General features: G+C 42.5%; 1 protein-coding gene across 3 annotated transcripts; it reads left to right on the forward strand.

Moving 5' to 3' along the window:
- The first annotated feature begins 13028 nt into the window (after positions 1–13028).
- Positions 13029–92498, forward strand: ELOVL5 (ELOVL fatty acid elongase 5). 3 transcript variants are annotated; one of them, XM_012648596.1, is made up of 8 exons: positions 13029–13156; positions 61656–61721; positions 64534–64721; positions 83577–83654; positions 84907–85078; positions 86840–86964; positions 89186–89320; positions 90595–92498. In XM_012648596.1, the coding sequence occupies exons 2-8, from the start codon at positions 61664–61666 to the stop codon at positions 90736–90738; spliced, it is 900 nt and encodes a 299-aa protein (XP_012504050.1). In that variant the 5' UTR covers positions 13029–13156; positions 61656–61663; the 3' UTR covers positions 90739–92498. The 3 variants fall into 3 exon arrangements, with proteins under 3 accessions (XP_012504050.1, XP_012504051.1, XP_012504052.1); XM_012648597.1 differs by lacking the exon at positions 13029–13156 and adding an exon at positions 37727–37749; XM_012648598.1 differs by lacking the exon at positions 13029–13156 and adding an exon at positions 42801–42810.
- The last annotated feature ends 21484 nt before the right edge of the window (positions 92499–113982 follow it).

Here is a 113982-nt window from a genome sequence, read left to right on the forward strand (position 1 = left end):
ACGTGGGACGAGTGGCTTGTGCATGAGCTGTGCAGGTCTAACTGACTGGGTAGAAATGCCTGCGTCTGGCCCCTCACGATCTGTCCCTATTCTGCTTTGCTAAGCCTGTTTCCCTCTACTCCCCAAAATGTGTCCTAGACCAACTGATCCTGAACATTAATTTGACAAATATTTATTGAGCACTGACCATGTGCCAAGGATCGTGCTAAGCACTGAGATATAATAGGAAACAAAACCATGTCTGCATGGGGCCCCAAAGCAGGTGGGGCCAGCAGACATAAATACAGATCACTGCACAAATAAATATATATTGCAAATGGTTATAAGCCTTATGGGGAAAAGGGTGTGATGATAGGACAGGCAGATAAAAAAGAGATCATTGGTAACCACACAAATAACAATATCTTACAAATTTTGACAAGTGTATGGGGGAAAAGGTAAAGGATCTAATGAGAGTTTAATAAGTGGACCTTGTTTAGAAGGGAAGCTGCTCAGGGGAAGCAACTTGAAGCTAAGATGGAAGGACAGATGAGCTGGGGGAAGGAGTACAGAAGTGGGCAGGGTGGTAGAGTGTCCAGGGGACAGCATGTGTAAAAGGCCTGGGGTGAGGAAAACTTACACATCCAAGAAACAAGGAGATGAACAGTATGGCACAAGTGCAGACAGTGGTGCCCTGTGAGGCCAGGCAGGTAAGCAGGACCCAGCTCATGTGGGTCTTTGTACCAGAGGAAGGATTTGGGATTTTGTACCACGTACAATGGGAAAATTAATAAAGGCTGTTTAAGGATATTACATTGGCATTTCTTTTTAAAGGCCACTAGCTGCTTGATGTAGAAAAGCCCTCACTTCTCAACTTGGAGCCTAAAGGGGCTTCCTGTCTTTGCTCTGAATTTTGACCTCGATCAACTGCTCTGTCAAAGCTCCTTGCATCCACCATAATTCTTGCCTTGTACTTTTCTATTGTCATTTTATGTGCTGCCTTCCTTTACTAGCTATTCATAAACTTGACTCACTGACACACCTTACCCCAAATGTAATCTCTTCCAGTGGGCAGAAGAGGTTTCTCATGTATCTTTGTGTGCCCACGGCATGGAGCACGGAGCAGGTTTACTTGGCTAATCTGTTAAACCAGATTGAGTTAAAAGTCTGATCATACTTTACTACTTTCCCCCGAAAAAAGTATTCTGTGACCTAACTCTTTAACCCAACTGCTCTGTAGACTGAAGTCTCTGTACAAGACCTGGGCAGCCCTCCAGCACCTTTGCTGGCATTACTTAACAAAAATGGGTTTTGTTTTGTTTTAGGTCAGGCTAGGGTTACGAAAGGCATCAACTCATATGTGACCTGGCATTTCAGAGCCTCAAAGAACTCTCTAACCTTTCATAATTCTGGCATGAAAACTATGTACTTAAATTTTTCTAAGAAACGCAACCTGTCTCTAAGAGGTGCTTGCACTTGGCTAGAGGCACCGTCCTTAGCCAAGAGCTCCAAAAGCATTAGATTCCTTTTCACCTTCCATTTATTGTGGATTGAAATTTCATGATGTAGGGAGAGAAGTATGGAAAGGGCCCACGCTTTGTCATTTACAAACTGTGGCCTTGGCCAGATAAATCTTTGAGCCTGTTTCAACAGCTAAAACTGGTGATATACCTATTTCCAGACTTGTTAAGAGGATTAAATGAGAAGTGAAACTATCTAGCAATGTAGTTTATCATCAAACTACTTTCTATGCCTTTAAAGGTTTTGGGGGAGGGGGGAGAGAGTGACCTTTGACATCAACAGAAAAACGACTTGGTTTCCTTTTCTTCACTGAGGAATGAGTCTTTATGGAATATACCTTTAAAATATTTTTTTAAAGCCCATTTATGAAATATACCAAGAGAAACATTTTCAATATCACACAATTTATGAGAATACAAAAAGCAAATATAGTTTTAATCACAACCGGTATAGCCTTTTATTGCTTTACTCTCACTCTTGGGCAACCCGGACAAGAATTACCAGCCTACAATTCAGGGCCAATTCACAGATTACAAGAGATGAATGTGAAATACGAGTTATGATTTAAGGCTTCTCTCCAGAGGCCCTTCCCTAGCACCAGATTTAGGCTGCTGAGCTGTCCAAGGGGGACACATTTTCTTGCTGCTTCCTCCCTTCCTCTAGCCGCCCCACGCAGTTCCTCCCAGTCGGACAACCTGGGCTCTGGATCCGAGGGTCGTGGGCCCACCGGGAGTTAAGGCCGCTTTCCATTCTTCCCCCAGGCCTCGGCTACCCTCCCATCCCAGGGTCGCGCGATCCCGGCCGCACAGCTCTCTTCTCCCTCGCTCAGCCCCTCCTCCACCCCACCCCGCGTCTCCCCGCAGGGTCAGCGCGGGGACGCGGTGCGGTCAGTGCCCGGGAATGACCCGGCCCGGGCGCGAGCTCCTCGGGGCGAGGAGGGGGCGAGCGCGCGCCTGGCGAGGCCCCGCCCCATCGCCAGATGCGGCGCCGTTGGTGCGCGGTGATTGGTGGGTGCGGCCGCGGGATGAATGGGGTGACCGCGGCGGGAGAGCGGGGCGGGGCCGCGGAGGGCGCCGGTGGGCGAGAGGGGCGGCGGGGCGCGAGGCACGCGGCGGCACTGCCCTGAGCTGCGGGCGGCTAACGGTCCCCACGCCCCGCGAGTGGAGGAGGGGCCCGGTGGGCGGGCTTCGGTCCCCGGCCTGACGCGGCTGTGCGGTGCGCCCCCACCGCGTTCTCGGGGCCCGGAAGTGATGCTGGTCGCCGAGGGGCTAAGGTCTAGATTGGGCGGGGGTGCGGGGGAGGGCGCGAAGGGAAGCCGCGCCCGCCTCTCGGTCCGGCGACAAAGGGTGTCCCCGCCCCTTGTGGATCCCTCCCGGGAATCGCGAAGTGCAAAGAAGGCCTGGTTCTTTGGAGGAAGAGCTATGACTGGAATTCATGTCTGGACACCCAGCTTCTCTCTGCCCCTACCCCAGTATCCCTTTTTGACTCCGTATTTTAGATCCAGTCGTTCAGCAAGTAGCTATTGCGCACTTACTTTATGCCCGGCACACCCCAGCGAACAACGCAGACTTGTTTCTGCCATCCTGAAGGTTAATAGAGAAGGTAGGGCGTAAAAGTAAGTAAGCAAACAATTACAGATTGTGCTAAGTGCTGTGAACAAAGTAAACTAGCGGCTGAGGAAGAGGAAAGGGAAAGAGGAGAACCGATTTTAGCCAGGGTAATTGGAAAGACCTATCTAAAAACACAACTTCTAAATTGAGACCGGGAGGGAGGTGAGCGGGGTTGAGAAGGTACATACCCTTCGCAAGGGCCCTGGCTTGAGTGTCCGGTCCTCATTCTCTCCAGCATCTGAATTCTCATAGCACTTTCTTTCACTTCTTAATGCATGTCACTTTTTACTACGTATTGTAGTTTTATTCCTGGCACATACTAAAAGAATGGTCAGTAAATAGGTATCTAGCATCCACTGACATCCAGATTCCCTGCTAGGTGCTGAGGATAATTGATAAAAATTGAATAGAGAATTCATAAATGTTTCTTGAAAATTAATTCTCTCCTTTAATGCTTGTCCTATGCACCCACTGTAACACCCTTTATCCCCTACTCCTTGGGAATTTTTCTCGATTATTTAACCACAACACAATTTTCCAGGCTTTTCAGAGTCTGGTTACTCCTTCCTTGGCTGATCCAATAAACTAATTGGGTCTATCCATCAGTGATGAAAGTACAATGCATTATTCTCCCCATATATTTGTGTTTGTTTTTGTTTGTGTTGTGATAGTAAGTTGCAAGGCCTTAATTCAAAATAGTAAATGAGGCCTGGCACAGTGCCTCACGCTTGTAATCCTAGCACTCTGGGAGGCCGAGGCGGGCGAATTGTTTGGGCTCAGGAGTTCAAAACCAGCCTGAGCAAGAGCGAGACCCCATCTCTACTAAAAATAGAAAGAAATTAATGGGACAACTAAAAATATATAGAAAAAATTAGCTGGGCATGGTGGCGCATGTCTGTAATCCCAGGTACTCGGGAGGCTGAGGCAGAAGGATCGCTTAAGCCCAGAAGTTTGAGGTTGCTGTGAGCTAGGCTGACGCCACGGCACTTTAGCCCAGGCAAGAGAGTGAGACTCTGTCTCAAAAAAAAAAAAAAAAAAAAAAAATAGAAAAATTAGCAGGACATGGTGGTAGGTGCCCATCGTCCCAGCTACTCTGGAGGCTGAGGCAGGAGGATCCCTTGAGCCCAGGAGTTGGAGGTTGCAGTGAGCTATGATGATGCCATTGCACTATAGCCAGGGCAACAGAGTGTGCAACAGAGCAGGCAACAGAGCTAGACCCAGCCTCAAAAAAAAGAAGTACTGATGTTATCTATTCTTACATAACAAATTATCCCAAAACTTCCTGGTTTGAAACAACATTTTTTGTCTCAAAGTTTCTACAGATGAGGAACTGGGGCATTGTTTGCTTAGCTGGGTTCTCTGCTTCAGGGTTTCTTACACACTGTAATCAAGATATTGACTGGGCCTGTAGTTATCTCAAGGCTTTACTGGGGAAGGATCCACTTCTGTGTTCACTCATTTGGTCCTTGGCAGGATTTTGTTCCTCATGGGCTGTTAGACTGAAGACCTCAGTTCCTAGCTGCCTAAGGAGGCCAACTGTAGTTCCTTGACGTGTGGACATCGCCAATATAGCACATTGCTTCATCAAAGTACACAAGCCAAGAAGTTATTGAGAGAACACCGATGAGATAGAAGTCATTTTCTTTTCTAACCTAATGTAGGAAGTGAAATTTCATCATTTTTGCTATTTTTTATCTTTTAGGAGCAATTACTAGGTCCAGCCCATGGACATGACTATCAGGTGGCAGAGACCATCCAGAGCCATGTGAGAAGCTGCCTATTACATCATCAAAGCATGATAAACCGATGATATGAGTTTGGGGCTCCAAAATTCTTTCTTGCGTATCCTGAAACAACCTATGTTTTATTTGCTATCTTTTATCATGAGGAAAGTAAATGGTCTTTGGACAGTCTACCCCAATAAATATTTATTGAATGCCTACGATGTACCTAGAGGTACAAAGATAAATGACACATACTCTGCCCTTGACTTGGGGAAGAGAGGTGTAATGAAACAATTACAATATTGATATTATAACTGATAAAATGAAAGCCTGCACAGAGTGCTCTGGTCATGGGGAGAGGAGGAAAGAAACATTTTGTTCTAGGTCACATTCAAGGAAATAAAAGGGAGGAAGTGAAGAGAAATATGAAAAGATTATGTACAGATCAAGACTCAGGGGGCTGGACACAGTGGCTCATGCCTGTATCCTTGGCACTTTGGGAGGCCGAGGTGGGAGGATTGCTCAAGGCCAGGAGTTTGAGACCAGCCTGAGCCCTAGCGAGACTCTACAAAAAATGGAAAAATTAGGCAGGCATGGCAGTGCAGGCCTGTGATCCCAGCTACTGAGGAGGCTGAGGCAGAAAGATCGCTTGAGCCCAGGAGTTTGAGGTTGCTGTGAGCTAGGCTGACGCTACTGCCCTCTAGCCTAGGGAAGAAGCTAGACCCTGTCTCAAAAAAACAAAAAGACTCAGTAGAAGTTAATCTTATACATCAGCAAGATACAAAAGTAATAACATATTGTATTCTATATTTTCTAGACTTTAAACAGTCTAAAATTGTCCCAATTTTTTTTTCAGCATGTTTATGGGGGTACAGATGTTCAGGTTACATATATTGCCCTTGCTCCTCCTCCCCCCCCAATTGTCCCAATTTTATGCTTATAAGGTATCTTGTCTGAAAACCTTAAAGTTTTATAACCTAGTTCATTCTGTTGAAATACATCTGATAGAGGGCAGCATGTCATTTAATCATTTAGATTAGCAGACAATACTGCAGTGCTATTTAAACCCAAAAGGGAATTGACCGAGTGAACCTAACACAAGGAGATATATGAATTTGAAGAACAATGTGCTTCACAATCAAAGGCCAAGCAATAGTTTCCAAAAATAAACTGCAATACAAATTTGTAGAATTTCACTTGAGTCCTAAGATGCCACATTCTTGAAATTATATTACCAGTTGTTTTGTTTTGTTTTTTTAAAGATAGCATCTCACTCTGTTGCCCAGGCTGGAGTGTAATGGCATCACCATAGCTCACTGTAACCTTGAACTCCTGGGCTCAAGAAATCCTCCCACCTCAGTCTCCTAAGTAGCTGGGACTACAGGCATGCACCACCATGCCCAGTCAATTATTTTACTTTTTTGTAGAGATGAGCTCTCACTGTTTCCCAGGCTGGTCTCAAACTTCTGTCCTCAAGAGATTCTCTCACCCTGGCCTCCCAAAGTGCTGGGATTACAGGCATGAGCCACTGTGCCTGGCCACCACTACCAGTTTTTTACATGTAAGAGCATTTCTAATATTGCAGGTGCACAAAGCAAGGCCTTTTATGACACACTGTGCAGATAACTAAAACATCACATGACTTAGAATGACTAAATCACTTATGGCTAACGTTTAGAGAATTTGTTTTATAAATGATAGAATTAGGGCAAAGCATATTCTGTATTGTGTCACCAGCTCCAAAATCTTAAAAGTTCTTTTAGAACATACTAGTTAACTAGAATATTCTCCTTAACAATAAAAACTGTATGGGTACTCTTTGCCAGTAGAGAACAGCTAGTTTTTAGCTAAAAGGTTAATTATCTTCTGCTTTTGTTCACATCCTGGAAATCTTTAGCTCTTTCATATGTTATAGAATGAAATGAATCAATTATGAAATTGATCTTTTCATAACCAGGAAAATAAAAGACACATTGAGAATGTCCTCGTTTAAAATCTTACCTTTAGCATATCTTAGCATTTGAAGAAGTTGAGAACTGAACCTTTAATTCAAATCTTAATTCTGCGCTAACTGGCTTTGCAGCCTTGGGTTTTATGGAACTTAACACTTCTGTGGGTTTTCTTGTCTCATTATAATTGAAAAGAAAAAACATATTGGGAAAGGCCTTTGAAATTTATAAGTAATAAAAAGGGAAAGAATTGGTACTGAGTTTGATTTATCATTGAAATAAATATAACAATTTCTATTTCAAGAGAAAGTGCTTGATAGTCAAGATAACATGCATTTATAGAGATAATAAGATATCTCAAATTCATAGCAATTTAAGGCTTAATGATGTTTTTTCTCATCATAGTTACAGTCTTTTTTTTTTTTTTTTTGAGACAGAGTCTCACTCTGTTGCCCGGGCTAGAGTGAGTGCCGTGGCGTCAGCCTAGCTCACAGCAACCTCACACTCCTGGGCTCAAGCGATCCTCCTGCCTCAGCCTCCCGAGTAGCTGGGACTACAGGCATGCGCCACCACACCCAGCTAATTTTTTCTATATATTTTTAGTTGTCCAGATAATGTCTTTCTATTTTCAGTAGAGACGGGGTCTCGCTCTTGCTCAGCCTGGTCTCGAACTCCTGAGCTCAAATGATCCGCCCGCCTCGGCCTCCCAGAGTGCTAGGATTACAGGCGTGAGCCATCACACCCGGCCAGTTACAGTCTTCTTTATAGCACTTTAAAAATGTTAGATATTCTTTTGGATCATGTTAACTTTTTAGATTTTAAAATTTCAGAAAGGTGAAAGGAGAAATTTATTATTTTTACTGTAATAAGGAACAGTAATATTATACCCATAGATAATACTTTAAAAACCATGATAGTTGGTCTTTCTCTTTGACTTAATTTTTGACCAAATGGTACCGAGTAAAAGCATATCTTTTTGGCCTGCATTTCGGTTTTCCATTCACTCATTTGTTCATTTATCCATTCGATATATATTTATTGAGCTCCTACCAGGTGCCAGGCAGTGTTTTAAGTTCTGGGGATACAGTGGTGAACAGAACATAGTCTGTGCCCTCAACAAGCTTGGGGGCGGGGGCAAGACATAATCAACAAATATTGAAAAGTAAATCTATAGTATGTCAGACAGTGATAAGTGGTAAGGAGAAGCATGAAGCAGAGTAAAAGTGTTTTAGGATGTGGGACGCAGGGAGGGAGGTGTTGCAAATTAAAGAGAGTGATTGAAAAATCCTTGAGAAAATGATAGTCTTGTGTGGCAACAAGAACGAAGCAAGGATGTAAGTCTTAGAAATTTTCTTGGTTAGATTATTCTAGGCATGGTGCAAACAGTAAGTGCAAAGGCCCTGCAGCACTCTAGTGCTTGGTGTGCTGGAGAAATAAAAAGGCCATTGTGAATGGAAGACAGAGTGGCTTTAGAAGGTCAGAGAAATGGCAAAGTGCTAAATCATGAAGGATCTTATATAGGCCATTGTAAAGATTTTGACTTTTACTCTCAATCAGATAAGAAGTTGGTAGATGATGTTCAGCAGACATGTGACATAATGTGGCTTTGGTTTTAAAAGGATCACTCTGGCTGTTGGCTGGGGAATAGATTCTAGGAGGCAAAGGCAGAAACAGAGGTCCAGTTAGGAGGCTATTGCAAAATTCTGGGCAACAGTTGATAGTGACTTAAACCAGGTGGTTGTAGTAGAGGTGGTGAAAAGTGAACAGATTCTGGATATATTTTGAAGGTTAAGCACTAGGATTTTACTGATGCATTGGATGTAGGCAATGAGAAAAGGAAGAGCTAAAGGTAAGGTGTTTTCGCCTGAGTGAGAAACTAGATGAATGGAGTTGTTAGTTACAAATCTGGGGAAGACTGTGGGAGGATCAGGTTTGGGGCAAATCAAGAGTTCATTTTTGGTTATGGTTAGTTTAGGATGCCTTTTAGACATCTCATTTACGAAGACACCTCATTTAGAGAAGTCATTAATAGGCAGTTAAATATGTAAGTCTGGAATTCAGGGGAAAAGTGTGGGTTGGAGAACCACATTTGGGAATCATCAGAGTGAAACCCAAAGGCACTGACGGGGATGATATCACATAGGAAGCAAATGGGGATAGAAAAGACTGAGGACGTAGACCTCTTTCGTTGCCCAGTCACCCCTGGGTAGAGTACTAAAGAGTGTAAAAGGAGGTAGAGAGAAAAAGGCTGGAGAATCCAGAAATAGTATAGATTGTTCATTCATTCCATCAGATATTTATGAGAATCTGCTATTTGCCAGAAATTCTGCTAGCCATTAAGAAAACAACATAGCAGACCAGGCATGGCAGTGCCTTTAAGTAGTTCACATTCATCAAGATGAACACAAAAGGACAGACTATTGAACAGTAATGAAGGGGAGAAGCAACAAAGTAACAATGGAAGTAGACAAGGAATCCAAGGTCTGAGTGAAAAGGAAACTGCCTTTAATCTTTGTCTGCCTCCAACAAAGACAAGCCGGACCATGGGAATTCCGGGCAGCAAGATAACAGAAAACACAAACTGGAATAGAAGAAACAAAGTAAGATTACAGGAGAAAAAAGGAAAAAAAAAAAAAAAAGGTAGGAACCAACAGAGACTGCATAGTGTCATTCTTAGCATAAAATAGCTGATACTTGGCCTATATTTTAGTCAACTTTGAAATGTCAAAGGCAAACATAGGCTTCTTATCATAAAAGGCGGGCTTCATTATGTCATGCAAATACTTCCTAATGAAACAACAGTTTCACTAATTAGAATTGTATTCTAATGAAACTTCCGATTGTATTTTTTAATTCAACTGCAGCTGCTCTAACAATAAAACAAATTGCCCAGGATGTGAAATACTTTCTTTTTCAAAAGTAATACTGAAGCAACCTTCTAATACACTTGGAGGTGCATGGTTGGAGGAGATGTGGCCTCACTGATGAAAACTAAGAGCAAAAGGGAAAATGCTACGAGAACTTAAATAAACCGAGGAGGAAGAGAAGGAAGAAAACAGCTATTTAGTGAAGATAATTCAACAACCACTCCTTGGGGGACTACCACGTGGATGCTGTAAAGAAACAGGTAAGAGTTACAGAGTTTTGTTACCGCACTCTATCTGGTTGACACTGGGTAGGTGGGTTAACAGGGCAGGGATGGATGGCTTCAGCACAGTCTCTAGAACACAATTGACTAGGAATCTGATTCTGATCTAAAACACTTTTCTTGAACTCTGTTATTTGGTGAGCTTGGTGTAGAATCCTAGGTATTCTTTTGATTTATTTGGACAAAATATTCACAGTTAAGTTGGGAGTCATTTCAGTTCTACTATTTTTCTTGGAGCTTTACCCATGAATGCAATGATGCTGAAATATGAAGTAATTCATACCATGGTCATGGTGGTCATTTGAGTTCATGCTCTAGGGTGTAAGATTAGTTGTTGGGGTAGGGCAAAGTTCCTCCCCTCAAATCATATGTATATATGTACTGGGAACTCTGGCTGTCTGTGGCCAATGGAACAATGCGAACAAGACCTTACTAACTTATGTTTGAGAGGAGCTGATAATCACGGGACATGACTATCTGACATGAACTCTGATAGAACTCTGGAGCTGAAAATGGAAGCACCAGGGAGGTGATGGTGATGCTGAGCAGAAATAAAAGTTCACTCATTTACTCATCCAAAACATACTTATTGAGCTCTTCCTATATACCAGGGACTGTACTAAGATCTGTAGAGAAATAATGAGCAAAAATGCAACATGCTTCCCCATCCGATGGAGTTTACAACCTAAAGCAGTGGTCTTTAAAGTGAGGTACATGCACCCTACGGACTGAGCAAGATGACACAGTCAGGAAATAAATACAATCCAGAATGGTAATGCTATAATGGAAACCAAGATACACAGGTCCACTAAGAGGTATGTGAAAAGGCATCCTTTAGGGGGATGGGAAGGAAATATTAAAACTTTGTATTTATTTTTTACTTTTTAAATGTTTTATTTTTATTTATTATGGTTACATAGTAGTTGTATATCTTTATAGGGTACATGTGATGTTTTGATACAGACATACAATGTGAATTAATGAAATCAGGGTAATTGGGGTATCCATCACCTCCAGCATTTAACATTTCTTTGTGTTAGGAACATTCCAATCCCACTTTTAGTTATTTTAAAGTATACCCTAACTTATTGTTGATTAATTTTGTTGTGCTATCAAATACTGTTCATTCTATCTAACTATATTTTTGCACCCATTAACCGTCACCACTTTATTTCCCCCGACCCCCTCCCACCCTTCCCAGCCTCTGGTAATTCTACTGTCATTCTACTCTGTCTCCACGAGATCAATATTTTTAATATTTAGCTCCCACATATGAGTGAACACGCGAGATTTATCTTTTGTGTCTGGCTTATTTCACTTACCATAATGTTCTCCATTTCCATCCATGTTGTTGCAAATGGCAGGATTTCATTCTTTTTAACGGCTGTATAATATTCCATTGTGTATGTGTACCACAATTTCTTTATCCATTCATCTGTTGGTGGACACTTTGGCTATTGTGAACAGTGCTGCAATAAACATAGGAGTGCAGGTATTTTTTTGATATACTGAATTCCAGCCTTTGGATATATACCTAGCAGTAGGATTGCTAGATCATATGGTAGTTCTGTTTTTAGTATTTTGGAGAATCTCCATAGTGGTAACACTTTATATTTATTTTTATCTTAAAAAGAGAAAAATCAGTTAATATTTAACACATAGCTTGAGAGTTATATGTCTGTAATTAAAAATAAATACAGCTATTTTGGTCATATGTACTTAAAACATTTTATTGATAGGGAAGCACAATAAGAACAATTAAAGGTGCTATAAAACTTGAGATTTTTGGAATCTCATGTAAAATCTGAAACTTTTAAAACCGGAAAGACAGAATTTAGACAGAGTGACAGAGAGATGAATCAGCTCTGGCCTTGGGCTACTTGCAGAAGAGTGAAGAATAAAGGAGATACCTTGCCAAAATCAGCTATGCTACCAGCATGTTCTTTTCACATGCTGCTTTAAAGTTCTTAGTAAATCTGCCTATCTTGATTTCCACTGTAGCATTTACCACTCTGCATTGTATTTGTTTCCTGACTGTATCATTTTACAGGCCAAGGGGGTCCTTAAAGTTTTGTTTTTCATTTCCATACCTAACATAGTATCTGGCAAATTGAAGTTACTCAATGTTTGTGGAGTTAAATGGCAATTGACTGTTAACAATCTCAAGTATTTTTGTATGTTAAAATAACCTAACTTGTATAGTTTGTATAAACATCATATTGTAAACATATAAATGAATAAATTTGCCTACATTAAATGATTGACTGTTAGATCAATAGACACGAAGGAGTAGAAATACAGCAAGAGGGGCACAAAACAAGAAAGGCTAAATTTCTGGGGGCTTGAAATGGGGAAGCAGTAGGGTATTAGGCTAATGAAGGCCTTAAGTTATCCAAATATGAATGAAAAACAGCAAGGATCTTCTGTTTGTGCCCTGAGCCCCTTTTGTCTTACGCGATTAAGACACTCCATCATCTTTCCTTTTAAAAGCCTTTAGAATAATTTACAGTGTAGAAACGGAGTTGGTAGTGACCTCTAAAGAAAACTCAAAATCCGTAAGAAAAATACACGGTAAATCCATCGCAAGGAAGTTAAGGTTGTAACAACAGTTTTGAGTGAAATTTTGTGTTTTTGCTTTACGTTATTCAACTGCGGACCTTCGCTCCCGTGGTAGCCTTAAGCATTTAACCCTTTCAGCTAAAACCAAGAACTGGATGGAGAGTGGGCTTCTGCCGCCCAAATGCGGATGCAGAATCCTGCCATGCCTGGCATTAATGGAATCAGAGTTCAGGGCATCAGGAACTTCACGGCCGCTATTGCGCAGGCTCTGCGTTCCACGCAGGCTGATTAGGAAGAAAAGGGATAAAATTGCCCGTAGGCACGTGAACCAGAGGGGACCAACCCGGGTCTCGGCTCTCCCCTGTATCGGTTTCTGGAATTTACAATCACGAAAGTTCTATTGTCCGGCGATTGGCTCCGGGGCCGCATGACATCATAGCGCTTGATTCATCCTTCGGGCCCCGATTGGCTGGCCGCGCCATTGTGACGTCACGGTCAGCCCACGTTCTGATTGTAGATACCCGGCGCCTTCCTCTTCCCATAGCGGCTGTTCCTCGTTACCGCCGCCTCCCTCCTACATCTTCCCCTGGCCTGGCTGGCCACGGGCACTCCTGCCGCTGCCGCCTTGCTGCTCCTCAAAGCTTCTGCCGCCCCTCGGGCCAAGCGGTAAGCCGTCAGCTCCGGGAAACTTGGTCCGGGGCCGCCGCTCGGCCATGACACCCGCACGAGCGCGCCGCCAGGACGCGGGCTGAGAACCGCGGTTAGGTCTCGAAGCGGGCGCGGGGGAATAGCTGCCCGGGGGCCCGCGCTCCGCCCGCCGCTGCCAGCCGGGCCGGCTCTTGGGCGCAGCCCGGCTCCGCGGGCTCGGGGAAAGCCGTGGGGGCGCAAGGAGACTCGCCCCCCGCCGAGCCTGAGGCAGGGCGCCTCGGGAGTTCCCCGTGATGCTGTCGCACCTGTTCGGCGGGTGGAAGCCGCACGCAGCCACTTTTGCGCGCTGACAGGCGCCGCGGGGGCACGACACTGCGCCCAGACGAGAGGCAGCGTGGATGGGTTTGTGCGTTCAGGTCCTTCCGCCCGGTCTGGATGCACTCGCGGGTGGGAGGTTCGGGGTGGGCGCCTTCTGAGAGCGCGCTTTCTTTGGGGGAAACAAAACCTGGGTGAGTTCGGAGAGCTCGTGCGGGGTCGCGGGTTGGGTCGGCACCGGGGACGCTCTGGCCTTTTCTTTTAATCTTCTCCGGGTCTCCTCAACCTTCCGGACCTTCCCTCAGCCCCTCGGAGGGAAGCCCGCTAACCCGGGACTACTTCGGTTTTTACCGAAACCAGATAACTGCAGCCCTCGGTACTCGCAGAGGGTTGAGGCTGGTGGGAAATCGAAAGGGCGGGGACTCGAGGGCGACCGCGGCGGCCTTTTCAGGGAGTCTGGGCGCGGGAGAGGCGGGAGCAGCCGGCGGCTAGGGAGGCGCGCGGTGCGGGAGCGGCCCTGGGTCGGGGCAGCTGTAATGCGTGTTGTGTTGCGAGTTGTGGGGAAAGGTGTCCTTTCACTGTTTCCACGCCGGGAAGACTCTCCTTACCCCCTCGCTCGGGTGGAGGGAGTAGTGCCTAGAGTGGGAGTTGTTTTTGAACTGTCTTGCAGCCGTTCCGTGCTCGCGCACTTGGCGGTTTCCCCTCCTCACGATCAGTTGTGAGTTAAGCTCCTTGATTGCACACTTGGAGAATGCATTTAGCCGAGTTTTGCTAAGTGGGAGGAGATCCGGTTTGGACGATTATTAGCTGGGTTTGGAAAAACGGAGCGGTACTGGCGGGGAATTGTGGGGAGCGGCGAGCAGCCCTTTTTTTTTTTTTTTTTTTTTAATAACGGGATCCGTGGCAGGAAGTGCTTTATAGGGTTGTACGGAAGAGTTGATGTTGCTTATTAGGTTTTGTAACTTTTTCTTTTAACCACTTGGCGGATAACCTGTTGGTCTACACTTGTTTTGCTAGTACGTTTCAGCCCACAGCGTGTGATGTGCAATCTACAGATACAGAGAGGCGGTTTTGCGTGAGGTGCCTGTGGACAAACATTTTAGCTTTCCATCTGCAGCCGGGAACAAGTGGATCGCTTTTCCAGCAGCTCAGATGCTGCCTGAGATTCTCCTGGAAAGCTGTGCACTTGAAAGAAAAATGTTACTCATTTTCCTTTTAGATTCGTATCTCAGATTGTAACTTCTCATTGCCAGGAACTTTTTCTGTACTGTTTCTCTTTTTGCATTTTCTTTTCTCTTCCATTTCTAACTGAAGACAAAAGGGAAAATATTATTGATGGTTACAGAAGGGTAATTTTACAGAATGTAGGCTAGAACTTTGCTCAAAAGTGAAAGTAGAAAGCATACTAAAATTTGATTGTCAGGTTTTTCAGGAAGAGTGTCTCATACTTCAGGCACTGTCCTCACCCTCTTGACTCAATTTCCTTGTGTGTAAATGGAGGTTCCATGTTGCAGAATTATTATAGATTTCAAGAAATGATACAAATAAAAGAGCTCAGCACTGGGTCTGCCAAATGGTGGTTTGATAAATGTTTCCTTCTCATTCCCTGAGATTAACAGAGCTTCTTTTTGGTTAGAGCCCTTAATTTTTCAATGTTTGATATTTGCAAAAATCTTTTTTTCACTACCATCTCTTTTGCTGTTAGTGTAATTTGCTTGTCCTGCTTCTAGAGGTGAGCATCCATCCTTGGGTGTCTTATTTCCAACTTGAAATATGTAAATCAAGGCAAAACTGTTTACCTTCCATAAGGTGACTTTGGTGCCTAAGTAGGTAGTAGAGAATGCGAGCAGGTTTTACCTCTTTCCTGACCACATCCTTCCCCTCCTCTAAAACATTTTGTACATTTTTTTTATTACTCCTCTCTGCCTCCCAACTCTTCTGTTACCATGGGATAATCCTTTCATTAACTACCCATAAATAAGTCTTTCCCTGTATGCATTCTTTTTCAAGTACTATTGATGTGACCATGTACCTATTACTGATTGGTTTCCATATGTAATCCTTTTAACATCCCTGTAAGAAGTTTTATCCCTTCTTCTTTTTTAAAAAATTGAGAACTAAGGCCACTTAATTCTGTCTCCTGCAACATCCCTTCTCCTTTGTCTGAACTGCTAGCATTATTTGTCCAGTGGTCTACGTGCCATTTAAGTAACTGTGTTATTCCGTAATTTAAAAATCTAACCTATGCTTAGGTTCATCTTAAAGCATCCAAGACTAACAACTTGTCCTCTCAAATCTGCCTAAAATCTCTTCCCTTTCTTGTAGCCTGTACTTGATTTGTTCTTTTTATTAATTCATTGATTTGTCAGTTATCGAGTGTGTATTTAATGTACATGGGTGCAGGGGGTTGGATACTAAGACGAATGACACAGTTCCTGATTATGAAGGGGTTTCTGATTTAGTTTGCACTTCAAGCCTTGTACACCCAAACTTAGTCTGCACTTTGGACCAAAAGGGAGTTAAAAGCAGATTTCTGGGGGACTTGTCTACCTATATCTGGGAAGGCTTTATGACAGAACAATCCATGTTAGACACATCATTGCCTAAAAATGTGGTATTGATCAGGATTTTTCGGTGCAAGAACAGATAACCCAACTCAGATAGGCTTACCTATGCACCTGACCTGAAAAGTCCTGAGGGCAGGACTTTTGCACCAATTCTCCGAAGTCCTCTCAGATGTCAGTTATATTCTTAAGCTGATTTTGCAGTATGACTGCCAGCAACTGCCACTGTAGACACAATTGGAGACCTCCCTTCCTACCATCTTCCAAGGCTTTAAGGTGATTGCCTTAGGCCTTGGTTACATGAAGCAAACTGGAACAGTGGAAACATATAACCTGGAGCCCAACCCAGAACCAGGGAAGTGGGGTTAAATGTCACCTCACCTAGTTGGCTGCTACCCCTCTGCTACCCCAGAGGGCCTGCATGAACACAGGAAGTCAGCTGCAGTGTGACTGGATTAAACCAAGTTGAATTGAATCAGTATTTGAATTTTGCCTTACATTTCATAGAGAGTCTTAGTTGACAGGCAGCGATAGGAGGACATGTGTTCTAGGCAAAGAAGGAGTTTGGAGAGTAAACAGGTGTGGAATCATTGGGCAAATAGCAAGTAGCACAGCTGGTGGATGCTGGTAGAAAGGGCAGAAGTGGAAGAAAAGGTTAGAAAGGCAAGTTATTGATATAATAATGCTGACTTTTCTTGAGCTATTATTATGTGTAAGACCTTGCATTAAGGGCTTCACAAGGACTTATCTGTATTATTAATGGGAACTAGAGCATTCCCATTTTTCAGGTGAGGACTTGGAGGCTCAGAGAGGTTTAGACATTTGCCCAAGGTCACAAAGCCTTCCAGCTCAGATCAACTTGACCCTTTAGCCTACTCCCTCCCCTGAGCTGTTTGGTAACAGATTACCATGAAGCTTTTGAACGAGGAGGAGTGCATTATTAGTGCTATGCTCCAGAAATATGAGTCCTGTCAGAGTGTGTAGGATGGATTGGCATGGACAGAGGGTAGGAATGTGGAGAGGGGTTGAGAGGCTGTTACAGGTGGCCAGGGCAGTGAAAAAGCCTAAACCACAGCCTTGAACACAGACTGGAAAGAGCTAATTGTAGGAGACTGTGTCTGGAATAGGACCAGGAGACCAATTGGATTCAAGGGCCACCAAGAGGAAGAGCACTCTAGGATTGAGTGGAGGAAGAAACATGGTATTATAGAAAAAGGAGGAAGCTTTGTGATCAAATGGAATATCCTAACAGCCCAGGTGGATATCCAGACAAGCCATTTCTTCCTCTTGAGTCCAGATTCTTGCTCTTCACAGCCAGCCTCTTCACTTTTGTTGCAGTTCTTCACGTGTTTCTACATTTCATCCATTCTTAGACAATTTTTCACATTTTAGCATTGGGCAGAGTTGCAGCTTATAATTCGTGGTATCTTAAAATCACAGCAGGCACTTCTTTCCACGTTTTAATATTGTAGCAATTGGGATGCTACCTACACCTGTCAATGAATTATTGGTGGGAAAAGGAAAACTCCAGTATTGTTAAAGATCATGCAGACAGTTGCTGGCAGAGCCAGGAGTAAGAAACCAAGACTACTGGGCTTCTTCTACCAGCTGGGTTACTACCTCAGCTTACATAATGGATATTAAAATACACATAGCCTCATGATGCAGGATTATAGGAAAGCACATACATGTTTGTCTCTTTATTAAAACTGAAGTAATTTGAGAAGACTGAAAGGCATGGTTTTTGTAGAGTGCTTGGTTCTTATATAGAACCTGGCTGCTGTGGTTTCTTGTCTTAACTTGCCACCAACCATAAGAAAATCAACTCTGGGCATTGGTCTCTCTTCCTTTAAAATGAAAGAATAAAATTTTTTGTTTTCATTTTTGCCAGTAGCAAAAATGTTTTTGTTTCTGCTTTGTTTCGTTTGGCCAGGCATAGAGAATGAAAGTTGAAATCATTTAGATCTTGGAAAGGTAGATGTCAGGATAGGTGATAGAGATTCCAGCAGCAGAAGCAAACTGCTGCAGGTTTTCTCTTTAAGAGATTAAAACATACCTTCTGGAGATGTTCCGGCCTAGCAAAGTGAGTTGTTCAGGAAACTAACTTGGCCTCATTTTGAGTTTCTGTAATAGGAACCTCTGCTCCCCATCCATACTCACACTTGAGCACAATTTCAACCCATAAATGTTATCATTACCAAACTTCTTGGCTCCCACTGGCATGTTTCCTCCAGGGGAACATTTTTAGTTGACTTGTAGGCATTCACCTTTAGGTACCTGGTTTTAAAATCTTCGCACTTGGAGAGTTTTTAGAAAGACTAAATTCCCACCCTTTCTCCTCCCACTTCCCCCGCCAGTTCTGTGTGAAGTACATTGGTGATGGCATTCAGGCAAGAGTGTGTCTTTGTATTCCTTATATCTTAAGTTAGACTTTTGTTTGATGTCTTCTTACTGGGATTTAGGAAAAAATTTACTTGTTTTAAGATTTTTAGTGCTGATATTGTTATGTTTTCTCTAACTGGGAGAATAACCATTTTCTTGAAATATACCTGTGATTTCTAACTTTAATCCTTATGGTTCATACTCGGTCACCACCCTCCTGCTAGCACATGTAGTTATGGGTTCCGTCTCTATTTTAAAGTTCTACCTTTGCCCCTTTCTTTTCTGCACGTCAACGATTTCATCCTGTCAGAGTTAATCTCTTGAAAGCCCATACTAAACAGACCAAATTAAAACTATGCTGGACAATTGGCCACTCAGGTCTGTATTTTATCTGAGTTTCTGAACCCCAGAGTACTTGTTTCTCTTTGGTCTTGGCACAGGAAATGCTACGACAAAATGATTGTTATGAATTTCTTCTTCCCCAAAGAATAGTTCTCATGGTACCAAATTCAATAATTATTCATTTGCTTTCCTGGGAGTTTGAAAATGTGGTGTATGTCCCCAGGGATAGTGTTCCGGGTACCTCTGCTTCAGTCTTTGGCAGAAGAAGTAAATTACTTCATTATTCACAGAAGTTGTTGATACCTCTGTCAGCTGTGTGTGTTAGTTGATAAGTACCTCTGAACATTTCGGTTTGCTTCTGTCAGAACTTCTGGATATTTATCTGTTAGGCATCTGGGGTACATCTGAAAGAGCATCTACTATGTTTCTTTTAAGTAAGGAAAGCTGTAAGAAGCAGATTAGGTTAGCAGTCTTTTGGGTTAACAGCTATGCACCTGTATGGAGTTCCAACTCTGCCACTTACGGCTGTGTGGGCTTCAGCAGGTAACTTACTCCACCTCTTTGAGACTTCAGGTTCCGAACTTGAAGGTGATAGTACCTGTGCCTACTTTGGAGGGTGTTGGAACCATCAGTATAATACATGGAAGTTAAGTGGGGCACATGATTTTATTAGCATGGTAAAAAGATTTCTTTATTATAGAAGATATTTACTGAAGCATTGTTTATATTAGCAAAAGATTGGAAGAGTTAATGGAGTAAATGTCCTTCGGTAGAATAAATTGTGCTACCTGCTGGGCAGTAGAATACTCTGCAGATTTTAAAAAGAACGAGGCTGTTCTGTGCATTCTGAATATAGTTACTCGGTACCACATACTAGGGTACTTTTCTAAGGTGCTATGCATATATTAATTCATTTTGGCTTTACAAAACCCCACAAAGTAGGCACCCCATTTTTAGAGATGAAGAAACTAAAGTAGAGAAAGGTTAAGTCACTTGTCGCAAGAGCCACAACTGGTAGGTGGCAGAGCCAGGATTCAAACCCAGGCAGACCGGCTGTAAAGTCTGACCTTAACCACCCTGCTGTGTCGTACGGCTGTCAGACCTAAATAGTCATCTTTGCATTTGCAGCTTTAGATACAGAAATGAGAGGAAACATGGTTGAGTTTCTTATTCATCATTATGTTCTGGGAGATTGGCAGCATAATCACCACAGGGCTTCAGTTGATAATAATAAAGGTTCTTTAGAGGGGTGGGAAACCTGCAGCTTTGGGGCCACATGCGGCCTTCTGGATCCTTGAGTGTGGCCTTTTGACTGAGTCCAAATTTTACAGAACAAATCCTTTTAATAAAATGATGTACTGTGCCTAATTGTATGTGCTGTACTTTTATATGACTGGCAATGCAGTAGGTTTGTTTATACCAGCCTCAACACAAACGGGTAATATGCATTGCATTTTGATGTCACTAGGTGATGGAATTTTTTCAGCTCCATTATAATCTTAGGAGAAGACCATCATACATGTGGCCCATCATTGAATGAAAAATCGTTATGCGGTACATGACTGTATTTTGAAAACACCTACTAGGTCATTCTAATACAGGCCCCATTAGGGGGCTCTGTGCTGGGCCATGGTGTTGAGGCTGTAGACAAGTTTCCCACCACCTTCTGTTCTCTTGGGATTCTTAGACCCTTTCAGACTGAGTTTTCTTTGTGGGTGTGGGTCACTAGGTCTGTCATCATTATAGTGACTAGAAGTACCATCGTTCCTAAAATAAGAGAATCACAAAATTCACGGGATGCTTTACCGATTATCATGGAATCTGAACAGGTGATAAAACAACTGTTGGCTTTAGACATACTCTGTAGAAGAGATGAATACATGATTACTAGATTGTGTTTACCTTTTAAAAATGCCACATTGTAGGAGGCTTTTTTTTTCTTTTTTACACATTTTTAACTCTGCCCCTCTCTCTCCTCATTCATCCCCACACCAACAACAGTTTAAAAATGTGGGTGTTAGAATGAGTTAAAAAAAAGAAGTGCATTTTCATGTTAAAGACTTATTTATGTTACATAGTTCTGAATTAAAATCTTTTAAGACCTGGGGGGGGGGGTTGTAATTTCAGCTGAGGGTATAACACTACCTTTGTTGTATATTTTGTACAAATTAGCTTAGAGAACACAAATGATAATTTCCTCACATGATAATTTATTTTGAATATTCAAGTAATCACATCAGTTAAGAGACTGCAGTCAGATAGAAAATATAAGTAGCTGTCCCTGGCAGAAAATACTGCTTAAAAGCTTTTTGAGTATTTGTCTCCCAGCTATTTGCAGCTGGGGAACATCTGTTGGTTTAGATGTTTAGAATATGATTGAAGTAGAGGTTAGCTTCTTCAAGTCCAATCTTTTAAGGGAACTATTGGAGGCATGATACTATCTTGGTATCCATTGTCTGCCTTGGCCATTGATTTGTCTTCTTTGCAAGTGTGCGCTTAATCCAAGAAGGTAGTTGCTCTGTGAAACAGGTGGGAGTTTCTCCAGAGAGCCCCATAGGAACAGTGTCTCAGGACCTCCATATCCCTAGGGGAACGCTATAAATATTGTGGTGGTTTCATTTTCAGAGCAGCTCCTTTTTATTTCCATTACAAGTAGTAGGGTTTGAAATGGGCTCAGTGGCCCCAAAGGAAGATGGCTGTATCTGGTGACAGTGAGGTAGGTGCTTTTCATTGATCCCTGGTACAGAGTTCAGGCCTGAATTTATCATCTTCTTGGGAAATGGGACTGGCATATTTTAAAGGGCCTTCCAAGATTCAAAATTTAGGAAAATAATTGCAAAGTACTGTTGGAATAGCAAATTTCACTGGGTGATAGATGTACTTGCCCATAGATTCAAGTATCCACCCACCCACTGTTTGGTGGTCTGCTGCCTGCCTGATCCACTCCAGCTTTCTGAATTCCAGCGAAACCGTTACATCTGAGAAATATTTAGATATTTATATCAGATAAATAGATATCAGATATTTATTTCTAATCCATCTCTTTGTTCTGAACTTGTGCTGGGTTCACGTGGATGGCCACATACCTCTCCTGTTGGCCAGCGTGGTCAGGAGCACGACCTTCCACCGATTTGCCCAAGCCATCAAGCTGGAAGCAATAGCTGGGTCCTTCCCATTTCCTTCAAGTGTCATGACCAAATGTTGTCCACTTAGGCTCCTCCCTGTTCCTCCCGGCTGCCTCCTGCCTCCATTGCCCCAGCTTTCCTACCTGGACGCCTACAGTTTCTCCCTGGCTCCTTGCTGTCTACCCTGTGTTGGCTCTACTCTGTTGCCAACCTGGCCTTCTCGCATGATCAGTAGGATCATTGTACTCTACCCTAAAGGCCTCATTTACTTCCTCTACAGGGCCACCCTTGATCCAGTGTCATGTCCTACCCCTTGCCTGCCTGGACCCTTCACTTTGAGCACACCAAGACTTCCATTCCCTAAATGCCCCTTGCTTGTTCCCATCTCTCCTCCACACATGCTGAGTTTGGATGGCTTCCTTATCAGTTGCTCCCTACCGAAAAAAGAGAAGAAACCAAACAACAAAACAGCTGAGGCTGTGCGCGGTGGCTCACGCCTGTAATCCTAACACTCTGGGAGGCCGAGGTGGAAGGTGCTCAAGGTCAGGAGTTCAAGACCAGCCTGAGCAAGAGTGAGATCCCGTCTCTACTAAAAATAGAAAGAAATTAGCTGGACAACTAAAAATATATAAAAAAAAATAGCCGGGCATGGTGGCGCATGCCTGTAGTCCCAGCTACTGGGGAGGCTGAGGCAGTAGGATTGCTTGAGCCCAGGAGTTTGAGGTTGCTGTGAGCTAGGCTGACGCCACGGCACTCTAGCCCAGGCAATAAGAGCAAGACTCTGTCTCAAAAAAAAAAAAAAAAAAACAATGGCTGAAAAAGCCCTGTTCTTCATAAGTTGACCCCTCATACCTTACCTTTGATCTTTTTGGCTGATTTATTAGGTTGGTGGAAAAGTAATTGTGGCTTTGGATGGCGAATTTTAAATTATTATAACTAGGCATAGACATATCTTTATTACTCAAAATAGGATCCATTACAGTCAACACATTTTTGCCAATGAGAAATAAGTTTGTTCATGCCTATATCATAAAAATCTGTGTTTCAGGATTCGACGAACTCTTGGAAAGCATTTTCTGCATCCTGCTGGTTGCGGAAGCCTTTTCCCTGCAAAAAGTTGTCAAGATGCTTGAAGAAGTGGTAGTTGGTTGGTAAGAGGTCAAGTGAATGTGGCAGGTGAGGTAAAACTTCGTAGCCCAATTAGTTCAACTTTTGAAGCATTGGTTGTGTGAGGTTCGGTCGGGCTTTGTTGTGGAGAAGAATTGGGCCCTTTCTGTTGACCAATGCCAACTGTAGACATTGCAGTTTTCGGTGCATCTCGTCGATTTGCTGAGCATACTTCTCAGATATAATGGTTTCCCTGGAATTCAGAAAGCTGGAGTGGATCAGGCAGGCAGACCACCAAACAATGACCATGACCGTTTTTTGGTGCAACTTTGGCTTTGGGATGTGCTTTGGAGCTTCTTCTCAGTCCAACCACTGAGCTGGTCATTGGCGATTGTCGTATAAAATCCACTTTTCATCACAATCTGATGGAGAAATGGTTCATTGTTGTTGCATACAATAAGAGAAGATGATACTTCAAAATGACGATTTTTTTGATTTTTAGTCAACTCGTGAGGCACCCACTTATCAAGCTTTTTCACCTTTCAAATTTGCTTCAAATGCCCAGTGACCATAGAATAGTCAACATTGAGTTCTTCTGTAACTTCTTGTGTAGTTGTAAGAGGATCAGCTTCGATGATTGTTCCCAATTGGTCATTGTCAACTTCCGGTGGCTGGCCACTGCACTCAACTTCAACCTCAAGGCTCTTGTCTCCTTTGCAAAACTTCTTGAACCACCACTGCACTGTATGTTCATTAGCAGTTCCTGGGCCAAATGCACTGTTGATGTTGCGAGTTGCTGCTGCTTTATGACTGATTTTGAACTCGAATAAGAAAATCGCTCGAATTTGCTTTTTGTCTAACATCATTTCCATAGTCTAAAATAAATATAAAATAAACAGGAAGTAATAAGTCATTAGCAAAAAAACAAAGCAAGAAATGTGGTTAAAATGATGTATAACGTAACCATATTTATTTAAGAATGTAATACAATATCAAAGGGCAAATTTCCACAATTCTAAAACTGCAGTTACTTTTGCACCAACCTGGTAGATGTTCCAACCCCTTTCTGGCTATATGGCCTTGATTCCTACACCTAACTTTTGTGTGTCTCAGTTTCCTTGTTCCGAAAGTGAGAATGATCAGTGCTTTGCTTTCTTGATTCCTAAAAATTAAATGAGGTAGTACCTGTTTAGTGCTTTGCATAGTGTTGGGTATGTTCATCTCTGTATCAGGACACACATACTGTCTAGCATGTAGTGTAGGTGTCCAGTAGTTATTTGCATGAATGTGTTTCTAAATACTTATGCACTTTTCAAACATAATCAGTTGTGTAATCTTTGTAAGGGCTATGTGAAGCTGAGTATTCCTTGATAGCCTGAGAATACATAATGCTTCACAAATGAGAAGCTTACCTGGGCAGGGGACTCTGGAAGGGTGGTTTCCCTGCTTCTAGGCTGAGGGAGTAAAATAGCAACAGCCCTCAGACCACACAAATTGACAGACATCCCACTTGCTCAGAAGCATAGGTGACACGTGCTGTTACTTTAAGAGGCCTCGCTTACCTGTGTATTACCTTGTAGAGCTTTCAGGTAGAATACATCAGCAGTAGACCAGTCTGGTGGCATTGTACCCAAGGAAAGAATAGTCAGCTCTGGTATATCAGCACCCCGTTATTCCATAATGAAATAATAGTGGAAACTGGCACTCTTTTTAACCTTATTTTGGTTGGCAGCAACATGGAGCCCACATTAAAGTAGACTGTGTAGTTTGGACAGAGCCTGTCTGCTTCAGTAGCCACTTGATCAGTATTTGTTGATTACTCACACCCACTGACTTTTTTGCTTTTCTCTGTGTTACCCTCTGCTAAGGAATGTGGATCCTACAGAGAAACGTGATGGTACATTTACCAGCAAAAAGATTATGATCCAATAGGAAAAGTGAGGTATGTACCTGGAGCAACAGATAATTAATTATTGGTACTGCAGATATGACTGTGTATGTTGCAGTTAGGTTTGGCTACAAGTGATGGGGATGCCAAAAAAATAGTGACTCCCATAATGGAACCCCAAAACAAAGTAGAAGTTTGTATCTCCCATGAAAGGCTGGGGGGGTGGTGGTTCAGGGCTGGTATGACTCTCATTGAAGTTCTTTCTACCTCACTGTACACCAGGCTTGGAGTGTGGCCCCCATTTTCCAGGCAGCAGGATGGAAGGAGAGGCAGAGAAAGTAGAAGTGCAAGTGATGCTGTCTCTTAGGGCAAGTTCCCAGAAACTGTCCCAAGACGATTTTGCTTATGTCTCATTGGCTAGAACATAAACACACAGCCATGCAAAGCTGCAAGAGGCTGGAAAATCTCATCTTGATTCTAGGTGGCCATGTGCAGCTAAAAGTCCTGGTACCGTGTGTACAGTTTGGACACCAGCCACCAGTCTGTACCACAGGTGGTGGACGAGATCAACAGTGCCCACCCATCTGAGACCGAGAGTCTGAGGGAGGATACTGACAAAACGAACAGGTATCAACAGTACAGTGATGAGGCCCATGAGAGGGTGGCGAAGGTGTGCCGTGGGAGCAAACAGGAAGGACACCCAAATCAGACTGGAGGATCAGGAAAGGGTGCCCAGAGACTAAGCAGGAGTCTGTCTGGTAGAAGAAGTAGGCAGAGTATTTGAGCAAAAGGTCCAAGGCAGTGGAGGTAGTAGGTAGTTGGGGAATGGAGGAGCATGTAAGGAATTGAAAGTCAGGAAAGCAAACCAGAGAGGGAAGCAGGGGTCTGATCATGTGGGAGCAGCAGGGGGGAGGAGTTTGGACATTTTCCCAGGAGCCTTAAACTGGTTTCTGTGGGTGAGTAATCTAGAAAGATGGTTTCCAGGGTGAGAAGCAACACAAGATTAGAGGCAGGAAAGATCTGTGGGGAGGGAATACGTTGATTCAATTGAGACATGACGGTGGCCTCAACTAGAGGGTGACTTTGGGGATGGAGGGAAGTGGATACAAATCCTGTAAATCTCATGGAGCTTGAAAGTGTAGAAATAATTTGGTCTGCCTTTCCACTTTACACATAATGAAACCAAGATTGAGAGTTTAAATGGCTTGCCCAGGGTCACACAGCTAGCCGTAGAGCAGCACCAGAAATTGTTTCTCTGTCTATACTTTCCTTTGTGCCACACTTGAATGTGCTAACTTGGGAGAGCCAGGGCATGGTGGGCATTTTGGGGCCATCACCAGGACCTGAAGGGTGGTGGGCCTGGTGTTCAGTGCAGAGGGAGGGGTCTAGCCTGCCTTTGGGGCTGGGTTCTTGGGAAGGGTATGGGGCTAGTAACAGAAATAAGGAATTTGGAAGGAAGAGAAGATTGTAAAGGAGTAATGAATTCAGTTTTTGGTTTGTTGAATTTGAGGTTCAGGTGCATCCTGTGTAGGTGGAGAGAGGTCAGAAGGAAACTGGCCCTTGAGGTTGGGATTGGAGATGCAGGATTAGGTGTCATTGGTCATGATTTTTGTTTACCTTTTAAATTTCACTAGTGAAAGAGACTCAGCAAGCCTTCTGAGTCCAATGTGTCACATACCTTAAAATTAAGAGATTTTTTTCCTAGTGTTTAACCTAAGTTATTTTTGCTGCAATTTGAATTCTTTGTACCATCAAATTTTAATGAATAAAAATACAATAAGTTAATATTAAATAAATAGTAAATTAAAATAAATAGACAATAACAGTTCTGCGACCCTCCCTTGCGTATTTTACCTTGTGCTGCAGGTCTTCTTCCTGGGAGCCTCTCTGGCTCTGGCTGTTCTGTCTGTCACTCAGTCACCCTTGGGCACAGAGGGTGGAGTCCCAAATAAAACTTGATGGCTTGTGCTGGAAAAGGGGAAGTGGATGCTGCTTGCTATAACATGTTCACATCTGTCCTTAAAATGTCAGTTTGCCATCAGACACTTATTTTGGACCTCTTTACATGCTAAAAGTTCTTGGTTTCAGAAATCCATTTTTGTTCTTCAAAACAAAACTTGGTTGCAGTGATTAAAAGTACAGCCTGTTTTCCTAAGAAAGCAACTGTGTAGAACATATTGACATTAGAGATCTGTCTCTGTGGTACCACATTGTCTCTCTACCTGTCTCCATGGTGTTTTATCTCTCCTTGGTCACTGTTCCACCTAATGTCATTTGCACCAATGAATTTGAGTTTACAGGTGAAAAAGATTTTTAAATGAGGACTATACTGAATATAATTAAAAATTTTTAAATCCTGTTAAGATATGGGCTATGACTAATGTAATGATTTCTGTAAACCACACATGCATTTAATTACAATTATCGTTACTTATATTTCATTCTCCAGAAAGGCAAATAAGACTGAAACAAGAGATCCCATTCCTTCTAAGTTGACCGACTAAACTATCCATTCTCCCTTCCCTTTGCCCTTTGATTTGATAAAAGATTTATGTGTGCTAAATTGTGGATTGTCACTTACATTAATCAATATCCCTGTAAGACAAACCCCTGAAAACATCCTGAAAGAACAAACCAAGTGCAACATAAACTGATTGAGACATAATATGGAGAGGGAGGAGAAGGTGTTAGTACTGTTTTTGGGTGCCCATTATTAACATTTCAGCTGTACTATCCATCGTAAACAGTCATGATTTTTTTCCTTTTTCTTCAAATCAAGTTGGTTTCCCCTGATGAGATGGTCCACTTGGCTTTATAGGCATTTCTCTGTTATGTTTTTCAAACTAAGACAGCAAACAAAACATTTCTTAGGGAGAAACTTGGAAATGTCTGCTCTCTGACTGTGACCTAATGATGCATGCTCTGAGCTCTAGTTTAAAAGCACTGAGTTTTTTCATGACACATGAGGATATGGCATGCACCTTTATAGCAGGAAGTGTTGAGCTTCACATGGGATTTGTTCTCTCGTTGACACTGCTCTCTTGCAAAGGAATACTCCTCCAGCCCTGAAAGGCATGCTTGGAGAGGTGGAATGTCACTCTCAAATCTTATTTTGGGGAAGGGAGTGTCATATAATTTTCTCCCTCCCTCCTTTGTTCATTTTTCTCTCCCCTCTCCTCCTTGCTGACTCGTTTTTCTTCCTTCAGCTAGGAGTCTGTTTTAAGAAGTCAGCTGAGGTCCAGCCCCTGATGCAGAGGGCAGATAGTGGCCCAAGCTGCCCCTTAGCTGTAGTTTTGGGGGAGGGTGGCTAAAGTTTTGAAGAACCTCCTACGTGATGCAATTTGAACTGATTAGCAAAATAAGCCAAAGAAACTAGTACCGGATGAAAATTGACTGAGCTGATAGGCAAATGACAAGAATGGTTTTAAGAAAGTGTGTGTTGTGGCAAGTTGAAATCAGGAAAGTGAATTTTTGACTTTGATTCTGAGCTCTTAATCTCTCCCTTCCTCTCATCCTCCCCTCCCTCTTTCCTCCCTTCTCTCCTGCCCCCATCTCTTTCCCACTCCCCTTCCCTTCTCTGTGTGTGTGTGTGTGTCTCTCTCTCTCTCTATGTATAGAAACACTTAGCATTTATGTAGTGGTTGTTAATTGAATACATTCTATTTCAGTACTACCTAATGTAATTTAACCACAGGAAGCTTTCTCTTATTATTTATGATTTAAAATTTTAGTTTTTGCTGAATAAGTTTCTTTGAGGAAAGTCCTCATTTGGAAGGGGAGTAGTTAGTGTCATGCAGTGTCTAAAGAAACTTTCACAGTTTTTATACACACAGTAATGTCAAAATCAGCTCACTCCTATTTGATTGGTCCTGTTGAGTTTCTCTTAATACCATACTGTATACACTTTGATCAGTCAGTAGGGAATTGGTAAAAACTTGTTTCACAGAGTACTTTTAATTACAATGTATTTATTATAAATTTTATTCATTATTATTAGCTCATTTCCAGAATGTTTTAACTAACTTCAAATATTTGAGTATTCAGTTTCTAAATTCTGTGTACTCCAAGTTTAATTTAACTGCTAAAGTCAAATACAGTCATGAGCTGCATAACCGCATTTCGGTCAGTGATGGACTGCACATGCAGTGGTGGTCCCATAAGATTATAATAGAGCCGAAAATTCCTATTGCTTAGTGAAGCTGTAGCCATCTTAATGTCTTAGGTGCATGATTAAGTGCATGCGTGTCTTAAGTGCATGATTCATGTGTTTGTGGTGGTGATGATGTAAACAAACCTCCTGCACTGCCAGTGCAGTTATATGCACACACAGTTGTGTGCAGTATATAATACTTGATAATGATAATAAATGACTGTTACTGGTTTATATATTGACTATCCTTTTTATTGTTTAGAGTATATTCCTACTTAGAAAATAGGAATTGTGAGACAGCCTCAGGCAGGTCCTTCAGGAGATATTCCAGAAGGCATTGTGTTATCTTAAGAACTGACAGCTCCATGCCTTTTATTGCCCCTGAAGATCTTCCAGTGGGACAAGATGTGGAGGTGAAAGACAGTGATATTGATGATCCTGACCCTGTGTAGGCCTAGGTTAATGTGTGTTTCTTTCTTAGTTTTTAACAAAAAAAGTTTAAAAAAAAAATTTAAATAGACAAAAGCTTGTAGAATAAGGATATAAAGAAAGAAAATACTTTTGTACAGTTATACAGTGTGTTTGTGTTTTAAGCTAAGTGTTATTACCAAAGAGCCAAGAGTTAAAACTCTAAAGTCTATAATAGCCGAGTGCAGTGGCACGCACCTGTAGTCCCAGGCAGGAGGATCACTTGAGGCCAGGAGTTGAAGGCTGCAGTGTACTTCGATCACACCTGTGAAAAGCCACTGCTCTTCAGCCTGGGCAACATAGTGAGATTTCATCTCTTAAAAAAAAAAGAAAGGCTGGGCGTGGTGGCTCACGCCTGTAATCCTAGCATTCTGGGAGGCCGAGGTGGGTGGATCGTTTGAGCTCAGGAGTTCGAGACCAGCCTGAGCAAGAGTGAGACCCTGTCTCTACTAAAAATAGAAAGAAATTAGATGGACAACTAAAAAATATATAGAAAAAAAAAATTAGTCGGGCATGGTGGCTGGCGCATGCCTGTAGTCCCAGCTACTCGGGAGGCTGAGGCAGGAGGATCACTTGAGCCCAGGAGTTTGAGGTTGCCGTGAGCTAGGCTGACGCCACGGCACTCTACTCAGGGCAGTAGAGTGAGACTCTTGTCTCAAAAAAAAAAAAAAGAAAGAAAGAAAGTGTATGAAGAAAAAAGTTACAGTAAGCTAAAGTTAATTTATTATGGAAGAAGTGCAAATATCTTTTCGTTATTTAGTGTAGCCTAAGTGTGCAGTGTTTATAAAGTCTACAGTAGTGTACAATAATATCCTAGGTCTTCACATTCACTCACCGCTCACTCACTGTCTCACTCAGAGCAGCTTCCAGTCCTACAAGCTCCATTCCGGATAAGTGCCCTATACAGGTGTACCATTTTTTATCTTTTATACTATATTTAAACTGTACTTTTTCTGTATTTGGGTATGTTTAGATATGCAAATACCATTGTGTTATAGTCGCCTACAGTATTCAATATAGTAACGTGTTGTACAGGTTTGTAGCTTAGGAACAATAAGCTATACCGTATAGCTTGAGTATGTATGCAGTAGGCTATTCCATCTAGTTTTGTGTAAGTATACTCTATGATGTTCACGCAACACTGAAATCACCTAAGGATGCATTTCTCAGAACATATCTGTATAAAGACTAATTCTTTTTGATGTGTGTTTGGGATATTTGCTTTCTCAGTTGAGAACCTCATAAAGGGGAAAAAAATTCTTTTTTTTTTTTTTTTTTGAGACAGAGTCTTGCTCTGTTGCCTGGGCTAGAGTGCCGTGGCGTCACCCTAGCTCACAGCAACCTCAAACTCCTGGGCTCAAGCGATCCTTCTGCCTCAGCCTCCCCAGTAGCTGGGACTACAGGCATGCGCCACCACGCCCCTCTATTTCTTTCTATTTTTTTTTAGTAGAGACAGGGTCTCACTCTTGCTCAGGCTGGTCTCGAACTCCTGACCTTGAGCGATCCACCCGCCTCAGCCTCCCAGAGTGCTAGGATTACAGGCGTGAGCCACTGCACCCGGCCGGGGAAAAAAATTCTTTGTGCAGTTTTTAATACAACTCTCAAACTTTTTGTTTTCAAAAAGTTTTAACTTTTAAAAATTATTGAGACCCTCAAAGAGCTTTTGTTTCTGTGGATTTTATCTATTGGTACTTATCCTACTAGAAATTAATTTTAAATTATTTTAAAATAATTTAAAAATTATTTTTAAATATTAACTTATTACATGATAACATAAATAACCTATTCATGAAAAATACATTTTTTCAAAACAAAAAAGTTTGGTGAAAACAGACATCCCGTGACATTTTTGCCAGTTTCTTAAGCATCTGTCTTAAGACAGCTGCAGCCTTTTAGCTGCTTCTGCCTTTTTGAGATATCACACACTATGCAGTCTCTGGAAAACTTTACAATGGTGACAGAGATGAGAATGCAAAAGTAATCTCTTAGTAGTAATATGAAAATAGTTTTGATTTCAGAGAACCCCTAAAAAGGGCCAAGGGACCCTCAGGGGCGTATGGACTACACTTTGGGAATCCTTGTACTAATAGGTCCTATTGCATTGTATTTTTAAAGAAGGACCACCCTTCTACTTACGTATTAAAACATTTTTTTCTTCTTGTTTCAGCAGTTACTGCCTACTGTTTCCCTGTGTCCTGAGTAAATTTTTTTATTTATGCTACAGGATATGTGTGACACCTTCACATTTGAACTCCAGCAGGAGTTAATCAAATGAACATACCGTAGAATGCCCTACATAGATAGGATAATAGTTAGAAGTAAATCCGTGTTCTCCTCACAACACTAGTTGCTTGGGTTGGTGCTTTATGGCAGAGGTCCCCAACCTTTTTGGCACCAGGGACCAGTTTCATGAAAGACAGTTTTTCCGCAGACCTGGGGTTAGGGGATGGTTTTGGGATGATTCAAGCACATTACGTTTATTGTGCAGTCAGACCCCTCTGCTAATGATAATCTGTATTTGCAGCCACTCCCCAGCCCTAGCGTTACCACCTCAGCTCCATCTCAGATCATCAAGCATTAGATTCTTGTAAGGAGCGTGCAACCTAGATCCCTCACATGTGTACTTTACAGTAGGGCTCTTGCTCCTGTGAGAATCTAATACCGCCGATGATCTGATGGGAGGCGGAGCTTACGTGGTGACGCCAGCCATGAGGAGTGGCTGTAAATACAGACAAAGTTTCCCTTGCTCCCCTGCCACTCACCTCCTGCTGTTCGGCCTGGTTCCTGACAGGCCACGGACTGATACCAGTCTTTGGCCCCTGGGTTGGGGACCACAGTTCTATGGGAAGGCTGTAGTGGTTAGTGGTTAATTTTTCAACTAAAAATCCAGGCTGGGCGGTGGCACACACTTGTAATCCTGGTACCTTGGGGGGCAAAGAGGGAGAATTGCTTGAGGTCAGGAGTTCGAGACCAGCCTGAGCAAGAGCAAGACCCCCGTCTCTACAAAAAAAAGAAAAAGAAAAGAAAAGCTAGCCAGGTGCAGTGGCACATGCGTTTATAGTCCCAGCTATTTGGGAGACTGAGTCAGGAGGATCACTTGAGCCAGGGAGTTTGAGGTTGCAAGTGAGCTATGATGATGCCACTGCTTTCTAGCTGGAGCGACAAAATGAGAGTCTCTCTCCATAAATAAATGAATGAATGAATAAATAAATAAATAAATAAATATCCATATCCATAGCAGGAAGGAGTAAATGCAGAGATTAAGTTTTCAGTGTAGCATTAATAGCTTTCCAGATGTTCATTTTATTTTTTTATCTTTTTGTCTTTGCTATCTACACATCATAATATTTAGGTTTTCAGGTTTGCTGAATTTTGTACTAGTTTTAAAAATAGCTGATTTCTTTTTTGTTCATGCCTGTTTGATACTACGTGACCTTTTTTTTGATGGTTGAGTTTGGACAATGCTTTTGTTTTGATAAAAATTTGCTGTATCATGTCTCACATCTCCATCTTACTTTATACAGCCATTTTACCTTTAATTTCATGTACAAAAAGATGACTCTGACCTTTTTTATGTAATGTAGGATCAGGTAGAGCTCTGCTTTGGGGACTGCAAATAGAGCATTAGCCTCCCCTTGATTTTACTCTAGGGAATGCTTTCAAGAGGTTTATAACCTCAGGTTCTATGGTACCTGAATCAGGTATCAGTACAATTGAGCTACTCTATTTCTAGATACTGAGATTTTTTTTTTTATGGAGTATATTTTGTAGTTTGTTCTGTTTTTTTAAATTGAAGGGGTCAGGGGCTGTGAGGAGTGATTTTCAGTTGCCTTGTTTGTTTTTGGTGAGACAGAGTCTCATTCTGCTGACCTGGGTAGAGTGCAGTGGCGTCATTGTAGCTCATTGCAACCTCCAGCTGCTGGGCTATAAGCAATCCTTCTGCCTCAGCCTCCCTGGTAGCTGGGACTATAGGCACGTGCACCTCAATGCCCGACTGGGGTTTTTTTTTTGTTTTGTTTTGTTTTTTGTCCTCCTTTCTTTTTGGTAGAGACAGGGTTTCACTTTTGACTCCTGAGCTCAAGCAATCCTCCTGCCTCAGCCTCCCAGAGTGCTAGGATTATAGGTGTGAGCCACCACACCAGCAGTCCTACACTGTTAAATATAGTAGTTACTAGCTACATGCAGCTATTGAGTGCTTGAAATATAGCTAATGCAACTGAGGAACTGAACTTTTATTTCATTTTAATTCATTTAAACTGAAACATGCACATGTGGCCCACGTCTATCTTATTGAACAGCGCGATGCTAGGGGTACCTGGCAGTTTCTTTTTAGTGACTCATTCCTGTTTTGTTCCTGACCTCAGAATTCCTTGCAGAATTTGTTCCAGACCTCAGAATTCCATTCATTTTAACAAGAGTATTTTTTGTATTTTATCTGTCAGTTTTAATTAGATGTGTGGTAGCAGGTAGGTTTTTACTATCTGCAAGTCTGCCTTGTTGGAAATGGAACTAGAGGGATATGGAAGGTGAAAAAATGGAGGCTGCTGGTATTGGTTGCTTTTTGTGAGAGCTTGAGATCGTTCTAAATGAGGTTTGAGAGGAAAATAGGATTCTGGGGAGGATACTTAGTTTGGGAACTGATTTGTCAGAAAAAAAGGATTCATTCCGTGGAAGAGGAAAGTGAAGGTAAAAGAGGAAATGGGAGCCCAAAGAGGTGGGAAAAGATCCTGAGCACAAGTAGAGGGATGGAAAGACACTCTATGAATTGGTAGGGAAAAGAGTGAACTTTTAAAGTATTTGAATTTTTTTATTGAAGTGTAATCCACATAATGTAAAATTAACCATTTTAAAGTCTTCAGGCTGGGCTCAGTGGCTCATGCCTGTAACCCCAGCACTTTGGGAGGCTGAGGCAGAAGGATCCCTTGAGCCTAGGATTTGGAGGCTGCAGTGAGCTATGATTGCACCACTACATTCCAGCCTGGGTGACAGAGTGAGACCCTGTCTCTTAAAAAATAATAATAATAAAAATAAATAAAGTGTTCAATTCAGTGGCATTCGGTATATCCACAGTGTTGTGCTACAGTCACCTCTCATTCCAAAATATTTTCATCACCCCCAAAGGAAACCAGTGCCCATTAGCAGTCAGTCTCCTTTCTCCCTTCTCCTGAGCCCCTGGCAACCACTCATCTCCTTTCTGTCTCTGTGGATTTTGCTATTCCAGATATTTCATAAAAATGGAATCATATAATATGTGCTCTCTTGTATCTGGCATCTATCAGCATGTTTTTGAGGTTCATCCACCCTCTTATGTAGCATGTCAAGAACAAAGACTGAAGGAGAAGGAATTTCGAGGAACTGATAGGGACAGCCTGAATCTCAGCACAACCCTCAGTTCAGCCAATTGGATCTACCTAGGATTGAGGCACCGCAGGAGTGGGTGTGGCATCAGCCGTACTGGTGGAATGGCTGACTGGGGGGGTCCAGCCGGAGCTGGGAACCGCCCGCTGAGGAGCCGGATCTGGGAGGGTGAGGCTCAAAGATCTGCGCTGGTGATGATAATCACTGAGATCAGATTGACTGCCAGTGACGGTGTGAGGAGAGGAGGGTGGGTGGGAACTTGCGTTATGAGGGAGAGGAATGTCTTATTTCAAAAGTGGGCACATTTGGGGTCCCAAGTTAGTGCATGTGGAAAAATGAGCTCATCTTTTCTGTTTGTAGATCAGTCACCCATAGCTGTCCTCTGCAGTAAGCAGTGGACAAACCAAGTTTCTAAGGAGGCAAGCGAAGTGTAAAGCTCTGTAATCGGTAACATTGCTCGGCTGGGCAGTGCTCCTGTCGTGAGCACCTCCCACTCAGTTGGAAGCAGGGTGTTGGAAAGCAGACCTTCTTTAAAAAAAAAATTTCTCTCAGCCATGTGAGGAAATCAGCTCTTGGGTGGCTTCTTCCTCTGGTGAAGGCAGTGAAAGCTGAGTCCCCATTCTTGCTGGTGCCTAGGGCAGGGTTCTAGGGCCTAGTCTCTTTCCAGCCTCATGACCCAGCATACCCTGAAGGACTTGGATATTAACCATATGTTAAATAATTTGTATTTGAGGCATGATTAGAATGTACACAGAGGGACCTAACCTGGTCTGGGGCTCTGGGGAGGAATCAGGGAGGATTTCTCTGGAGTACACCATCTTTAAGCACAGGCTTAGAACACAGATAGGAGGGAAGTGGGGCGGGAGGGTAAGGGAGCTTTCCCTGCTATGGGATCTGCCTGAGTGGAGAACATGCTGGAGAAGGTGAGAGGAAGGTGGAAGGGTGGGGTTGGGGGCAGAAGTGGGGCTGGGAAGCAAGTGTGGACCAGGGTGTGAAGGGGTCCCTGAGGGCTTGCAGATAGTATCCAGAGGGCAAGGGGGCGGAAGGCTTCAGGCAGGAGATTGATTTTGGTGGTTTAAAAAGAACACTGGTGCAATGTGGAGATGGGTAGGAGGGGACAAGAGCAGATGCTGAAAGCCAGCTGGGAGGCCACTGGAAGAAAAAATGGGCCTTGATGTGGGACTGTGGTGCAGATGTCAAGAAGTGGGTATTTATAAGGTACCCAAGAGATAGCTCCAACAGGCTCAGAGATCTGAATTGTTCTGATACCCTGCCCTGCCCCTTCTGTTTACTGTTTCCTTTCGTGCCTGCTTATCTCTTCAGGCTGTGCCTTCAGCTTGAAATACCCAATCAACATTCTTCCATCCTGCAAAATACTCAATAACCTGGCCAATGCCGCTTGCATGAAGTCTTCTCTGATGCTCTGCTTAGAATTAATTCTTTTAACAAATATTTATGGAGCGTCCTCATGTTTTAATGTGCTTTAAGTCATCGCTGACTTGGTTTTCTGGTGCACTGGAGGGCGAACACATACATGCCAGTGACTTGCATAGCTTCTCAGTAAGTTGAGGTAGAATTTGAGCCATTTCTCAGGCCCACCCAGTGTTGCAGTTCTTCCCAGAGTATGGCAGCCCACTCCCACCTCCACTCTGTGGGTAGTAGTTCCGTCAGCTACTTACACCTACTGGTCTCTTAAGCCACAGTTGAAGCCCTGCTACTTTGGGAAAGCCTCTCCCAATGTCCTGGCCCTGAATCTCCTCCGTCACCACAGCCCCCACCCTTTTGGCCCTCTTCCTCTTTTACCGCATGCTAATGTCATATTGTTACCCTTCCATGTGGCTCCAGTTGTATTGGACAATTGTAAACTCTTTCAGGGTCACTCCATCCAGAAGAGTGCCTGTAATAGTTGACACACATAAATAGCCACAGATGGTGCATCACCTTCATAATTTCCCATAAATGATAACATAAAATATGGGTACTTTTTTAAAAATGACATTTGGACATAAGTACAATACATTTGGCTTAAGACATGGCAATGGATATCTTAGCTTGGAAGTTGTGTTTTAGATTGAAGAATAACACTCACATGATTCTCCTTTGATGTATTTATCCATAAATTGTTCTGATCTTGGATAGGACGTCTAGATGCAGGTGAATTTGGTCAGTAGTAAATCAAGTATGAAAACATATGGTATTTTGGAGAATAAGCTGTGAACTAACCTACCTGAAAACTTAGCAGTAAGTATAGGATATTCATGTTGGAGAGTAGATCTAGGGTGCAGGGCAAAGTCTGGGAAGACTAGGTGACTTTTAACACAGTGCTTTTCTATCTTGTTTCAGTTTACATGGAACAGGGTAATCAGTGCCCAAAAAAGTCCTTGGCCTCAGGTTAATCTGTACTCCCAGCCATTGAAGAGAGGTGGGGGGCTCATTTATGCAGTATCTCCTCGGGCCTTTTCTAGTGTTTACATACCTCTCTGGAAGTTCTTTCCTATGTCAAACCTCAAACTAATTCTTCTCCTTTTTGACTCGCTTTGGAGATAAAGAAATTCTGAGTGGTTTTTATCTTTTTTTTTTTTTTATAATAGCCCATTTCTCCACTTTCTGTCTCAATATGAGGCTAGGTAGTTATCCGAAACTCATTGCTATAGGCCTGTATTTTTCCCCCCTAAATCTTTTAACTCTATTTAGTTCATGTTTCTTAAATGTGTATTTTAATTACATAAACTTATAATATCCATAGATAGAGATAGATCTATAACTGATTTTCCTAGATGCTGCTTATCCGTATTTTGAAAGGAATATGGGAAAAACTCATTACTCATTTTGGCTCTAGAAACCGACCAGTGCTGAATGCAGTAGACAAATTTCTCATTCCATGTCATGTTATCCTCCAGGACACTCAAACCGTAAGTTTCCGTTTGAGCCTTTACTGAAATCGTGTTATCACTATATTTGCTTTTATGTCATTTCTCAGCAGGCCTGATACCTGAGAATTAATATGAGCTCATTTATTCTGCTCTAGGACAACAAAATCTGTCTGATGATTCATTTGAATAGGGAAGAGAACCTAAATCAAGTGTGTCATATAAGCATTATAATTAGTGTGACCATTGACTCACTGACATTCTATTTTGTACATCATTGTCTTGGTGTTAGGTTGCCTTGGGCACAAGTTGTTTTTCACATAAACTTGAAATTACTGCTTGGGCCCCAGTAGTGTGTTACAGGCGTCTGTAGGTTGCTAGTTCGGTACACTTTCATATTTTCCTAGCAGACAAAGTTAAATTTGATCTCAGCGTGAGTGGCAGTTAGCTCAGGTTGTAGAGCCAGCAGCCAGGGTTTGAATCCTATTTTTCACCAAGTACAGGCCTATGGGCCTGTACACTTCTAGTATGTGAGCCCCCATTTCCTCAGTAAAATGGGAAAAAAATAACTCTTCACGGGCATTTTCAGAAGATTAAATTAAATAGTGCATGTGAAGTGCATGGTTGCATGGTTTGGTGCTTAGTACTAATTAAGTGTTGAGTGTTAGCTGCTATTAAGATTATTATCCTTGGTGTGTTTTCTGTTTTTAAGGATGTTACAGTCCTGATGCAAGGGACTTGATAAAGGAAGAATATTACGGTTTCATAACGAAATCCTCTTAACTCATTAGTGAAGCATTACAGTCTATAATGATGCAAGCTTTGTTTGATGCTGGGACAAATTAGGCCATAGCTAATGATGTTTCATCCTATTAAAACTTGGATAGCTTATCCCAGTGCTTGCCCAACATTTTGCGGGTATAGTTTTCTTTTCAGTGTGACTTAATTCTCAGATAGTGTACCACTTGTTATCATGAGGATTTTATGACCCAGGTAGGAGTTGGTTGATTCTAAATTGAAACTGTTGTCTCCTATGCTGTTTTTTTTTTCTTCTTGGTGTGGTGATTGAGCCAAAAAGTGCAGGCAAGAAGACTCTTTGGCGTTTCTCATTTTTATGTCCTGTGACATGCATATGAAATTTCACTGTGAACAAGTCAAAATATTTTTCTAACTGCTCACTTAGTGCCTCCACAAGGGATTGGAAAAATCAAGCTGTTTTATGCTGTTTTATTGACAGTAATACTAATGATATAAACCAAATTTGGCTGACTCAGCTACTGATTAGCAAAAATGAAAAATGTTTTGTATACAGTTAAAAAACCAACTGAAAGAGTCTTCATACTTCAGGTTCTTAAATACATGAAACATTTGTTTTTTCTAAAATACAGTTTTATGAGAATTGAATTTACTGTTGTTTTAAAGGGCTCCTTTGTGGTTGGGTTTATAGATTCAATTTTTTAAAAAGCAAGAGTCCGTGTCCCTAGACAAAATAGATACTTAGCAAGTGCTTGTACTGTGCTTTTTCAAATCCATGTTTGTTCTGAAGGATCACTATTGTTTATGTGAGGCATAATGCTTCTTAGAGATTTTAAAAATTGGTAATTAGACTTAGCTCCTTAGTTTGAGGGGGAATTTTTGTGGAACGCAGACAATTCCATTTACTATATACTAATAACCTGAAAGAAAGAATAACAAATACCAGCTTATATTCACAGATTAATCCTTTAGAAAGCAAAGGATGCACAGAATTTGCTATTCATTTTTTTACGTTGCAAGTGTTAGCCAGAACATTTTGTATTAGACTAATTGAATTAGTGAGAAAAATATTTTTTTCCTTCACGGAATTGCCAGATTCTGGCCATGGTGCAGTTGTATAGGCTGTTTACATAGACCTTGCAGGTGGGAACATTAATTGGTAAAAATGTTTTGGAAAGGAATTTTGTGGTACCTGTTAAGACTCTTTGACCTAATTGGCCATATTCTTTTGCATGGTGTTGGCTGTCGGCTTGGTGTACTCTCTCTGGTTCTCTGTATGCACACAACAGAACATCTTACTGAGGAAGAATGCAGGGAGCTCTCAGCGGGGATGAGCCTATGCGAAGTTCACCAAGGAATCCAGCTGGTGGAAGAATTCAGTTGGCTATTGCCATTGTAATTGTTCTTTTCCCATTTATCTCATGCATATACACCCTCCAGGCCACCTCACGGCAAGACAGTAATTTAAGTGAATTCAAGAATCCTGTTTTTAAAATGAGTATTTTCAATCAAGTTTTTATAAACTTTGGGGTAACAAGCCAGTTTCTCAGAATTTTATTTCAGGTAATTTGAGGTAGTACTAGAATTTTTTGTTTGTTCATTTTTTAATCCTAAAAATCTTTAATCCAATATAAGTTTGGATGGGGTCTGATAGTCCATGGAAGCCTTTTCTGAAGGGTATTGTGTCGTAATGTAGTGAAAAAGGCACTACAACAAAGGTTAAGAAACATGAGTCCAATTCATCTTCATCTCTGTGTGATGTGGGCAAATCTATAAACTGCTTGGTGGATATTTCCTTATCTGTAAAGTAGGATTAATACCAGATCTCCTTTCTACAGTTGCAAGGATCAAACTAGATAATATGGGCATACTCTGAAAATATAAAGTGTTTACAAAGATTACAAAGGGCTGCGCATGATTAAAATAGAGGGAAGTGGGATTTGCATAATATATTGAAAGAGAAGTTCAAGAGAGGACTCTAGCCCTGAACTAATCTCATTATACTGAACGACAGTACAGTGAACAAAATGAGAGCTCTAGCTGTACCAAATGAACAGGCATGTCTTGGAAAGAAAGGGAAGTTGGATAGAAGAAAGGAATTTGGAACTAATCAAGAAGGAAATCGGGAATATTAATTATATCCTAAACAAGAAATGAGGCCAAAATCCATGCACATTATTAAAAACTGAAGATCCAAAGTAACCCTAGGGAAGAGAGCATTTTAGAGCTGCACTCTCCAGTGTGGTAGCCACTAGCCACATGTTGCTACTGAGCATTTGAAATGTGACTAGAGTGACTGAGATAGTACATTTTTACATTTTCATTTTAATGAAAAACTGATACTCAGTTATTAGAAAACTTAAATGTGTTTAGAACAACTTGGGTATATGAATCTATTTTTTCAACTGCAAATTTTATGATATCTAAATAAAAATCAAGTATTTCCAAGGGAAATTTAGTGCTCAAATGTGTGGACTATAAGTAAAAAAAATACCTACTAGATTTTAAAGACATAGTACAAAAAAATATATTTTTATATTGGTTACATGTTGAAATGGTAATATTTTAGGTACATTGGGTTAAGTAAAATATACTATTGGAATGGAAAAAAATGATTGCTATGGCATTGAAATTTACGATAACAAGTATGTGTTTTTGGGGTTTTTTTGTTTGTTTTTTTAGAGATGTGGTCTCACTCTTGCTCAGGCTGGTCTCGAACTCTAGAGCTCAAGTAATCCTCCCCACCTCAAGCCTCCCAAAGTGCTAGGATTACAGGCATGAGCCACCACGCCTGGCCGCAAGTATGTGGTATTTTAAAGCATAGAAAAAGTAGAAGAAATAAAATTATTTATATTTTATTTATATATTTATTATAGAATAGTAGCGTTGCTCCATGATACTATTGTATGCTTTGCATGAACCATCTCATCTGATTAGGTATTCTTGTTATTCTCATTTGAAGGGAATATTCCTGGTGGGAAAACTGAGGTTTTCAGAGGTTTACTTGCCCAAGATCACTCCATTTGTGAATGGTAGAAGGGGTAACATGGATTCTGCTACACTCTTGGTTGTTTCTTGTTTTTACTTCAAAATAAAACAAATATTTTTTTCTCTACTTTCCAAATTTTCTACAAGGAACATTGATTGTAGAAAGCATTTAATTTTTATTGTAACATTGGGAGACAGTAGATTGTAGTGGTTGAAAGAGTAGGTTCTGGAGTCAGTCTGCCTGCCCTTAGTGTGACCTTGGATAAGTGACTTAATTGCTGTCTGCCTCAGTATACTCATCTGTGAAAAGGGCATATGTGAGAGGTCTTGTATGAGATTTAAGTGAGATTATCCTCATAAATTTATAACTGAAAGACTGGCACATAGTAAGGATGGAGTAAGCATTAGTTGTTATAGTCATTATGATCTGTGAAGAAAAGGACTTGAAAATAAGAAAAAAAACCTCATCATTTGAAATGGTGAGCTAGATTAGGTGCTAAATGGGTATCAGAGTCTCCTGGAGAGATGTTAATATGATAGGAGAAAGTACTTCGAAAAGCTTCCTTGTAAGCATTCAGTCGTTAGCAGATCATTTAGTGAAGGAAATCGCAATTTGCTAAATCATTCAACCTCCTAAAGTGCGTAACTCCTGTTAGAGCATAGCTGGCTTAATGTTTTCTTAGGACAACAAGATCACATAAGTCCCTAAACAAATGTGTGGCTTAGTTCCTAGTTAAAGCTTGACTTTCTCACACTTCACGTTATGTGCTTAATGTACAGTTCATCTTTCATATTTTTTTCCCTGTAAGAACATCAGTACAGTGAGTTTTCACTAATTTGCACTCCACTAATCCAAAATATATGGCATGCCTCCTAATTCAGTGTTTCAAGCCAGGAAACGTAGATATGAAACTGTGTAATGATTTATGATGAATAAAATTAATAGCAAAGTAGTAAAGTTCTAGGTGGGCAGAACTTTCCATATTGCCTTCCTCCAGCCTGCCTGCCTGCCCCTGTGCTTCCTGACTCATCGAATGGCACTCCCACCCAGTTTAAAATCATACACCGGAGCTCTTTTCCAACATTGTTTTTCACTTTTCTCTTACCTCCTCTCCCTGTCTGATCCCCACTGGCAAGCCTTAGCTATTACTCTTTTTGTGAAGCCTCACCTGACCTACTGATCCCCATGTAGAATTGACTGCTCTCTCCTTATCCCCCTGGTTCCTCCTCTACACCCTTATCACTTTATTATAGTTGTTAACCATTTCTCCCTCTCTTGCTAGACCCTGACCTCTCTGACGGCGTGTTTATGGTCTTATGGATATCTGTGTCTCCAATGCCTGCAACAGTACGTTACATGTATGTCTGATGAATGTTTACTGATGATATTAAAAAATAGGTGCCATAAATTAAGGTGCTTGTGCATTGTGCCAATTGCTTCGTGTAATCTCATTCAGTCCCCACAGCAACCCCAGATGAGGTATAAGCGTTACTATTCCCGTATTTATAGATCAGGAAATTAAGGTCTGTATGGGTTTAGCAGCTTACGCAAGGTAGTATTACAGTATATACTATTACAGTATGGTGTCAGAGCCCAGAGGACCATAATTCAAATATTACAGATTACATTTTCTCACAGAAATAGTGAGAAGCTGTAGTCCTGCTGGTGCTACTTCATTATGAGTTAAGTAGTTTAGGGCTGGTCTGGAGATCTATCAACCACTGATGGCCAGGGTTTTTAGCTTGGAGACTGGGGACTACTAGGATTTTGGGGACTCTATAAATGTCAGTTTTATCCAGACTTCTTGTCATTTGGGAATAGGGAGAAAGTCCTTTGCTTTAATCAGATTTTCACAATCGCTGTAGGATTCCTAAAAGTTAAAGACTAATATAACATTATTTCTATAGAAAATTATTTTCCAAAGGCCAGATGACTGATTTACAAATGAACATCTGGAACATACCCTTTCATAAAGTGGAGATTATGTGTTTTGATAAGTTGACGAAATGAATGAAAATGATTCACCTTAGCAACTAGGTTTTTTAAAAGTGGTAATTTTCTTTAGACTCTATAAACAGTCATTCCCTTTACCTCTTACATGAAAAACTGCTTCTGTTTTGGACTGAATGTTTGTTCCCCCAAAGTTCATATGTTGCAACGTTAACCCCCAAATTGATGATATTAAGAGGGTGTGTAGCCTTTGGGAGGTGATTAGTTTACATGAGATCATGAGTGGAGCCCCCATGATGGAATTAGTATGTTTATAAGGAGGGGAAGAGAGACCAGTGCTTCCCACCCCAAGAGAGGATAGGTACAGCCATCTGTGAGCCAGGAAAAGAGCCTTCACCACCCTTACCGGGAACCAAATTTGCTGGCACTGTGATTGTGGACTTCCCAGCCTCAAGAACTGTGAGAAATAAATGTCTTGTGTTGGCCTGTAATCCTAGCACTCTGGAAGGCCGAGACGGGAGGATCGTTTGAGGTCGAGAGTTCAAGACCAGCTTGACTCTACTAAAAACAGAAAAATTAGTCAGGCGTGGTGGCGTGTGCCTATAGTCCCAGCTACTTGAGGGGGCTGAGGCAGGAAAATGGCTTGAGCCTAGGAGTTTGAGGTTGCTGTGAGCTAGGCTGACACCACAGACAGCACTCTAGCCTGGGCAACAGAGTGAGACTCTTGTCTCAAAAAAAAAAAAAAAATTACGTCTTTTGTTTAACCTACCCTGTCTGTGGTATTTTGTTACAGCAGCCCAAGCTGGCTAAGATACTCCACTCCTTTCCCTACTTGAACCTCATGGCATATATTAAATTTTTTTGTGTTATAATTCATTTTAAACATGTCACTACTTCCATAGTCACATTATTTTTCTTTTCTTTTCTTTTTTCTTTTCTTTTCTTTTCTTCCTTCCTTCCTTCCTTCCTTCCTTCTTTCCTTCCTTCCTTCCTTCCTTCTTTCCTTCCTTCCTTCCTTCCTTCTTTCCTTCCTTCCTTCCTTCCTTCCTTCCCTTTCTTTCTTTCTTTCTTTCTTTCTTTCTTTCTTTTTCTTTCTTTCTTTTCTTTCTTTCTTTCTTTCTTTTATAAGCTCTCTCTCTGTTGCCCATGCTAGAGTGCAGTGGCATCATCATAGATCACTGCAACCTCAAACTCCTGGGCTCAAGGGATCCTCCTACCTCAGTTTCTGGAGTAGCTGGGATTCCAGGTGTGTACCAACACACCCGGCTAACTTTTTTTTTCCCCCCCTGTAGAAATAAGATCTCTCTGTGTTGCCTAGGGTGGTCTCGAACTCCTGGGCTCACATGATCATCCCACCTTGGCCTCTCAAAGTGCTAGGATTACAGGTGTGAGCCACCACACCTGGCCTGATTTTCTTCAAATAATTATATTTGTTGGATTCTGCATAGGAAAATATACGGTAGCCTTTCCAAATCAAAGTAGGATATTTTGTACCATATTATAGCTACCCCTTGTTCTCCTACCAGTTAAGTGTTCCTGCCTTTCAGGGCTCTGTGTGTGTTGAACTGTTGTTAATTTGTGTTGAATTTCTGCATTTTGAAATGAGCTGAAAACATGAGTCCCAGCTGGATGACAGCTATGTTTCTGAGCTTAGGGGGAAAAGGACCATGTTTTCTATCTCTACCACTTGCCATAGTGCCTTGAACACATCTGGTGCTCAGTAAAAGCATCTTGTTAAATGATGCTATGTACTGTTTTACAGTCTAAATTTTTTTCCTAAAATTTTCACTTGATTGACTTCCCTAGGAAAGAATTTTTATATGTTTTATACACTAATAGGTATTCTTTTTCCTCCTTCACTGTGTCCGTAATTTTCATTGGGGACCTGTTGGTGTTTCTCCCTTAATGATCTGGCTTTAGGTGGGCACCTGATTGACTTCATGTTAATTTGATCATTGGTTTTCCTTTCTTCATTTTGTTACAGCTAAGTGGCTTCTGTGACAGCTCAGAGTTGAATATTAGTACTTAGGAAGAATTGAAATGAAGGAAAAATCTTATTAGAATATTCCATTATTAATACTTTAATGTGACTTGCTAAAATCCTGCAGTTCCACTAAAGTGTAATCACCTTAGGGCCTTAATTCTCAGTATTTCACTTTTAATGGTTGTCAAGGGAATTTTAAACACAGTGACACATTTGTTGAAAGTAGCACTTGGTGAAAAGAAGAGAAGCATTGCCAAGACAAGATGTAATCTTGCTGGAGAATTTCCAGGGAGGGTTACAGAAGTCATCTCAGCCTTTTCTGGAAAATGTCCACTGTGCTCTGAAGAGCTATGGGGGTTGAACGGCACCTTCCTGTTGACAGGCAGCAAAAAGCCCAGAGCAGAGCACAAGCGTGCTGTTCCTCACCCTACTAAATTGTACAAATCACATGGTGGTTCCACATTGTAAAAAGTGCATCTTAACCCCTTTATTCCCCAGTGGATTGACAAGATGATGATCCAAAAGATGGAAGAAAGCACAGTATTTGTTTTTCATAATATGATAAGCTGTTGTTACTGTTTTTTCATTATCAAAAACATCTGGAATCTGACAGTCTTAAAACTTAAGTTTTCTCCATTCCATTTATGAGAAAGGAAAGTGGTAAGGAAACAGATTACAGAAACTTATTATATAAAGCCATAGAGTCATAATAGATTTATAGATTTATCCCAATTATCTGTGCCTACTCATCTATAATACTGTAAAATGAGATTTGGCATTTATAATTCTGACTCAGAAATACTTCAGGATCACAAAATGGTTCTCAATCATCAAAGATTATGTTTTATTCAGGAAGGTTATATTTGGTATATTGCATGATTTTCTTACTCTTTGAAAACTGGTCTCTATGTGAGATGTGTGATCCCTTGAAGTGAATCAGAACATTAGACTGATCAAAACAGTATCCCCATCACCTCAGTAGTCTGGGTAAGTAAATGTTTACTGGGAAGCTGAATCAGACTGCTGTGAAAATGAAGAGTCGTTAAAACACTGACATATAGGTAAAGTCTTAAGCTTTTGTGAATGGAGTCATAGTTCAGACTAATCCTTTGCTACACAAACCATCCTTAACAGTTACAGATGCCCCAAAAGTCACCACCATATGTGATTGGGTTGAGGATATTGGTTATATTTTTAAAAAATCAAATGCTTGGTCTTGTTGGTTTGTTTTTCTCACTGTTGTGGATTTTGAAAAAATTTAACTTTTTAAGAGAATTGTAGATTCATATGCAGTTGTAAGAAATAATAGAGATCCCAAGTCCCCTTTACCCAGTTTCCGCCAGTGGTAACATCATGCAGAACTGTGGCACAATATCACAACCAGGATGTTGACATTAATACAGTCCAGATACAAAGCAATCTTAGCACATTACCCTTGCATAACCACAGCCTCTTCCTTCCTCCTCCACACCATCTCTAAACCCAGGCAACTGCTGATCTCTTCTCCATCTCTATAATTTTGTCATATCAAAAAAGTTTTATAAATGGATTGGCTTTTTTCACTCAGCTTAATTCTCTGGGGAGTCATCCAAGTTGTTGCATGTATCAACAGTTTGTCCTTCTTTATTGCTGAGTAATGCTCCATGGTATGGATGTACCACAGTTTAATAGTTCACCCACTGAAGAACATCTTGATTGTGTCCAGCTTTGGGCTGTTATGAATAAAGCTGCTGTGAACATCGTATACAGATTTTTGTATGAACATAAGTTTTCATTTTTCTGAAATAAATGCCCAAAAACTTCATTTTAATGATGGAATAATATTTAATTGTATGCCTGTACCATAATTTCTGTAGCTTGTTACTTCTAGATGGATATTTAAAGGTTATGCCCCTGGTCCCCAGTTTTTCTGCTGTTACAAATATCACTGATGACAATCTTATATTAATAGATCAACCTAATGCAGACCTGCTTTGTTTCCTTAGTACAGATTTCTGGAAGTGGATGTGAATATACAGAATTTTAAAGCTTTTTATAAGTAACTTTTTTTTTTAAGTTTATTTTACATTTTTTAAGTGTGTTTAATTCTAGAGCCTTTTCATTACTTCAGAAAGAAACTTCATAAACAGTATCAGTCACTTCCCATTTCTCCCTTTCCTCAGCCCCTAGCAACCACTAATCTACTTTTTGTCTTTATGGATTTGCCTATTCTGGACATATCTTATAAATGAAACCATACAATATGTGGCCATTTGTGTCTGGCATCTTTCATGTAAAAATGTTTTCGAGGATCTCTATGTATGTGGTTGCAAGTATCAGTAATTCATTCCTTTTAAGGGCCAGTACCAGTCCATTGTGTGGATGTACCACATTTTATTTATTCATTCATCACCTGTTGAACATTTGGGTTGTTTCTACTTTTTAATTTATTTATTTTTTTGGGGGGGACAGAGTCTCACTCTGTTGCCCAGGCTAGAGTGCTGTGACGTCAGCCTAGCTCACAGCAACCTCAAACTCCTGGGCTCAAGCGCTTCTCCTGCCTCAGCCTTCCGAGTAGCTGGGACTACAGGCATGTGCCACTATGCCCGGCTAATTTTTCTATATTTTTAGTTGTCCAGCCAATTTCTTTCTATTTTTTAGTAGAGATGGGGTCTCGCTTTTGCTCAGGCTGGTCTCGAACTCCTGAGCTCAAACGATCCTCCCGCCTCGGCCTCCCAGAGTGCTAGGATTACAGGCGTGAGCCACCACGCCCGGCCTTGTTTCTACTTTTTGACTGATGTAAATAATATTGCTATAAAATTTGTGTACAGGTTTGGGGTGGACATATGTTTTCATTTCTCTTGGTTACATACCTAGGAGTGGAATTGCTGGGTCATACAGTAGCTCTGTGTTCCACTTTTCAAGGACTTGCCAAATTATTTTCCACAGCAGATGTACCATTTGACAGTGAATATATGAATATTTTAATTTCTCCATATCTTTGCCAACATTTGTTATTGTCTGTCTTTATGATTATAGCCATCTCAGTGGGTGTTTTTAAAAAAGAAAAGATTAGAGCTGTTGTAGCAACACTGCCTCACTGACCTACCAGGTGTGACAACCACAGGAGCACCACTTAATGTTGAGGTTCCCAGTGGTGTCAGTTGGCTGTTTCTGAGCTTTCGTAGAAGAGAACTGCCTGTCCCTCCTGCTGGAACACTGGACTTGGTGCGGAGCCCACCCAGTCATCTGTCAGCACTGGAGGGTCTGTTGAGGCCCCGAGTGAAAGTTAAGTGGTGTCCTTTGTGGACTCAATTGCTATTCTGAAGCAAAAATTTGTAGAATCTCTTAAACTGAAAGTTTCCATGCTGGTGTGTATCATAAGAACAGCAATTGTTTTACTCTTTCATAGAAAAAACCCCAACTGTCTTTCTTGGGTGTACTGTGTGATAAAGACTGGAGAGGTTTGTGGTTTTCATTTTAGTAGATGACAAAATTCGTTGCACATCATAACCTGCCAAATGACAGCTTTAAGATGTACTTTAAAAACCAACCGTGTGGTGATTTGCACAGAGCACAAGTTTTGGACCAACTCCAAAGTTAAGTAACTTAACTTTGTGAGTTACTTAACAGTAAGTAATGTGGCCAACTCTTCCTGGAGTGCCTGGAAATGTTCTGATTTTAGCACTGAAAGTCTTATATCCCAGGAAACTGAAAAAAACCAGGACAATTGTCCACCCCAAGTCATATAAACCTAAAGGGCTCTATTTCTTTGTTGTTTGACCAAGTTGCTTAAAATCTCTGAAGTTTCATCATCTAGAAAATGATCCTTATTGAGTCTTTGAAAAGACTCTGGGTACACAGTAGATACTCAATAAATGTTAAATCCCTTGTCTCAGGCCAGTAATAAAAATCTGTTGTTTTCATAACCAAATTTTATACTTTAGAAAGAAGCCTTTTCATTTCTCTTCATTGTTCCAGTTAAATCAAAGGGGGACTTGTCTGTTTTATTAGGCCATGCTTTATAAAATTAGGTGCCTTGATTTATGTGTAGTAACCAAAAGGAAGGCTAGCAAGGGGAAAGAGGGTTGACTTTTAAGACCCTCTTCTTCCTTTAATAACCCCACTGACTTCATTAGTTTCTAAGCCGTTTAGCTATTACTGAGTAACAAAGTACCCCTGTCCCCCAAATTAGTTGCTTGAAATGCAAAAACACATATTATCTCACAGTTTCTGAGAGGCAGGAATCTCAGAGAGGGTAGGCGGGTGGTTCTGGCACAGGGTCTTTCCTGAGGTTGCAGTGGTGGCTGCTGTCACCTGAAGTTGACTGGGCCAGCAGATGGGTGTCTGAGCTCATTCAGGTGGCCCTTGGCAGAAGGCCTGTTTCTCGCCACGTTGGCCTCTCCTAGGACCGCTCACAACCCAGCAGCTGGCTTCCTTCAGAGCTAGTGATCCAAGAAACAGACAGAACCAGGCCGACTGACCAAGATGGAAGCCACCATCCCTTCTGTCACCCACCCCAGAAGTAGCATACCATCCCTTTTGTTACATTCTGTTGGTCACACACACAACCCTGGTTCAACATGGGAGGGCACTACGTGGAGGTATGAGTATCAGCAGGAGGGGGCTGTTGGGGACCTTCTCAGAGGCTGCCTCCCTTAGATACCAAATTCACTTGAAGAAAGCTTGAGACCATTTAGTCCAGGCAGCAAAACTAACACAATAGGAAATGGCTCAGCTTGGGGCTGCTGATAATGGAGCCAGAGCCCACATCTCTTAGCCAGCATCCAGGTTCTTCCCATTGCCCACCTTGCCTCCTTCCAAGTTGTATACAGAATTGCCTGTGGCCAAGTGTGTGCCACGATTTGGCAGCAGCAGCCACTCAGCAGCATCCCCAGTTCGGTTTGATGTGATTAAACAAGTAGTTAATAAATTCCTTCTATGTACTAAGCACAGCTGCTGGGGATTATAAGGAGCATGATAGATATGTTCCCTGTCCTTGCTGAGCTTTACCAACTTGGCTTTCATTGACTCCTGGCTTAAGAGGTGAGGACAGGTGTTAGAGTCTCCCCTGCTGATGGTGGTATTTTTACAGCATTTCAGAGTGGGTAAGGAAAGAGCTTACTCTACTTAATGCATGCTGGTTATATGTGATGTGTGTTTGAAAAATACCAGAACGGATCTCTGCCTTGATGGGATTTGTTTTGTTTTTTTGTTTTTTTTTGAGACAGAGTCTCGCTCTGTTGCCCGGGCTAGAGTGCTGTGGCATCAGCCTAGCTCACAACAACCTCAAACTCCTGGAATCAAGCAATCCTTCTGCCTCAGCCTCTCGAGTAGCTGGGACTATAGGCATGCGCCACCATGCCTGGCTAATTTTTTCTATATGTTTTCCATTGTCCAGCTAATTTTTAATAGAGACAGGGTCTCACTTTCACTTAGGCTGGTCTTGAACTCCTGACCTTGAGCGATCCTCCCGACTAGGCCTCCCAGAGTGCTAGGATTACAGGTGTGAGCCACCATGCCCAGTCCCTTGATGGGGTTTTATTTCAGCTTGAGAGGTAACGGTTTGAAAGGCAATTTCCTCACGCCTCCTCCCCCCCCCTGGTGGAGTTAGAGCAGACAAGGAATTAGAACAGAATTTGTTGGGGGGAGAGGAGGAAGCTTGCCCTTGAGACCACTGTCCTAGTCTAGGCTCTGTCAGTGTAATATAGTTTTATGGATACTGTCTGGGTGACAAAACTTAAAGGCTGCAGGGGATTTTGTTGTTAAAATCCCAGTTTATAAATATAGCAGTGGTTCCTAAAGCAGGTTGCTCCTCAGAATTACCTAGGGAACTTTCAAAGAGACAGATGTATCAGAATTTCTAGGAGTGGGCCCCAGAATCTGTTTTTTAAAGCTCTTAGGTGAATCTCGGATGTGGATACATTAGAGAACCCATTGATATGAAACTCTGGAAAGGCACGAAGGCGTTCTGTCACTCACTCTTTCATTCATGTTTCAGCTAGCAGCCAACAGTCTAATCAGGCGCAGATCCAGGCTCTCTGGAGATACCAATGGGAACATCAGAGGTTCTGCCCTTGAAGAGTTTAGAGCCTAATGAGGATGTGGACAAATGAACAGATAATTGCAGTGTAGCTGATAATCACAACACTTAAAAAATAAGCTTGTAATGTTATCATTGATTGAGATACAGTGGAAGTGATGAAAGTATGAAAATGAGGTTAAGGAGAATTGCTACCCTTTTACTTCTCATCTAGGTCTTAATAACAGAGATTGCTAAGGACTCTAGTACCAAGCATCTTAGGTGAACACAACTGGTGTTTTTTTTTTCCTTGATAATGTTATTTAAGATCACATTAATTCTGTATCTTACTCTCATAGATAAAGCTATATGAATTCAAACAATACTAATTCACATTGACATTTTCATTGTCTTAACAATAAATACATGAAGATGCTCCCTTGAAAGGCCTCATTGGGTATTTTAAGAGTGGTTGAGGAGGAGGCCTGGATTCAAGTTCTGGCTTTACCCAGGCTCTATGAACTTTGGCAACTCAGCCCCGTCTTCAGTTATAGTAAATGAATAAATTTATTGGCCATCTACCGTATGCTAGTTGCTAGGAGTACAAAAAAGACATGTGAGATACAGATGTACTTATGTTCTGTATGGGGCAGACACTAATCTGATCTGCTCTTTGACTTACAGAGAAGTCAGTGACATGCCAGAGGAATTCATCCAGTGTCTCTTACACGTCCCCAGATTCACAAGTATCATTGTGGCGTGTAGCGAATTACATGCAAATAGAGAGTAACAGAGCTGTGAGGTAGGGATGTGGGCAAGTTTTACTTCCCATGAACCTTGCAGGGAAGTCTGTGGTATAGCAAAACTCTTTAATAAACATCAAACGCAGAATCAGTCAATGCCAAAGGCCTTTGTAATTATTAATATAATAACAAGATAAGCATTTTTGTAGCACTTACTGTGTGCTATACACTATTCTAAGCATTTTACATGTGTTGATTCGTTTAATCACATGAGGAAGAGTACTGTAATTACCCTCATTTTACAGTCTAGGAAACTAAGGCACAAGAAGCTTAAGTAACTTGCACACGGTTACACAGCTAGGAAGTGGTGGAGCACGCTGTCTGGCTCCAGGGTGTGTGCGCCTAACTGCTGCTACCCAAAAGTGATTGACCCACAGGTGTCTTTGCACACTGCTTACTACTTTAATTTTTAATGGGGCAGAGGTCATGTCTGTCTCAGTTACTGTCCTTTTCCTAACAAATGGCATACTGCTTGGTGCATAGTAGATACTCATTAAATATTTGTTGACTCAGTGAGTCACCTACCTTTCAAATGGTAACGTGAAGAGTAGTCATTGTGAGAATCACTGGGTTCACAGAAATGAAACCAGTCACAGGGATGACCCAGTCTCCGCACTTGATGGATCTTTACCTTGCTTTACTGCAGCCTTGTGGGCATTAATTAGTTACTGTCAGCGAAGTTCTTTGTGAGAGTGGAGTTCTAAGTCTATCTGCGGCAATCTGGCCTTTACCCACCAGCAAGGAACATTCTGTGTGTGAATTATTCTTGCCTTTTTCCAAATGACAGAGTGTGCTTCACCCAAGTAAAAATTATCACCACTTCTTCTTCTGGTTTCAAATGAAAAGTAAGTTGGCACCTTTCAGATAATAAAACTGTACAAGAGTAATTTTCTACAGTAGGGGGCCCTTCTCCGAATGCTTGTTTGTTAGGTGGATTGGTGTGTGGGGTTCTCGTCCTAAAAGGCTAAACTCTGCTGAGAACTTAAGGAAAGAAGAACTTTGAACTTGATGGTCTATTCTGCCTCTTTGCATAAGAATTTCCCTAAAATAAAATTTTAAAATTGTATTACTCTCCCCTTGCACCTGCTGAAAAATTTTCTACATTTGAGTTGTCTTACATCAAGCATATTTATGTAATTGCCCTCCAAGACTAGAAAAATACAACTGTCTCTGAGTGGGAAGTTCCCTTGAATGTTTAAGGTGTGGGTGTTTGTGTGTGGGGGGGAGGTTAATGATTTCACACCTTACAAAATCCGTTTACTGATTTTATGGCAGATGAGAGTTCCAGGTCACTAGCATGGAGGAAATTTTCTGTGAGGAAATGCCTTCTATAACTAGGATTTAGTCCATGTTTTAAGAAGCTGCCATTGTGGGCTCATGTGTGCCATTTTCTCTCCTTTTTATTTTGGAATAGCAGGTATATCTCCTTACTTATAGTATCACCAGTAGATCATTATTGTACTCATAGAACAGATTGGAGTACTTACCCTTGAAGAGTTTGGGCTCTAACTACGGAGGTGCAGAATATGTTCTCATAATGCCTGAGCCCAGAAGTATCTAAATCATATAAAAGTTGAAGTTACTGTATGTAAAACGAGTTGTCTAGACAGCAGAGCTACAAGAGGTGGGGTGGGAGGAGGAAGGGGCAGGCTTTGTAACCCCCAGTCTGGGCCGTGGAGAAAGGGTTGGAAATGAATACATGGGAGAGCAGAGAGAAAGGACCACAGATGATTTAAGAACAAAGTTGCTGAGTGACTCTCCATTGCTTTAGAAGAATGCCCTTTACCAGCAATGGTTAAAATAATGTTCTTTAATTAACTGGTGGCAGCAAAGAGGTGTAAGAGACTTCTCTTTTGACCATGTAATCTTATTTTTGTGCAAGGGAATACTGATTGTTGCAACATTTTAAATTTCCCTCCCAGATTATCCCTTATGCTTGAATGTGAGGTTGTTTGGCTTTCAACCATGGAGCTAACCTATGGCAGTGCTTTTGTAGATAGAACGTCAGTGCCCTCCTTGGTTTTGCAGTTACTCATTTAATAACCCCAAATAGGGCTGTGTTCTTTTTCTCCAAGTATGATGTATGGTAGGAAAAAATGACTTTATTAGAGTATTAACAAGCATTTGTTACACCCTTAGAATAGACGTTCAAAAGTACAGGAATTCTATAGGGAAAAAAGAGAGCAAGTACAAATCCATAGCTTGTTAGGATGACAGTACACAGATGTACCACTGTTGCTGTGGTAGATATTTTTCTCTAGCCAAGATTTAATACAGAGTTATTTATTTAAATGCCAACATTTTAGAGGGATTTTGCTGTCAAGTTGCTTTCATATCTAAAAGCTTGTTAGTACTTGGATGTTCTTTCCCTTATGGTCTTTATGGCATCGTTTTGTATTTTAACATTCCTGAGCAGGGTGTGGTTATTTTTCTCCTTTCCTTTGGGAGCTGATTTTCCCAACCTAGAAAACCCTTTTTAAATTCAAGAATCAGTGTTGTGACTACCAAATTAAAGCGCCATTTAGTTTTTTGTTATTTTGTGTAATTGGCAGCCAGCTTCAAGAGTGTTCCCATGCCTGCTTAACACAAGTTCACTGCTAAAAGGGATGGATGGGTATGAGAGAAGAGGTTAAATATGCAGAGAAATCTCAGCCTGACTCCTTGCAGCGCGTAGGGTTGTAGACTCAGTTTATAGACTCAGTTCATTTTTAGGTGAACTCTGACAATTCAAAAAATAAAAATAAAACGGGATATGATGAGGAAGTTATACTAGACAGTAGTTAGTTAAACTTCTGCGTTAAACACATTTTTAAACCAACAGGAATGTGACTTCACTGATTTCACAGGAAGGGGAGCTTTCCAAGCAAGCTGACTGCTCCCTGCTAGCTAACATTACCTTAGAAGCCAGAAACACCAAGACTTGATCCTAAAGATCTTCACTGCTTTAGAGTCAGTGAACAGCCTGATTGCGGGTTTAGGAAATAAACTTTGTTTACTATAATTCATATATCAACTCCTTACTATAATATGTAATTTTAAAAATCTCGATAACCTTTAAAACAGACTTAAGATCCCAGCACTTTTCAAAATGGCCAAGAGATGACTGGCGTTTGCACTCTCGCTAAGACAGTACTTCATCTTGAGGACTGTGACTGGTTTCCTGTCATCATACCCAGCAGTGGAGCTGCTCTCATTCCTTTGCCGCCACCCCCACCTGGTTCCCTGTTGTCCTTAGGAGCCCAGCGGAGAGGAGGAGGGGGACTGATTTGCTGTAAAGCTTATTGTAGTGTCTTTTTTCAAACATGCTTCCAGCAACTCCGTTTGATATTAGTTCATAGCACTGATGTTTATTTAACCTCCCACACATGATTCACCTGGGCATATACTGTTCCTGGAGGGAATTAATGGGTAAAGAGTAGGCACAGATTTTCCACCTGAGCAGGGCTCTCTTTGGGGCTTTGATTTTTGCTCTTTGTTGTGTTCGTGCCAGTATTACCAGGTTTCTGTATTTCATACTGTGGTTGTTCCGATCTTTCTCTTGAATTCAGGCTTAAGGATCCTAAAATCCTAAAACACGTAGTGCGTGTGGCAGGAACTAGCCTCGGGACACAGAACTAATCCATGGTGGTAGGGGTGATTCAGATGAAGGTGTGCTGAACTCTCATACCTGCCTGTGCCTTCGGCTGTCCTTATAAATAGAGGGTAGTTAATAAAGACTGAACAGCCCCAGTCAGTTTTTTCATAGTGAGATACTTAAATTGAGATATAATTATAATATAGTTGCATGGCTGCCAAAAGCATTCCAGAATTTTATAGTGGGAAGTGGCTTTCAACTAAGAGTGTCTTTTGGAAAATGTATATTAAAAAGGAATTCTTTAAAATCGATTCTAATACCTGCCCTTATTCCGTTTTTCCTGTTGTCATCATCTGCGTGTGGCTCTTGAACTAGTGAATAGCCTTGAGATACTGTTGTCATTGTTCAGTGGGTCCTATTACTACTCCCTGTCGTGACCTATGACTTTGGGAAGCCCCCTAGGTCAGAGACTCCTAGTTAAAGAGTATGGGATGCTTTGGCTTGGTGTCAGTGTGGTCTGGTTTCTGGGAGGTGCTGACCACCCCAGCCACATCCTCTTTCCTGTCTGTGTGTGGGGAACCAGCCAGATCAAAGAATGGCTTATTCTTTCCCTGCACGTAGGACCAGAGATCCTCTCCACTGGGCTGGTCCTTGCTAGTACAATTGTGCAGAGCAGCTGTGTTCCCACTTGGCCCAGCTCGCCCAAGCTGCCTATAGGATGATTCAGGTTATTGAGAATGATGTCACTGCCCCACGCAGCTTGGAAGATGGAGACTGCAGCAGTCAGGCCAGCTGCAGACCTGGCAGTGTGCTTGGGCATCTTGTGCAAAGTGGGTCATGCCGTTCCCATAATTCCAGATCACTAGGCAAAGTGTCAAGAGTTTCACACAGCCCCGTGCCCTCCTGTTCCTTTAGAAAAGTACAAAAGCATACAGCTCGGCCCACAGACCTCTCAGCAAGTGTCCAATTTACTCAGCAGGGCAGGCCGGCCCAGCCCGGCAATGAAGAATTCATTTGCCGATACCTTTGTACTGTTCATGTGGCACAGCAGATGAGGCCCAGCAAGGGAGATGAGAATGAAAAGGGCAGGGCGCTGGCAGGCGGGCTGTAGCCAGGAGGGTGAGGGGACGGTGGCAGTATGAGCAGTTGAGAATTGGCACCCTCTTCTGTCCCCTGCCTGTTGGCCATGTGCTGTCTGTAAGATGCACTGTGCGATTGACCTCTGTCCACTGCCAAGCAAGGGCTGGGCACTGAGCAGGAAGTGGAGGACAGAAGGCCTCCCACAGTGCTGCCCACTCCGGTCCTGGCCTCGGGTCCTTGAGCATGCCAAGCCCTCCCTGGCTTTAGGGCCATTGCACTTGCCTGTCCCTCTAAGTGGACCGCTCTTTCCCTTGATGGACGTGTGGCTTGCGTTCGCCATTCAGGCCCCTACCTGTTGCCACCTTCTCAGGCAGCCTTCTCTAGCTATGTTTTCTAAGACAAATCCCCACTCCATGACTCCACCCCCTTTCCTCTGCTTTACTTTTTCTTGCTAACAGTCATCTTTTGTATCATATATGTGTGCATTTCTGTCTGTAATTAATACGTGCTTATGGTCTTTCTCACTGTCCTGGAATCCCAGGGCCTTGGGGCCTCAGTGCCTGGCACATAGCAGGCACTCAGTAAGCGTGTGGTGTGAATGAAAAAGTGAGTGCATGGTATCAAGGGACACTAGATATGTGGCTGGCTAGACAGAAACATCACATTGTGTTGAGTAAATGATGAAAGGAAACCTTTGGTGAAGATGTCTCTTGGTAACCTGTGTAAAAACGAACAACCTTGTCTTAGAAGATAATAGTACATGTCCGGTTGTGGGTGTGGTAGGGGAGAATTCAGGGAAAATATTTAACATGTCAGAGTCCAGCCCAGAATCAGGCCTGGGATTCATGGATCAGGCCTCTCCTGATTAGGGGCATGTGCTCCAGGGGCCACCTTTACCCACCCTTTCTCCCTTCTCACCCATAGACATTTCAGGAACAACAGGAGCTCTTTGAAAAATTGTCGTTGTTACTTTCCACATATCTGTTCTTTTAGAGAATGTTCTGCTAGCTGTTTCAATGTGTTCAGTTTGATTGTGAAAAGTTCTGTAAACCTAAGAGAAGAATTCTTAAGCTGAGAAGAAATACAGTCTAAGAACAGATACAACATTTTTGACAAACATCATCTCTTATGGGTGCTTTCATAGATAAGACATTTCGTTTTATAAAGGCAAGAAAGTGCTCCTGTGCTTGCCAGCTACCGCTGGGCCTCTGTTTGAGATGGGTTTAGATTCAGATTGTTCGGGACAGATGGCTTGTAACAGGATTCTTCAGTATCTCCAAATACTGAATTCCACAGTCCCTTTTGGTAGCCTGCTGCTGGTTTAGTACTCTTGGACTGAAAGTTTGCCTTATGTTTCATCAAGCTGCTTTTCTGTTGCCATGATGGTAGCCTAGAATCTCAAACTGGACTATGTCCTAGGCTGTTGTCCTTGTAGTAGTAGGTCATTGAGAACAATTCCTGGGCTGCCTCATTTTTTTTCCAGGTCCGCTAATGTTTTCCCTCCCCACCCTCACCCCACCTCTCTGTATTCTGTCATTTTTAAGCATTTCTTCACTCTTGTTTCCAGCTTGATCACAGCCCTCTGAAAGACCTCTTAGTTAAAAAGTAGAATAATTGATTCTATTGTTTTTGTTAGGTATTTTCCTGATGTTAGATCCCAGAATACCACAATTTGAATTTTATTTTTGTAGCCTAATATTAAACATATATATGCAGCTTGTATTACTGTGTGTGATTCTAACATCTTCTCATTTGCAAACTGGATTTCGTTTTTGGTCTATTGGATCTGGTTTCTTTTCCCCGTTACAAATGTCTTGTTTCTTCTGGGTCAGCAGGTCACTGCTGTGTATTTATCCCTATTCAGCAGTCCTTCGTAGTAGTGCTTGATATGTGTGTATTTAGTTAGTACATTCCTTTTAGTCTTGTCTTTCATGTTAGGTAATGTCTCCGACAAGTTCTCCTGAGCTATTATCAGCTCCCACCTACCTTCTGTTGCTGTCCCCCTATGGCATGTAATAGGATTTAGGAGTGGAACTAGGTTGTCGCAATGACGGGGGACTCACTGGTAGCATTTAGTTAATGATCCCAGTGCACAGAATAACAATTGTTTCCACTCGGAATGCCAGCAGTGCTCCTGTGGAAAACCTGGGACAGCCATGGGTGGTTGACGGTATTCCTTTTCATGGAGTTGATCCTGGGGCAGACATATAGTAGGAAACATTTATTGAGGGCTTACTACATGCCAGGCACTGCTCTAAGGGGCACATGTATATTAAATAATTTGCTGTTCTTAAAGATAGAGGCAGTTATTCAGTCTAATAGTCATGGCCTTTATGGCCTTGTTCCTCCTTATTTCCTCTTGATTGGCTGTTTGGGATGCAGCCAGTGGGGCGCAGGAGACACTGTGTCCTCCATATACATGGCCCACCATTCATTACAGATGAAATTAAGTTGTGTAGGGTGATATTAGATTTCACAAAAACATGATGGTTGTTTTCCAAAACTTGGATTCCCTAGATGATTTTCAATAGCTGTTGAAAAAACGAGCAAATTATTTTTTTAACTGTAGAATTTACAATGCCCTTTAATAGATAAAATATTTCTTACTTAACCATGGAGTCTTTCTAAAGAATTATCTTTAAGAAATATAAAGCTAAACCCATTCTCTTCACCAGAATTTTCTAGAATTTCTGTCTCCTGAAGAAGTTCAGTCTTGTGAAGGAAAATGGGTTAGGACCAGAATGGTCTAGGGATTACAGTACACTAATCACCTCTTAAAGTGGGGGGATACGTTCCAAGACCCCCAGTGAATGACTGAAACTGGATAGTACTAACCCCTAGATATACTTTGTTTTTTCCTGTATATACATACTTATAATAATGTTTGATTTATAAATTAGGCAGGTAAGAGATTAATAGCAATAACTAATAATTAAATAAAACAATTGTGTAAAATAAGGGTTACTTGAACATAAGCACTGCAAGTACTATGGCAGTTGATCTGATAACTGAGAGGGCTACTAAGTAACTAACTGGGAGTGTAGACAACATGGATACACTGGACAAAGGGATGATTCATGTCCCAGGTGAGACAGAGTGGGACAATGAGAAAGTTAAAACTTATGAATTATTTATTTCTGGAATTTTCCATCCGGTATTTTCAGACCACAGTTGACCTCAGGTGATCAAAACCTTGGACAGCAAAACTGTGGATAAGAAGGGCCTGCTGTATGTTAAAAATTTAATTGTTGAATTACAGAAGTGACCTAGTGCCAAGGTTGTATAACTATTGAGAGGCGAAGGTGGCTTAATGGTGGCACATCCATGGGTTTGTGGCAACTGTTGCTTTCTTGGTTTCCAGCCCCAAGTTGAGGGAGTCAGAACCCTCCCTGAGCTCCCTTGGGCAGTCAGGACAGAACCCCGTGAGCTACTGTAAAAGTGTCATTGATGGCTCCTCCTGTCTCTGCCTCGTCTGGGGCTGGATTGGCTTAATTGCAACTACTAGAGCCATTAGATAATTGTATGGTTAAAATAGTTTATCCTGAAATTAGCCAAAGAATACATACATTATGGTGTGGCAAGCCAAGGAAGGGGGAGTATTGCTAAATGAGTAACAGCTTAGTTAATGAAACCAATTTTGCCTTTGCCCCTGGAAGTTGTTATATGGGTGGTCATTTGTAAAAGGGAAATGACCAGGAAAGTTGAAAATGTGTCTCCCAACTTTAATATATTTAATAGAAAATCTGATTAATACACATATGAAAAGATGCTTAGCTACACTCTAAATGTGTATCTTAACTCAAATGGGAATAAAAAGGTGGAGGTAAATCTATAACTACTATCTTTGAGACGGTTTAATAAGTGAAAACAAGCAAGTAATATGTACACTTCTATTGTAACAGTGCTGTTCTGAGGGCTTTTTTACTGTGCCCCCCTCCCCCCAAGAGAATATATTTTGCACCACAGCTTAGTAATCATATAATACTTATAAATATGATAAAACTAAAGTTTTCTGAAACACAATATTCATTCTCAGAGCAAAGCACTCTGATTCTCTATTATGACCAATTTATTGTTTTTTTGAATGCTAAGTTGACTTGATCATCTAATAATGGGTTGCAACCCACAATTGTAAAAACATCCATTTTGCATAATGACCTCTTGTGCTCAAAAGAAGAAAAATCTCTGGAAGTGTACCCAAGAAATAGTACCATTAGGTTGCTTCCAACAGCGAGGCTTAGGGGTTGTGGTTGAGGAAAGTAATGAGATTTTTGCCGCCCTCCCCCCCCTTTTTTCATTTTTAATATTTGGATTTTTTTTACTGTAGACATGAAGTATTGTAAAAATAATGATAAAAGTAACAAGCAGAGGAAACTGTCTTTTCACTGTGGCATTGCATTCCCTGCTGATTCTTCCTGTCTTTGTTGTCTTACCTCAAGTCGCAGTTCTTGCCCAGACAGGATCTTTTCCTGTCTGCCACCTTCAATCCAGTTAGTTCCACTCTTCTCCCCACTGAGATTTCAGCTTCACGGAAAGAATTTTTATGGAACTGAGAAAAAAAGTTCAGAAAACTGGCACTTCATTTATAAAGTGAATTCACGGGATTATGTCTTTCCTTTTGATGTTCAAATTAGAACTAGTGCATAAGTTACTTTTGTGAGCTAAAAAAGAAATTTATTTTAACATGAGGAACTTGACCTTGTCTGTAGCATATTCTTTGAAAAGAATTTGTTCTTGTTCTTTTATGAAAAAACACTGTATAAAAACATTTTCGAGTAGAGATTAATCGATATCTTTTTTTTTCTTAATAGGTTTTAAAATGGAAAATTTTGATGCATCACTTAGTCCCTATTTCAAAGCATTGCTAGGCACCCGAGGTAAGATGGTTTTTGGTTTTGCTTACCTTCTGTGGCGCCACCCCGCTCCCCGGCCCCTTATAGCCACTCATAAATATTGCATGAGGAGATTCGAGAAAATGTGAGCATTTTCTATGATAAGACCAGCACTTTATCCTGGATAACAAATGGTTTGGAGAAGTCCTCTGACAGAGACACAGCTGCTGTGTGTGGCCCTTTACTGACTCTAGCTGGAGCTCAAATTGTGCTGTAAAGCTTGTAGCCTGAGAATACCATAGATTTCACCATTGTCAGTGGTATGTTTTTCTCAATTCTTTTAAGTCTCTAAAAGAAACTGGTTCCTGGCCTGGTGTGGTGGCCACGCCTCTAATCCTAGCACTCTGGGAGGCCGAGGCGGGAGGATCACTCAAGGTTAGGAGTTCGAGACCAGCCTGAGCAAGAGTGATACCCCGTCTCCACTAAAAATAGAAAGAATAGAAAGAAAATTAGCTGGACAACTAAAAATATATAGAAAAAATTAGCCGTGCATGGTGGCACACACCTGTAGTCCCAGCTACTTGGGAGGCTGGGGCAGAAGGATTGCTTGAGCCCAGGAGTTTGAGGTTGCTGTGAGCTAGGCTGATGCCATGGCACTCTAGCCTGGGCAACAGAGTGAGACTGTCTCCAAAAAAAAAGGAAAGAAAGAAACTGGTTCCCAAAACGCACAGTTGCAATAGGAGTTTAACACATTGACTGCCATGTGAGTTGTGTTTAACTCATGCTAGTTTTGAGCCCGGGACCTCATGAAGCACAACCTGAGCAAAATCCTGCAGTTGGTTCTCAAAAATCTTGTTGATGTTCTTATTGTTACAATTAATATTGACAGATTAATTCTAAAAGTGTGGTTCAAATGAATCAAAGTCAATAAATTTGCATGGTTTTGAGAACAAGGAAGTTATTCCTCAGCGTTCTTTACCAGCTGTCTTCCCTCAAAGCTCAGTGGCCACGATTGCTCACATGCGCATGCCCAAACCAGCCACCAGTCAGGGGGTTAGGACCACCATGATTGGCCAGATCCTGAGGATTGGGGGGCTAGCTGCCCTGGAAGCACTTAGCAGTGTGAGAGGATGGATACCTGCCAATTTGGAAAGATGAGATCTGTTACAAAATAAAGCAAGGTGTAAAACAGAGCTTTAAGTAAATGGAAGGAAATGGAAGCTACATGTGCATTTATTGTGTTAGTGATGTATATGTACACACAAAATATGTAACAGTCTAATGTTAGTTGCTAAGTGGGAACTTGTTTTCTCAAAATTGACAGCCAAGGCCCAGAGCTGAGAACAAAAGGTGTTAAGAATCCCCTTGTTAAGGTTCCTGGGGCCAGCCACTTCCTGAAGGACTTCCTCTGCAGAGAATTTCTGCAGAGCTGACAGTAACACCCTCCACCATCCTAGCACAACCAGGTGGGAGGGCATGGAGGGCATCTCCCTGTGAAGCCAAGGAAATCAAGCCATGAGAGAAACACGGGGAAAGTTTATGGTCTCTGCAGGAAAGGAAGACTGGTGTCAGTGGCCCAAGAGGACATATGCCCTATGGAATATATGCTTGTCCTATGAGATCAAGGGGAAAAGTATCAGAGAGAGTAGCAAGATGATCTGACCAGTGGGTCAGAGAAAGAGCATAGACTGTCCCCATTAGCTGTCACTTCTCCAGAGATGCAGGAGGTGAATCCTGCATGTGCCTCTGAGCTCCAGGGTTGGGAGTCTTGGCAGGCAGATAAGATTGAGGAGCTACAGGTTTTGGGGGATCATTATGGCAGGATGGAAAGGGGAACATGCTGCAGAGGCAGCTCCCTGGGGATCGGCCAGAGGATGAAGTTGACTCTTTCAGGGGACAGATAATACCTAGAGGATCTGGCTGCCAGGGAGGTTACTTGCCATCTGAGGAGAGACTGTCAGTTTGCTCCTGGCAGCTACTTCACCTGTTTTCCTCTCCCTCCTCCTACCTGCCCATTAAAGGGGACAGGGCGGGGGAGGTCTCTCCTGCACCAGTAGTTCTTTAAGTCAGTATAGGTTTTCTCTTTCAAGCTACTACTAGTAGCTCCTCACATAGTTCCTTAAATACTGTACCTTAGTCACTTACCTGATTGTTGCTGCTTCACCGTCATGTTTTATTTTTTTAATCATTGTCCTCTCTGCTGTTGACCATTGCAATCATAGCAGATGCTACCTTTCTGATTAGCAGCAGTGTCACTAACCTGGCTAAATGGCACGTTTTTTCTGAGTCTACACATGCTGGGCAGACTCGCTGACACTTGGCTGAAATGGGGGACTTCAGAGTTCACAGACTGCCATTTCTAGGGTTTCATTACCCCATGTGTGATCCAACAAATCTGGTTAATAAATCCAGTTAGTAGAAAACTTAGCTTTCTCCTTATTTTCTTTTGAATTCTTTAGAAAGAATATTTTTATTTTGATTTTACTTAGTAAAAACCATGAATAATACACATTGTTATTCAGAACATTTAACAAGGAGGCTTCACCTTGGTTTTTTTCTTTCTTTCCTTTTTTTTCCCCCAAGATCTTAATTGCTTTTTTCCCCAAGATCTTATTTGCAATTCTAAAATCAGGTAACACTTTGTTCCCTAAAATAGAATGAGTGTTCCCCACCTTGTTTGCTATGTTTTGAAAATTTATGCCTCCTCTTCTGGTTGCTTTGTTGGGGTTAGGAACATTAATACTAGGTGACTTTTATAAAATTGTGGTCAGAGGAAATTTTTTTAACGTTTGAAAAGTTGTGGTTATTTTTGTTTACTTTATTAATCACTAAATATTTTTCTTTTATTCTTTTTCAGATACCAGAGTAAAAGGATGGTTTCTTCTGGACAATTATATACCTACGTTGGTCTGTTCCATCATATATTTACTAATTGTATGGCTGGGACCAAAATACATGAAGAATAGACAGCCGTTCTCTTGCCGGGGAATTTTAGTGGTGTATAACCTTGGACTCACGTTGCTGTCTCTCTATATGTTCTTTGAGGTAGGTCAGAGGTTAACACAGGCTTCCTCTCACTTAAAAGTACTCTTGTTGCTGTCCTAGATTATATTCCTAAATGAGGAAAGGCAGCCACTTGGGATGGGGAGAGAACTGAGTGAGCAAATATGTTGATGCATTTTGAATATGTTTTAAAATCAGTTTTTCAAAGTGTCAGTTGTTTGTACAAATATGCCTTCTAGAATATCTAAAATAGAAGCCTTTGCTATTGATTCTTTTGTTATGTTTCATAGGATACTCAGAATTAAGATATTTTCAAAAATACTCTCATACAAGCAAAATACAGAGTAGAAAATGAACAAAATTTGAAAAACATGTGAGCATTTTACTATTAAGCATTTAATAAGTGCTGCTTTTTTGGACGTGGGGGAGGAAGGAAGTGGGAGGGTGATACTTGGTATGTTTTGTGGCAAGTCATCTGCTCTGTCCTGATCTGATAAATTGTCAAATCTCAATTATTTTTCAAAAGTTAAGTGAGCTCTGCATTTAGGATTCAAATGGTCTGTGTAAGTTCAGACCCAATCATTTCTTTGGTATGACTGGAATATTGAAAATCAGATTTGGTGATCTCAAAAGCAAATGTTGTGGCTTAAATAAAAATGAATGACAAATTAGAATCAACACTTCTGTTCTCCCTACTTTGTAAGGGATAATACTACATACAGCCTTTAAAGCTAAAAGGGAGAGGAAAGCTGCCTTCCGATGGTAAGCACAATTTGTGTGCATTTTTGGGGGAAGGACTACACACTTTTCAGGCTTACTCGAACCTGCTGCTGAGTCCTCTGGGGTAGAGAGTTAAGCCATAAATAAAACAAACATTCAAGCACTCCTCTTTAGGCTTTCTACCTTTTATTACAGCTTTAATTCTCCAAGGAGTAGTAACTAGAAGAGGATGGGGGGGTGGGTGCGGAAAAGAGAAGAAATCAGTATGAATCTTAAAATTAGTGTTTAGAGGAAAAAATGAGTTCTCTCTCAGCCTCAAGCTATGGTGGTGTCTCCCTGGCTGCATGTGGTAGTGTGCACAAATGTGGACGTGCCCAAGTGTATGAGCCAGTGGTTAGCACTGTATTTGATCATCAGAGGTGTTGCATCTGTAGGAGATCTGTGTCATGTTCTCCCACGTGTGTTTCATAAACCAAGGTGTAGATTTTATGACTAGAACGGTAGATGCTACCAGCATTGCTTTTATGCTTGACACTCCAAGAAATGCTTACAACTCCTTTTTTGCTTTTTTCTGTCCTATTCTAGAATGAAGGCAGTTTAATTAGCCTCCAGGATGGAGATTGCAGGACTGGAGGCAGGGGAAGTACTCAGGAGTGACTCCTGGCCCCAGCACTGTGCCCATCTCTCAGTGTTCAAGGGACAAAGCCGCAGCAAGCTGTCAGGTTGTTTTTAGAGTGAGCTGTTTGTGTTTCCATAATTGATGGATGATAGAGTTATTTCTTTAAGAAAACTTTCATAAGAGTTTATTATTATACATAGCAATATTCTAGAGAAAAATATTTAAGATAATTAATTCTTAGAGAAATTAAACATTTGCCTTATGTGTTTTTCAAGCCCTATAGATATAGATATAACTTCATAATTTAACTTCTCTTAAACAGATAATTCCCTGTTAAAGAGGGAAAGAAAATTGCTGTAGAAACTGCTGCTGTGTACATCCAAGTGAATTTGGGGGTTCTGAACACACTGTAATATAAAGTATAGATTTCCCTCTGACAGCTTGGTAAGAATAGTAGAAGACTTTAAGCAGTGTCTAAGCACTGAATATAGAGATTTAAGAGTATACAGAGGACAGTCACATTTCTGACTCACAATTTAAAGTACATACAGGGGTAATAGACAAGGAGGCAATGGTTCCTTAGATTAAATCAGGTTTATAAAAATATATCCAGATCAGATATACCCGAGTTGAAAATAAGCCCCTAGTACTCCAAAGTAGATGATATTTAAATTTGACTTTTGTCTCTTTACCCCTATGTTTACATAAAACCATCAGTAATACAGTTATAATGTGTCCTTTGTCAAGTTTTGAATTTCATTTTAGCTATAGGTTTTTCTTTTTATACGACAGAGCAAAATGAGGATATCATGAAGCCCAGTTGATTGAGCCCCTCATTTTAGAGAAATGTCCCAGGAGTTGGAGCCATTTGCCCGTGATCACACACCTGTGCATGGGCATTATTACTTATCTTTATTTATTACCTTTTTGCTCGTCTACATATTTGGGTCTGTAAAGAATTTTTAAAATAAATAAGCGGTCATTGATATTTTTGTTTATTTAATCCTGTGGCATAAATTCAGAGCTGCCTTGGACAAGTTCTGGATTAATACAAATGAAATTAACTGTCACTCAAAGGAAATAGGGAGAAGTCTTGAAAGAAGGGAGATAAGAAGGAAATGAAAGGGAAGTCACCAAAATGTTAAAGTTACTAGAAGGAAAATAACAAAATCCCAATTTTAAAACTATGAAACCGAGTTTAAAATGTAGACATAATATAGACTTGTTCATAGTTTGTGCATTTGGTAGGAAAAAAATTAGAAGAGGTATCACTCCTAATCATCTCATTAATTAGTGTTTATTTTTAGCAAAAAGGTTATAGATCCCTGATTTGAAGAATATTTGAATAGTAGTGTGTTTTAATTTGAAAGTATAGGACTTCATGGCAAACCTTAGCTTTTTGTTACTAAATTTTGGGGTTGCCCAACATCAGAGTCCACGGTGAAGGTTTAGAAATAAAATTCCAAGTTGCAGAAGAGAAAGAACTTAGTTTGCATTAGTTACTTAGCTTTGTAAAACTGTGCCCTGGTAGCAAACAAAAATCTTACGTGCCTTTCTACCCCTGAGATTCAGGGCATGTTTTGTCTGACTAGAAGCCTGGTTTTTTTTTTTTGTTTTGTTTTTTTCAAATTATCCATGTGTCTTTCTCTTGTCTCCAATCCCCAAATTGAGAACCTCTGCCTGCATGGTGCCAGACTGTCTTTTTATCATTCTTGTTACCTACCAGTGCTGGACCGCGTTTCCCCACCCGTCAGCAAGCGTCAAAGCCACTTTTAACTCCTTTGTTAGAGTATTACAGGTGTTCCGTTTTAGGCAGCTCTGTCCTGATGTGGAACCATTTTAACATGTCTGCTCTGCTCCCACTGTGCCTCTGACCTCTTAAACCCTAGGCAGAGGGGATCTAATTGTGTGGTTGGTTACAGTCCACAAAGGAGAATCCCTGTTGATCCGCCTGTGCCTCACACACTGATCCTTGGACTCAGCAGCAGCTGCAGGGAAGCGGGGTCAGTGTTACGCAGTGCACATGGCTTTGAACGCCGCAGGGACACTGTATAGAAAGAAAGGACTGCTGGCTCCTTTCCTCAGGAGGAAGCAGCTCTCTCTGGCCTTTCTTAGCCTGTCCATCAGGCTCAGCTCTGCTCAGACTCCACCACCACCAGGCTCTTTCATTCTTCAGGGCTTCCACCCCTTAAACTCCCTCTTCCTTTCGGACCTGAGCCTCCCTCTGCCTGGCACTCTCCATCTCACTTTTGAGAACACTGTGCAAGGATCCAGTTCTTCTGTGAAAGTCGAGGAAGTACCAAAGATGAGGACTCAGCTCTAGAGCAGTGATTTTTTTTTTTTCCTCCCAGCCTTTCTGGTCTCCCTGTTGTTACCAAAGAATACGACACATTCCTTTAGATTTAAAATGCTCTCATGATGTGCCCCTTAACATTCCATCCCCCACCTCAGCCCCACTCCCAGATCACTGGCTTACAAGAATGAAAGGGTCTCTTCCCCCTCCTTTCCTTCCCATTGTTACTATGGCTGATTGCTCTTCCACATGTATCCTGAGTATTAGGATAGGAAAAAAGCAAATGCCAGAACCACATTCATTATGTTATTTAGCAATCACGGGTTACAAACAAGATTGTTTTGTGAGTGTATGTGTGTGTTTCTTTCCTTGGGGTTAAAACTATATCTTGTGAATAGTGTGAGAGAATTATTACTCAAATATTCAGAACATTTAAAATGTAATTTTGAAAAAATTTGATAGCCGGATAGATGCATCTGGCTTGGCATAAATCCATACTTATTCTTTTTCCTCCTTTGCAATTTTTATTTTAAATAATAATTTTGGAACTATTTCAAAATATGTAAAGTAAAATCATATAAATGATATCTATTTACCTAACAAATGCTGACATTTTATTGGTTTGATTCTTTGTTTGTTTAAATATGAAAACATTACAAAAATCCATCTGAAGTACAGCCCCTTCCCAGACATGATGTTCTTCTAAAGTTCATGTTTTTTCTCTAGATATATTTTTATACTTTTACAACATATGTATGTACATGTGACAATATATACTGTATTCTGAAAAGCTTTTTAATTTACATGAATAGCATGCTAATTATACTCTTTGAAATACATTTTTTTCCATCAATATATTTTGAGATGAATTCATCTTGAGTCTTATAGATTTTAATTCATTAATTTCAATTGCTTTGTATTATTTCAGTGTTAGAATTTATTATACCATTTTATCCATGTATCCTTGGATAGACAAGTAGGTTGCTATGTAGGTTATTTCCAGTTAACAGTGCTATGTTGAATGCTTTTAGACCTGTCTGCATGTGCACATGCGATAGTTTTTTGCGGCCAAGTTTACACATAGGAATTTAATGACTGAATTTCACAGTCCTCTTGTCTTTTAATGGAGAAATTTAATTCATTTTTATTTAGCATGTTAATTGTTATTTTGTAGTACAGACACACCTTGGAAATATTGCAGATTCTGTTTCAGACCTCCACAATAAAGTAAATATTGCAGTAAAGCAAATCACGTAAATTGTTTTGTTTCTCAGTGCTTATATAAGTAATGTTTACATTATTACTGTAGGCTGTGAAGTATGCAATAGCAGCGTGTCTTAAAAAAATAATGAACATACCTTAATTTTAAAATGCTAACAATCACCTGAGATTTCAGAGAATCGTCATCTTTTTGCTGGTGAAGGGTCTTGCCTCGATGTTGATGGCTGCTGGCTGATAAGGATGGTGGTTGCTGAAGGCTGGGGTGGCTGTGGCAATTTCTTAAAATAAGACAACAACAAAGTTTGCTGCATCAGTTGGCTCATCCTTTCACGAAAGAGTTCTCTGTAGCATGTGATGCTGTTTGATGGCATTTTACCCACAGTAGAACTTCTCAAAATGGAATGAGTCCTCTCAAACCCTGCCACTGCTTTATCAACTAAGTTTTGGAATATTCAAAACCCTTTGTTGTCATTTTGACAATGTTCACAGCATCTTCACAAGGAGTAGATTCTATCTGAAGAAACCACTTTTCTTTGCTCATCCACAGGAAGCAACTCTTCATCTGTTAAAGTTCTATCATGAGTTTACAGCAGTTCAGTCACATCTTCAGGCTCTGCTTTTAACTCTAGTTCTCTTGCTATTTCTGCACATCCACACATCCACATCTTCTACTGAAGTCTTTTTTTTTTGTGAGACAGAGTCTCACTCGTTGCCCTGGCTAGAGTGCCATGGCGTCAGCCTACCTCACAGCAACCTCAAACCGCACCCACTGTCTACTGAAGTCTTGAACCTCAAAATCATCCAAGAATGAACGTATTCCAGGCGGGCACGGTAGCTCACGCCTGTAATCCTAGCACTCTGGGAGGCCGAGGTGGAAGGATTGTTTGAGGTCAGGAGTTTGAGACTAACCTGAGCAAAAGTGGGACCCCATTTCTACCAAAAAGACAAGAAAAAAAACCAGCCGGGCATTGTGGCATGTGCCTGTAGTCCCAGGTACGCTGGAGGCTGAGGCAGGAGGATTGCTTAGAGCCCAGGTTGCAGCCACAGTGGCGCCACTGTACTCTACCCAGGGCAGCAGAGTAAGACTCTGTCTCAACAAAAAGAAACAAGGCAACTGAGCACCCCTCCTCACAATCCCTGACCTTTAAAAAACTTCTCCCAAACTCTTGTTACTGTGAATATTTTGACCTCCTCCCGTGAATCACAAATGTTCTTAATGGCATCTAGAATGGTGAATCCTTTCCAGAAGGTTTTCAATTTACTTTGCCCAGATCCATCAGAGGAATTGCTATGGCAGCTCTATAGCCTTACAAAATGTATTTTATAAAAAATAAGGCTTGGAAATTGAAATTACTTCTTGATCCCTGGGCTGCAGAATGGATGTGTTAGCAGGCATGAAAACAACATTAATCTCCTTTTATATCTCCATCAGAACTCTTCAGCGACCAGGTGCATTATCAATGAGCAGTAATATTTTGAAAGGAATCTTTTTTTCGGAGCAGTAGATCGCAAGAGTGGGCTTAAAATACTTAGTAAACCATGCTGTAAACAGATGTGCTGTCATCCAGCCTTTGTTGTTCCCTGTGTAGAGCACAGACAGAGTAGATTTTGCATAATTCTTAAGGGCCCTACGATTTTTGGAATGGCAAATGAGTGCTGACTTCAGCTTCAAGTCACCAACTGCATTAGCCTTTAACAGGAGAATCAGCCTGTCCTTCAAAGCTTTGAATCCAGGCCTTGACTTCTCTTCTCTTGCTATGAAAGACCTAGGTAGCATCTTTTTCCAATAGAAGGCTGTTTTGTCTCCATTGAAAATCAGTTATTGGCGGGGCGCAGTGGCTCACACCTGTAATTCTAGCACTCTGGGAGGCTGAGGCAGGAGGATTGCTTGAGCTCAGGAGTTCAAGACCAGCCTGAGCAAGAGAGAGACTCTGACTTTACTTAAAATAGAAAAACTTAGCCAGGCGTGGTGGTGCCACCTGTAGTCCCAGCTACTTGAGAGACTGAGGCAGGAGGATTACTTGAGCCCAGGAGTTCGAAGTTGCTGTGAGTTAGGTTGATGCCATGGCACTCTAGCCTGGGCAACAAAGCAAGCCTCTGTCTCCAGGAAAAAAAAAAATCAGTCATTTAGTGTAGCCACCTTCATCAATGATCTTAGCTAGATCTTCTGGATAACTTGCCATAACCATCGGCACCTGCTGCTTTACCTTGCACTCATATGTTGTAGATATGGCTTCTTTTCTTAAACCTCATTAACAAACCAACCTCTGCTACCTTCAGACTTTTCCGAAGCTTCCTCACTTCTCTCAGCCTTTATAGAATTGAAGAGAGTTAGGGCCTTTCTCTGGGTTAGGCTTTGGCTTAAGGAGATGTCATGGCTGATTTGATCTTCTATCCAGACCACTAAAACTTTCTACATATTAGCAATAAGGCTGTTTTGCTTTCTTATCATTCGTGTATTCACTGGAGTAGCACTTTTAACTTCTTTCAAGAACTTTTCCTTTGCATTCACAACTTGGCTAACTTGTTTGGTGCAAGAAGCCTAGCTTTTGGCCTATCTTGGCTTTCCATGTGCCTTCCTCACTAAACGTGTTCATTTCTACCTTTTGATTTAAAATGAGAGACATGAGACTCTTCATTTTCGTTGAACACTTAGAGGCCATTGTAGGGTTATTAACTGGCCTAGTTTCAGTGTTATTGTGTCTCAGGGATTAGGGAGGCTGGAGAGGGAGGGAGAGAGATGGGGAATGGCTAGTTAGTGGAGTAGTCAGAATACCACATATTTATCAGTAAGTTTGCTGTCTTATATGTGCATGGTTTATAGTGCCCCAAACAATTACAATAGCAACATTGAAGATAACTGAACACAAATCACCAATGAAAGACATTATAATCAAAATAAAAAGTTTGAAATATTGCAAGAATTATCAAAATGTGACACAAAAATACAAAATGAGCACATGCTGTTGGAAAAATGATGCCAATAGACTTGCTCAATTCAGGGCTACCACAAACCTCAATTTAAAAAATATATATCTGTGAAGTGCAATAAGACGAGATATGCCTGTCTTTCTGTCACTTTCTTTTTTTTTCTTTAAGAGATAGGGTCTCACTCTGTCACCCAGGCTGGACTGCAATAGTGTGATCATAGCTCACTACAGCCTCGAACACCTGAGCTCAAGTGAGCCTCCTGCCTCAGCCTCCCAAGTAGCTGGGACTACAGGCATGCACCACCACACCCAGCTGATTTTTTAAATTTTTTGTAGAGATGGAGCCTCACTTTGTTGTCCAGGCTGGTCTCAAACTCCTGGCCTCAAGCAGCCCTCCCACCTTGGCCTTTCAAAGTGCTGGGATTACAGGAATGAGCCACTGTGCCTGGCCTATCACCATTTTTGTGTACATGTGTGGTTTTGTTCTGTTTTCTTTGTTCCTGCTGAAGTTGAATTTTTATGTATTTTTTTAACTTTACTGATTTAAAAGTTACTCATTCTTTTATTTGAGTGGTTACCCATGAATTTTTACCATGCACCCTTTATTTTATTTATTTTTTATTTCTTATTTTTATTATTTTATTTTATTTATTTTGAAACAGAGTCTGTTTCAGAGTCTGTTGCCCAGACTAGAATGCAGTGGCGTCATGATAGCTCACTGAAACCTCAAACTCCTGGGCTTAAGTAATCCTCCTGCCTCAGCCTCCTGAGTAGCTGGGACTATAGGTATGTGCTACTACACCTGGCTAATTTTTCTATTTTTTTTGTGGAGAAAGGATCTCTTTCTTGCTCAGGATGGTCTCAGACTCCTGGCCTCAAGCAGTTCTCCCACCTTGGCCTCCCGGAGTGCTAGAATCACAGGCATGAGCCACCATGCCCAGCCAGTGCATCCTTGACTTAATAAAGTCTGAGGTGAATCAGTATTTTATTTCTGTTCTTCTGAACAATTCAAGAACCTTAGAAAATTTCAGCTCTGATCCCCGTCTTCCATATTACTGTTGTTAGGCTTCTACCTTTTTTTAAGGTGCTGAACAATCAGTTACCATTATTGCAGGCAATGCTTACTGGTTTTCTTTGCTCACTATTTATTTATCTCTGTGAAATCCATTCTTTTAGGTTCAATTTTTTTTCTTCTGAAGTAGTTCTTTCTGTGAGGGGCAATCTCTTATTCTCCAATTGAGTGTTTTTATTTGCCTTTACATGTGAATAATATTTTAGCAGGGCTTGGAAGTCTAGATTAACACTTTGAAGGTTTACTCCAGAGAAGCGTACCACAGTCCCACTTTTGTTCATTTGCAGCTAATCTTTTTCTTTCCAGGTACTTAAAAAAATTTTTATTCTTCCAATTCACTCATACTTTCTTCAGTTGTGTCTAATTTGCTATTTCATCCATCTGTTGCATTTTTAGTTTAAATGACTGTGTATCTCTTACTTCTGAAAGTTCACTGCTTATTTTTTTTTCATTCCATAACATGAAAGCATTGGGTTTTTTTCTCCCATAGTAGAGATATATGACAGTGATCTCAGAACTTAACCATTTGGTGCATTGCTTTCTGAAGTAGTCTTTAAAAAGTTTTCTTACATCTGCATTTGTGAGGTCCTGCCTCTGGAATAATTATTAAATCTGTATTAAATTTCTTTACCTCTTAAGACAGAAACAAAAGTTTTTTGATTGCTGTATATAAGCATCCCAAACTAATATTGCTAGGGTCATCTCAGGTAAACGTCTCTTCCTCAAATAAAAGAGATTTTTCAAAGGACTTGAAAGTAAACTGACTTCCTCTTTTCTGAAGAATGTTTTTTTAGGGGGTTAAAAAACCTCACCTTTATGGGTAGGAATTGATGGTGTTAGAGTTTCGTGGGGGTTTTTTGAGACACAGTCTTGCTCTGTCGGCCTGGTGAGAGTGTGGTGGCATCATCATAGCTCACTGCAACCTCAGACTGCTGGGCTCAAGGGATCCTCCTGCCTTAGCCTCGCAGGTAGCTGGGACTATAAGCATGCATTACCACACTGAGCTAAATTTTTTATTTTTGGTAGAGATGGTGTCTCGCTCCTGCCCAGGCTGGTCTTGAACTCCTGAGCTCAAGCGACCATCCTCCTGCCTCGGCCTCCCAGAATGCTGGGATTATAGGCATGGGTCACTGAGCCTAGCCAGTGTTAGTTTTTTGATGTGTTTTGTATAGCATTTCTCTTTGTATGTTTATAGTGGGGGAGCTGGTTCTGCTTTTATTCAGCTTGCTATGTTGCCAGAACCAGAAGTCAGTATTAAAATTTCTTGTGCTTTTTTATTGGAAAGATGAAAAAAAAATTGAACATTCGATAGGCTGGCTGTTCTGTTTGTGCTTTCTAACCTCTATAATTGTGGGGCTGTTAAGCATCTCCCGGGCTCTGGCTTTGAAGGTCCTCTGATGGAACCACATAGCAGTTGCTTTGGAAACATAATATTCTAAACTGTCTTGTTTTCCTTTCCCTTTAGGCTTTCCTAAAATAGCTATGTTATTGTGGGAAAATAGGATTTGGAAAAACACTTGAACGAGCTGGCAATTGATTACTGAATTTTATTTAAAAATTACTTTATTTAGCAAAATACTTTGAAAAAGATGTTTTTGTTCTTTTTCCCATTTAACAGAGGTAGAGAGAATTTGAAATGTCTGATGAGATTAATACTTAAAAGAAAGGCCTGATCATTGCTTAAAATACTTCTCACTCTTAGTTTCCTTGCAACTGAAATTCCTTGCTCACAAAGAAAGTTCTCTCAGAGATTGGAAGGAAACAGTGACTTGCCCCTAGTGTATCTGACACTGCCCTGAGAGAATGCCTCACAGTTGGGAGAATAGAGAGAAGGATGCAGCCCAGACATCCTTCCCTTCATTCCTCACTCCACCCAGGGGAAGGGAAAGGAATGCCTTCTTTAGAGAGGAAGCTTTGGGATTGGTCCAAAGCCAGGCCTCCCTCCTTTAAACTGACTCTGCAAACCTTGAGTAACTTGGCTTTGCAGCTGGTGTAGCGAGGAGCACTCATTCCACAAACCCTCAACCACAGCGGGCTTAACTCTCCAAAGCAACCATCAGTAGATAGGCTGGAGACCTTTATTTAAATTATACAAGGGATGCTTTGGCTGGGGCTTCCTTAGGCAGTTGGAACAACACCATTTCAGCCCTAGTTACTGGCCTTCAAGTGTTGGAAGCAGAAATACTGAACATTTGGCTAAAATCTTACCAAAGACTTAGAAAGTGCCTACTTTTGGCCGGGCGCCGTGGCTCATGCCTGTAATCCTAGCACTCTGGGAAGCCGAGGCGGGCGGATCGTTTGAGACCAGCCTGAACAAGAGCAAGACCCCTGTCTCTGCTAAAAAAAAAAAAAAAAAAAAAAATAGAAATTAGCTGGACAACTAAAAATATATATATTAAAAAAAAATTAGTCGGGCATGGTGGCACACGCCTGTACTCCCAGCTACTTGGGAGGCTGAGGCAGTAGGATCGCTTGAGCCCAGGAGTTTGAGGTTGCTGTGAGCTAGGATGACCATGGCACTCTAGCCCAGGCAACAGAGTGAGATTCTGGGTTTTTTTTTTTTTTTTTTGAGACAAAGTGCCTACTTTATGCCAAGTGTTGGGCTAACTCATTTTATGCTCATTGCACCACTACCATTCCCTTTCTACATAGAGAAAGTTCTAGGAGGCCTGAACAGTGAGAGAAAAAGGACTGCCAGCATAAGAGGGCACAACCAAGGGTTCAGGGAAAATGCCAGACATACCTGTTTCAGGACAAGCTGTTTCTTTGTGCTTTGTTCTAAAGATTTCTCAAGTGTACAGAACCTGTCCTTATGACTTAGCCAAGAGTATTACATTCAGCTGTAACCCAAAGGTGTTTCTTATCATAAGAACAACACAACACTTCAGTAGGTCATGGGTGTGAAATTATATTAATGGGCATCCTGGCTGGGCGCGGTGGCTCACGCCTGTAATCCTAGCACTCTGGGAGGCTGAGGCAGGTGGATCGCTCAAGGTCAGGAGTTCGAGACCAGCCTGAGCAAGAGTGAGACCCCTGTCTCTACTAAAAATAGAAAGAAATTATCTGGACAACTAAAAATATATATATAGAAAAAATTAGCCGGGCATGGTAGCATATGCCTGTAGTCCCAGCTACTTCAGAAACTGAGGCAGTTGGATGGCTTGACCCCAGGAGTTTGAGGTTGCTGTGAGCTAGGCTGATGCCACGGCACTCTAGCCAGGGCAACAGAGCCAGACTCTGTCTCAAAAAAAAAAAATGGGCATCCTTATACTTTGGACATGAAAGATTCAAAATTTTAAAAACCACACGTTGCCGGGCGTGATGATTCACACCTGTAATCCCAGCTCTTTGAAAGGCCAAAATAGGAGGATCGCTTGGGGCCAGGAGTTCAGACCAGCCTGGACAACATAGTGAAACCCCATCTCTAAAAAAATTTAAAAAATTAACCGGGCATGGTAGCACATGCCTGTAGTCCTAGCTATTCGGGAGGATGAGGCAGGAGGATCACTTGAGCCCAGGAGGTCAAGGCTGCAGTGAGCTATGATTGTACCAATGCGCTCCAGCCTGAGTGGCAGAGCCAAGACCCTGTCTCATTAAAAAAAAAAAAAAAATGCTTTGACCTGACCCTGTTCCACAATAGTGCTGCCAAGATTGGCCAGCATAATCCAAAGGAAATAGGTACTTTTAATTTTGGAGTGGCTGATGATTAATTTTAAACCAGACATATGCTGAAGAAAAAGATACAACTAAAGGTCTCAAAACTTTTTTACAGACTTCTTCGAGTATCCCCATTGTGTTCTTACTAAGAATTCAAAAACAGATAAAGAAGGTCAGAGGAGCTGAGCTTGGAACTGCTAGCTAGGTGCATTTGGAGTGAGAGTCAGGGCTCTTGTGCTAATTTCAGTAGTGCCACCAAGAAACTGTGTGACCTTGGACCACCCATATCACTTCTTGGTCTCTGTTTTCTCATTGAAAATATGAGCTTATACCAGATTTTTTGAAAATACATACTTGGTGATTCACATAGAAAAAAATCAAAGCTGTGAAAAGTGTCAACCACACATACTCTTGGTGGTGGTGGTGCTTAGAAAAGCGCCTTGGGGGTCCTGTGATATACAGTTGAATTTAAGTACGGATAGTCTGTTTTCATTACCCTTCACTCCATCTCTGCTTAGGGCGTAGTAAGCACACAGCTCATCAAGCTCTTATTGCTAAAAGCAGCCAGCCTTTGGAAAGGGGTTATCTTGTTGCTCTGGCATCTTGGGATGTTGGGGTGAGTGGCTGATAAGGGCCACCCAGGACAATGTTTTTCTACTTATTCTTTAAGTCTTTCAAATGACCTTGTTTCCTGAGAGGCTTTGGTAGCATTTCAGAAAGTGCCACGGAAATGCCTGTCATGTTTAAAGGTTATACCATATTTGTGGTTAAAAGCGGCATTAGATGGGAGATGACAGCTCTCACCATTAAAAATGATTCACTCCATGAATTGCATCATCCACACCCAGCTGTGTGATACTCACGTAAATTTTCTTCTTTCAATGAAAAGATGCATGAAACCGCCATTGGTTATTGAATTTGTCTCAGAAGGGAGAAAAAAGCTTCTAGCTAGGTTTTAATTATAGCTCTTCACATGCTCCTTGCCTAATTAAGGTTTGCTTTACTCTAAGGAAGGAAAAAGCACATATGGTTTTGCAGTGGTACTGTCTGTATCTTGGTTACTTGGAAAAGGCCTTGACAATAATGCTCCCTTGGTGGTTCCTGGAGTCAGTGGTGGTGTGGAGAATTGCGTGGGCAGTGGCAGGCTGTTTGTTGTGGCCTGCTTTTTCATTGTAGTACGTTCTTGCCCCTTTTGAACCAATTCACAGAAGCCCAAGGTAGACCCCTGCCCTAGTCCATGCCTCACCTTGTCTCACCTCTTGGGCCCTCTGACCTTGCGGTGTCTGCTTACACCCTGCTTGATGAATTTCCGGGGAACTAACCAAAGCAGCTCTTTGGAAAGAAGCCAGGCCTGAGCCCTGAAAGGAAGGGTGGCTGATGTGACTTTGCTTAGAGCATTGTCTCCTCTCATGTGCTCTTCCTGGGGCTGGAGGCAAGGTCAGCCCTTTGCTTTGAGAACCTTTGGGGTCTACTGTTGTCCTCTGTTTGGGATGGAAAGAGCAGCCCTCCAAAACTGGCCCATTTTGTGGAGGTTTGGTGAGGGTCTTAGATGAATAAGCTTTAACTCAGGCCCTTGATCTTCATGTGTTAAGTTATTCTTTACCTTCTGGTGCCAGGGATATTGGAGAATTTCCATATCCCCAGTGTGAAGTCTGATGATGAAGAGTTTTCATCCTTGAACAGAATTCAGATGAATATCATCAAATTCAAGGCTCATTAAAGTACTTTCTGACATTTTAATTTCTCCATTAATAAAGCTGAAATGAGATGAAGCTCTCTTTACTTTTTCTTGCTGCAAATGAAACATTAGGCCTAGATTTGGAAGAAAGAAATGCAGTACCTTGAACTCTTTGTCATTAGTTTAGCAAGTATTTGCTCAGCACCTCTTGTGTACCAGTCCCTGTGCTGGCTTCTGTCTGCATGGGAACCCCAGGCACCATCCTTTGAAAGCTGGCAGAGGAGCACAAAGCAAACAAATTCACAAAGGGCTTAAAGGGCCCAAGGATATAAGCAAATAAGGTCAACTCATGGCAGGTGAGCTCAGAGGAAGGAGAAGGAACTTCAGGCTGTAGTGCTTGAGAGAGGAATCATGAAGAAAATAGAATTTGAATTGAATTTTGAAGTATAAGTAGAATTTTGAGAGCTGGAGATGGGGATGCATGGATGCGGAGAGCATTCCAGTTGAAAAGAACAAAATAATGGTCACTGCCAACATTTGTTACACTTATCCTATGTACATGTTGGGTGAGACAGGCATTACAGACTTCATGGTGAGCACATTATGTTTATCCCATTTGAGGAGTGAGGAAACTGAAAGAGGTTGAAATACCTTGCCCCAGGTCACCTGGCTAAAACTGTGGAGGCTGGGATTTAATGAGCTGGTGCCCAAACCCATGCTCTTCCCCCATGGCTGCTGTGTATTGGTTAAGGAAAGGCATGTTTGGAGGGTGGGAAGAGGTCTAGTTTGACCATAGGTAAGGGAAAAGTGAAAGATAAACCTGGGGAACATTGTAGACACTGCACCTGGAATTTAGGGTTTCTCTGTGAAGGCAGTGATGAATCACCGAAGGGTTTTAAACAAGGAATTCAGTAGTTTGAGAGGCACCACAGCCCCAGTAGAAGCAGTAGGTGGCAGAGGCAGTAGAGGCAGTGTTGCAGTGAAGCTTGGTGGAGCTCCTGCAGGGAGAGAGGAGTGATGACCTCAGGTTAAGTACAGGACACCAAATGTGCAGCTTCCCATGTGTGTACCTAGTTTATGCTTTCGTAGTGCAAGTAGTTTACTACAAGTGCCCAGGTTTGAGTTCTTTAACCTCCAAAGACACTGGCTGTTTTATATGGTAATTTTTTCCCATTTATGGGGCAAGGGGAAGGACAACTGGAATTTTAGGTTAACTAGCTTAAAGAGTCAAGGCAGGATGGGTGGGTGGCTCACGCCTGTAATCCTAGCACTCTGGGAGGCCGAGGCAGGAGGATCCCTTGAGATCAGGAATTGGAGACCAGCCTGAGCAAGAGCAGGACCCCATCTCTACTAAAAATAGAAAAATTAGCTGGGCATGGTGGCTAATACCTATAATCTTAGCTACTCGTGAGGCTGAGGCAGGAGGATCGCTTGAGCCCGGGAGTTTGAGGTTGCTGTGAGCTAGGCTGATGCCACGGCACCCTAATCTGGGCGACAGAGCGAGACTCTGTCTCAAAAAAAAAAAAAAAAAAGAGTCAAAGCAATCCCACCTGGATTCCTTCTTAAAGATGAAAGAAAGCAAGCATATGTTGCAGAGCCCCTTCTACCGAGTTAACAAAGACCCCTTCAATCTGCGCTCATCCTTGGGATCGAGGTGCTTACAAAAATTACAAGGAAGGATTTGTCCTCCTCTTCCCCAGAGAGCTCCCTTGATTTTCCCACCCCTGCCAGAGATAGACATTCACGAATGCAGTCATCTGCACACACCAGCCATCCTATTTTAAAATCAACAAAAGCAAAACCAACCCAGGATGTCTCAGGACACCATAAAACAAGACAATAGATGGAGAAAAGTGATGGTAGGTCCTAGATTTAAGATTCATAAAATGGTAAATTTTCCAGAAGTATATCTAACAAAGACAATCATATGCTAGTAAATGTTTAATTTTGCCAAGTAAAGATGTTGTTTTAAATAAAGGGTATCTTTTAAATTGGGCAAATTTATCTTCGTGAAAACCTTACTGTGTCATCCTTATTTTTCTCGTTTGCGTTAAACCCATGAAGGTTTCATAAGAAGCATCAGTTCCCTTTCTGTACCTTCAAACCGTAGGAAATAGTTCATCAATTCCCTTGTGGGATAGAAGGAAGAGCAGCAAAGAACACTGTGCTAAGACAGCACTTCCCTCTCTCCACGCCAGGTCCACACCCAGGTCTCCTGGGGACACACACTGGCCTCCCCCCTCCTCTGCCCCACTTTGGCCTCAGGCTTTGTATCTTGATTCTGAGAACTTCTGGTAGGTCTGCATGTGACCTACCTGACTGGCCATGACTTCAGAGAGCTGTATAAGACCAAAAAGATAATGCATCTTCTAATAAATTACCATGTGGGTGCTGGTCTTTCAAAGATGATATAGAATAGTTTGTGCATGGTCTGTCTTTAAAATTTTAACATAGAAATTGTAGAAAATTGGAACAGACCCTTTAGAGATAATTTAATCCAACCTCATCTTTTTACGGTAAAAACAGTGAAGGCCCACGGGAATTAGCTGGCTCGCCGCAGGTGCTGGGCCTGGCACTCACGTCTTCCTCCTAATCCGGCTCTTTTCATCATAAAATGATGCTTCTCCACTCAACCCAGCAACATTCTAAAGCCCTGTGCTGTTGTTGGCCATGAAAAGTGTTAACTCTTAATGCCTTTTTATGTGTAGAAGGTGACAAAGCAGAAGGAAAACAGCAAAAAGGAAGTTAACAGAAGAAAAATCAGATAGTGGGCAGGATGCTCAGTGAGAGTGCAGCAGCTACACCCACTTTTGGCATTTATTTCTGAGGTCAGACTGGGTGGAAATAACACAGTATGTCTTCGGACTCTTGTAATCACCTGCTGCTCCCTGGGGAAAATCTTGTGTTGCTCACCAAGTTAAACTCCTGTGTTCAAGGATCGTGAGGGGTGTAGCCAGGGGTCTCTTGAGTCTTGGGTTCTGTTACATCTTTCCCAAAATGCTACTGGTAGGTGAACCATTTCTTATTTGAAGTTCAGTAGCACAAAGCCCGTGGTTCCCAGTCCTAGTTGCACATTGAAATTACCTTGAGATTTGTAACAGGGCCCACTGAGATTCTGGTTTAATGGTCTGGGGTGTGGCCAGGCATTAGTAATTTTTAAAAACTCCTCAGGTGATTCTGTTATGCAGCTAAAATGGGAACCACAGCTTTAAGCTAATGATTTTCTAACTTTAACTGCCTCAGAATCACCTGTTAAAACATAGGGGGGCTGGGCTTCACACCCAGAAGTTTCTGATTCAGCATGTCTGGACTGGAGCCTAGGATTGTGTATTTCTAACAAATTCCTGGGTGGTGCTGATGCTGCTGGTTGGGGCCCACACTTTGAAAAGCACAGAATAAGATTCTCAGAGGGGTCTGAGATCCAGGACTCTGGGGCCCCATCTTGATGACGATTCAATCCCAGAGTTGTAGATTCTGAAGGTGTAGGGTAGACTCAAGAGTGTGCATTTCTTAAAAGTTCCTGTATGGGGCCGGACACAATAATCCTAGCACTCTGGAAAGCTGAGGTGGGAGGATCACTTGAGCCCAGGAGTTTGAGGTTACAGTGACCTGTGGTGATGCCATGGCACTCCAACCGGGGTGACAGAGCAAGACCCTATCTCAAAAAAAAAAAAAAAGGTTCCTGTGTGATGCTGTTGGACTGGGGAACACACTTTGAGAACCAGTGGCCAGTTCCTTGTGCTGGGTACCGGGGTGAGATCAAGCAGAAGGCAGGTCACCTCAGATTTCTCCCTAGCTGGTACCAGTTGGTCACTAGGAAAGCTTGAGGTGGCCCTAGGCTTCAGAAGGAAGCTGAAGAGGACCGAAGAACCACAGTTTACATAGACAAAGAATAGCATCTCATAGGTCTGTGTCTGGAACGGGCAACATGGAGATGCTCAGGGTGGTCACACTAAACTTTCTGTCTGGACTGTTAGAGTGGGTGGGTCCTCAGGTCTCATCTAGGCCATTCGTTCTCATGTGCCAATGAGGAAACTGAGGCCCCTTCGGTGACAACCGGCGATAACCGCAGGGCTGTAACGGAGAGCTCGCAGTTCTGGGGCCCTCTCTGTGACACCACAGTGCCTGCTGTGCTGCAGGTGAATTCTGGGGCATGGGCACGATTACCGGTCTGCTGAAGTCTGACTCATGGATCCAGAGGATGGTACAGCAACGGGAAATAATGCAGAAGGTGAAGTTGGACTAAATCTCCCTAGGCCTACAGCAGCGGTTCTCCAAGTGTGGTCCCCAGACCTACTGCGTCAGAAACCCTCCCAGTGATCCGTGTTCTGACGGGCCCTTCAGGTGATTCAGATGCTGCATACACAAGTTTGAGGAGCGCTGGCTTAGGGAGTGTGGCCCAAGACTGCCAGGGCCAGGATGGGGAACCTGTGATTGGATGGGTCTGGGCATTTAGGACGAAGGGGTGACAGGCTGAGGATTCTGCGAGAGGCAGCAGCCTGGGAGTGACCACTTAATCTGTCACAGTGTCCTCCCCTCGTGAAATGGAGGCTCAAGTCATTAAAACTTTCCCTTTGTTCGCACTTCCCTGCGGTTTTTTTCTCAGCAAAAATTTTCGCAGATTCTGCAACTAATGACATCTAACTGAATCGAGCTTTACGTGGTTCTGATATTGCTGGTGACTGGCTTTTTTCCCCTCTTTTCTAGTTAGTAACAGGAGTATGGGAAGGCAAATACAACTTCTTCTGTCAGGGCACACGCTCCGCAGGAGAATCAGATATGAAGGTACAGTCTCTTTTTTAAACCATTTATTGATTTATTTATTTATTATAGGTGTTGGTTTTTTACATAAAGAAATTGTACAAAAGACAAAAGGGCCCATAACCTCACTGCCCAAGGTAATTCCTGTTGACATTTTAAAAAGATAACATGTATACATGGTATGAAAATTTGAACACCATGAAAGGTATAAAATGAAAACTAAAGCATCCCTCTCTGCATAAATAACACCTGTTAACAATTGACAGGAAAAAATGCATGCGTTTATCAATATTTATGTTGTATTTACATAAATGGGATCATAAGGGTAATGTCTTAAATTTTTAAAATTGTTCCTCCAAGTGCGATCTGAGTAGTGGTGTTAAAGATAGAATCCAACTTCCACTCTGAGATTTTTTTGTTTTTTATTTATTTATTACATCAAAGGCTGAAAGTGGAAGCTCAGCATGGGCAGTCATTTCCCTAGAGCACCTGTTTGACTGACTTAATTGAGCAGAGACCTTACACTGCAAGTTCTGATTCCTTCTGTGCCTCAATGTCAGGTCAGCTGCCCCACATCAGCCCCTGAAATCAAAAGCATTTTTCAGGCCGGGCGTGGTGGCTCACACCTGTAATCCTAGCACTCTGGGAGGCCAAGGCGGGAGGATCACTCAAGGTCAGGAGTTCAAGACCAGTCTGAGCAAGAGTGAGAGACATCCCCCCCCCCCCCGTCTTTACTAAAAATAGAAAGAAATTAGCTGCACAACTAAAAATTTATAGAAAAATTAGCCGGGCATAGAGGTACATGCCTGTAGTCCCAGCTACTCAGGAGGCTGAGGCAGAAGGATCGCTTGAGCCCAGGAGTTTGAGGTTGCTGTGAGCTAGGCTGACGCCACGGCACTCTAGCCCAGGCAACAGAGCAAGACTCTGTCTCAAAAAAAAAAAAAGCATTTTTCAGGTGACCTTTGGGAATAGGCAGGCTGCAAGGTTTTGAATCCCAAGTCTTCTGTTTTTGTTAGAGTCTCGAAGGGTGTCAGGAGCCCGTTTAAAACTTTCCCTGTTGTCATTTCAAACCCATCCCCCTGTCCCACCCCAGTCACGTTCTCAGGTTAAAGGCACCCTTAGAGAGTGACCAGAGCTGCTCATGTTCAGAGACAGAGGGGCACTCAGGCTTTTCCAAGTTGACATTGGATTCTGGAATGTTAGCAAAACATGCCAGAGGAGATACTCCAGAGAAGCATTGAGGATAAGCCTTAACTCTTTGACCCCTTCCTCTTAGATTATCCATGTCCTCTGGTGGTACTACTTCTCCAAACTGATAGAATTTATGGACACCTTCTTCTTCATCCTGCGTAAGAACAACCACCAGATCACGGTCCTGCATGTCTACCACCATGCCTCCATGCTGAACATCTGGTGGTTTGTGATGAACTGGGTCCCCTGTGGCCACTGTAAGTATTAGAGAGAAGGGGGTCTTTGGGAACAGGTGTGAACAGGGAGGATTAGTTGAAACTGAGGCTTTCCGAAAAGGTGCTGTTTCTGTAAATTTCTAGGTCAAGTTTTGGGCTTTGTGTCCAAGTTAATTTTAATGATAGTTTGTGTGGCCTATATACACAAAACCTTTTTCTAGTCAAGTAAACATTCTGTGCTGATTGGGCAAGATGAGGGAGATACCAGCAGGGACATATCAAGAAATGGGCCTTGCTTTATGCCCAGGGTCTGGGAAGGAAAAAAAAAGAAAGAAATGGGGACAGTGTTCTCTGTCACAGAGGGCAGCTGTTCCAGGTTCTTTCTAATCCTTGTTTCTCTATGACGTAGAAGGTGTTCGCCTGGCGGGCAGGCCATGGGATGAAACGGCACCATTAGCTGAGTGCCAGGAGACGAGGCTGACGGAAAGCTTTCGCTGAGTCGTGCATTAGGAGCTCTCTGCATGTTCTAATGACCCTCTCATTCCATGAAGCGTGGTTATCAGAGTGTCTTCTATGACAAGCACCAAAACTTGTGGTCTAAAGCCTCTTACAATTTTGAAGATTGAGTTGTCACCTTCAGGTTCAGCTTGGGAGTTTTAACAAATGTCTCAATCAAAACTCTCCTATCATCCCAACATTGAAGGATGTGAGAACCTTTGGGTCTATTCGTAGACGTTTTTCCCCTGTGATAGCACTGCCTGCCCTTAATTACCTCAGCCCACCAAGATTCACAGAGTCATGGAATTCTAGAACTGGAAAAAAACTTTCCAAATACAGCTCCTTTGGGTTTCGGAGGAAACCAAGGCCCCAGAAGTGTTGGTAGAGCTCAGGCCTCTGTGCTCTGTCCCTTCCTCCCTCCCTCACAGCTCGTGACTGTGGATTGGCCAGCCTAACTTTCTAATAGAAACAGCCTCTCCTTGCATTTGAAGGATGCTTTGAGTTCTCAAGGAACTTGCAGGATGTCTGACTTTAGCCCCACCCAGCCCATGAGAAACTGAATCAGAGAATGGACATGACTTGCCCAAAGTCACATGGCCAGTTACCGTCATAGCCAGGAGTAGAAACTTCCTGACACCAGCCTTGTGCAACTCTGACACCTCTGACTGCACAGGGAAAAGCCAGAGAGCTGTGTTTGGTTGCTGACTGTCAGGGAGGAAGACAGAAGGTCTAAAAAAAAAAAATCATGTGCTAAAATGGATCTTTTATCCCTAAGGAACTGGACTCTGGGACTCTTATTATTAATGAAAATATATGACTTCACCACTGCAGTCCTGGGGAATAATTAGAAGGTGACTTCAGAGGCCTCTCCAAATCTCAGCAGATGTGTAGGAACAGCCAGCTTTGAGCATGTTGCCTACCAGCTGTCTTCGCCAGCCCTCAGAGCAGCATATCTGAGATAGTTGCGCGTGTAAAGAAAAGCAGCCCCTGGGAGTTGATAGGGGTCTGGCAGCAAAGCCCACAGGTGCCGACGCAGGGCAGGTGGTGTCAGGGCTCCTGTGTCAGATGCCCACCTGCCAGCCACAGCTGACCCCTGGGCTCAAAGCATCCTCATGGCTGCCTGCCCAAGCGGAAGTTGAATCCTCATTGCATGTCCGTGCAGTGCTTGCTGCTGCAGTGTTTACCGGGCCCTGTCAGAGAGCATCTCTTTCTTCTGATTCAGAAAGAATCTGGGATATTTTCTGCCACCTGTTATGTGTAAAACACTGACGCATCTTCCTTCCCAAATCTCCTCCATTCCTGCAGCCTATTTTGGTGCCACACTTAACAGCTTCATCCACGTCCTGATGTACTCGTACTACGGTCTGTCTTCGGTCCCTTCCATGCGTCCATACCTGTGGTGGAAGAAGTACATCACTCAGGGACAGCTGGTGAGTGACTCAGCCTTTCCGCGGGACTTGCTCCTTGGTGGACACAGACCTCTTCCTGGCTTTGTTGTCATTTAATAGCATCTAAGATGTCCCTTTCCCGCCCTTTCTCATTTGATCTAGTTACACTCCTTGAACTAGGCAGATCGGGGAAATTTTCTTATTTTTAATTGATGGTGAAACTGTGCCCAGGGGTACACATAGCTGGTTGAATTGTAGAAAGTGTACTAGAATCTAATTTCCTGACTCCACGTTCAGCTCTTTGTTCTTAGTTTGTGCACATAAGCACATATGCGTGTGTGTATGTATATACATGGCTGTGCTGATTCGAGTCCATAATCCATGGTGGACACTGCTTATCTGTGTCCCGGGAGTTTCAGAAGGGGCTGTGGAGTAGCGGGCATCTGGGGCACTTGTAGCTTATTAGGCAGCAAGCATACTTGCCCAGGCAGGTGCTGGGTGACCCCCCAGGCTTTGTGTAGTGGAGCCCCTGTTGGCGACAGTGACTCCTGCTCTGCTTCAGACGACAGCCTCCTCCCACAGTTCACGCCAGGGCCAGACCACTGTGTGCCTAATCGTTATTTCTTACCGTCCTTTCTTAAGCCTTCCCCAGTTGTCAGTATACTATAGACCCCAGTTCCTGTTCCCTCGTGAATTCTTTCACTAAGTAGTTATTAAACTACTGGTGCTCATGTTAAATACCGACATTAAGTGTTTACCGTGTGTCAGGCACTCATGCTAAGTAAGCAGTTTTATGTGGATTATTCAAGTATTCTGATCTCATGATATTGTCCGAAATTTATAGATGAGGACACTGAGGCAATAGGCCAAAACTAGCTGACCGAGGGGGGCGGATGTTAAACCCTTAGCCCTGGCCTTATCAACACTGTTTTCTAAACAAACCTAGCTGATTCAGATCGCTCCGCATGAATTGTACATTTTCAATATTTAAAAATAACAATCTGAAAAAATCTGAGAAAATCTTCTGAGCTACTTACGTGTTCGACATTTCATTATCACCTCTCTGCCAGCTGCTATACAGGCCTTGTTAATTTTTTCTCACCCAGCTGTGAGGAAGGAAAATTGTTCCTTAACCTCCTTGTTACACTTGAGAAATGATGCAGAGATCAATTTATACCACACGGTTGTGGCTCAGGCAGAAACAAAATTTAAAGGAACAGACTGGAGAGGTTGGTCTCCTATTAGGCTCTGTACTTTGAGGTAGAAGATGACCAGTTTGTCAGGATTTGTTTTAAGCACCACTCCTAGTTATTTCTCAACCTAGAGTACTAATTTTAAAAAAGAAAAGAATAAAAGCTGGGTGTGGTGGCTCAGACCTGTAGTCCCAGCTACTTTGGAGGCTGAGGCAGGAGGATCGCTTGAGCCCAGGAGTTCAGGTCCAGCCTGGGAAACAGATGTTGAGACCCTGTCTCTTAAAAAAAAAAAAAGAAGAAGAAGAAGAAATACTCTATCAAAACCACTGGAGCTGCCAGAAAGAGAATGGGCAGAACCCAGCCCTCAGTTGTTGCTCTTCCTGAAGATGCAAATCTCCAGTAGCCACACCTTATTTTAACACCTTTTTACTGTTTCTCCAAGCAGTTTCCATGCTTTTCTTCTTTCCTTCCTACCTTACCTTATCTTTTACCTTACCGCCATTGATTCCTAAGAAAGAATTCTGTCTTACGAATTTTTTTTAATTTCAGAATATTACTGGGGTACAAACACTTTGGTTAAATAGGTCACATGCTTTTCAAGGTTTACTCATCAGAAATTCTCTAGGGACTTCGCATTGTTTTCCAGTAATAATTTAAATCTACTCATCAGCCTTCACCAAACCAAAAGGGTGCATGGATGACTAAAGAGTAGGGAGAGTGTCCAGCCAGATTGTACATCCTACAGTGAGGTCACCAGTTTCCTGTAAACATACACCCCTCACCTTTCCTTCTTCTCTTAAAAAAAAAAAAAAAAGCAAAAAACCCTGTATCTCTCTTTAGTGTGTCCTTGAATTTTAGAGAAGAGAGTTTAAGTGTCTTGGATGGGAGAGGGAGAATATATACAAGACAAACATACAGAGTTTAGGATAAATGAAGTGTACGCATTGTTTATGAAATGGCCGCTGTCCCTGCAGGGAGAAACCTGGGGGATGCTGGGTGAAAAGTCCCTCTGACGCCGGGCCTCATCTGTGCGCTGTCCCTGCTCAACTGTGTCCCCATTCTCCCCCTAGCTTCAGTTCGTGCTGACAATCATCCAGACCACCTTCGGGGTCATCTGGCCGTGTACCTTCCCTCTTGGTTGGTTGTATTTCCAGATCGGATACATGATTTCCCTGATTGCTCTCTTCACAAACTTCTACATTCAGGTAAATCTCACCCTTCTCTGGCACTTGGCGTTTAGGGTCTTTACCAGGAAAGGCCCTTGTCTGTTCATTTAGCAGGGACCTATGGCACTCCTGCTGGGAGCCCGGCGCCATGCTCTAACGGAGTCATGGTGACAAGGGGAGCCCTGCCTCTGGGGTGCTTACGGCTAACTAGCTGACACTAAAATCTGTTCTAGATCCTGGGCAAGACAGCCTTGGGATTCACGTGGGAAATGCAGAACTGCTCAGCAGGATCTTGTAATGCTTCTCTCAGCCCTGCTACCCTGAACGTTGGTGCTAAATGAAATTTCAGAAGAGATTTCCATCCCAGTCCTCAGATACAGAACCCGCCTTTTCAATCCAGTTTTCTTATACATTTACTGCTCAGGTTTGGGGATTCAGCTCGTTCCCAAGCATGCAATGTGATGATGTAGGTCTCTGCTCACAGAAAGGTCCACAGAAGGCAGATTATCTCTGGTGGAGCCTGACCACTTTGCACCCACTGCTGATTCTCCTGCCCCCTGTCACCCTTGGGTGATGTGGGCTCCTGCTTTTGTGGCAGTGCCTGGTATCCACACTGCCCCCTGATCTGGGGAAGACACGGGGCTTAGGAGCAAGGGCAGAGGCCAGGAATCCCAGCTTAGCTACTTCTCCTCTTCCCTGTGCCCACCGGCACTTGCATGTGGCGTGTTGAATTTGCGTTAAGGTCACATACTGCTGGGCTTAGTAGTTTAGGACTGCACTGTGAAACGTACACCAGGAAGGCGAAAGGCTGGGACCCAGTAAAGCTGGAACCACGCTTATTCTAACTGCTTACAGCAGTGTAACACTTGGTATGTGTGGGCTGAAATCGTCACTGAGGCAAAGAGGAAATTTTGAAAATGAGCAAGGGATATGAGTGTCAAAAGACCTTCTGTCAGGTGGGAGACCAATGTGGCCACATAACCCCTGTCCTCTGCCATCCAGATACTAACAAGGCAGAGTAAAGTTTAAACTGAAGTTTCTACACAATGTTTTAAATAGGCTTTCTGTAGTCACCTACCTACCATTCAATAAACTTACCTAAGGCTAAGCCTCAAAAAAATGGAAGAGCAATTGCAACCAGTGGCAAAAATTTTGGTTATGGTTACTTGACCACAGAAGTTTCTTCTTGATAAGATTTGATCATACAAGGAAATGAAGCCTAATGTTAGAGATGCGATCCCAGTAAAGCTCCCCGGAGGGAACACTGCCCTTTGGTGACGTGGCTGTCATCTATCTGCCCTTGTGCATTTCAGACCTACAACAGGAAGGGGGCCTCCCGGAGGAAAGACCACCTGAAAGACCACCAGAATGGGTCTGTGGCTGCTGTGAATGGACACAGCAACAGCTTTTCTTTCCTGGAAAACAATGTGAAGCCAAGGAAGCTGCGAAAGGATTGAAGTCAGAGAGTTGGAAACCTCCAAACCACGTCATCTGATTGTAAGCACAGTATGAGTTGTGCCCGATGCTCGTTAACAGCTGCTGTAACTAGTCCAGCCTACGATAGCGTGACTCCTGTAGGACCCCTTTCATCGGTTCAAAACCCCTAGAAAATGTATACAGATTATACAAGTAGGTTAAGATTTCTAACATTTCTGGGCTTTCATCGACCCCCCGCGCTAGACTGTGGAAAGGGAGTATTGTTGTAGTATACAACACTGCTGTTGCCTTATTAGTTATAACATGATAGGTGCTGAATTGTGATTCACAATTTAAAAACACTGTAATCCAAACTTTTTTTTTTTTTTTTTACTGTAGATCATGCATGTGATTGTAAATGTGAATTTGTACAATGTTGTTACGGTAGAGAAACACACATGCCTTAAAATTTAAAAAGCAGGGCCCAAAGCTTATTAATTTAAATTAGGGTATGTTTCAAGTTTGTATTCATTTGCGATAACTCTGTTTAGAAAAATCAAAGACAGTGATTTATGAAACTAGTGTGTGACATGTAATTTCAGGTGACTTGTAGATGTGAAATCAGGAACGGCATCTTCAGTTTTGTAATATTGGCTTTGAATCAGGCAGACTCAAATCTAGTGGAACAGTCAGTTTAACTTTTTAACAGATCTTATTTTTTTATTTTGAGTGCCACTATTAATAATGTAAAAAAAAAAGGGGAGAGGGCTCTAAAGCAGTCTTGATGAAACTTAAATATATATTCTTTGTCCTCAAGATTTTAGGAAGAGTGTAGGGTGAGTAGGCCATTTTTAATTTCTGAAGTGCTAAGTGTTTTTATACAGAAAACAAAAAGTCCATTTTGCTTTCCACCAATGTGAGAGAAGATGTATACTTTTTGAGCGAGCTTGAATATTTACCATTTGACAGTGTCCCATAGGTGAGCAATGGGGAACTGGTTGCTGGGGTCCAAATTTGAACTGATTTCTGTACTGCTGTTTTGACACAGACTTCCTTTTAAAATGTGCCTAGATTACCAAAATTAACAAAGAAGGGTGGAGGGGAAGGACCTTAAAAATTTTAAAGTAAAATTAAACAGATAGCTGCAGCATAAGAGAATAGGGAAATGGGATAGAGATGACTTGTTTCATGTAAATCTAATAGTACCTGTAATTTTTTTCTGCTTGGAATCTAAAGATTTGTTTAGAACTTCTTATTTAAAAATAATAGACTGCACACTGCTTATCATAAAATCATGTCTCTCACACTTGAGGCAGTGGTCAAACAGATGTGGACTATTACGTGTGTCATTTTAAAGTGTCGGAATTTAGCCTCTGAATACCTTCTCCGTTGGGGAAAAAACACATTCATTGAACCACTCACGACACATCTGAGAAGGCCGTTGACAATGTATAAACTAATTGTTGGTTTGATATTTATGTAAATACCAGTTTACCATGCTTTAATTTTGCACATTCATACTATGGGGAGCCAGTTGGTTCTCTTACTAGTCTTGTGGGTTTTCTGTTTGAAAGGAGTCATGACATCTGTTTACATTTACCTTATCAAACCTAGAATGTGTATATTTATAAATGTATGTCTTCATTCCTAGGTACTAATTTGCAGATGTCTTTACATATTTCAATACAGAAACTGTAACATTCTATAGTGTGCTGTCAAAGTGTGCTTAGCTCATCTGGATATACCTACACTGTTAAATAATGTCTAAACATTAATCATTAAAACATTTTTGATTACCTGTCCTTGCATTTTACATTGTTTATGTGTTCCTAATTCTGAAAGACTGGAGAAAAATCCACTCTCTTCACCCTCTGGGAACTTACCCAAATAGATGTAAATAATTGTTTGGAAGGTTGCATTGTTTCTTAGCACATGACAAAGTTCACATATAAGGTGTAGTGGTAGTTCCCCCCTAAGACTTTCCTCTCTGCCTCCTCCCGGTGCCCCCACTGAAGGCCCTAGCTCTAAGCACACTCCTTTATCCTTCCTACACTGATCCCATGTCCCCATTCACCCCCCAGGCTGTTACTGTCCTCAGTCTAGAGCACAGGTCTAAGAATTTTTTCAGATAGAAAATATTTCAGGCTTGGCAGGCCGTATGGTCTCTGTTGCAACCACTCAGCTATGCCATTGTAGAGCACAAAAGCAGCCAGAGACAGTTTGTAAATGAATGAGCATGAAAGTATCCTAATAAACTTTATTTACAAAACAGAAGGCCTGTGGCCATAGTTTGCTGACTTCTACTCTGGAGTAATGAGGTCCCCTCTTTGGGCCCAAAGCTCAGTCATTTTCTTTGCCACAGATGATTTCGTGTCCCAGGTCCAAGCCCCTCCCAGCCTGCCCCAGTCTGGTTGACCCAGCAGGTCTGTCCATGTCCACAACAAGAGGGACGACACAAATGGCCTGTCTTCCTTCCATCTATTTCATACCACTGTCCCCAGTATAGGCTTGATTTTGGCTCTTGGGTACCTTTGAGTTTATAAGTACCTCCTTAAAAATGTCACCTGAACCTGCATTTAGTATTTGGGATATTTTCCAAAAAGTGCGAGAGGATTGTTGGGGCATTGGTGGTAATAATTATTTATTTCCCTGTCTTTCCCCTCTAAGTCCAAACAAATTAAAAAAATATGACACAGAAATCAGACCAGTAGAAACAAAAATAGCACACCTCTTACTGAGAAGACTGGATTGATGAAACCGATACCATGATACGGCTGGCTAATTAATTACCCTGGCTAATAATCCTGTTGACCTAAAGTTAGGGCTGGCACTAGCACACTAATGGTTGCTCTGATTGTTGGTCTGGTGAGGAACTGGTTATTAAAATATTTTGAATATCAGCCCTGGAATTTACCTACCTTAAACTATAAGCTCCCTTTGCAGTGGCAGATTCTACCCTCATGACCTTTACCCTGCCAAGAAAGTATGTTCGGTAGCATCTCCCAATCTCAGTAAAGTCTCCCTCCTCCCCTCAGAGGAGTGAGTGGGGACGAGGGCAGAGTGTTCCTGTACTTTTCTCATTCCTATACAGAAAAGGGAGGATTCCCATTTCCCCCGTTTTTAGCAGCCTGGCTACTCATATGGAAGGGCAGTGTAGCCTAATAGAAGAAGCACAACTTGGGGACCACATTGCCCAGGTTCAAATTCTAACTGTGTAACCTTTACAAAAGTTGCTTTAACCTTGTCTCAGTTTTCTCATCTGCCAAATGGGAATAATGTTAGTCCCTATGTTATAGGATCATTATGAGGATTAAATAGATTACTAACTATACCATATACATAAAGCCCTTGGAACCACATCTAACATAAACTATAAGTGGTAACTGCTACCTTTAAGATTGTGATCTGCTCAGCCCAGCCCACTTGTCTCTTTCAATTATAAGCTGTTGTTTTGCTGTTATTTCCCTGGTTGGCTGCTCTAGTAATCCTGTCCAAAAAAGGGGAAGAAAGTTAGTTTGCCATGACATTTTCTTTGTTGAATCAGAGTTGAAAAGAAATCACCAATTCTTAGGAGTTAAAATGGTCACCATTTATGTTCCCAATTTTGCCAGAGTTTTACATTAAATTCACCATTCTGGAATTTTTAGAATCTACTTTATTCCTCCTTTGGAAAATGGGGTGGTGAAATTTTTTTTTTTTTTGAGATAGGGTCACCCGTTGCCCAGGCTGGAGTGCAGTGGCATGATCATAGCTCACTGCACCCTTCAACTTCTGGCCTCAAGTGATCCTCCCACCTCAGCCTCCCAAAGCACTGGGACTACAGGCATGAGCCACCGCGCCCAGCCACGCTACATTCTTAATTTGGAGATTTATTGTCCTCAGTGGAACAGGTGGAGCAAAACAGTGATTGTCATAGTTTGCTCTTTAGCATTGCACCATCGACCATTAGTTCTTGTTCCAGACATACATTTAAAACCCATTTTTGTCATCCTTGACGTTTTTATGATCATTATCTTCTCTCTTTCCCCAGTATGTTTATGACACTCATCTAAATGGAAGAAGTTGCCAGGCCGATTTTTGCCATAGTTTGCGTAGGATGTCTAGACTTGGCCCTCAGTCCAAGGTCATAGAAGACTTCCAGGGTAGAAGTTGTAGGAGCAAGCAGTGTGGGATCCAGTGAAAGGATGACATGTTGGTGGCAGAGATCCAATCATGTCATTGTCAGAGGACTGAACTAGGTGTACTGAGCTAACAGGGATCTGTGAGGAATGACTTCAGTCCCCAAAGGAGCCTTTGCTAGATTGGGATCAAACATACACTCCTAGGATGGTTTATGGTGTGTGCCATGAGATTGACGTAAACCAGCTACTATGAGAGTCCAGGGAGGGAGAACTCTTCCAGCAAGGGTGAGTAAGAAAAGCTCTGTGGAGGCTATGGCTTTTAATCTGAGCCTTCAAAGACCATCTGGGACCAGGCACCGTGGCTCACGCCTGTAATCCCAGCACTTTGGGAGGCCAAGGCAGGATTGCTTGAGGCCAGGAGTTCAAGACCAGCCTGGGCAACATAGTGAGACACTGTCTCTCTGAAAAAAAATTTAAGAAATTAGCTGGACTTGGTGGCATACCCCTTTAGTCCCAGCTACTCTGGAAGTTGAGGTAAGAGGATCATCTCAGCCCAGGAGTTTGAGGTTACAGGGAACTATGATGATACCACTGCACTCCAGCCTGGGCAACACAGCAAGACCCTGTCTCAAAAAAAAAAAAAAATCCATCTGGGTTTGGTAAGTAGAGACTGAAGGGAGACAGCATTCCACATATGGAAGCCAGCATGAGCAAGTGTGTGGAAGGCTGAGATAGGAAAATAACAAATTGCACTGAATGGATATGTGGGCGAAACTGCTTGTTTTAAAAATGAGGCAAAATGGGAAGAGAGTGGAATTTGTCTTGGTGTTCTCATTAATGGATCTTGCTCAGAGTTCCCGGGGAAGGTAGAACCATTCTGGCCGTGCCTCCTGTGGCTGGCTGCTGCCCCTGCCCTCCTCCTCCCCTCACCAGCAGGGCCAGGGAGGAGCCGGATTGGTTACTAACAGGAACTGGGACTCAGTGGGTCTCTGTTATAAACTGACAAGAGTCTTAGATAGGGCAGATGCAAAGGGGGCCTCAGCCCTTCACCAGGAAATTCCCCCTCACCCAGAAAGATGGATGGCATTTGCAGTCTGAAATTTTGGGGTGCCTAATCAGGAAAGAGTCATGGGTGGAATCCTCTGTTGGCTCGGAAACAAAAATTTCTCGAAGCGCTCATGTCAACGTGTTCTACTGTTGGCATTCTTTCTTCAAATAATGGGGATACATGTATCACTTGATTGATGAATTGGACAGTATTTTAACTAAGCTGGCACTTTTCAGCAAATGGTGCTCCTTCCCCATGGCAGTGTTCCCTGTGGAACAGGTGCCTATTTGTAGGAAAGCATCACACCAGTTTCCAACAACCTCGGGCCCTCGGCGCTCCCTCGTGAGTCGCCGTGGTTCCCAGTTCTCAAGGAAGGCTGCATGGTCAGGAGCAGACCAAACCCCACCTGCCCACTCCCTGCGCTGTCCCTACGCAGCTCTGGCCTCTGCTCCAGCAGGATTGGGTCACATGTATTTTAAGATCAGGGCCAAAAGCCACACTACGCCTTTACAATGAAGCAGAATCCAAATTCTAAGAACACTGAGCTTTCTTAAAGACAATGGAAGAGGGGAGTTGTGATGGCCTCAAGCTAGACCCTAAATTACACCTTGATTTTAGAACTGTGTGAAAGGATACATATCCTAGGGCGCAGAGCACCTCTGACCGTGCTAGAAGGGGCCCATGTGTGTTTGCAGCCTGTTAGAATAAAGACTTTGCTATTTACTGTCTGTGGAACCACAAGCAAGTTACCTCACTTTTCTGAACCTCAGTTTCCTCTGCTATAAAAAAGAGCCATGGATGGTTAGCTCATATGGCTGAGGTTAAACGTGGAAATGAAACATAAAACTTGAATTTGGCACATGGCTTTACGGTAACAGTCTCATGTTTATTAACAAGGGTAATTTATTACCAAGTAGGTAAGTAAACAAGGAAGAAGGTGCATGATCAATTGCGCATCAGATTTAAAATTTTATTACCCAGCACAAACTATTTTCACTCATTATCCTTGGGTGAAGCCCAGTTAATACTAGCATTTAGTAAGGGAACTCAAATTTTTCAAAAGAAAATTGAATGTCTTCAGTTCAGTGGCTTAGAAAATGATTTTTATGAGAATTGTCTAAACGCGAGTGGTCACTCAAAACCAGAAACTATTACAGCACTAACTGGTGTGTAATTCCGGTAAGACACAGCATGACTCTTTTGGGTGTCTCCTCTGTAAATGAGAAGATTGTGGGAGTGTTTCAGTCTCTTCCATCTCGAACATTCTGTGATTCCAGAGTAGAACTGTAACGTAGCCCTGATGTGATTCTAGCTCCTTTTCTTTTCAGGACATTAACGTAAGGTAGAACATGCTTCCTGTACGTCTCTAGTGTTAAACTTTACAACAGCGCACGATACAAGGAACTCTGTACACAGTAAACCTCTTCGCCTCTGTGGGACGAGACCGTCACACCTTCCCACGTGTGTGTCAGCACTGCTTGGGAAAGAAGCGTGAAGGTGAACACCCCAAATGTAAAATCGAGACCCTCCTCATCTATATGTCATTAATCACGCTTTTATTTGGCCTCTTTTAGGTTAGTTCCTAATGTTTGGAGAATACATTTGAAAAAGAACTTTGTATAATTTTTTACAGAGTATTTTACATTTACCCCAGTATAGGAAAAAATTGGTGGGAGGTGATTTAAATGTAGTCCTTCACGAAATGAGGTCAAGGGATTAATCAGCCTCTCAAGTGTCCATGCCGGCCCAAGTCCCAGGATTTGAAAAGAGATTTCTGAAGAAGCGGAGGCAGAAATAGAGTAATGTCGAAAGTACGAAGTTTGGATAAAAGGAAAAAGAGTGAAATGTTGATGGAATAAATGTACCAGAGAAGGAGTGCTGTCGTGGAGCAGGCGTTTTTCCTCTGATCTGAGTTAAGCGGTAGTGGTGTCAGCGGCCTTCTATATCACTGGGAACCACTGGCGGTTTCGCCGGGGTCAAACAGTGATGCAGAAGGTGTTCTAGAAGGAAGTGGGGGCGGGGAATGCCTTGGACCGAGCACCTCCCGAGTGTGAGGCGCAGAGGTGCTTTCCTCTGCACGTCTAGGTAGTGGTGTTTACCTTCCCCCATTTCGCAGATGAGGAAGCTGCAACCCAGAGAGGATGAAGAACCTTCCTGAGGTGGTGAGCATGATGCCAGGGTTCAAATGGGCTCTCCTGCTGCAAAGCTGACGCCGGCCTTTAGAGCTCTCTGTGCAAGGCGATGCCACGGAAGGCGGCCCCTCAGATCAGCCCCTCTAGACACAATCTTCACAACGTCGTGGTGGTGACTTCCTTTCTAACTAGGGCGATAGTCCGCCTGCAGTGGCATCGGCAGGATTTCATATTATCTGTGAAGTCCACATTATCTAGTGAGATATTCAGCTCATGGAGTAGAGAAGAGATGTTGGGAGAATCATTCAAAGAAATCCCAAAATTTTTTTTTTTTTACTTCAGCTTATTGTGGGGGTACCGAAATACTAAAATATCTCATTTAAAGCTTTGAAATATTTAAAGGGCTTTTAGGCCGGGCGCAGTGGCTCACGCCTGTAATCCTAGCACTCTGGGAGGCCGAGGCGGGCGGATTATTTGAGCTCAGGAGTTCGAGACCAGCCTGAGCAAGAGCGAGACCCCGTCTCTGCTAAAAAATAGAAAGAAATTAATCAGACAACTAAAAATACATAGAAAAAACTAGCCGGACATGGTGGCGCATGCCTGTAGTCCCAGCTACTCGGGAGGCTGAGGCAGAAGGATTGCTTGAGCCCAGGAGTGTGAGGTTGCTGTGAGCTAGGATGACGCCACGGCACTCACTCTAGCCAGGGCAACAAAGTGAGACTCTGTCTCAAAAAAAAAAAAAAAAAGAAAAAAATATTTAAAGGGCTTTTACACTTACTATGCTATTTCCCTCATTCTGTGTTACCATCGAGCAAAAGAAACTGCCAAGTCATAAAAGCTTGTAGCAAATCATATCAGTAAATCTAATAATTTTTTTCAGGAAAAAACCCCACAGTATGTGTTCATATTCCAATTCTGTTTTGAAAAGAACTAATGGCAGCATATATTTATTTATGCAACCACACAGTGCTTTCTTTTTCAGCGTTACAATAGAACTTTTGAAGCTGAGCTTCCTCTCAGACACTAAAGAAAGACAGTTTGAAATCGTTTCGGCCACACGTAGGTCTGTAGCATCTCGGAAACGTGATGCTTTGCCCGACCCCTGCTTGCACTTCTACGGCAACCTTCAAGTGCCCACGCGGCTCTAGGCATCTTGCCAGTTATGGGGAAAACAACAAATGAAAAGATAACCTCATTCCAGGGGACAGGCAAAGACAAGCAAACAAAGTAACTGCAAATTATGGGAGCTATTATGAAGGAAACAAGCAGGGTACTGACACCGAGCATACTCTGGTAGACTGGGATGGATGATTTTGAGGCATATGGGAAGATGTTGAAGTTTTTAGCCATGGGGTTAAATTGGTAGTTCATATTTTCCTCAACTGAATAAGATATCAACTGGAAGTTTCGCATGTCTGGAGAGTTATCTGGAAGCTTCTGATAGAGCTGTCTGTTCTCCACCTGAATGATAGTCCGTTAGGCATGAACTGGTTCTGGCCTTGGCTCTGTCAGTACTGTGAGCACTCAGAGGCTTGGCGATTCCTGCAGCCCTCGACGGCGTTGCCACCATGTGATGGGTATCTTCTACGTTGAGGGCTTTTCCTTTTAGCCCTGCATCATAGTGTGATTTCTGAGCATTTTTTAAAGTGACAATTAAGATCCAAATTTACATGAAATCCAACTGAACGGTACCAATGTCAACTAAGGACAAATGGATCGACAGATGATTTTCATGCATGGCAATGGCAGGTGCACAAACAGCAGCAGCTACGTCATGTCCTGCCTGGCTGCTGGCAAAGGTCTTTAATGAGGATAGGACAAATCTCCATCTCGGAAAGTCTAACGTGGGGATTTGGGGGGCTGTGTCTCATAATCTCACTCCATCCTGGGATTCTAGACAACCCACTCGATTTCGAGACCCTTGAGGGCAGGCCCTGACTCTTATTTGTCCCTGCATCCCTGGCATGTGCCCCGCACAGCTCTGAACACATAGTACATGTTCCATAAATGTTTTGATGAATAAATAGAAGCGTTTGGCAATTATTAGACAGTATGGTGCATAATGGGAAAAATGCACTTTCCAGCCACTGAGACCCGAGTTTAAATCCTGCCATCACTCAATAGCCATGTGACCTTGTCAAGTTACCTAACCTCCTAACCCTCAGCGTGGTTCTCTAGGATTCAAGAAAATAAGCAAAGATCACATGGTCTACCGGGGGGATGCATAGAAAGAATTATGGTCCCCACGTAACAGTTAATAGTTATGTGAGGTCATAAAACCTGCTAGTGTTACGGCAGGAATCAAGTCTATTTCCATTAAAAGTCTCATCTACTTCCAGGCGACCCAGAGTGCAAGAGCAGCTCATCTGAATTAGAAAACCTCCAGGAGGGTGGGTCTGACAGCCCCAGGGACCTTTTCCCAGGACCCATAGTTTCTCCCCAGAATCCCTCATCAAATCCTTCCAGCTTGCTGGGAAACCAAGGTTGACACTGCTGAGGCAGGGACTGTGGAAGTCTGTAGTGAATTAGCTCTTGGGGTACTACAACCAAGGTCCCCTGGGATCACTACCTTCCCTCGGCCTCGGGGCCACCTCTAGACAGTTCCTGCGCAGAAAATAAAATCCCAAATCTCTCCACAGCCTCCACGCTCTCGTATCTCCCTCCCTCTTCCTTGCTCACCACTTCCAAAAGCCACATTCACCTCTTGCCTGGTTCTCTAGAGAAGCCGCTTCCATCTTGAGGCCTTTGTCCTCGTCCCCAGATACGTACTTATATGGCCTGTCCCCCCCCCTCCCCAAAGAGGCCTTTCCTAACTACCAGATGGAAAATATCACCACTGCCCCCGCCCACCCCACCCCCCGCTTCTCCTACTTGGCTTTAGTTTTCTTTGTGACACTTTCATTATGCTACATATTTCTTCAGTTGTCTCCCTCCTGGAAAACAAGGGCTTTTTCTTTTGCCTGGCACAGAGAGTCTCACATATTTGAGTAAATGAATTTGTGAATGAATGAACATGAGATGATTCATATAGATGCAGCCACGCCCTCCCCTGGGGGAGCTGCGACCTTGTCTCGCTTGCGAAGGGCACCGTGTTTTTAATAGCCCTGAGGCTGTCGATAAGGCAGCTTCATCACCTCGAAACAGCGGACCCAGATAGATTCCGGAACGGAGCACGGGACGGTGAACAGTCAAATGCCACCGACGTTAAGAATTAATGAGCTTTCTGTTCTCCTACGAATGTAATGTATAAATTGTGTTGCTCTGTGCCATTCAGATTTAGAACTGAAGACGAAAATAATTGTGAAGGTGAAGGACGGCCTTGGAAACTATTTTTAGAACCCCCGCAACAAATGAGAGGTTTTTTTAAAAGGCACTCAGTCTCCAGCCTCATTTGATTTTATGACCTCGCTTACCTGCTTCTGAAATTATAGTTTGGGAATCATGATCACCCCAATGTCTCCAGCCATTGTAAGAGCTAAAATAGAGATAGCTCCTGGTAAGAAGGGAGTGGAGAGAGAGTAATCAGTCCAGTGAAGAAACGACAGAAATTCGTAGGTCACACCATTGTGACCATTGTGACCATTAATCCCTAAGCCTATTATTAAGACCACTTCCCACGGGGCCAGTTCCTGCTGGGCTGTGGGGATGTGCCCACAGCAAAACGGTGCAGTGATTTGCCAAAGAGGTTTATGGGCACGAGTTCAGATATTGTGACAACAATCTCGTTTGCTGCCTTGAGAAATAACTTTTCGGCAAAGCTGGGGCAATAGGATTTAGAGTACGAGGGGAGGAAATGACCTTTACAGAGGAGACACTTATGCTCGGTGACCTTGCTCCTCTTCTTTCTCCGACAGACAAAAAATCATGCTGTCTGCTGACTTTGCCTGTTTCTCCTCCATTTTCAGTTTTTGTCAAACCAAGACCCAGACAAATCACTGCGTGAAAGCATCGCTAGATTTTGATAGGACCAAGGATGCTCATTGTAGTGCTGTTTATAATCAAAAATTTGTTAACCCTCCAAGTACCAATACCTTTACATAAAAGAGATGCCTCATTCGTAGCTTAGACAGTATGCTATGATCAAACACGCTTCGGAAGAAATTGAACAGTGTCAGAAAATGGTTGTGGAAATATTAAACGAAAAAGCAAGTTATCAGCCAGTTTATACCACATTTCTTCCCATTTGTTAAACCATGGTTATACAGGTATGAAAAAACATGGGAAAGATGCGTATGGAAATGTCATAGGGTCATCCTCATATCAGCTGAAAAAAATGGGGCGACATATCTGGGCAGGAGGATTCTAGGTGATTTTTATTTTCCTTTGTGTTTTTCTAACGTTTTCAAAAGTTTCTCCAAAAACATTTATTATTTGTGTGATGGGGAGGGTCATTACAGTTTTTTGAAAGAATCAATTAGCCCATCGCCTAGTGATTCAACCTAGTTGAAATGAAGACTTTTCAAAAAAATGGGAGAAAATCTCTTTCCCCTATAGAGACTGCTCTTGGTTTCTAAATCACGGTTTCATAGAAAAAGAACACTTTGATTTTAGAGGGAGGCATAAAGCTATGCAATCTTGCTCAGGTCATTTAATATTCTTCAAATGAATTGCCGACCCCTAGTGTATTAGAAAAGACACAAATCAGAGGTCCAAGTTCATGCTCTGCCACTTACTACTCTTGAAACCTCGGGCAAGGCAGTTCTCTCAGTCAGTTTCCCCATCTGTAAAATGGAAAGCATGGTCACTCTTCTGTTGACCTAACAAGATTATTACCCAGTAATAACCCCACATTGCATGGAAAGTAAAGTAGGGCCATTGTCACAGAAATACAGCCAGGACTCTTCTTTTGACATAGGGTATCTTTTAATAGAAGACCAGAGAAGAGGCTGATTCAGAAAAATAAAGCCCTGCAAGGAATGAACTGCCAGGGACAAGCAGTGAGTCACCCATGCCCGACTGCCGAAAAAGGCAGAGGAGGCAGGAAACGTTATCAGACGGGAGCCCACTGAGGTCTGCGGCAGGGATGCAAGTTCAGCCTTTTCCAAAACGGTGTGGACTTTACAGCTAAATATTTTGACTGCTCTGCCATCTGGCATATCAGTTCCCAACCAGCCTGGTTCCTAATGAATCTCTCTTCTAGAACAGCTTCTTGGCCATCTTGTTGCAGAAAACTGGAGAATTAGGTTGCAGTTCTACTCAGCAAATACTCAGGCTCTCAGGGTCACAGCTAGGCAAACTGACCAGACTTCCAGCGCTTGACATCAACACTGTCAAATTTCCCTTTTTTGTTCTTTTCTCATCTTCCTTTGATCTATACTAGATGCTCTTCCCTTACTCACTTGCAAAACACTTTCTAGTAGTCATTTACACACTAGCAAGAATTTAAGTTCCTAAGTCCCTTCTCCCAGTGGCATTTTAAGCTCATTTCTTATGGTTAGGTGAAATGATGTTAGGAAAGATAATAGTGAATGGGGTATAAGGAGGCTCCACAATGTCAGTGGAGCCTGCTTTGGGAAATCTAACGTTAAACCGGAATATTCATGCAAATGAATAATTTGCAGTGTTAAGAGCTTTCTTTAAAACTCCAAAGATCAAAGCCGGGTGTGGTGGCTCACGCCTGTAATCCTAAAACTCTGGGAGGCCGAGGTGGGCGGATTGTTTGAGCTCAGGAGTTCAAGACTAGCCTGAGCAACAGTGAGATCCCGTCTCTACTAAAAAAATAGAAATTAGTTGGACAACTAAATATATATATATATATAAATTAGCCGGATATGGAGGCGCATGCCTGTAGTCCCAGCTACTCAGGAGGCTGAGGCAGTAGAATTGCTTGAGCCCAGGAGTTTGAGGTTGCTGTGAGCTAGACTGACGCCACAGCACTCTAGTCTGGGCAACAGAGTGAGACTCTGTCTCAAAAAAAAAAAAGAAAACTCCAAAGATCAGAATAAAATGCAAACTCTTCACATTGGCCTGGAGCCCACAAGATCTGTCCCTGCCCACCCCTGCTAGGTCATCTCTACCACTCCCCCACCCCCACCCCCATTCCCTCCATACCTGCCACACAGGGTTTCTTCCTGAACAAGCTAAGCTTATTTCTGCCTGGGAAGCTTTGCACTTTGCATTTTATCTCCTGGAACACACCCTCACCTTATTCAGGGGGGCCTTATAGGAGTAGAGTTGGTAGATAAAATTCAGGACATAATAGTTGTATTTGAATTTCAGATAACTAATGAATAATTTTTTAGTACCTGTATGTCCCAAATATTGCATGGGGCATACTTATACTGAAAAAGTATTCATCATCTATCTAAAACTCAAATTTAACCAGGTACCCTGTATTTTTATTTGCTAAATCAGGCACCCACGCATAGGAAGCCTTTCCTACCCGCCTCATCCAGCTCCTTTCCCTGTTTTATTTTTTTCAAAGCACTTACAACCACACAAAATTACTTGTTTGTTGTTAGCCTCACCTACTAGCCCGAGAGAAAGTTCCATGCAGACAGAGACTATCTCTTTGATACCTGGATCACAGTAAATAAAATTTCATGTGAATGAATGAATGAGTTTTACACACACTCTTGCTTTTGTTCGATCTTTTACTTGCGGGGAAAAAGCAGATAACTTTCAACATGAGCTTTCGTTCAAGGTGTTCTGCTCTTTGTCTCCTTAGCTTCCATTGTCTACCGCGCTGGGCACCGGATGCCTCGCCAAGGACTTCTGCCTTCCTTTCTGACAGTGCCTGTCCTGCTGGACCCCGAACTTCCCTGCCCACCTCCAACGCTCCCGCCTCCAGCGCGGGTCCCACCTCTCTTACCCATCTTCTCTGATGCCTGACATTGCACAGAGACCCATTGCTTCTGCTTTGAGGCTTCAAATGGGAGTGCTGGCCAAAGAACAGTTTGTCCATTCTCTATGATGCAAATGATATTTTCAAATTATTTCCTGGGAGCAGGTTTTGGTTTGGAGAAAGAAGAGAGGAAGAAAGCTTCCTGGGGCCTAGTAATTGGGTGAAGTAGCCTTGGACAGAAGGAAGAGGTACAGAAAAGTGAAATCAGAGGTAAATTTCCATTTTGTTTAGGCCGGGGGCACCTTCTATCAGTGCTGACCCTCCCCAGCCCAGGGCACTTTAAGGATTACCAGGAACCCTGTCTCTGTCCTCCCTTCACCATCAGCCCTCAAGAGAACCCTCTGGATCAAGGCTTCAAACCTCCACGAGCAGTCAAAGGCGAGAGCAGTCAAAAGCCGCACAAGGGCAAGAGGTCAGATTGGCATCTCTTTCCTGCTCTGGAAACCTGGGTGCAGAGAGAACAAGTGACCCAAGGCCAGTTCCAGGGCCCAGCTCGGGACTCAAGGCTCCCTCCCGGCAGTAACTGGAACACAAAATGAATCCCAAGGGATGAAGCATTGTGGTGGCTGAAAACTGAGGCTTGCGTTCCGGTAATCCACCAAATTGCTCACGTAGAGCCTCTTGATTGACTTTGGTTTTCTTTGCGTGCCACTTTGAATCCCTGTTCATATTTGGGTCAGAGCAATGGAAGGAACACGTGACTTGCTTTAAAATTAGCCTCAAAACTCATTGTATAATCGCTCTCGTTTTCACTAAACGGAATGGTTTCTTGAGAGGACAAGCACAGCATTTGTAATGAGTCCGTCTGGTTGAGTCATCCTGGAGAAAATCCTTTAGATTCACCAAGACTCAATGTTTCCACCTGTAAAATGGGGTGTAGATTTTGTTTGAAAGAAAAGAAACAAAGGATAAGAAAATAAAAGTAACCACCTCATCCAGACCCTAATACATACACACACACACTCTCTCTTTCACACACACACATACACACTCTCTCACGCTGTCTTTGGGGCTTGCCAGAGGTAAAGAACCATCTGTTCTAGTCCCAAAAGACAGGACAAAACTAGAGAAGGAAAGAATTGCTTACTTTCTAAATCATGCTATCACCAGAGCCCAGGGTTGATGTTCTGATAGTCTAGTGTGCTCAGAGAACATATTTTCAGTCTTAAGAAAAACTTTTCTTTCTAAATATTTCTCCTGGGACAGTGAGATAATCTTCATACAAATTCAAAATCAGCAAAAAAAAAAAAAAAAAACACTAACAAAAAACCATTCTGGCTGTCATTTGTCCTTCCCCAAGGACAAAAAGTTTCCCAAGATTTCTGATTTATCTTGGCAACATCTGCAAATAAACCCGAATGACCCAAAGGCTAAACAGATGTGAAGAACTCTGTGACTATGTATGTCCAAAATGTGTCTTTACAGCAAAGTCTGCCGTGGTCGTGTGAGTTAGAGAAATGCTTGATTGTAATATATGTAGCATTTCCAAGGTGGTGGTTGAGAGCTGAGGGCTGGGAGAGAGGGTGCTAAAAGGATAGGGACAAAGAACACATGACCGTCGGCTAGAAACCACCTGGCGTGGGGTTTGTGTGTAATAGCCGCACAGGTGCCTAGACACTGAGGCTTCAGTGTGTGCTTCAGGTAGGTCTTCAGGGTTAGACCTGGGCTCAGATCCCAGCTCAGCCACGTGCAGCCATGTGGCCTGGGGCAAGCCTGTTTGAACCTCAATTTTCTCATCTGTAAATTGGGGTTAATAATAGCACCTATCTCACGAATCAGGCCTAGTAAATGCTCCTCATTACTAGTGATATCATTAGCCCTAGTTTCCTGGGGCTGCCATAACAAATTGCGACCAACTTGGCTTAAAACAACAGAAGTCTATTCTCTCGCAGTTCCAGAGGCCAGAAGTGCAAAATCGAGCTCCTGGCAGGGCCGTGCTCCCTTTGAGTCTTTTCTTGCCTCTTCTGTCATAGCTTCTGCTGACAGTCATAGCTTGACCGTCATTCTTGGCGGCAGCTGCATCTCCCTAATCTCTGCCTTCTCCTCTCCTCCCTCTGGCTCTCCTCTATTTGTCTCTTATAAGGACACTTGTCATTGGATTTAGGGCCCCCCCAGATAATCCAGAATGATCTTATCTCAATATTCCTAATTGAATACATCTGCAAAGACCCTTTTTCCAAAAAAGGTCATATTCCCATGTTCCAGGGATTAGAATGTGGACATATCTCCTTGGGAGCGACCACTCAACACATTACAGTAATGTCTGTATGGTTATGTATCGTAGTGCAGTGTTGGCCTTAGGCTGGGTCAGGAGGGGCCCTGGGCCCCTCCCTTTAGAAGGCCCTCGGTCACGTGGCACTCAGCTCTGGCTCAGTGTAACCCTGAACATCGCTAGTCACTAACACCATTCAGGGAACCTCCACATCTTCTGCCCTTTGATCTCCAAACAAAAGGTAGCTACACCCAAAGCTATGAAAGTTTTTAGGTTGTACTACTGCTGACATCCCACACAGACACTGCTCTGGGGAGTGAGGGAGATTGGGGTGGCAGGAGCTTCTTGATAATAGGGCAATCAGCTTTCCAAAATTTTCCTCTCCAGTGGCCTGAATGCAGCAGTCTTGTTTCTCTTCCTGTTCCAGTGTATGGTTCTGGAGTTACTCATGAATTACCACAACATTCACAACAGATCATGTGTGTGTATGTAGGTCGGCACATATATATGAGACATGTTAGCAACTCTACAAAATTATATAGGTCTAGATTTTTTAAAACATACGGCCAGGTGTGGTGGCTCATGCCTATAATCCTAGCACTCAGGGAGGCCAAGGTAGGAGGATTGCTTGAGGTCAGGAGTTCGAGACCAGCCTGAGCAAGAACGAGACCCCCATCTCTACTAAAAATAAAAAGCAATTAGCCAGGCAACTATAATAGAAAAAATTATCTGGGCATGGTGGTGTACACCTGTAGTCTTAGCTATTCAGGAGGCTGAAGCAGGAGGATCGCGTGAGCCCAGGAGTTTGAGGTTGCTGTGACGTAGACTAATGCCACGGCCCACGGCACTCTAGCCTGGGCAACAGAGAGAGATTCTGCCTCAAAAAAAAAAAAAAAAAAGATATTCTTATGAGAGATTTAAAAAATCTCGATATAAATGATAGTGAATTATAGAATGAAACTAAAATAATCTGTGATAGTGTATGTGATAACAGAAATATACCACATGCAACCCAATTACAATGTCTGACATATAAAATTCACGATTCATTTCCAAATCAAAGTGTTGCTTTAAGAATTTTTTTTTTTGAAAAAGAGTTTTACTCTTTTGCCCAGGCTAGAGTGCCATGGCATCAACCTAGCTCACAGCAACCTCAAACTCCTGGGCTCAAGCAATCCTTCTGCCTCAGCCTCCCAGGTAGCTGGGACTACAGGCATGCGCCACCATGCCCGGCTAATTTTTTCTATTTTTTAGTTGTTTGGCCAATTTCTCTCTATTTTTAGTAGAGACGGGATCTCGCTCTTGCTCAGGCTGGTCTCGAACTCCTGAGCTCAAACAATCCGCCCGTCTCGGCCTCCCAGAGTGCTAGGATTACAGGCATGAGCCACCGTGCCCAGCCTGCTTTAAGAATTTTAATGACAATTTCAATTGCTGCTGCCTCTGCAAAGTTTCTCCAAATTAAAATTTAAATTAAAACAAAAACTAAGATTCAAGAAAGGTAATCTAGTTTGCCATTAGTGTCAATGGAACACAAATTATATGAAAATATTGATTATAATAGCATAATTGTATAATAATTTTCCTGAAATGAAAGCAAGAAACATTAATCTTATGGATAAATATATAATACATGAATTGTGTATATCTTTATTTTCTTACTCATTCAAACATGTCAGCCCATTAACAGAACACCCACAGGTTTGTGATAATAATAAAGTCCAATTCTTTCTTTTTATTTTTGTCAACTTTCAGTTACATAAAAACCATAGATTTTATTTTTTTCCCCCAGCTTTATTGCTATGAAGATATATTTACCAAGGGACAAGGATGAAACAAAGTTTGTTAAAATATTAGACTTCCATTCATCATCTTACCCTCTCCAACTCTGCAAATGTTAGGGCTGGTCTGACTCTGGGATTTCCCATCTATAACATGGGAAACTTCTGCATGTAATAAGCATTTTCTTGACTTAGAATCCTTCTTTGCCCCTTGGCAGCATGACACCTTGCCTATCTAGGAAGATGGTTATCATTTCCAGTCCCCCAAGGTCATCAAAGGAAGTTCTTTCTGGCAGGGAGCGGTGGCTCACGCCTGTAATCCTAGCACTCTGGGAGGCCGAGGCGGGCGGATTGTTTGAGCTCAGGAGTTCGAGACCAGCCTGAGCAAGAGCGAGACCCTGTCTCTACCAAAAATAGAAAGAAATTAATTGGACAGCTAAAAATATATAGAAAAAAAAAATTAGCCAGGCATGGTGCCACATGCCTGTAATCCCAGCTACTCGGGAGGCTGAGGCAGTAGGATTGCTTGAGCCCAGGAGTCTGAGGTTGCTGTGAGCTAGGCTGACACCACGGCACTCTAGCCCAGGCAACAGAGCAAGACTCTGTCTCAAAAAAAAAAAAAAAAAAAAGAAGTTCTTTCTTCAACATCCAGTGCATAGGAATTCATTCCTGAACTAGAATGCGTTTAAAGGCCTTGGGCCGTGAGTGTTGGAACGTTAGGAGGGCTTTAGAGGTCTGCCTTCACTTGCAAAAGCACAGTGCTCATATCTCTGCAGCCCCCTCCTCACATGGGCCCTAGGTCCTAAATTTATAAACGAATAGGCTCATGTGGCCAAATGTAGAGGCAACTAGGTACAGCCTTTCCTAGGTGTCCGTTTTGCTTTTTCCTCCCTTAGAATATTCTCCAATTACCTTACATTCCTTCCTACAGAATCTATTGCCTTTGTTTCTAACCATGTGTTGTATTAAAATTCTAATTCTGCCGGTAAGAAGATGTAGTACCTCTCTAAACCAGAGGGTCTCACATGTCACGGCCGCTTCCCGAGGGTGACACGTGTAAGCCTCGCGTCACGTGATGTGTGCGATGCAGCGTGCTTGATGGAGGGTGTGCCCCACGGGGCCTCTGCAGGTGTGCGCTGCGCAGGGCTGGAGATAAGGTGCCATCTGCTCTCCTAGTTACGGCTCCTGACCCACCCTGAGTGACATCCTTTTCTAATTTATCCACCCGGAGGTGCACTGTTTCTATTCTCATGAAAGCATTTGTCTAGGCTGGAGGTGGCCCTGCTCGCATCTGAGTCTCTCCACTGTCCTCCTTTTCCCGCTCCTCTACAAATCAGAGGTCAGGAGGCCAGGCAGTTAACCCAGATGGAGGGAAACAGCCATGTAAGATAATAGGTCCCAGGCTGTTTACAGCGCAAACAAGCATATCACCTGCCCAAGTGAATTGCGCTTTGAAACCTGCGCTTGCATAACAAATGGATAACAGAGTGCAACCCCTGAACAAATTGTACTCGAGCTCTCCTGACCTGGAGCCTGCCCTGGCCAAGTTAGAGACCAATATGCAAACTGGCTGAACACTCCTGGTGGCTTCCTTCCAGCCCATGGGCTCCAGCAAAAGTCCCCCCTTAAAAAGGTCCCTTCGTTTTGTGTCCTTGCAGCCTCAAAGAATCTCTCCAGGCTCTCAGGCTCTACCTTCTGTCACGCCGCTTCCCCTTACCTGTTCTTTCTATACCAGTGGTTCTCATCGGGGGTGATTTTGACCCTCACCACCCCCCTCCACCAGCCCAGGGACATTTGACAATGCCTGGAGACGTTTTTGATTGTCACAACCTGGGGGAAGGAGTAGAGTCTAGAGATGCTGCTAATCTGCCTGCAATGCACAGGACAGACCCACACTACAAGAATTATCTGGTCCCCGATGGCAACAGGGCCAGGGCTGAGAAAGCCAAGGCTGCACACCCTTCCCTGGGTCCCTTCAACTCGGATCTGGCTCTTACTCTCTTGACCGATGATGCTTCAGCACCGTGGTCCTGAGCCTGCTCTCAACTGCATGTAGATGTCGTGTTCCTGTTTGTTACACATCTTGAAACCACTAAACAAAGGCAAGGCAGCCCCCACCTTGCCGGGCTCCTATCCATCCTTTCAAACACCGGTGATGATTCAGGCCATTCTGTGGCTCTTCCTACCACCTTCCACCTCTGAAAGTCAAGCATTCGCCGATTTAGTGAATGCTAATACATTCTTGCTTTCCAAATAGCGTGATTTCAGATTTTTAGTTCTGTTTGCGAAGGTACAATATATAACAGAGTGCAAAAAAATATCTCATACTGAACCTTCACTCTCAGCTCTGCCTTTTTCACAAGGGCTCACCGTGCATCCAGCACTGCTAACTAGTGTTGTGCTATTTTTGTCTGTGCTGTAATTCATCTCCTTTCTTGGATTTTTTTTTCATACCAACCCTGTCTACCTCTTTGTGCGGTTTGCCTCACATATTATTAAGCTTAATTTCAATTTTTCTGACATTTTTTAGTTTCTCAACACCGCCTATACTTCTTTAAACAACAGATTTCATCCGCGTGGTAGGCAAAACGATACCCGCCCACCCTGCAGCTCCAAGATGTCTATGTCCTAATCCCCAGGTTTTGTGACTATGTCACCTCACGTGGCACAGGGGCCTCTGCAGCTGTGATGATGTGGGGGATCAGGCTGGAGTATCTGGCGAGCCCAATTTAATCACACGGGTCCTGAAAGGGGAGAGCCTTTCCCAGCGGCAGTGGGAGAGGCTCACGCCACCGTGGAAGAACGGTCGGAGAGATGCCAGATGCAGGCTTCGAAGGTGGAGCATGGAGCTGTGAGCCCAGGAATGTGGGCAGCCTCCAGGAATCGGAAAAGGCAAGCGCTTGCACCTCCCCTAGAGCCTGCGGAAAAGAGACAGCCTTGCTGGCATCTTCATCTGAGACCAGAGAGGCTGTGTTGGACTTCTGACCGCCAGAACTGTAAGATAACACATTTATTGTTTTTTCAGCCACCAAATTTCGAGTACTTTATTGTAGCGGAAATAAGAAACTAATGCGATCCCACATTTTCCATTCTTTAGATTCATTAAATTATTTTTCCCCTTACAAGTATTCTTGACTCTTGAAGTCTTTTAAAAGTCTTAAACCATCTCCCTTCTTGTTCTTTCTAGGAGCTGTGAAGTTGCAGAATTTTGGTTTGTTGGGATGCATCCTGGCGATCGCCCGCAGACCTTGTTTTGCAAATAAGAACAGGAGACTCCAGAGAGGCCAAGGGGCCCGTCAAGGTCGCACAGTTCCCAGAAGGCGACGGTCACCACACCCCGTCCCCTGACTCACCAACTGCTCCTGTTTTCACTTCCTTCCCCTTAAAAAGAAGTAGGACTATCCCACTGATTTAAGAAGGATATACTTGTTCTTTCCTCATAAGGGGGCTTAGAAAACACACTGATAGTTGACACTGTGTGTAGATATCAAGGTTTCCTGGCAAAAATTCCATAGAACTTAGTTTAGGAAGATGCTCCAGGAAAATTTTTTAAAACCTCCTGCGGTTAAAGAAGCTTGGAAAATGCAGCATGTTTATCCCTTCTTTGGAAAGTCATGACATACCTAAGCTTAATAAAGCTTCTCCGAAGTGCTGTAGTAAAGACGTTCTAACCAGTGTGCCCTTTTCACGTGACGCCCGTTAACATGCAACAAGAAATGCTAGTGTAGATGGGCTCTCGGTGTCTTGTCTTTGGGCTTTTCACTTGCTGTGTGACGGGGTTAGCGCTGTAGATGGCCTTGGCATTAGCACGCTCTGTGGGACCCTTTGAGAGTCGAGCAGGTGAGCGCTGTCAGAGCCTAGTGGTTACCATCTATTCTCCCTTTCTTCCACATTAACGCAACTCATTTTATTAAATATTTGGGTCAATGAGTGCTGAGCCTAGGTATGGCCATATGTCATAGTTCTAGCCAATGAGATGGGAACAGATGTCTATAGAGGGGCTTCCAGAAAAGTTCACATGTGCATTTCTTCATCTTCCTGCTTAGAGTACACAGGTAATACATGGAGGTGCAGCAGCCATTTTGTAACTATGAGGACAAGAGCCATTTACCAAGATGGCAGAGCAGAAAGTTAGCAAAAGCCTGGGTCCCTGATGAGGTAAAGTCATCTCGCCAGTCTTGCACAGCTTCTAATTTTCTTGGGAATGTGAAAAAAATAAACTGCTATCTGCTTAAGGTCCGGTAGTCAAGTTTCTATTCCATGAAGCCAAATGTTATTGAAAATAATGTTTTAATATTTATTTCTGAGTATCACATAGTTTTGCTCTGCGGGTGTTGTCTTGGCTTTTCTTAATGAAAGGCAATTACTGGGTAGGGTATAAGGAGTTTCCAAAGCAGGCCAGTAATAGCATCAAGTCAGTGGTTCTCTTGAGATCCCTGAGTGTAACAGACTATCTTTTCATTAGCAGTCATCTCTCCATCTGTTGGCCTTGCCTATAATAAAATAATAATAAAACCTATATTTTATTTTATTTTTTTGTTTTTTTTTTTTTTGAGACAGGGTCTTCCTGGAGCCTGCCCTGGCCAAGTTAGAGACCAATATGCAAACCGGCTGAACACTCCTGGTGGCTTCCTTCCAGCCCATGGGCTCCAGCAAAAGTCCCCCCTTAAAAAGGTCCCTTCGTTTTGTGTCCTTGCAGCCTCAAAGAATCTCTCCAGGCTCTCAGGCTCTACCTTCTGTCACGCCGCTTCCCCTTACCTGTTCTTTCTATACCAGTGGTTCTCATCGGGGGTGATTTTGACCCTCACCACCCCCCTCCACCAGCCCAGGGACATTTGACAATGCCTGGAGACGTTTTTGATTGTCACAACCTGGGGGAAGGAGTAGAGTCTAGAGATGCTGCTAATCTGCCTGCAATGCACAGGACAGACCCACACTACAAGAATTATCTGGTCCCCGATGGCAACAGGGCCAGGGCTGAGAAAGCCAAGGCTGCACACCCTTCCCTGGGTCCCTTCAACTCGGATCTGGCTCTTACTCTCTTGACCGATGATGCTTCAGCACCGTGGTCCTGAGCCTGCTCTCAACTGCATGTAGATGTCGTGTTCCTGTTTGTTACACATCTTGAAACCACTAAACAAAGGCAAGGC

The sequence above is a fragment of the Propithecus coquereli genome, unplaced genomic scaffold (genome assembly GCF_000956105.1).
Source record: "Propithecus coquereli isolate 6110/MARCELLA unplaced genomic scaffold, Pcoq_1.0 Scaffold29, whole genome shotgun sequence".
Classification (NCBI taxonomy): Eukaryota; Metazoa; Chordata; class Mammalia; order Primates; family Indriidae; genus Propithecus; species Propithecus coquereli.

Excerpts from the sequence above, each read along its gene's own strand:
- ELOVL5 (XM_012648596.1), top strand. The coding sequence starts at position 61,664 with ATGGAAAATTTTGATGCATCACTTAGTCCCTATTTCAAAGCATTGCTA. Across the intron at positions 85,079-86,839 it reads CTGGGTCCCCTGTGGCCACT|CCTATTTTGGTGCCACACTT; the intron begins GTAAGTATTAGA and ends CCATTCCTGCAG. Across the intron at positions 89,321-90,594 it reads TCACAAACTTCTACATTCAG|ACCTACAACAGGAAGGGGGC; the intron begins GTAAATCTCACC and ends TGTGCATTTCAG.